Source organism: Acomys russatus, chromosome 29 (assembly GCF_903995435.1).
Source record: "Acomys russatus chromosome 29, mAcoRus1.1, whole genome shotgun sequence".
Classification (NCBI taxonomy): Eukaryota; Metazoa; Chordata; class Mammalia; order Rodentia; family Muridae; genus Acomys; species Acomys russatus.
In genome coordinates this window covers 7,707,819-7,838,630 of record NC_067165.1, presented here as the reverse complement: position 1 = coordinate 7,838,630, position 130,812 = coordinate 7,707,819, and the positions used below count along the sequence as shown (strand labels likewise).

The following is a 130,812-nucleotide window of genomic DNA, read 5'->3' as shown; positions in this document are numbered from 1 at the left end:
TCTGAGCCTGCCATGTCCCAGCTAGCTTATATAGGAAGTGGCTGAGAGAGCAGGCTGTACCCCTGTTCTGACACCCCAGGATGACAGTGAGTTATTACAGGGGTGCAATGAGGCAACAGAGGGGAGCTGTCAGAACACAGCCTCATCATCATGCCTTTAGCGTCAGTTTCCTCACAACTAAATGGAGTAGGATTGCTGTGAACACAAGGTAAGAAAATGGGTCAAAAGAGGCCTTGCCACCATGGGAGGCTGTTGAGAGACAAAGGTGCAGCCAGGGACCATGGCCAGCACCTCAGGGCCTTCCTGCTCAGTCTTGCTTAGAGAACAGATGGCACACGGCATGTGTGGGCTGGTGGGTCTCCCTTTGTGGCAGAGGCAGGAGGAGGCAGCATCTGCAGATGGGGGCCTGGGTCAGAAGGGGTGGAAGGTTTGGGATTTGGGCTTGGAGGCAGAAGTGACAAATGAAGGGGGACAGGATCTGCAGAGCCGTCGGTGGCCTCCCATTGGTCAGGTCTGTGCTCAGGAACAGCCTTTTAACCCTTAAAAAAAATAAATGGGACTCTTAGGGCTGATGGCCAGCAAAGTGCTTGCCATGCAAGCTGAGAGTTTGAGCTCCAGAACCATCATTATTATTGCTATTATTGTCATTATTTTGTGTGTGTAGGTGTTTTGCCTGTCTGTCTGCCTGCCTGTCTGTCTGTCTGTGAATCATGTGCCCACAGAAGCCAGAAGAGGGTGTTAGATTCCCTAGAACTGGAGTTACAAATGGTTATAAGTTTCCATGTAAGTGCTAGGACTTTTCCTCTGGAAGAACAGTCAGTGCTCTTAACAGCAAGCCAACTCCCTAGATCTTCAGAACTTATTTGGGGGGGGGGGGAGCTAACCACCAAACCAAGATGAGTTCAATTGATCACTATGAGGTATAGTGGAATGGAAGAACTAATTTCAGAGAGTTGTCCTCAGACATCCACAAGAGTGCCAGCACACACATATATGCATACCATAACAACAACAACAACAACGCCAAGTCTGATGGCATGCACTGGGAAGGCAGAGTCAGAAGGATTCCTCAGGCTTGCTGGCTAGCCAGCATAGTCTCCTTACGGGAGCCCAAGGTCCCAGCCAAAGATCCTGCCTCACAAGACAAGGTAGGTACCTCCTAAGGATCAACACCTGAGGTTGCTTGCTGGCCTCTCCACACAGGTGCGTGCACACACCTGTGCATACACATGCACACCTATGTGCACATACACAGTCCCTACTCTGTGTCTTGACTGTGGATGTCATGTGGTGACCAGCAGTTTGACGCTTCTGCTGCTTTGACTTCCCTGCTATGGTGGACTTACCCTTCGCCTGGGAGCCAGTGTAAATTTTCTCCCTTGAGTTGCCTTCCTCAGAGTATGCTACCACAGCAACAGGGGAAGAAAATGTTTTTACCAAAGATGCTCAAGACAGAGACTCACATCTGCCACCAGGAAGGGCAGAGCACAGGCATCAAACCCAAGCTGGAGAGAGCCTTTCACCAGACATGAAATCTGCCTTGTCTGGACTTGCCAAGCGGGGAAATGCGCATCTCTGTTCTTTGAAAACCAGAAAGGGAACTAAATAGACGCAGGCGATAAGCTGCTTTGCAGAGGTAGTCTACGCAAGTGCAGTTACTCATGTGGCTGTTCTCAGAGCTTAACAGAACAAAACTCCAAAACCCTCACACTTCCTCAAATAGCACTCCCATTTTGAAAGTATTTCTCTTATTTTTTGAGATTATAATTTTTATCCATTCCCCCTTTCATTTTCTCTCTCCAAACACTCTCACAGATCCCTCCTTGCTCTTTTTCAAACTCATGGCCTCTTTTTTCATTAGCTGGATTTACACACATATTCATGAAAATTCCTAAATATATAAGCACAACCTGCTCAGTCTGTATACTGTCTCTCTTGGGGATGCTTTCAGGGATGGCCAATTGATGTGCTCTTCCCTGGGGAAGCCTATTTCTCCAGTTCCCTTAGTTACCTGTGGTTTTCTATGCAGGGATGAGACCTCAGGGGCTTTCCACCATCCACATTATCATGTCTACTGTTGTTGTCAACTACCCAGGACTTGTCATGGATCATGAAGGAGAAGCTACAACTACTATTTTACTAAAACAGCACAGCCCTTAACTACATTCTACATTTGTCCTCAGCAAGGAAACTTCTCTTTGCAAAGATGGAGACCACTACCAAAAACTACAAAGGATCAAAATGCAAATTTGTGGAGCCCAACCCCAGTGGATAACACCCTCACACCTAAGGCTCAGGGAACATTGCAGAAGAGGGGCAGAAAGATTGTAAGAGCCAGGGGACACCAGGGAGTTTGCTTTGAGACCGAGTCTCCTAGGAATACCTGAAACTACACCCATAAAGACTGACCATATGACTCTCTAACTATGAACTGAACAAGGACATCATGCCCATTTGATAGATGAGGAAACAGAGGGGTTTAGCCGATGCGTGTGGTGTCACACACCTGCGGTCCCAGCCACAGAGGGCCCAGGCAGGATTGCTGAGAGTTCAAGGACATCCTGGGCTAGCTACGTAATGAGACCCTGATTTGAAACCAAAAGGAAACTCAAAGTAGCCAACTCCTCGCTACCCTCAATAGCCCTCCAACCCTCACCAACCAACCAACCAACCAACCAACCAACCAAGCAGAAGAGGTCTAACAGCCTCTCCTCCAAAGGCATCCTTCCTATCTCAAAGTCAGAGGACCCAGAAGCCTACGCAGCCCCTGGGGGCCTTTTCACTGCTTTCAGGTGCCATCCGAGGGTTTGGCAGCCGGGGAGGTGCAGGGAGAATCAGGTGAACATCAGGAGACAGTGGAGCTGGCCATGGAAAGTGAGCTGACAGGACTTTTCCAGGGAAGCAAGGCAACTCAAATCGTGGATTGGAGGATCTTTCAGGAGACGAAGTACCGGCAGATCTTAAGCTGTGACCCCAATAACCTATTTCTCCCTGACGTTAAAAAGCACCCAGAAATTCCAGGTCTCCATCTTCCTGCACTCAGAAGACAGGACAACGCTTACGTGGAAGTTTTCCCGTGACCCATTCATTGCCAGGGACTGAGGTGCTGGTCAAGTATCTCTCCCTTCAGACTCTTGTTCCCAGCAATGTGGGAGGGTAGAGTGCTGGAGTCTAAATAGTTGACATAGAAACACGGGGCTTTCAACCACAAGCCTAGGAATCATCCAGGCCGCAACTTGAAGGATCCGAGAAGCAGGAGTAAAAACTCAGCAGTGGCCTCAAGTCCTCTGCAAACGCAGATTAGATTAGACCCTGGCAACCCGAGGCTACACCGACCACACCCGGGGCTGCGGTTGCCGGGCAGGTGGCGATGTCCATATTAAGGTATATAGGCCCCAGGACAATTCCGCTCATTACCCCAACAGTTCTGAATTTACTCTTCTCCTGTGGGCAATGCTACATCTGGCCCCTAAAATTTTCTGAATCTCTTCTGTTCAAGGAGAATATCTAGGATGGAAGATTTTCCCACACTCCCACCAACAAGGAAGTGAACGTGGTTACTCAACACTCGCCATGCCCCAATGCTGTCTACAAGCCACAGGTGAAGTTTGAACAGGCGTGAAAGTGCAGGCGACTCACGCAGAGCCTCACTCCTCAACTCAGTGACTCTCTGTTCTGTGGCTTTATGATGTCTTTGTTCTGTCTCGTTCTCTCTCTCTCCCTCTCAGTCCCTCCATTCTCTTTATCTCTACCCCAGTGCCAGTGTCATTGTCCTCGGTCATCAATCTGGCCTCTCCCTTCTGTCTTTCCTGCCTCTGGTCTCTCCACACAATGACACTAGAACTATACATGCATAGAATACTTGAGAGGCTCCTTGTTGCCCATAGGACAGGAAACTGCTGAATTTCCGTTGGCAGCTCGTAGGTGGGGAGAAATCCTCCTGGACACAGCCAGGCTTCATTATGTCAGTCGGGGCACCTTGTCCTCCTCACAAATTATCTCTTGTATCATCCTCAGAATGCCCGATTTTTACTAGTCCCTTGGGACCCCTTTCAGAAAAAGGAGTAGACGGCCATGACCTATAGTTGAGACGATCTGTCTAGAGAGCTGTTTCTCTTTAGGAGCACCACGGTCACCTTTAGACCAAGTGAGGATCCTGCCTAGAGCCTTTGGGTGCTTCTCAATCATTCCCTTTGTTCCGGCCAGCCTACTTCTCTCAGCTCCTCAGATCTTGCCTTTTTTGCTCCCTCAGACATACCTTGGGCTTTGACACAAACTGTTCTTACTCTGGAAGGCTCTGAGCATGTTCCGATTTCACTCTGCACCCCATCATCTTATTGTAAAGGTAGCTAGCACCTATTTCTGATATCTCTCTGTTTACTTTTGTTTATGGTGCTGTCTTGTGCTAGAATATGGTCTCTGGAGTAGAGCAGAGGCCTCTGTGTCTGGATTCAAACTACGGCCACAAGGCCTCATACAACACTTAAAACAAGGCAAGAGATCTACAGTGAGACAATGCGAACCAGAGAAGAGAAGCAAATATGCTAGTGGCCTGGGCCTGCAGACTCCGGGCTGCCTACAGGGCTCAGTAGGTAAAGGCACCTGCGGTCAAGCTGATGGCTTGAGCTCTATCCTATCCCTGGGACCCATATGATAGAAGGAGACAACTGACTCCTAAAAGTTGTCCTTGATGTCCATCCACAGGTGTACTGTGGCATGTACACGCCCACCTCCCCAGTGAAAAAAGGTACAAATTTAAAAAAATGTGTGTCAGGCCCTGGTGGCCTACACCTTTACTCCCTGCGTTCAGGAGGCTGAGGCAGGCAGATCTCTGAGTTCGAGGCCAGCCTGGTCTATATAGTGAGTTCCAGGACTGCCAGGGCTATGTAGAGAACCCATCTGGGGGTGGGGATGAGGGTAGGTGGGGAGGCTGGGATTTTTAAAGAGGATACCTTAATTCTAAAGTGTCAAGGGGTGAGGAGATTGTCTTCCAGGAAGATCTGAGCAGCTGCATCCCAGCTGTAAGAATACTACAAGGCGGGTGTCATTAACCCTCTTTCCAGGTGATGAGCAGCTATGGCTGTTCTCTGAGCACTTGGTTCCTTCCCCCTCACACATCCCCCCACCTCCCGAGACAGAGGCTTCTGTATCCGAGGCCAGCTTGAATCTTGAACTAAGTACTGAACTTTGAACTCCTGGTCTTCCTGCATGCCAGGCAAACTCTATGCCCAGCCCTCACGGGAGTTTTAAAGTAGAAAGCTGACATGTACCTGGTTTGTGCCTCAGAAAGGATGTGTACAGACAAAGGACTGGAACCTGGGAGAGCTAGGGGCTACTGCAAAGGCCTAGCAGAGTCCAGAGGCATCCTGGAGATAAAATCAACCGGATGTGGACTAAGGAAGGAATGAAGAGGGAGGGGCCAGTGATGACTCCCAGGTTTCAGGCTCGGACGAGTGGGTGGATGACTGTACCATTCATTGAGATGGGGACACAGGATGAGGAACAGGTTTGGGGGTTGAAGGTGTAGAATCAGGATTGTGGCTTGTCCAGTTAGAGGTGCTCAGGGCAGTCCCTACCCCGGGGACAGCAGTGTGGGCATCAGCTATGTCAGATGAAGGACTTGTGAGGAGGTCAGGATGGCTCCTTTTGATAACAAACACACCTGAAGGCACCAATTCATGTAGATATGGGGGAAGTGATACCCTGATAGAGAGAGAGTAGTGACATCCCTGCAGGGCTGAGCGTGGGCGTACTTTGGTGCACGTTTTCCCAACTGGGGCTGGCAATCAGGATCTCTATGTCTATCCTGCAAGCCCCAGGGGCCGGCCCAGTGACTCTAGCAGCTTCCCTTAGGGGGAATGGGGCTCCATTCCTTTATCCTTAGGCTCCCACTGGCTCAGGGAGAGCGCAGGTGAGCAAGGAGTATGCCCGGATGCAGGAGGCTCCGAGTTGCCCTTGGGCTGCAGTTAGACCCAAGCTCAGCAGTGACTCGCTGTCTCCACCCGGCTCCCTCGGCTCCCTCACTGTCCCTCCCGTCCGTCTGTGGCCCGTTCAGGGTCCCTTTCCGCGTCTCTGTCCTGTACCTGTGGTCTCTTTTCCTGGAGGCTGCCCTCTTCCAGGTGGTCAGGAAGGCCATGGGTGCAGGCTGGCTCGGACAGGGGCGTTGGCGGCCCCTCGCGGTGACGGCTGCGGCAGCAAGGCAGGGACTCTGGCGACAGCAGCACCTGGAAGGCTCATGCAGGCGGGCGGGCCCAGCTCCTCCCAGCCTTGGCGGGGCGGGCGCCTCCCTTCCAGGCCTCCCAGCAGCAGGCCTGGGGGACAAGGGCACGTCCATTCCATCCAGAACCAGATGGGACCTCGAACTGGTCAAGACCCATCCTTGGGCACAGAGGGGGCCACGTTTGTCCTGGATCACGCAGATCAAGCACCTCCTCACAGACGCCTAATCGGCAAGATTCGGTGGGTGTGGGGTGGGTCAGAGGCCAACCCGCCACAGCCTCTCTCAGAAGAACATGGGTCATGGGCGTTTTTAGCATTTTATATTACCACTAACTGTAAGAATGGGCTCTGGCATCCACCAAGGCAGTCCAGCCAGCACTCGTGGGTGCTTACATAAGCTCCGACAAAGATAAGAGGCAGGGGGTCAGCTTGAGAGAACGTGGATCCAGGACCTCCTGGAAGCTATCTTAGAAGCACAGGGGAGGGGGAGCGGGCTGAGAGCTCCCACTTCCTTTTGGGCTAAGTCTGCACTCCAGGGGCTTATGCAATACAGGTCTTCTGTCCAACACACTGTGACTGAGTCTTAGAAGTCAGGTGCCAACCTCTGAGTCACGCGCTTTACACAAAATCTTATCTTCCAACTTAATAAATAACACCCATCTCCATTTTGTAGTCGACAGAACTTGAGTTCGGAAAGATTGACTTCCGGAGGAGACTACATTACAGAGCCAAGCCAGGTCTTCCATCTTTCTGCCCCAAGGCTCCACTCTGCCTGTGTGTGTTATCTGGCCCCAAGTACATCAGGGTGCTCACTCACTCATCCCTCCTAGGCAGAGACAAGTGGTTTCCCCTTTCACTGAACACACGCCTTTGAGTCCAGAGAGATCAACAATGGCCTGAGAATGCTGCCTATCGAACCACAAAACTAGTGTGTCCAGACCTTGAAATTCCAGCTCTTGTGTATACTCACAGGCTTTAGAAACCCCTAGGGTCAGCTTGGCAGTACTGGGCACCAAAGACAGCCAGGGCTCCCCTGGACTTAGACAAGAAACCTCAGAATAAGAGGATGACTCTCCTACAGGACCTGAGCCCAGTCTATTGACAGGATTAAAGTCCCACCCAGCCATTGGGGTCACAACCAACACCACCTCCTCCAGGAAGTCTTCTAGGCTCTCCTCCTTGGAAATCTCTCCCTGTCCAGAGGCTACATTTTTGTCTACTTTTCTCATGTATTTAGAACTATATTATTTTTAACTAAAAAAAAAAATCTACTTGTGTGCATGCATTTGGAGTTCAAAGGACAATTTTAAAAAAAGATTTCTTTCTTTATTAAGTATACAGTGCCTGCATGTATACCTGTACACCAGAAGAGGGCACCAGATCTCATTATAGATAGTTGTGAGCCACCACGTGGTTGCTGGGAATTGAACTCAGGACCTTTGGAAGAACAGGTGGTGTTCTTAACCTCTGAGGCATCTCTCCGGGCCCCAAAGGACAATTTTTGAGTCAGCTCTCTCTTAGCTGTTCCGGGGAATGAACTCAAGTCAGTCTTGGTAGCAAGTGCTTTTACCCACTGAGCCATCTCGCCAGCAACACTACATATTTTTAATAGTAGCCCACAAAATCAGTCTCATTCTTCATCGTCCCTCTTCTCCCCTCACTCCCTCTTGCTATTTATTTTTGCGTAGTTTGAGACAGGATCTCACTCTGGAACTTTGGCTGTCCTTGAAAAACCTTCCTGCCCCAGCCTCCCAAGTGCTTAGATTTCATGGCAGAGCCACCATGCCATGCTCCATTCTTCAGATTTCTATCTGAGGGCACAGAGGAGGTACCTCTATCTGTCTTTCCTGGCACCTGGCACCACTGCTAAACACAGCTGAGCAAATGAGGGAATCCATAGATAGTAAGTTGTGACCAGTACCAGGCACTACAAGAAAGGGTTTACACACCAACTCCAAAATGGAAAACAACTGAAAAGCTCCAGACCTGCCTGTGCAACACCTCACTCCAGCTCAGTTTGGAGAAAAATGCTTCTGAGATTCAGTCAGGAGCGTGGGTTCAACTCAAAGGTTCTTAAACTTCTGGGTGTTCCCCATTTTTCAGTATCTACTTAGAACTATTATCTGGAATTGTTTTGAATTCGTCACAAGTACTAACACAATCTTCAAACAACCCTATAACCTGTGTTCTTTTACATCTCAGGCTTTTCCCCCCTTGAAGATTTATTTTTATGTGTAAGGGAGCTTTGCCTGCATGTACTAAGTGCCCCTGGAGGCTGTAACAGCATGTCCAATTCCCTGGAGTTATAGACTGTTGTAAACTGCTATGTGGGTACTGGGAACTCAACCAGAGTTCTCTGAAACAGTAACAATTGCTCTTGCCACAGAACCATCCACCTCTCCAGCCTCTTACACCTCAGCTTTAATAACACAGGTGGGGAGAGGAGTAATTTGTTCCAGTAACGTGTGTGCCAGAAAAGTGTCGGACGTTTGTTACTCTTGCCTGCCTGCCATGCAAGTTCATACGATGCACATAGTACTTAGGAACCACTTTCCCCAGCTCATCTTATTTTGCTTCGTGTAATAACCCTGAGGTAGAATATTGTTTTAATAGCCCCACCCCTACTTGCACCAGAGCCAATGCCCAGGCTGAAACCTTGGTTTCAGGCCAGTTATTCAACCTCTCAGTCCTTGGTTTCTCTTCACTAAACCTAGGACAATAACAATACACACTGCAAGAGTAGTTATGCAAATGAGTCAACAGCAACAGAACAGATCCGGTAATAGTGTTCTGTGTACTTCCTTCAGTGATAATTTTATCCAAAATAAGAAAATGAGTGTTCTGTATCACTGACTTTAATAGAAACAGGTTTGTCCTCTTTATTCAGATCAACATGTTCTTAAAATGTATCATAACTTTATCTTCTTTTAATAATGTGTGTGTGTGTGTGTGTGTGTGTGTGTGTGTGTGTGTGTGTGTGTGTGTCAGTCAGTTACCGGTTTGGCAGTAAGTGCCTTTACACACTGAACCACCTTGCTGACTCCCTTCTCTGTCTTCTTAAAAATGGGCACGACAGCTCTTAGTATCTGCAATATAGTAAGAATTATGACTTTGTATCAATAATGATTAAGCCAACAGTCCTGACAGGAAAAACTTTATTCTCGTGGTTGGAGAGGTCAAGAGACTTACCCTAAGCTACAGATCTAGGAAACAGTCAGGCCGCAATTAGTTAATTAACTCACACAGGGCCTTACAGTTGCTTAGGCTGGCTACCAGCTCCTGGACACAAACCATCCTTCGGCGTCGGCCTCTGTGGTTCAGACTGTAGGCATGTACTATACCATCCCTGGCTGGTTCAGACTGTAGGCATGCACTATACCATCCCTGGCTGGTTCAGACTGTAGGCATGCACTATACCATCCCTGGCTGGTTCAGACTGTAGGCATGCACTATACCATCCCTGGCTGGTTCAGACTGTAGGCATGCACTATACCATCCCTGACTGGCTCAGACTATAGGCATGTACTATAGCATTCCTGGCTGGTTCAGACTGTAGGCATGTACTATACCATCCCTGGCTGGTTCAGACTGTAGGCATGTACTATACCATCCCTGGCTGGTTCAGACTGTAGGCATTTACTATACCATCCCTGGCTGGTTCAGACTGTAGGCATGTACTATACCATCCCTGGCTGGTTCAGACTGTAGGCATGTACTATACCATCCCTGACTGGTTCAGACTGTAGGCATGTACTATACCATCCCTGGCTGGTTCAGACTGTAGGCATGTACTATACCATCCCTGGCTGGTTCAGACTGTAGGCATGTACTATACCATCCCTGGCTGGTTCAGACTGTAGGCATGTACTATACCATCCCTGACTGGCTCAGACTGTAGGCATGCACTATACCATCCCTGGCTGGTTCAGACTGTAGGCATGTACTATACCATCCCTGACTGGTTCAGACTGTAGGCATGTACTATACCATCCCTGACTGGTTCAGACTGTAGGCATGTACTATACCATCCCTGACTGGTTCAGACTGTAGGCATGTACTATAGCATTCCTGGCTGGCTCAAGATAAGTGTTCAGGTCATTCATGTGGCATATATGCAACAGGACCTGAACTTGAGATATTTTAAAAAATCAGTGGCTTTCATTTTGTCTTGTGATCCAGCACATATACAATGAAAAATTCTATTACCTGAGGTCTAAAAAGATGAAAGATTTACACACAATGAATCCAAAGCAAAGGTATGCAGAGTTATCTCAAAGAGACAAACAGCCACTCAACCAGCCAAACCAGATGTCAGCTCAATAAACATTAATCTGGTGGCCCAGGCAGCTGAGCTCAAAAGGAACCTATGCACCAGGAAGGAAGGACTCATAGTCAACCTACTGTGGGATCTCTGTGAGTCTGAGGTCAGCCTGTTCTACAAACTGAGTCCAGGACAGCCAAGGTGAAAACACCAAACCAAACGAAACCAACAACAAAAAATCAACCTACTGTGGGGAAAGCCCAGTGACAATGTTAATGGGAAAGTGATATGCAGTCCCTGTGAACTCAATTAACTCTTTAATGAAATAGGGTTTCTAAAGAAAGGCCTCATCTTAAAGCAGGCTGAATTCTCTAAAGTAATAAATGCCATCAACATGAAGCCTCTTGGAGACATAACTTTTTCTTTTTTTTCTTTTCTTCTTCCTCCTCCGCCTTCTCTTCCTCCGCCTTCTCTTCCTCCCCCCCCCCCCCCCCCCCCCCCCCCCCCCCCCCCGTTGATTTTTAGAGACAGAGTTTCTCTATGTAACAGCCCTGGCTGTCCTAGACTCACTCTGTAAACCAGGCTGGTCTCGAACTCACAGAGATCCACCTGCCTCTGCCTCCTGAATGCTGGGATTACAGGCATGTGGCACCACGCCTGGCAACACAACCTTTTCAAATACAAATCAACACTGTGTGGCCTTGGATCCTACACTTGACTACCAAATCATAAACTAAAAGTGGGGTCCAACAACTTAATACGTCTTCTAGCCCATCCCAAGGCTTGCTAAATTTAGTTAACCCTTTCCCCTCTCACTAACATCTATTCAGATCCTATAAATTGTTCCTCCAGTCACTCTCCTCTTAGGGTTCAGCCATAGCACTTTGGGTAAACTTCTCAACTGGATGACTTCACTTTATTTTCCCCCTAAAGCAATTCCCTAAGTTGCCAAGGACACCTTACACAAAAACATAAGGCAAGTCATTCTTTAATTCATAAATGTAATGTGTGGTTATACCAAGCTATTGAGAAACTTTTTAAAAAATTAATTCTTGGCTGGGCATGGTGGCGCACGCCTTTAATCCCAGCACTCACTCGGGAGACAGAGGCAGGCAGATCTCTGTGAGTTCAAGGCCAACCTGGTCTACAAAAGTGAGTCCAGGACAGCCAGGACTACACAGAGAAACTCTGTCTCAAAAAAAACCAAAATAAATAAATAAATAAATTCTTTTTAAAAAATACACATTTATATTATCACACACATCTGTAATGAACTACATACAGCAAAAAGAACCACAAAACAATCAGGAATTATACTAATGTTGCATTCATAGTGTTTTAGCTATTTGTATTTGGAAGCCTTGAAGAAAAGATCTTTCCTATGTTGGTGAGTCTAAAATTCTGAATGTAAATCAGTATCTATCATATCTCATCTCTATCAATGTATAATTTTGATACACTGGTATAGAATTCCAATTTAAGATTATTCTTCACACACTATATATGTATTTCTACTCTAATATGAGGCATTGTACCCATACAATTCAAGTAGAATATAAGGTTTACCTCCAATACTTTGAAAGTGCTATTTATAGGCTGGTTAGGATAAGTAAGTTATACAAGTTAATTATTAGTTGATCAAATCACAGTCATGTCAATTATTAGTCTATTTATATTACAAGAATATACATCCTAGGTTTAACAGATAGGGATAATTCTATAGATAGATAAGGTAAAATAGTTAGACATGGTTTTCAAAAACCTCAGAGACCTACAGAATATGGCATTTAAAGATGTTTTTATTATTTTAAAGATTCATTGACAATAAAACAGGTTAACTCCTGACACCCAGCCTACCTCAAAGAGCATCAAAGAACCTCCTTATGGAGATGGCTTCAAATGTGGCAAAGAAGCCACTGGGCAAAATGTCCATGTTTCTACCACAGACAGTTCTGCCTTAAAAAGAGGCAAGCTTGGATGCAGGCAGAGTTTACAGCCAAACTCTGCCAAGACAGGATAGGCAAGTTCTCAATAGTTCCTGCCTCACAAATATGTCTGTCAGATATTGAAGATGATGCTCCAACTTTATAGAGAGCTATGGGTGACTGTTCAGGCAGCAAACTGTCTTTGCCATTTTTTTCACTGCTAACCTGTACGTCCTGTTTACTTAGGTAATTAATTTTAGTCCTTCAAGTCTCTGATGGGGTTGAAGACCAGATAGTTTTATAATTAAGCTTAGTTGTTTAGGGGTGAAGATGTTTTTAGGTCTAGATAGATGTTTTTAAAACTTTTAAAACTTAACTTTCCACCTCTCTTTTTATTCAGGATGGGGGCTCATGGAATCCGGGCTGGACTTGAATCCCTTAATAGAGCCAAAGATGACTTTCTGGTCCTCCTGCCTCTACATCCCTAGTGCTGGGATCACAGGCCTGCAACATCCTGCCCAGGATACCTGGTGCCAGGGACTGAACCCAGGGCTTCATGCACTCCAGGCACTCTGCCCACTGAGCTACATGCTCAATCCTTCTACTTTCCTAGCCATGTTTTTCTTCATAGCTTCATCTTACTGGTTACTTTTCGTTTGTAGTGAGAATTTCGGGTTTCTTTAAAATCACAGACATTTTCTGGGGTAATGTTTTTGTTTTTAACCCCAGGTATGGGATATGGGGCTGCTTCAGATTGTCCACTGGGATTTGACTCATGCTCTAGCAGGGGCTTGGCTTTACCAGCTGAAGATAGTTGACATTTGGAATTCTAGGGGCTCTTGAGAGGGTATGTAAATGCCAGAGCCCCAAGAGAGGTATGATTCTTATTTGCTGGTTGGAGATACCCTGACAATGAAGGCCAACTTTACCCGAAGGAACTAAACACTCCTAATGAGCAGGAGATAGTCTAACAATATCGATATACCCTTTCTTCCTCTCCTACCTAGTGTTTGGGGGTTGGAAGGGGGGGAAAAAAAACTCATTAAAGTAGCCAAAAGTCCAGCTATATTTCATTTTTGCTTGACTCACTGCTTCAAACTTGTAACCCAGGCTGACCTCTAATTGCCAAGGACTTTTCTGTGAGCATCTAGAATGCTGGTCTTATTAGGCATAAACCACGACTTGGCTTAAACTTGTATTTCTTTAATAAAAAGCAAGGCTGGCCCTTTCTGTCATGTATTTATGGGATAACAATTAACAATGGAGTTCTCATTAGCAACTCATGTAAGTTAAGCAAGATTATTAGACAGTGCTTTTATTCAAGATTTATTTTATTTTTAATTATGTGCTATATTCCCATATGTGTATATGAGTGTGGATGCCTGAGGAGGCGGGAAAAGGGCACTGGATCCCTGGTGACAGAATTACAGGCAGTTGTGATCAATCAGTGTGGGTGCTGGGAACTGAACTGTTGTCTTCTGCAACAGCAGTGAATGCCCATAACCACCAGGCATCTACCAGGCTCTGAGAGAAGCAGTGTTAACAGTCTTGCTATTCAGCTCTGGCCGGCCTGGGACTCTATGTAGACCAGCCTGACTTCCAATGCAGGAGATCACCTGCCCCTGCCTTTTCAGTGCTGGGATTAAGGGTATGCAGCGCCACTCTGGGCTCTGAATAATGTTTTAAGATATCAGGTGCAATGTAGTAGGCTTACTTCATCAAGAGTGACTGCACAGATTACTTATGGTATTTCTACTCTGGTTTATCTCTTAGAGTAACGAGTAGCAGTTAATTTTGGAGCCAGTTTCTTGGATCCTTACTTGGGTATTTCTGAAAAAAGAAAAGAAAATGGAGATGCCTGTATTTTTCAGAGTTATGGTTGTGAGGACCAAGTGGACTGACACTTACTAAACACAGAGGATCATGATAACAACTTAAAAAATGTTACTTATTATTATTTATCATGTCCTGCTCCTACCATTTTTATAGACATTTTCCACACAAAATGGAATAAGGTATGCAAACTGCATTATTATCATGTTGGAATCAAGAGATCAGCTGTGTACGCTGAAGCAAACTGCTTTAATGTTCTGAGTACCAGGTCCTCCATTTTGAAAGTAGAATAAAAACTCTACTTAGTCCTCCCATGAAAACTAGACAAGAGACACAAGCTCAGACACAAAGTGCTTGGCACAGGGTGTCCCATACACCACGCAGGCTAGTGCGAGGCTGGGAGAAGAGCTCAGGGTCACGTGCTGGCCTGCCAGGCACGAGGCCTGGGGGTGGGGGTGGCGGTGAATTTATTTTTAAAAAATAACTAATATTAAAAATGTGTCAAGCTGGTGGGATACCCCATGTCTATGATCCCAAGCACTCGCGAAGGCAGAAGAGCTGAGCTGGAGTTTAATCTGACATAGTAAGACCTGCATCTAAAAAAAGAAGATGGCCAAAGTCAACTATCAAACTCACTAAAGAGGAAAGTGAAGTTCAGGGAACCAGAGACTAAAGAACTTTTCTTCTCTTGTTTTTAAAGAATGATGTCCCTATGTAGCCCAGGCAGACTCAGAACCTGCCGCATAGGTTAGGATAGTCACAACTCAGGGACTTGTCTGCTTTTGCCTCCTGGATTAAAGGTGTGCACAACCATGTCTGGCTTAAAGAATTTTCTCAAAGTTATTTTTATCAAAAATGGCAGAAAAAGGACTCGAGGACAGGAGTGTCCTGAGAACCCAAGGCCTTGTTCCTTATTCAGCAAAAGATACGCAGCCACATACATCTCTTTTTCTGTGCAGTGCAGAGGCATTTCCTAACTTCCTTTCACAAAATAGGACACAATAACAAAAAGTGTTAGTTAACATTTATTTATTCTATATAGTACTGCCCAAAACACTTTATAGAGGATTATGTATGCTGATGGCAACCTGCCCTTCCTCACGTAATATGCACACAGTCAAGAACAGTGCAATGGTTCAATGCAAAATGACAGATAGTACATTTTTTCATTTCTTAAAGTTTATTATTTCATAATTACAACTGCAATTTGTAAGTTTGAAACATGAGAAAAATTCTATGAAGAGAGCTCAAGTAAAGCTGAACAAGTACATAAAAGAGGGTTAAAACTCTTTTTTTCAAGCACAGGCTTTGGAGCCAGGGTCAACACCATAAAACATCACAAATGACTTAAGACATTCGTCCTATACAGTCAAGCATGGAGATATAGAAATGTTTATATGATATATATACATTTTAGTATGACATTGGCCCACTGAGCATACACATCTTAACAAAGGATAAGAGTCTCTATGACCCAGCTAAGTGCACTGAAGATTAGGGCACGCTCACCACGCATCAAAAGTTATATAAGTTATAGATATTTAATATTTCCAGAGTGGTTTTTTAATTAAATTTTTTTTAAAGCATTTCAAACATTTTTAATTTTTCTCAGTGCAAAAGAAGGTTATTCAAGTCAACTTACCTTTCTCCTGAGGCGTCAGAGGAAGGGAACAAACAGAAGCACTGCCTATCACAGCCCAACACCACCTTCCATCACCGCTGGCAACAACTACTGAGGCCACCGGACTAGTTACCCCACTAAAGCCTTGTGACTATGATTCAGCCCTTACTTCATATGTATGACTTTATGGCAAAGTATTTATTTACAAAGGTAGAAAAAAGTCAGCAGTGCAAGAAAGTGGTTTAAGTTTGTTTTAAATCCCAGGCATCCAACAGTGTGTGGAAAGAACAGAAAGCACCATTTCAAGGTGGACGGGTTGGACACTGAGGGCTTTGTTACAGGCCAGGCAGTGAGCTACCCTGGTTAACGCAGGTTAAAACCACCCTAAGTTGGCGGCCATAGAGAACTTTAGTTTGTAGGGGCATTTTTCTTCATCTTGGTATTGAAAACACTTAATTAGTAACTAATGTTTAAATTCAGCTGTCTGTGGGCCAACCTAGCAGAAGATGGGCTTTTAACAAGATGGGCTTTGGCAAGTCTGTTTCTTTTTCTCTCAATTTAAAAACTAGGAATTGGGGTGGTGGTGGTGTGGGTGGAGTAGTTTGTCAATTTTATAGGTTAAAAAAATGCAAATAATTAAAGTAACAAACTACAAAAATGAACAAAAAGCAAGACGATACAACAAAAGTTACTTCTTCCATTTATCATTGCAAAAAGCTGCGCCCTCACTAAATAAACAAAGCACATAATGAAAATCAAAGTACCTTCTTCCAATTCTGGCTTCCTAGACTTCAGGACACTTATGAACTAAGGCCAGTGCAGCCACAAAGGCAGAATGGGTGCAGGCTAAGTGTTCACTTACCTAAAATTGACAGGTTGTATTTTAATATACAAATTTTCCTCACTAGCACTTAAAATGAACATTTCTTTATAAATTTTATTTGTAAGAGATTGATCTGTTCGATGGTTTTTAACTAGGAAACATGTGGTGAGGTATCTGTTAATCTTAAAATTCTTTAAGCCCAGAAAAAATTCTTTTAAAAACATGTTTCACAAACAAGGCTTTAATGCTTTTATTCAGGACTTACACGAGCCTGGAGCAATAATGGTTTATCTTAATTCATCTAGTTTTTCAATAGTGGAGTCGATTTATGCAGAATATTTCCCCGTCTCTAAATAACAAACTAATTGTATTTTCTCCAGAAGTACATACAATGCCCTTTAAAGTGGCGACTTTGTACCGATGAGAAGGAACAGGACGCTCTTTCCCTTCCCCTCCTTCAGCCTCTCAGCTCAGGGAGAATACTTGCACTCTGAGAATGCAGTCGCTACCACAGTAACTACAGAAGAAGGGTAGCACAGCGGGAAACTACATCGGCTAGGTTTCAGAAGGCAAAGGCTTGGTGCTCTAGCTTTACAGGGAATAGTACAAGCAGGCAAGAGCTCACTGTAAATGCACACCAGAGCAGGGGCTAGGGAAAGCTGTCTAGTTAGGGTACTGCTGTTGGAAGGAAAAATAAAAGACACATTTGAAATAGCTCCCCCCCCCCCCCAAAAAAAAACCAGACTAGACTTTTGTCACATTTATAGGAATCTCAAACCTTTTGTATCCCATGCTCATAGGTAGCTTGATGCACATGGTAAACAGCCTCAGCGTTCAAGAGGAAGAGCACTGTGCTGCTGAAGAGGGCGAAGGCCCCTCATGCTTCTGAGATCTCTGATTTGCTGAGCGCAATGGCCAGTTCCAAGTCTTCTTGCTCCTGCTGGTTCAGTCTGGCAAGCCTTTGTTCCTCTTCTCTCTCACTTTCCCTCTTTGCCCATTCAATCATATCTTCTTCAGAGGGATACTGTCGTTTAAAAGACAAAACAATCAATGAATCAATGAATGAATCAATGAACGAGCGAACGAACAAATGATGAAAATAAATGAAGACTTACAAAAGACTTTTTATAAACTAGCATTAACTACTTGTTTTACTTAAAGAACTCTGTGAATACTGTTACTTCTTCACTGTTTTTCTGGAGATATATAAAATTAAAATTTTAATGCAATCTATGGGGAGAAAAGTCTATAAAAATACAATAAAGCCTATAAAGTAAAACATTAAAACCATCACTTCAAAAAGCAGCGATTACAGGCATGGCGGCACATGGGAGACTGGGGCATGAGGACTGCAAATCAGATGCTAATCTGGGACATACAGTGATATTCCATCTCAAAACAGGGTAGGCCTTTAGGGTAAAATAGGAGATTTTAAAACGGGAGTGGTCTAGTCTTCCAATTCAATGTAAAATACTTGCTATTTAAACTTTAGTGATCACCACCCAGTAATTTTTTCCTTTTTCTTTCCTTTCTTTCTTTCTTTCTTTCTTTTTTTTTTTAAAGACAGACTCTCCTTATTTGGCCCAAGCTGGCCTCAAACTCATGATCTTCCTACCTACTGCAGCAGGCCTCACCAATGTATCATTAAAGTTAATGCCACTGGTGATAGAAAGCAGCCTTATCTTGCTTTTCGCTCAAATTTTGCTATATATGAGAACCTTAGTGTGTGAACCAAATTATTTTTTAAAAAACACTGTGAAGATTGATAGTCTTTAGAAACTTTAACCCAGTTTTATATAACTAAAACGATCCAGTTTAAGTAAAACCTTCATAATGATTAGATTGGAAAAAATATTTTTTAACTACAACCAAACTTCAACTTCAGTAGAAACTCGATACAAAATCCTACTTGGTTTCAGTCCTGTTGCATGAGGAGACCCATCAAAAGAAGTGAAACAAACTGGTAGGCTTTTGCCAGTGTGCCTGTGACTCTCGGTATGCTTTCCACTCCTCTCACAGCCAAAGTGGAGGGAGGACTTTATTGTGAGCTACTTCATGCTGTACTGTACTGAGAGTCAAAGTATGAAATAAGCAAAATGCCTCCACCACTGTGCAAGACTCTCTCCAGCCAGGCTTTTACTTGCAGAATCATGTTTACCACACTGACTGTCACAAACTGCAGACTGTCACTTTACTTGAGGATTAGAGTCTCCTAAGAGAGCTAATCCTCCATTCTTCTCTGCTTGAAGCAACCCAAGTTCCACCTGCCAGAGAACTTAAACATAATTCTGAGTTGCCACTTCTTTTCAATATTAAAAACATGGATTTCCTTCTTGTTCCTTTCTACTAAGTGATGCCCCTGGAACCTAAGAGCACAGACTCAAAATGTGGGTACTGCAACTGCCTTAGTTGTGCACAGAGTCCTGCCCACCCCTTTCCTAAGTAGGCAGAGTAGATGCAGGGATAAAATAACTAGCAAGAGAACCCAAATAATACCCGCCGTGGCCAGGGGCGCTTGGCCACTCAGCAGCTCATCTCCAAAGTCAAGGATAAAGGGTGATAAGCAGAAAAATTCCTCTTACAGAGTGGGCAGTGGTAATGAATGCCACTTTGCCTTAAAAAAAAAATCTGGGAAAATGAAACTTTGTTAACTACTCTAAGAATTTCATGTTTAAAATAAACTTGTCTTATCTGAGCAATTACGAAATATATAATGGCTCCATGTCTCCATTTGCTCCATTTCTAATTCCATGAAGCCCTTGCCCAACCTGTTCTCATGGGACGTCTCCAAGTTTCTGAACGAATTCTTAGACCTTAACGGGTTTATTTCATAAAAATGAAAAGGCTATCATGGCAGAGTACAAGCTTAGCGTGAGCGAGCAACTGGGTCCACTGATGAATAAAAAGAACCATCACCAACAGCAAACCCTGAAAACTGCTGTGTGAACAGTGAGTTAAGGGTTTTATTTTGTATTCAAAGAACTCCTGCACTGTCCCCTCACACAAACTGCCAACTGGGCTCTAGAAATTGCTAAAGCTTTGTACACAAACACACATACACAACTACAAATATACAAGGTTGTTATTGGCATTAAACACGGTAGGCAGACAGCAACCTTTTAAATCACTATCATATATAACCATCTGCCAAATACTAGCTGTCAAGATTTTACTTATATTTTATTACCAAGACTAAGAGAAGGGTTTATAAACCAACTTCTTCACCAGAACCACAATGACTAAAATCAGCTGAGCAAGGAGTCAGCTAAGAAGCAACAAAACCAAACCAAACAGATGTTTTGTTTGGGGGAAGAATAAAAGATAATTTTTAGTATGTTGGTAAAATGATGCAAATTTGGTAGACTATGAAGAAATCTTTGAAAACTCTAAGTGGAAAGATTTTCCCACAAACAGCCCATTCACAGTACTTACAGCACTGAAGTTAGCAAAACTGCTTGGGTCAGCCTCTTTATTGGCAGTAGAAGAAGTGAATGGATCACAAAACATATCAGGATCTTTTTCTTTGGGACTATCGTTGCCTGGGAAAGGCTGAAATGGATCATTCAGTTTAAAGGGATCAGAAGAATCCAATTTGTTGATGGGTCTTTTCCCTGGATCAAAATCATTACAATTAACCAGTAGATACAGCAAACACAAACACACAAGAACATGTTCACAGCAAGCATTTAAAGAGCTGCAGGTGTGTAGAGAGTAAGAGCCCAAGGCACATTCTCAAGTATGGCTTTAAACGGCCACACCAGCTGTCCTCTAAGCTTTCACACGTCTCTCTCAAATGCATTCCAGGTGCAGCTAAATGGACAAGGACCAAAAGCAAAAAAAGAGGAAATGGGCTAAGAATCATGATTTTGCCCCAAGATTAAGTCTTTCTCCATTTAAAGAAGCATGCTCCTAAGGAAGATAATGAATGACAAGCAAGAGAAAAATGGTCAAGAATAAACACAGCAATGCCCTCTGGTTAGCCCTCAAGCTGGACACCAGTGGCAGTAATGATAAAGAGACTGAAATTTGGCAAATTTCTTCTGTCTTTTCTCTGGTATATTTATACACACATAATGCCTAGCAGTGTAAGATCAACTCGACAAAACCTCACTTATTTTTTTCCATCTATAAAACTTCAAGTTGAGAATGATCAACCCTTGTAAGTCCACAGCCTATATGTGTAGCTGCTGAAACTAATCTTTGACCAAACAGCAGTATGCTGTCCTGATAACTCACCACCCATTGTTTCAATAGCACTTTAAAGCAAGTTATTTTATTTATTTATTCATCTTATTCATTCATTTATTTTGTTTTTTGAGACAGGGTTTCTCTGTGTATCCCTAGCTGTCCTGAAACTTGTTCTGTAGACTAGGCTGGCCTCAAACTCAGAAATCCACCTGCCTCTGCTTCCTGAATGCTGGGACAAAAAGCGTGTGCCACCATGTCCAGGTAAGTTCTTAAATTTTCAAGTTTTGCTTAAAGTGGTAACACATCCTGAAGAAAAGAGGTGAAGCATAAGATTCTTCAGATATGTTTTTCTTATAGTACAGTATGCTGGTAGTAATAATTGATTCTTTTCATAAATGTTGTTTACAAGAGATGCTTTCATCTCATAATACACAGGACTTCAGAAAGTCCTGTGAAGGCATGCAAAATCTGAGTTACAGCTACCATTCAACAACTAAGACACTGAGGCTTAGACATGGCGAATTACACACTTAAGACCATAGAGCAATGGCTCCAGTTGTAGCTTATACCCTAGGATTGATCTTCAGCACCACACACACACACACACAAATCCATAAAAACAAAACCCCAAACAAAGGAAAACAAAACCAAACGTGGGGTCAATGCTAGCATTTGGGAAGTGGGAATGGGAAGGTGGGTGATAAGGAGTTCAGCTAAGGCCAGGCTGAGCTGTAGGGCACTGTTCAAAATCCTACAAACAAACAAGCACAAAAGGGCTGGGAACGTAACTCAGTGGTAGAGTGCTTGCCTAGCATTCATGCATTAATTCAATTCCCAAAACTGGGGAGTGAGGCTGAGGTTGACTTAAATATGAAGTTAAGACCCCTAATTAGTGATCTTTTCAACAAACCATTGTTTCCCTTTGCTTTTTCTACAATGATGTACACTTGAATTTTTTCACCTTTGTTGTAATTGTGTATTTTGTTATTGGGTATGTCAGCTTTATTATTATTATTGTATATGATGTGTGTGTGTGAACATGTGTGCCACAGTACATGTGTTGTCAGAGCAATTTCATGGAGTCAGTTCTGCCTCTGAACCTTTACATGATTCTGGGAATTGAACACAGGTCACCAGGCTCATGCAGCAAGCACCTGTACCCTATTAAGCCATCTTACTAGACTTGTTTTCAGCTTTACTTATGGCACTAAATTAGAGCATTTGGATTCTAAAACTATACTCACATGGGTATAAAAGTGCAAATGAAAATAAGTGTAAATGAACAAAATATTACTTTAAAAATATATAGACTCTGACCAACTTAATTCTAACAATATATAATATAGGTGACATTCCTTAAAAGATAAAAATCACTTAACTTATTTAGCTATGTTTTGAATAGCTATTTATATACTAGCAACTATATGTGCTATCTGTTAGCAAATACCATGGGCGGGTTATTATGAAAAGGTAGGAATGATTATCTAACAAAAATAAAAAGTGAGAGCCGGGCGTGGTGGTGCACGCCTTTAATCCCAGCACTCGGGAGGCAGAGGCAGGTGGATCATTGTGAGTTCAAGGCCAGCCTGGTCTACAAAGCGAGTCCAGGACAGCCAAGGATACACAGAAAAATCCTGTCTCGGAAAAAAAAAAAAGTGATTATCTAGCATTGGGGCTGAAATGTTACACAGGAATGACGGAGGGTTAAAAACTCCTCAGTGTGCTCAACAACAGTCTGCGTCTGCTCACGGGGTGGCTTGGCGGCACAACTATGCTCAGAAGAACTGCCTTCACAGCCACTTCGCTGTGCTTCAAAACAAACCTCTCCTTGGTGCAGTGCTAAACACAACACAGACTAAACAAAACGAACACTGCAACAATTTGCTCCTAGTCTACAAAGAATTTTAAAATCAGATTCTTTTTTTGGGGGGCGGTTCAAGACAGGGTCTCTCTAAGTAGCCTTAGCTGTCCTGGACTCGCTTTGTAGACCAGGCTGACCTAGAACTCACAGTGATCCTGCCTGCCTCTGCCTCCCTCAGTGCTGGGATTAAAGATGTGCGCCACCACGCCCGGCGTAAAATCAGATTCTTAAAGCCAGGTATGATGGTATACATCTTTAAACCCAGCACTCAGGAGGCAGAGGCTTCAAGAGTTTTGCGTTTAAGGCCAGCCTGGTCTACATAGCAAGTTCTAGACCAACCAAGGATACTTAGATCCTGTCTCAAGCAAAACAAAACAACTGTCTGTTACAAACTAAAGGAATTTTAAAGGGCAAGCAGTTCTTTTACCCTTCCTTGCTTTTTTTCTAAATAAAAACAAACAAACAAACAAAGGACTTAGGGAGACTTCAAATTAGTTTTCTCTCAAGAAAATTAATAAAAATAAAAAAAAAAGAAAAGAAAGAAAAAAAGAAAAACCAACAGAGTTCAGAAAACTGCTATTCAAATTATAGTCAACGGGTTTCCAAAAAACAAAACAAAACAGAAACAAAGTGATTTTACCCATTCTTTTTCTGAAATGGGGGTCGTGAGGGGCACATGCCTAGCCAAGGGGACAGCAGCTTTTGCTAAGCTTGCCTGGCTCTTGTTTCCAGCCCTTTCTGTGATTCCTAACGATGGAGAAAGGCCCACACAACACTTTCTAGAGAGGACAAAGACATAAAGGAAGATATCTAGGAAAAGGTCCCCACTGCATACCAGGGGGTGGCGGGCAGGGTCTGGCTGGGGTTCCAGTCTTGGGCGGCAGTGCTGGAGGTACATCCTCACTCCTGGTGGACGGCTCCTCTGACGCAGTGTTTGGAGTGAGCACACTGCTGACAGAACTTGATGTGGAAGGACTAAAAGGATCTTCATGGTTGACCTTTGTTTAAAAAGAAATTTTTATATAGTATGATACACATGCGGTTATAAAGTATTCAGAAGAAGTATTTAAGTACCATGCAGTTTTATTTTAATTCCTAGAGAAGTGACATTTTACCCTTTATATTCAAGAACAAATAGGATTAAAAACTGATCTGTAGGTATTACATTAGTTACTTATCAACAGCAACATATATCAAAACAAGCCAATTTTAGACTGAAGACTATTAAGTAAGCATTAGGCAATACAAAACCTCCTGAGTCTTTTTTTTTTTTTTTTTTTTTTTTTTTTTTTTTTTTAATTGATTCCCCACCCCCTGCCCCAAGATGGTTTCTTTATGTAGCCCTGGCTGTCCTGGAACTCACTCTGTATACCAGGCTGGACTTGAACTCCCAGAAGTCAACCTTCTTCTGCCTCCTGAGTGCTGGGGTTAAAGGCGCCCGTGGAATTTTAAGTCTTTTTATTTATTTGTTTATTATTTATACAGTATTCTGCTCATCTGTGTGTCTGCGCACTAGTAGAGGGCACCAGATCTCAGTATAGACGGTTGTGAGCCACAACATGGTTGCTGGGAATTGAACTCAGGACCTTTGGAAGAACAGTCAGTGCTCTTAACCTCTGAACCACCTCTCTAGCCTGGAATTTTAAGTCTTAATGTGGGTCTAAAAACCCTGAATTTCAAATATAGGGGGAAAATGAAAGATTGGCTATTCTGTAAGAAAACTCAGAGTATGATAGGTCAGTGTTTTTCTTTCTTTTTTTCTGTTTCTCCCTTTCTTTTTCTTTCCTTCCTTCCTTCCTTCCTTCTTTCTTTTCAGTCAGGGTTTCTCCATGTAGGCCTGGCTAGCCTTGAACTCACAAAGATCCACCTGTTTCAGCCTCCTGATTGCTGAGGACTAAAGGTGTGGGCTACCACAACCCAGCTAGGCCAGTGTTCTCAACAGCTGCACTATTAACTTTGTGGATAGAATAACTGCACTTGGGGTGGGTGGTGACTCTGCAATGTACTAGAGGATGTATTCGTTAGGTATGGGCAGCAACCTCGACCGCACATGTCTCTGGACACTGTCAAATGTTCCTTAGAGGCAGACAATTTGGCATATCTTCGAATCCTCTCATATCACCCAGGTATAGTGGTACACACCTTTAGCTCCAGCATTCAAGGAGGCAGAGGCAGGCAGATGGCTGTGAGTTCAAAGCCAGCCTGGTCTAAAACAGGAGTCCAGGACAGCCAAGGGTACACAGAGAAACTCTGTCTCGAAAACAAAACAAAAACAAATCCTTTCTAATCTTTTTATCTTAGCCTAAATCTATGCTACACTAAGCTGGACAATAGGTAGTGGACATTCAGGGCCGAGTTTATGCACTTTTATCTTGGCGCAGACTCTAATAACTTCAAAAGATAAAGTCAAACAGTCAGTATACAGTGAATGGAATCAATGTTATGGCTACTGACCCAAACAGCACACAGGGAAAAATGTAATTCACCTGGAAACGAAACATTTAAACAGACAGACAACTCTAATTATAGCCCTGAGCAGACCTTTCAGACACTAATGTAACACCTGCACCACCACTGTCTCCTGATGTTTGGAAATGTGAATATTTTTGGCTGATCTGTAACTTCCATGTGAAATCAACACCTGCTATGGACTGACTGCAATCAAACCCGTGTGTGAGGGAACTGTAACTGTGGGGGCTGTTCATCTGATGGAATATGATGTTCCTTCCTGTGCTGTGCAGATTACCTTTGACAATGTGCTGAAGTCAGCAAATCCATCTCCAAAGGATTCATTTCCAAAAACAGAAGCAAAAGGGTCTGTGGCTAAAAGGAGTAAAGAAAATCAGTGTAAGACACTATATTTCATGTCTTTTTTTTTTTTTTTTTTTTTTTTGGGGGGGGGGGGTTTGGTAGCATTCAGAAAAATAATTCCTGAATTTACAACTGGCATCTGTACAGACTGTGTACACACAGAAAATCCCGTATGGAATATCCCTTAGTATACATTAGCTAGTAAATGACTCAAGATTGCAACCAGGTGCTACTTGAAGGTAAGGTGTAAAGTTCTGGAACACATGTGGAACAAGACAGCTCCAACAAGCTGCACTTTATTGTTGTTTGTTTCAGGGGAAGTACAGCCCAGGATGGCATGTGACACTGTACATGGTCAAATTATCTCTAATAATGATTTCAAGAAGTTTAAGGGGGCCGGGCACGGTGGCATACATCTATAATCCCAGCACTCAGGGTGGCAGAGGCAGGCAGATCTCTGTGAGTTTGAGGCCAGCCTGGTCTACAAAGTGAATTCAGGACAGCCAAGGCTACACAGAGAAACCTTGTCTTGAAAAACCAAAAAGCCAAACCAAACCAAAAAACCCCCAAACAAAAAAGAAGTTTAAAAGACCATTAGTCACACATTTCCCATGCCATTCAAGTCTCATTTCAAATGCCTGCTAAAGTTTCCAGGACAGATTTATACCTAGAACGTGTGGTTAAAAATAAAAGAGAGATGGCCAGGCATGGTGGTGCACTTTAATCCCAGCACTTGGGAGATAGACGTAGGCAAATCTCTCTGAGTTCGAGGCCAGCCTGGTCTACAGAGCAAGTTCCAAGACAGCCAGGGCTACACAGAGAAACCCTGTCTCCAAAGAGGGGTGGGAGGGGAGAGAAGACAATTTATTAAGAAAGAGAAGGACCCTGTGAAAGGGAGTGGGCTAGGGAGTGGGCTATGCTGAAAAGACAAGGCACCTTATTTTTGTTGTTGTTTTTTAAAGACAGTGTGTGTGTGTGTGTGTGTGTGTGTGTGCGCGCGCGTGCACCTGGTGCCTGTGGAAGCAGAAGAGGGCATCACAACCAGTTACAAATGGTTGTGAAGTGCCAAATGGGTGTTGGATACTGAACCTGGGTCCTCTGAAGAGCAATCAGTGCTCCTGATAGCTGAGCCGTCTGCCCAGCCCCACAGCACCTTATTTTTGTCTTCTTTGCTACCAAGGCTGTGAGGCAGTGAGGCTGAAGTGGGCAAAGAAGAGAGGCAGACACCTAGAGAACAGTCCTTTCCAGGTTTGTCACAACTCTGATTATGAAAAAAACACTGAAACTTCAACTACAGAAGACGCTGTTCATTAATACAGCATCTGCTGAGCCCCAGGACCAGGGGATGCTTTTCCCAGAGGTGTAGTGTCAGGTGTTCCTTTTCCCTTTCCTGGCTGCTATTCCTGGTGGGTGGCAGCTAAGGCACGGCAAGATTCCCCTTCTTGATAATGCACAAGGGTAGGAAAAGAAAAGGCTCCAGGGCTCCTTTTCCTGAAGGAATTGATCATGCTGTGTCATGCCTTATCTCTCAAGACCTTACAAGATATTACAACACTTGTAGGAACGCAGCTGAGTTAGGCCAGGACTGAAATACTGTAAAGTATAATTTGAAAAATATTAATTGAGGCCGGGCAGTGGTGGCGCACGCCTTTAATCCTAGCACTTGGGAGGCAGAGGCAGGTGGATCGCTGTGAGTTCAAGGCCAGCCTAGTCTACAAAGTGAGTCCAGGACAGCCAAGGCCACAGAGGGAAACCCTGTCTTAAAAAATGAAGAAGAAGAAGGAGGAGGAGGAAGAAAGAAAGAAAAATATTAACTGAAAAAATATTTGGATATGAATACATAATTGCTATACAGTTTTTCCACAAGATACTCAGGAAATGTACCCTAGCTGAATGACAGAATGTTTTTCTCTCTCAAATTAGAGAATAAAGACGTTGACAAAAACTCTCTCAGCTGTTGGTTGAGATGAAGCACAGGCCTGCCCAGAACCTAAGGATTCTGTTCAAATCATGTGAGACACGCGCTGGAAGGAAGCTGGCAGGCAGCACACAGAGGCCAGGAGCAGAGACTGAGCTTTCACTGCAAATGTGGATTTGCCAGCACCCTCTCTTCCCCAAGAATAAAGGCAATATATTGGGGAAAATGTATAAAAGCATAATGTAAAATCATTTATAATCTTATTATCTAAAACCACTTGTGAGTTCTTTTGCATATAACTTTAACAGTTTCTCCCCCCCCCCCCCCATTACACTATTATCATTTTCCCGTAAAGGCAGAAACAATAAAGCTATCTTGCAGGCATATGACTGTTATCCCTTCTCCAGCTCCCCTACAGTTCTCATCAGTGCCTGACCCATTCCTGCTTCCACCTTCCAACGCAAGCTCTACGACGCCGAGAACTGAAGTTCATTCACTACTTCTTCCTCAAGGAAGAGCAAAGTCTGGTGAGTAGGAGGTGCTGGTATTTGTTGACAGTATTATAAAAATAGGGATATTAAGGATCCTCCGGAGAGATGTAACAGTTCTTAGAACAACCAGCTGACCAACAAGGAAGAAAGGACAAATAAATGTTCCCCAAAAGACTGTGCTGGAGAGACAGCTTGTGGCTAAGAGGAGAGATTGCTCCTGTAGAGGATGTTCAGTTCCCAGCACCCACAGCTCACAGCTGTCTGTAACTCCAGTTCTAGGGGACTCAATTCTGTCTTCTGGCCTCCATGGGAATCGTGTGCACATAACCACACACAGACACATAATTTTAAAAAATTGTAAAGAAAAAGTTTCCCCAAAGAGTAGCTGCTTACCAAAGAATCCTAAGATCCCCTCACCTGTATATGCTCTAAAAACGTAAGATCTAAGCTCAACCTCGCACCGCCTTCAAGAGATACCCTCAGTAAGATGTGCCTGCAAAGAAACATCTGTATCTTACAGACACCACTGCGCTTTAATCAGGACCTGGAAGGCCACCGTGTTTCCTGAGTCTGAGGTTAGCAAACTATTACTACTATACTACTACACACACAGAGGCATCAGAACTAATTTCATCTAAAGTAGGAAAATAATGCTTACAAGGATATAAAGAAAGAGGTCCTGAGTAGGCTTCTCCTTACTAGTTTTCTTTCAATTTGTAGTGTCTATCCCCCAGGAGTACACAAGTGCTGAAAAAAACTCAAGCACTTAATGTACTTTTATTACTACAATTACAACTATATTTTAGTGGTAAGAGTGCAATTATTTGTCTAATATAAATTAAATATAAATGTAATAAATAAATTTACTCATTTTAAAAACTGATTTTGAAAGCCCACAATTCTACATGTGATCAGTACCCAGCATTCAAGTAACCTGTTTGTTCCAGTCTGCTTTATTACTCACTCTAGCTCCTCATGATTGGAGTTAATATCTAATCCCCCAAGACTCAGTCATGTATTACAATTTGTTCACTATAAGAGATCCAATTTGCTAAGGCATTTGTACTAATCTCTCTATACATAACTTACTTGACCTGTCACATCAACAGCCTAGGAAAACAGCACCCCTACTAGCACATGACATTAAGGCATTCATGTTTGAATTTACATTCCTCTCCTCTCCTGTGCTCCCAAATAGTAGCTAGCCTACTCACCTTATTTTTAATGAAGAGTGGAAATAAAACAATTAATTAGCTGAAAATGTTTAAAATTCCATCAGACCTAGGATTGAATCTAGTAACTGGTCCACCATTTCATAAACTGTATAACCTTGATCAAGTTATTTAATATTCTGGTACTTAGTTTCCTGGTGTTTAGATTTTTCTCTGTATTTTTTTTTCAATTTTTTTATTAATTTATTCTTGTTACATCTCAATGGTTATCCCATCCCTTGTTTTTCTCTGTATTTTAACAGAACCTCTTTATATTAAAAATAATTTTCATTACTCTTTTGAAGCCTTTAAACTTAGGCCAAGATCTGTAAGAGTAAATGTCAATCAACACTTTACAGGATGGAACACAAAGGTTGAGAGAAATAGGCACTCATAAGAAAATAAAATATACTGGAGAATATTAATGTGGGCTTTTTTCTAAGATTTATTTTATGTATGAGTGTTTTGCTTGCATGTATGTTTATGCATTGTGTGTGTGTACCTGGTGTCTATGAAGGCCAGAAAAGAGCATGTGATCTCCTGGACCTGGAAATAAAAGTTTGTTGTGAGCCACAATGTGAGTGTTGGACCCGAATCTGGGTCCTCTGGAAGAGCAGCAAGAGCTCTTAACTGCTGAGCTGTCTCTTCAGGCACCTCTTTTTGCTTTTTTTTTTTGGAACAGGTTCTTCTTTTGTAGTCTGAGCTGGTCTAGAATCCACTTAGTTCACATTATACAGCCCAGGCTAGCCATGAACTTATAGCAATCCTGCCTCACCTTCGTAAGAACTAGGATTAAAGTGTTACCCTCACACTGGGCTAATTTTTAATCATTTTTTCTTTCTGGTATTTGTGTGTGCATATGCTATGTGGCATATATGTGTGGTATAAGCACATGAATATTCATAAGGTTAGGACAGAACACTGGATATTTCCCTTTATTGTTCTTTGCCCTATTGCCTTCAGGTCTCTCACTGAGCCAGAACTTCATCATTTCGCACAGGATAGCCGGCCAGTGAGCAAATGAGCCTTCAGGACCCACCTATCTCTCTGCCCCCCAGTGCCCAGGTTAAAGACAAGTGTAGTCATGTCTAGCTTTTTATGTGACTGCTAGGGATTCAAACTCAGGTCCTAATGCTTGCACAGCAGCAGTGCTCTTACCCACGAACCATCTTCCTAGCCCAACACTACACTGTATAGAGCAAAAGCTTCTTATACCTTTTATGACACTGAACACAGTGCATAGTCTAGAAAAACCTTTAAGGTGAATGAATGACAAATGAAATAATGAGTAAGTAAAGTAAAAAGTATACAAAAATACCAGTTTCTACAATTATGTTGGAAGTGGAAATAATACATGAATGAAAAAATTATAATCAACAGGGCAAAAACATGTAGAGAACATCATCTTGAAGAAAAGGCAACGATTAACAGTAATAAAACTGACAAACGTCTTTAGTCTTTACCTGAATCACTAGTTGCAGCAACAACTGTTCCGCCAGGAGCAAATGGGTCATTGTGCTTCCAAGTTTCTACCTAAAGAAACAGTACAATCTATGACTGAGAGGCAGTATTTCATAGCTGGGACTTCACTGTCAAGCTTAAGAAAAATGCTTTTCAAATTCTGGATTAGAAAACAAACATTTGGGACCGTTTTCCCTTTCCTGATATGTAGTCTCAACGAATGGAAACAATTACTATTTTTGATTGCAAAATATTTATTCTTCGTTGTTGCTGTTGTTTTTGGAGACAGGGTTTCTCTGTGTAGCCTTGGCTGTCCAGGACTCACTCTGTAGACCAGGCTGGCCTGGAACTCACAGAGATCTGCCTGCCTCTGCCTCCTGAGTGTTAGGATTAAAGGTGTGTGCCACCACGTCCGGCTGCAAAATATTTATTCTAGAAACTATGAGGCATATGTATAATTTAATAAGTTAAGTTCATGTGAACACTCAAGCAATCACCTTAAAGGAAGGTCCCAACACTCAGCAGGCTTCATGTGCCTCCCTCTTCTGCAGAGGTCACTTTTAGCAGAACTGGGATTGAACCTAGACCACACAAGCTAACAAAGCACTCTGCTACTGAGCTTAGCATCACTCAGGGGCACCAAAAAGACCAGATAAGTGTGGTGGTTATTACATCAGCAACCTTTTATTTTAATAGAGAAATTATGAGACGATAGCAAGGGTGGTATCCGTTCTGAAAAGCATAGATAAAAGTAAGGACAAATAGAAACATCTCAGCCAGTGAAAGGAACAGGAAAGATGTGTTATTTTTAAGTTGGGGGGAGCTGACTTGGTTTGTCTGGCTGAGAGCAGTCAAGAACGAGAGGCTAGTGTATGAGGTGGGGGGAGAACTCAGACTGCCACATATTTTAGAGGAACCTACATTGTGAAATAGGTGTGGTAGAAAAAAAGAGTATCTGATATCCTTCTGGAGAGCACACAAACTCAGTCACAGGGGTGTTCTTCCAAGTTTACATCAGTGGGAAATACCAGTTGTTGGTCAAGTAACTCTTGGTTTTCCGAGACAGGGTCTCTCTGTATAGCCTTGGGTGTCCTGGACTGACTTTGTAGACCAAGATGGCTTTGAACTCAGAGATCTACCTGCCTTTGCCTCCCCAGGTGCTGGAATTACAGATGTGTGCCACCGCGCCAGGTCAAGTAACTCTTATTAATGAATACAGTAAGTAAATAATATAAGAATACCAAAAAGAAACAATTATTCTTTCAAGGAAGTAATCTTAACTTAAGACTAATAATGACAAAATAGTTGTGTAAAATGACTGTCAGTTAATTGCGCCTCTCCAGGTCCAGTTTACTCACAGGAATGAGACTGCTGCCTCAAAAAGCCTCCAAACACAAACAAGCAAAATATTTCACTGAATTATTCTATTTTGAGTATTTTCAAATATCCAGAGTATAATTTTTAAAAATTTATTTTTATTTTATGTGTGTCAGTGCTTGGGATACTGTGTATGTGTGTCTTGCCCCCCCCCCCACTCTTGTCTTGGCCCCCCCCTCACTCTTTTGTTTTTTTGAGAAAGTTTCTCTGTGTAGCCTTGGCTATCCTGAATTTGCTTTGTAGACCAGGCTAGCCTCAAACTCAGAGTTCCACCTGCCTCTGACTCCCGAGTGCTGGGATTACAGGCATGTGCCACCGCACCCGGCTTGTCTGTCTGTCTTGCATGAGCACAGGGTATCTGATCATACTGTAAAACCCAAGATTGTGTTGTTTACTAGAAAAACCTGTTTCTAGTTGTGGTATGGCTTAACCCTAGCACACATCTTTAATCCAAAAGCTTTCTGTTTGAGTATTGTAAACAAGATTAGATAAAGTTAACCCTAGGTCAAGAGGCAGAGCAAGCAACCAGCTGACAGGAGTGAGCATAGGAAAACTACATAGAAAGTAAAAGGAAGTCAAGAGGACAAATAGAGAGACACACAGGAAGTAGAAAGGAGGGACACTTCAGTTTGAGAGTTTCTGTGAAACAGTATGGGGAAAGAGCATTCCTTTTTGCTCTTTTGGGACATTAGCTGAATAGGAAGATCAACTGGGTGCTTTCTCTGCCTCTCTAAGCTAGCAGGCTTTCACCACAGCATCTGGCTCCAGAGTCTTTACTGGTAAAATCGAACATTTGAGATTTTATTAAAAACAACAGGCAAGCCTGAATGCCTGGTGCCTGTGGGGGCCAGAAAAGGGTATCAGATCCCCTAGAACTTGAGTTACAGAGAATTGTGAGCTGCTGGTGGGTATGGGAAACTAAACCCAAGTCTGTAATCTGCTGAGCCATCTCCTCAGCCCTTATATAAATATTTCTTAAAAGCCTTTAGGCACAAATGTTTAGGGCATATTACAGTAACATGATTTATTTATTTATTATTTATTTACATATTTATTTATTTATTTAATTTATTTATTTTTGCTTTTTGAGATAGGGTTTCTCTGTGTAGCCTTGACTATCGCAGACTCACTTTGTAGATCAGGAGGCCTCAAACTCACAGCGATCCGCCCGCCTCTGCCTCCCCAGTGCTGGGATTTAAAGATGTGTACTACCACACCTGCTGGGATTACGGTTTCTACCACTGCACTCAGAGGTTGTAGACTGATCTCAAGAAAGCTTCACAGTCAGTGCCAATTTATACTTTTCATGATTAACATTCCAGGTATTACTATAAATAACATGAATGACTCTACTTTAAAACCTTAATTCTCTTTAAGTAATTTCCATTTCTTCATTAATACAACAGATATTTATAAAAAGTTTTACTTAAAGGGTTGGGGATTTAGCTCAGTGGTAGAGCACTTGGCCCTGGGTTCGGTCCTCAGTTCTGGGGGCGGGGAGGAAGGACAAAATAATAAAAAGTTTTACTTAAGACTGGCTTTTGGATTTCCAGTCACATATTCAGTGCACCAATGAGATAAGGAGAGACTTCATTTTTGGTCACTGTAAGTCATCCTATTCATCTCCACTGGGTGATCAAAGTATGAAATATTATACTGGACAAAAACCTGGATGGGTAGGATCCAGACCAACTTCATACAGACCATTAAAAATAATCAAAAGAAAGGTTCCATTGCTATGCATTTAAGAACTTTCCTTAGGATACTTGTTTATCCATCTGAACAGTTTTCAATCCTGCCACTTACCGATGTATTACTGCTGTTGCTGGACGCACTGAAAGGGTCTGTACTTGAAGTGGTAAAGGGATCAACAGAAGGCTGCTTAAAGAAGCAATCAGATGCAAACGGATCTGAACCTTTGAAAGGATCACCACCAAATGGATCTAAAAGAAAGAAAAAAAAGTGAAACACTGAACACCTACTATACTAAATTCTCTATTGCCTACAGGCACTGTCATTCCTTAATTAAGACACTATGAGCCACTGTGAGGTTGGGCTGGGTCTGTCCACCACTCAAACTCAAAAAGCCATACCCATCATTTCTCTTTACTTCTTTGTTGTCCCTCTCTGATACTGGCCAGAGTCTGAGTGTGCATCTTCTGTACTCTGGGTTCTAGTACACTCTCTACAGCTCTCATCCTCAATGTGGCTACTGTCTACCACGTGGCTGACCTCTGTGTCAGCTTAATCACAACATCTCTTCTCTTTCTCCTCTCCATCCTCTTCCCCTACACAACTTCTGAGATTTACAGCTTGCCTGCCCTGGTGTTTTTCTTTTAAATACAATAAAATTGTCCTTTTTGAATAGATTTTGCCTGATTTTCAAAAAAAATAAAATCACTTTGAATTCCTTTTTATTTCTGATTCTATTCTGTTTTCAAGAAAATAGAACTTTTCACTTGCTAAGCATTTTAGTTAACATTTTATTTTAAAGGATACAGTCTAAATCCTCTTGTCCTACACTTATAAAAGAAACAACAAAAGCTTTAAAATACATTTCTCTCTCCCTGAGCTCAAGGCTAATACCCTGAAATACATTTGGAAAGCAAATTTAAGTAGGAAACAAGATTTCTTTTATTCTAGTGAAAAAAATCTCAGAAAAATGATTATCTCAAATTTATTAAATTTTCAATTCCCCTATTCATATGACCAATCTAAAAATCATAGGATAGTAAAATTATTTTATAACCTTGTAGTCTGTAGTAGTATATAAACTCATATTAATTTAACTTTTAGCTAATATGGAGAAATTAGAATATATATTAGAATTTTAAATTATGTGTATATGGGTGCAGTGCTTTTGGAGATCAGAGGTATTGGTTCCTCTCAGCTAGAGTTAGAGACGGTTGTGAACCACCCTGTGTGGTGTTGGGATCAAACTCTGGTCCTCTGCAAAAAACAGTACAGTCTCCTTTAATGCCAGCACTCAGGAGGCAGAGGCAGGCAGATCGCTATGAGTTCGGGGCCACTCTGGTCTACAAAGTGAGTCCAGGACAGCCAAGACTACACAGAGAAACTCTGTCTCGAAAAAACCCAAAAAACCAAACCAAACCAAAAAAACAACAGTAGAACAGTGGCCTAGCATGCACAAAGCCTTCAGTTTAATCCAACACACACACACACACACACACACACACACACACACACACACACACACAATTTCTTCTTCTCCTTCCTTCTCCTTCAATTTTTTGAGACAGAGTTTCTTTGTGTAGTCTTGGCTGTCCTGGACTCACTTTGTAGACCAGGCTGTCCTTGAACTCACAAGAGATCTGCCTGCCTCTGCATCCCCAGTGCTGGGATTACTGGCGTGTGCACTGTGCCCGGCTCACACACAAAATTTCATAAGCAAATTCACAAAGTTCTAGCCACTCTCTATAAATGCTTTAGAGCAGTTTTAAAACTAAAAAGCAGTTCATCTCCTAGAACTACCCAAGTTGTGTGTTCTTGTTTCTAAACATGCATAAGGTTATAATTAAGCAGAACAAAATTACAGTTAAAAAGAAACTAAAAAAAAATACTGACCAATTTTTCCAAAAGGATCATCCTTGAAAGGATCACCTGAGACAAAAGAAGTAAAAAGTAAAATAAAGTGCTATTATTATTATTTTTTTTTTTTACCATGGAAAAGGGTATTTTTAAAACAAAAGCAAAGCTAAGTTAAACAATAAATTAATAGTTTTGACAATTCTACCTCAAAGTAAGTAAAATTAGGCTATTCACCTTAGGAAAAACTTAAAATATAAGAAGTAAATGCTGAACTCAACACACCGCATACAAAGACAAATGAGAACCGCGGTGGTTCAGGTGAAAATGCCCTCCATGGCCCTTGTCTTTGAACACCTGGCTCCCAGTCAGAGCTGCTGTTTGGGGAGGTGTAGGAGGTTTGGCTTTGTTGAAGTGTACCATGGGAGGCAGGCTTTGAAAGCGCACACACTGTGGCTTTAAGTCTGCTCTCTGCTCTCTGTTCCAGCTGCCATGCCTGCTGCCGGCTGCCACACTGTCCCTGCCATTACAGCCTCTAAACCTCTGCGACAATAAGCCCAAACAAACTCTTTCTTACATAAGTTGCCTTGGTCCTGGGGGTTTTCTCATAACAACAGAAGAGTAACTAATAATAAGAACCAAATATACTTAAGCCTTGATTGAAAGACAATAGTAAAATTTTACCAACAAAATATTTACTTCAAATATCTACTCCTCAGCTGGGCGTGGTGGCACACACCTCTAATCCCAGCACTTGGAAGGCAGAGGCAGGCAGATCACTGTGAGTTCAAGGCCAGGCTGGTCTATAAATCTAGTCTAGGACAGCCAGGACTGTTAAGCATAGAAACCCTGTCTTGAAAAACCTAAAACAAACAAATGAAAAACCTCCTCACATGGCTATTGGGTAGATAGCACCACCAGTAGTCTTTTCAACAGATGGCATTTGAGGCTTGGGATGTGTAGACTAGCTGAGTGCTGTCCTGGGTAGCTCCATCCCCAGAGCCTGTATGTCTGGTGTGATGGTATACATCATAATCCCAGCACTCGGATGTGGAGGCAGAAGGATCAGGAATTCACGTTTAGCCTTGGCTATTAGTGAGTCTGAGGCCAGCCTACAGAACACCCTGTCTCCAAAAAAAGTATATGGACAACAAGAAAGATCTTTACCTCCTACCAGATATTGAATTAACTAAACCAACGTCTAAAGTTCTACAATTATTAAGATCTCTCTCTCCTCTCTCCACCCCCCTCTGTGTGTGTTTGTGTGTACGTGTACGCGCACACTCGGAGTTGCAGGTAGTTTGAACTGCCTGATGTAGGTACTAGGCACTAAATCCAGGTCATCCAGAAGAGCATCAAATAGTCTTAACTACCAAGCTGTCTCTCCAGCTCCAATGCTCTACATTTCACAGCTACAACTATAAAGTTCTTGGAAGAAAACCAGGAATATAAATGTTCATGCCTATAGTCAACACTAAAGAGGATCAGGCAAAAAGACTGCCACTAGTTGGAGGCAGTCAAGGCTAATAATGAGAACTTGTCTCAAAAAAACTTAATTACATGTCAGAGAGTTTTACTTGAACATGTAAAAAGCCCTTACAAGTCAATAATAAAAAGACAAGAGGAGCTGGAGCGATGGCTCAGCATTTAGGAGTGTACACTGCTCTTGCCAAGCAGCAATTCCTACCATACAAACGGGGCAGCTTACAACAACCTGCAGCTCCAACTCTAGCTCCAGAGGAATCTGGCCTCTGTACCACATACCTACATACATAATTAGAAAACAATGCAAAGGAGAAAAAAATGATGTGCTGCCCAACACTGACGTACATGGTTTTGTATCCTGATCTAAAGAGTGAGTCCAGGACAACCAAGGCTACACAGAGAAATCCTGTCTCAAAAAACAAAACAAAAACCAAACAACCAAAAAAACAAACAATGAAGTGGGAGGTGGCTACAATCAAGACATAAAGTGAATAAATAAAATTAAAATTGAAATAAGAAGTTTAAAATCCTTTTTATGGGGGTATGCATCTATTCCTCCTGGGTACATATTAGTAACCCTGTTTAATTATTGGTATAGAAACTGCCAGACTGTTTTTCAAAGATAGACAACTGTTTCCCATTCCTACTGGCAGTGTGTAACACTTGTTTTGTTTTTGTTTTTTTGAAACAGAGTTTCTCTGTGTAGCCTTGGCTATCCTGGACTTGCTTTGTAGACCAGGCTGGCCACGAACTTACAATGATCCACCTGCCTCTGCCTCCTGAGTGCTAGGATTAAAGGTGTGCGCCACCACGCCCAGCTTCAGCCTTACATATTTTAAGTGCAAAACTTACATTTACTTTTTGGTGCTTCATACATTTTAAAAAATTATTTCGTGCTTGTTTATTTTAAAGAGTTCAAGTGTTTGGGCTCATTTTTTTGCCTGTACGCCTTAGCTTCTCATCTTTTCTTTCTTTGCATAGGTTTTATTTATTTATTTGGTGTCTAGGTGCTTTGCCTGCTCGTCTATGCACCTGTGCGTGTATAGTGCTGTGGAAGATAGAAGACACTATCAGACCCTCTGGGTCTGAGTTACAATCCTGATGGTTGTGAGCTGCCATGTGGGTGCTGGAGATTGAACTCTGGCCCTCCACAAGAGCAGCACGCACTATTAATTGCTGAGCCATCTCTCCAGACCCTTGTTTGTTTGAGACTATGCACCTCTGGCTGACACTAGCTAAGCAGACCAGGCTGGCCTCAAACCTACAGCATCCTCCCACCTCTGCTTACCAAGTGCAGGGATTACAAACGTATACCATGTGATACCAAGCTGAGTTTCACAAGATAGTTCTGGAAATAAAATACAATTCAAAAGACCTTTGACACAAGAAATATTTAACACATTTCACACTGTGATGACATATTTTTACTTAATTATGTTTCTTTTCTTTTTTCATTTTTTTAAAGAAAGGGTTTCTCTTTGTAGCCCTGGCTGTCCTGGAACTGTAGACCAGGCTGGCCTCAAACTCACAGAGATCCCCATGCCTCTTCCTCCCAAATGAGGGGATTAAAGGCATGCACCACTATGCCAGGCCAGAATTATGTTTCTGAAATTAGAAACATCTTAAGGTAAGGGAATCAGACATCCAACTCTACTATAGCTTCCACTGTTATTTTGTTTTGTTTTTGAGATAATAGTCTCACTGGGTAGCCCAGGTATGTAAACTAGGCTGACTTTAAACCCAAGAGATACATCTACCTCTGCCTTTTGAGTACTCGGACTAAAGGTTTATGTCACCATGCCCAGAAATGATCCAAAATTACAGTATTAGCTTTTTTCCCCCCTTTTTCTCCTCCACCTCTTATTTTTTAAAAAGTTTCCTGAGACAGTTTTGTTCTGTAGCTCAGGCTAAACTCAAACTTGAAAACTGTTGGAATTTCAGAAGTGTTATTCCATGCCTGGCCTTGCGTTGGTATCTCAGTAATTGCTAGCTAAATAATAATGATTCATGAGTGTGTAATCTCTACCACTGGATTGTAATATATCTTTCCTTTGCCCTCTATTCTGAAGAAGAAACATCCTCTTAATCAGAGAATTCCATGTTATAATGTTAAGGTTGAATATTAGCAAATATAGGTTAAAGAGTATCAAATATAAGAATAAAGCTCTTATTTTCTCAGCTTTACTTATGTTGTAAAAAAAAATATGTTCTCAAGGGCTGAAGAGATGGCTCAGAGGTTAAGAGCACTGGATGCTCTTCAGAGGACCTGGGTTCAATTCTCAGCACCCACATGGCAGCTCACAACTGTCTGTAACTCCAGCTAAATTAAAAATAAATAATTAAAAAAAATATGCTCTCAAAAAACGAAGCCTGAATGCTTATATAACTCATACGTCACAAAGTACTGCTTTGGACATACTTACAAAAGAAGGATACTTACTGCCAACAAAAGGATCAGACTGGAAAAAATCCAGGTTTGTATCTGCGACTGGATCTGTCAGTGAACTTGATTCTATATTAAATGGATCTTCCTAGAAATAATTTTTAATTAAAACAGATTATATTTTAATAACCAAACATTTAAAAGATAGTATTTCAAAAGACCCACATTCAGATCATATAAATACTTTGAAAAATTAGTAAATATTTTTGCAGCTACAAAGAACATTTCAGACATGAGTGACAAGAACAATTGAATGTATAACTATCTTCACCTCTTTTGAATGCTTGTCATCCTCAAATTTGGGAATAACTTTTTCATTACCAGCTGCAGTCACAACTTCGCTTTCGTCAGTCACATCAGAAGGTGCTATTTCAGGACTACTTCTCACCTACCAAAAATACATATGTGAGTACTAAGGATTAAACATTTTTTGTCTCAGGCTGGTGAGATGCTAAGTGGGTAAAGGCATTTGCTGCTAAGCCTGATGACCTGAGTTTAATCTCCAGAACCTACTTGGAGGAAGTGAAAACAAACTCCTGCAACTTTTCTTCTGACTTCCACAGGAACTCTATGACATGCCAATGCCCACCAACTTATGAATACAATAAAGACATTTTAGGTAAGATTTATTTTATTTTATTCTTTATTATTAATTTATTCTTGTTGCATCTCAATGGTTATCCCATCCCTTGTGTCCTCCCATTCTTCCCTCCCTCCCCCTTTTCCCCTTATTTCCCTCCCCTATGACTGTTCCTGAGGGGGATTACCTCCCCCTGTATATGCTCATAGGGTATCAAGTCTCTTCTCGGTAACCTGCTGTCCTTCCTCTGAGTGCCACCAGGTCTCCCCCTCCAGGGGATATGGTCAAATGTGAGGCACCAGAGTACGTGAGAAAGTCATATCCCACTCTCCGCTCAAGTGTGGAGACTGTTCTGACCACTGGCTAGACCTGGGTAGGGGTTTAAAGTTTACCGCCTGTATTGTCCTTGGCTGGTGCCTTAGTTTGAGCGGGACCCCTGGGCCCAAATCTGCCTATCATAATGTTCTACTTGTAGGTTTCTAGGACCCTCTGGATCCTTCTACTTTGCTATTCTCCCATGCTTCTCTCATCTAGAGTCCCAATAGGATGTCCTCCCCTCTGTCCCAGTTTCCTGGTAAGTGAAGGCTAAGTTTTTTTTTTTTTAAGAGAGAGAGACAAGGTCTTACTGTGTAGTCCTGGCTGACCTGGAACTCACCATGTAAAGCAGGTTTTGCCTCAAACTCAGGTTCACCTGCCTCTGCCTCCTGAGTGCTAGGATTTAAAGGTGTATATCACCAAACCTGGCTATATCCCTAGCCCCTTAAGAACCTTTTTATATCTAATACTAAATGGTCAGCTCTGAACTCATATACATACAAATAACATTATACGGACAAGTCCTATTTAAGAATATGTGCACATGTGTGTGCCTGTGCATGTGCATACATTTGTGTGTAAAACAAACAAGACGAGGCCATGAATTTCAGAAAAAGAGGGTATACATGGAAAGGGTTAGACGGAAGGAAAAGAAAAAAGGATGTAATTATAATTTAACTTCAAAAATATTACTAAGCTTAAAAATAAAGAAAAGTAAACTTAAAAAATGTTATTACGTCGGCCAGTTAGTCATGCTATCTCTGCAATTCTGGAAGCCGGAGCAAGATCACTTGAGCAGAGGTGTTTGAGGCTAACTTGGGCAGCATAGTAAGTACGGCCCTGTCTCCAAATGTTATTATCTAGAGAAGTGCTTTTGTTATTCTGAGACATGATCTTACTATAAAGCCCAAGATGGAACAGAACTCACAACTGTCCTCAGGCTCCTGAGTGCTGGGACTAAAAACATATACTAGGGCTACAAAGACAGCTCAGTGGGTACAGACACTGATAACCCAAGTTCGATCAAAGGAGAGAACTGACTACATGTGTCTTCTTCTGACTTCCATGTGGATACTCTGCCATGTGTGTACACACAAAATAAACAGAAAAATGTTTAAATATTTATGCTGCCATGCCTACCAGAAATACTGATTCTTACCTATATTCTATGAAAAGTAAATCATAAGCCAGGTGTGGTACCACACTCTCTTAATCCCATCAAATGGGAGATGGAGGCAAATAGACCAAGAGCATAAACACAGGCTGAGAAGATGGGTCCCTGGGTAAAGTGCGTGGTGGATGGACAAGCATGAAGAACTAACTGAGCTCACGTTTGGAGCACCCAAATAAAAGCTAGGTATGGTGGGGTGTAGCCGTAACCCCAGGCCTAGCGTGGCAGAAACAGATAGACATTCAGGTCTAGCTAAAACAACAACCTCTTTTTTCAGTGAGAAGATAAAAAAAATAATGTAGAGAGTGATATCAGAAGATACCAAAGTGGAACTCTGACCTCTGTTTACACCTGCACACATGGATGAGTGCAGCCATAGGTAAGCATGCTAGTGAACCCCCTCCCCACCCACAGACACATTAAATTAAAAAAGAGCTTAGTCAGGTGTGGTGAATCTCTGTGAGTTCAAGGCCAGCCGAGTCTATAAAGTGAATCCAGGATACTCAGGATTCTGTTACACAGAACAAAACAAAACGGAACAAAAGAGCTTAACGACATCCTTAGCTATTTATAATTAAGTTTGAGGCCAGCCTGAGCTACTCAAAATCTTATTATTAAAAAAGTAATAATTTATTAATTAGACTACATTTGTACATTAGTTAAAACTGAAAAGAAAGAATTTTAATTGTTGGGGCTAAAGAGATGACATAGCAGTTAAGAACACCAGCTGTTCTTCCAGAGGGCCCAAGTTCAATTCCCAGCACCCATACTAGGCAGTTTAAACTGCCTGTTAACTCCAGCTTCAGAGGCTCTGATACCTCTTCTGACTTATGTGGGTACTTGCATGTACATACATAAAGTTTAAATATATCCTAAAAAATGTCTTTCTTTATATTATATACAATGCTAACAAAACTTTGTTCTGGGACTGGGGAGCTAGCCTATCTGATAAAGTGCTTGTCGCTCCAGCATGTGGATCTGAGTTCAGATCCCCAGCATTCATGCAAAAAGCCAAGAATGGTGGTGTATGTGTGCAGTCCCAGGGCAGGGGACGTGTAGACGGACAGGCACCTGGGAACTGCTGGCCGGCCAGCCTTGTCTAACTGGGGAACCCCAGTTATCAGTGAGAGACACTTTCCTTAAAAAAAAAAAAGTAGACAACATCTGAGGAATAACACTTTGAGGATGAGCCCTGGCTTCTAGACCTAAGTATATACACACACCTCGATCTTCATCAATCTGTGAGTGTGTGAGAGAGAGAGAGAGGTTAGTTATGAAGACTATGGAATAAAGACTCACTGATGATTCCTGGTGTATGGGTTCAGACTCTGGGTTGTTCTGGCCTTCAGCAGGTTCATTGAGGTTGGCTGTTTCACTGCTGCTGGTGCTGAGACTACAATAATCTGCAGCACCATTTACAAGAATGCTCTGTGGGCTACTGCACCAATCTGATTGGTTATTATGATTTTCCAGATCTTTCATTTCCATCAGTCTCATTTGCATCTGCCAATACACAGTAGAAATACAAAACAATTTAATACTAGAAATATATGTAACATACAAACAGCTATGCCCCTAGACTTACTCAGAGACACGTTTGCTTTCTATTAGGAGGATCCTCTGGGAACACAGCCTGACTTACAGATCTCAAAAGTCTCTCCCATGGAGTCCTCCTGCCAATTTGAGCATGCATGCATTTGTTTTTGTAAGTCTTGTGAAATCTCCAAGAATTCTGTCTCAGGTATCTGAGAACTGGCAGTTTTTCAAGGTATAATTAGAAAAAGAAAGACCTAGAACACCAGAGGAAAAGATAGCCAAGTAACAGAAGGAGAAGTCAGCAATGAAGCTATAGGGGAGTTACAGGAATTTAAAGTATACTTGACAGCATACTATATAGTATACAAGATATATATATCCATTCAACAGAATATATGGCTGATTCTAAAACTGTGTATACTATATATACATACACACAGTATATATGTGTATATATAGTGTATGCGCATATATACTATACTATACAGCCGTAATACTGTTGGGGAGGGGAATGAAAATATGGGTAAGACAAGCTGCTTTCTGTTCTGGTGCTATTTGTTAATGGGAAAGAAGAGCCCCAGGAAGTATCTTCTAAAAAGCTGTAAGTCACATAAAGTCCAAGAAACAAAGGATAAAGCTATTTTGACCTCAACTATTCAAATGAATTTAACAGTAAGGCACAAAAGGCAGAATTCAATAAATTATGTTAAATAAAAATAAAAAACAGAAACAAGAAAACAAATTATTTTAATAAGCAAAACCAATCTAAAATTTACATCCTCAAAAAGACAACTGGTTATGATGTGTTGTAGGATTACTATTGCTGTGATGGCCAGGATGGTGGTGCACGCCTTTAATCTCAGCACTCGGGAGGCAAGGCAGGTGGGTCGCTGTGAGTTCGAGGCCAGCCTGGTCTACAAAGCGAGTCCAGGACAGCCAAGGCTACACAGAGAGACCCTGTCTCAAAAAAACAAAACAAAACAAAAACTATTGCTGTGATGAAACACTATGACCAAAACAACTTGGGGGAGGACAGGGTTTATCTGGCTTATACTTCCACAGCACTGATAATCACTGACGGAAGTCAGGACAGGAACTCAAGCAGGGCAGGAACCTAGAAACAGGAGCTGATGCGGAGGCCATGGAGGGGTGCTGCTTACTGGTTTGCTCACCATGGCTAGGCTCAGCCTGCTTTCTTATAGAACCCAGAACCACCACCCAGGGGTAGGCAGCACCACTCACACTAGGCTCGGCCCTCCCCATTAATCACTAATTAAGAAAACGCCTTACAGGCTTATCCCATCTCACAGAAGCATTTTCTCAATTGAGGCTTCCCTCCCCAATGACTCTAGCTCGTGTCAAACTGATATAAAATGACCAGCCCAGGCTATTATTTATTTTAAAAAATAAGCAATATTTATTGAGAATTTATGTATCAGACACTATGCTAAACTACCTCATGTTTTGCCTCATTTAATCCTTATAACAGCCTTAGTAGGTAGGCATGTTGGTAAATCTTCAACTTTAAAGATGAAAAAAAATCTGAAACCCAAAGGTGATTTCCCTAAGGGCAGAGCCAGAATTTAAACTTGAACAGCTAACTACAAAGCTCCTACTCTAGTCCATTATGCAAAGACCTTCAGGCAGAAACTGACACCTCTTAAGTTGTAAGCAACTAAAGATACAAAGCAGGCAGATAAAGATGGGGCGGGTGCTAGGAGGTCCGAAGAGGGGGACGGACAGGGGTGCTCGGGACATGCAGCTCCTTCCCACTTACTGAACTGATCTCCTGTTGGGAATCTTGTAAGTGCTGCTGAAGAGGTTCCAGCTGAGCCTTTCCTGACTCCACACTTTCTTCCAATTGAGCTGTTTCTTGTTGTAGGCGACTTAATTCCTCTCTAGCTTTTGCCAGCTCTTCCTCGTAAGTGGAGATCTGAGATTCTTGACTAGTTATTTCGGCTTTCAGGGATGAGATCTATAAATGGAGATGAAGGGAGGAGAGTTAAACAAAGGTGTCTAGTTCAGCGGGTTAGAATTTTTGGTGTATTCTTTGAGTAGTGGAAGACAACAGGGAGGAGGCTAAGAGAAACTTGGACGCAAAGGTAACACTCGTGCGATCAAGATTTGGAAAATATAACCTAATTTCTACTACAGAGAACCGTAATCCTCAAGAACATCCCTCCAACTCCTTCATAAGCAACTGCTGCCTAGACTACACTACCACGCGGACAACGGCTGCCTAGACTGCACTACCACGCGGACAACGGCTGCCTAGACTGCACTACCACGCGGACAACGGCTGCCTAGACTACACTAGACTGCACTAACACGCGGACAACGGCTGCCTAGACTACACTAACAAGTAGGCAATGTTTCGCGGACAACGGCTGCCTAAACTACACTAACACGCGGACAACGGCTTTCTCTTGAAAGCACAGCCGAGGCGGAGAAGGGCAGTCAGTCAGCATGCAGCTGGGCTTTACCAGCTGGGCCTCCTCAGCACACTGTTTCTTGACTTCCTGGAGCTGCTCTTCCAGTTGGGCTTTCTGCTCATCCAGCTCATCCAGGAGCTCCTGCACCTGCTGCTTCTGGGCCTGTAGTCTCTGCAGATTGACGCTCTCCCTCTGAACTTCATCCTGAAGATCCTGAAACACAAGAAAACGCACATTTATCTCTTTGAGGCATGGGGACGTGAATTTTTGAGTCTACTTTAAAGGAAAACCAAGTCTTGTTTTATTAAATATTTTGGGTTTTGTTTGTTTGTTTGTTTGTCTTGGTTTTTGTCTTTTGGAGACAGGGTTTCTCTGTTGTAGCCTTGGCTGTCCTGGACTCACTTTGTAGACCAGGCTGGCCTTGAACTCTCAGGGACCCACCTGCCTCTGCCTCCTGAGCGCTGGGATTAAAGGCGTGCGCCACCACCACCCGGCTTATTAAATATTTTGTAATAAAGGAATAACGTATTCAATTTTACATGCAGTCTTTAAATAGCCTCTTCCAGATCAGATTGGTCCTTGCGTGTCTGACTGATTTGTACGTGTCAAAACAGACCCTGTACTATTTCTTGCATCTGCTTTAACCTCAATCTTCTAGTCAAAACCATGGCATCTTCTTCCACTTTTCTTTTACTACTTCCCTCTTAGTTTTTTTGCATCCAGTCTGCCAGCAAGTCCTTCCCCACAGTGCTGTTAAAGCCGCCTTCATCTCTCTCAGAAAGTTACCTCCAGCGGGTTATACTGCTTCCTCTCAGCTTTTACACATATTTTTCAGCACCTCAGCCACTTTTTAAAAACCTCTGTCAGTGCGTAGTGGCACACACCTTTGATCCCACACTCCAGAGGCTGAGGCAGGCCAATCTTTCAGTTTGAGGCTAGCCCTGTATGCTGGCTAGTTTTATGCCAACTTGACCCATGATAAAATCATTTGAGAGGAGGGAACCTTAAGTAAGAAAATGCCTGTAGAGGAATGTTAATTCAGAGCATAGCTGCTCTGGCAAGAGATCACAGCCAAAGATCTTCTAGGTCTGTGCAATCCTCCGGGGATACAAACACACCTTTTTTTGTTGTTGTTTTGTTTTTTGTTTTTTTTTTTTGTTTTTCAAGACAGGGTTTCTCTGTGTAACAGCTCTGACTGTCCTGGAACTTGCTCTATAGTCCCAGTTGGCCTTGAACTCATGGAGATCCGCCTGCCTCTGCCTCCCGAATGCTGGGATTAAAGGCGTGTGCCACCAATGCCCAGCACAAACACACCTTTAATCCAGGAGGCAGAGGCAAACAGATCTGAGTTCAAGCGCAGCCTGATATAGAGCAAGTAACAGGTAAAGAACAGCTTAGGTCCAAGCATGATGGTACATGCCTTTAATCCCAAACGAAGGTATAGTTAGTTTGTAGAAGAAAGCACCCATGTTTGAAAGTGATGTCTAATTGAGTGGCAGAAAAGGTGACAAATCAGAGATTTGACAGAATAGGATACACCCAACTCTCACAAGAAGAGAGAGAGAAGGGAAGCTATTTAAGAGGCAGTTTTACAGAGAGAGGAGGCAGTTTTACCAGGACAGTAATAGATGGTTTGCAGAGAGAGAACTCAGGTGAAAACAGAACGAGGCAGAAAGTGAGAAGGAGCCAGAAGATCAGAGCAGACTGCTAAGTTAGTTTGAGGCCAAGCAGAGCAATTCCAGGCCAAGAGAGAGCCTGTACTGAATTAAGTCAGCTGGGAGAAGAGTTTGAGCCATATTAGCTGAGTTGAACCAGCCAGCCCAGAGCTCAGAAAGAACAAGTAAGGGTGAGCTTATTAAGCAAATAAGTCTCAGAGGCTGAAAACATTCCAGGCCTAGGTTAGATTGTATGGAGGCTAGAAGCTTCCAGGACTAGGCCTGGGTTAGCAGAAGGAGGCAGTAAGCCTCCCAGACAAGAGCTGAGCCAAGATAATAAAAGTTACTTTTACAAATGCCTCCATAATATCCAGCTGTAGAACATTTTCTTAATTAGTTAATAATGTGGAAGGCTCAACCCTATTGTGGATGAGGCCATCCCTGGTCTGGTGGTCCTGGGTTTGTAGGCTGACCAAGCCAGGGGAAGCAAGCCAGTAAGCAGCACCCCTCCATGGTCTCTGCATCAGCACCTGCCTCCAGGTTCCTGCCCTATTTGAGTTCCTGTCCTGAATTCCTTTGATGAACAATGCTGTGGAAGTGTAAGCCAAATAAACCCATCCCTCCCCAATTTGCTTTTCGGTCATGGTGTTTCATCACAACAACAGAAACACAGTGACTACCAGGACAGCCAACTACACAGAGAGACCCTGCCTCACAAAAACAAAAACAAAATACCACCACTACCACCACCAATAACAAAAGGCCCTGGCTAAACCCCCAGTATTAAAACCAAAAAGAACAACTTCAACTTATGTCAAATTCTGTATGTTCTTACTTGTATGTACCAGTGAAAAGCGTGCTCTCATGCAGTATGGAATAGCATTTGTCGGCCCTTGGGTGGGAGTAGGGAAGAAAGGGTTGAGGGTAGTGGTGTGTACAGCTATACAGGAGTGAATCCTGATGCTCCATAGCACAGCAGGGCAACTATGGGTCACAGCAATTAAATATTTCCAAGTTATCAGCGCGCGCGCACACACACACACACACACACACACACACACAAATAATGCATGCCTGAGTGACAGTTTTGCCAATTATTTTCATCTGATCAGTGTACTGTATTAAAGGCTGAAATGTCACACTGCATCCTTAGACATATGTATAATTACTATGTATCAGTTAAAATTAAGAAAACAAACTTTTTATTTTTTTGAGAAAAGGCCTTGTGTAGCCCAAGCTGGCTTGAACTCAGATGCGGCAAAGGATAGCTAGCCTTGAAATCCAAAGTACTAGAATTACAGGTATACCCACTACAACTGGAAAAAAATGTTTTAAAAGCATGAAACATAAAGTAAAACAAATCCTTGTGTCAAATCCTATCACTTATCCACTCAAAACCTTTCAGAGTCTCACTGGAAAAAAAAAAAAATCAGTCCTCAAGAATCTACAGTAACCTGTATGCCAACTCATGTCCAAGTGCTCCCTCCATCACTCAGTTTACTTCAGCCACACTGACCGCCATGCTGCACCCTGAGCAAGCCATATACGAGCTTCTTGTGCTTACTACTCCTTTTCCTAGGCATCTAAGCATTTGATCTCTTTCAACGCCTTTTTTTTTTTTTTTGGTTCTGTTATAGTGTCAGTTTCTGACCAATACAATCAACACCTCCTGACTCCGCTCCTAATATATAGATAGAATACAGTTTCTTTTCTTTCTTGGGGGGGAGGGGAATTTTTCAAGATAGGGTTTCTCTGTGTAGCCCTGGTTGTCCAGGAACTCATTCTGTAAACCAGGCTGGCCTTGAACTCACAAAGATCTGCTTGCCTCTGCCTCCCAAGTGCTAGAATTAACACCACCCCCAGGCCCCAGCTTATTTTCTATAATAGCTTTCATGAGGTAATTACAGCTGAAGAGTTAATACTACATAATTTTACTCAGGGAGTTGTGCAAGTATCATGTAAAGGCATTTCGGAACATTTCCATCAACCTCCCACAGAAACTCTGTACTCTGCAGCAAGTCGCACCCTTTCTACTCCCGACCTTTCTCTTGCTTCCCATTCTCCTCTGGCCCAGGTAACCACCAAGCTATTTCTCATTTCTACCAATCCGTCTAATTTGGATATCTTACATGAATGTAATCATGTAATTGTTTCTCCTAAGAGGCATAATTTTTTCAATATTGGTATATAATTATTTTAAACCATTTCACTGAGGCATATAGCTCATATAACACATTTAAACCCTGTCCTTTTTTTTTTTTTCCCCCCTGAGCTGGGGCTTAAACCTAGGGCCACATGCACACTAGGCAAACCCACCACTGTTTATGGAGAGCAGAAATTTTAACTGATTATATATTAAAGATTGGGCTGGTAAGATGATTCAGTGGGTAAAGACTCTCAAGACTTACTCAGTGCAAGGAAGGACTTCCACAGATATAGAGTGACATGCATGCATCCCAAATGCATATCCAAGAAGTAGAGGCTATTACTGGTCACATATACAGGTAAGAAAACTAAACCACTGACAGACAAGGGAAAAAAACTATTCAGATTACTTCTCAGATTTTTGGATAAGATTAGTGTTTTGGGTTTTTTGTTGTTTTTGTCTTTTAAAGATTTATTTATTTTTTATTATTATGTATACAGTGTTCTGCCAGGCCAAAAGAGGATATTAGATCATATTTTGATGGTTGTGAGCCACCAGGTGGTCCCTGGGAATTGAACTCAGGACCTCTGGAGGAGCAGTCAGTGCTCTTAACCTCTGAGCCATCTCTCCAGCCCCAGTGGTTTATTTTTTTTTTTTAACCAATGTAATATTATACATATCCTTTAAGTGTAATATACTAAGTGAATTTTTAAAAGATTTCTTTTTTTAAAATTGCATGTATATGTCTGCATGTGGGTATGTGCCTATGCGTGAAAGTGTCCACGGATGGTACAGGCCAAAGACACTGTAATGCCGTGACATGGTTACTGAGAACTGAACTCAGGTCTCTGGGAAGAACATGCTCTTAACCATTGGGCAATACCTCCAGTCCCTATTAAATCAATTTCTGTAGTAAGAAATGGAACAGGAGCTATCCTGTGCTCATGAGCAAGTAGTCCAAAGTCCTCAAAGACCAGTATAAATCCTCTCCATATCCCCAATGTATGTACACATGCCCACCACATGCCAAAACAAAACAAAAAACTCGTTTTAATAGTAGTAAAACATGTTACCTGTCCCCATCCATCCAATTTCTTTCTCTACAACCTAAACAAAAATCTAGACTTTCAATTCTCTAATCAGATCTAGTCTTTGTAAATATGTTGTCTTTAAATATAAGTACAAAAAAGGAAAATACTAATTACCAAGAAAGAACATATAAGAAAGTGTTTAGAGCTGGAGCAGTGGCACATCCTGGGAGGCAGAGGCAAGTGGATCTCTGTAGGCATAAGGTTATTGTGCAATTCAAATGCTGATTTCTGTGTATGGCCTCCCCACCCCCAATCTGGGTGCAATCTTTGTTCTGAGGCTCTTCTGGATCAATGTTGTATAAACATTGCTCCCCAACTGTCCCCTGGTATGCCAATAAGGCAGCTTACAGCCAATCCATGAGCAGGGGAAAGAATAGGGCTGGACTTCCTGCCAGCCAGAGGAGGAAGGAAGTAGGGGATTCAGCCAGGGGAAAGGTCCAAGGGACACCAGGAGAGAGGAGTTGGAGCAGAAAAGCTACAAAGTGCAAATATCTCAGTATCTCTGCCAGGTAAGCTAGGAAGAAAACAAATTACCTTAGAGGGTTAAGAATAGAGTAATAACTGCTTAGTTATTGTGCTGTGAAGCTTATTAAACAAATATAGAAGTCAGTTATTTGTGTGATAGCTGGGTTAAGAGAGAAACTGAGAAACAGTTTTATAAAAATAATTATAACAGATCTCTGTGAGTTTGAGGCTAGCCTACTCTACAAAGTGAGTCTAGGACAGCCAAGGCTACACAGAGAAACCTTGTCTCAAAAAATAAAATAAAGTGTTTAGGACATAGTTTTCATTTTTTAAAAAGATGAATAGAAACATATATATATTATTATATATCTAAAATTATTTAGGTATAACATCAAATGATTAATAATTCACTGACAGAAAAGTTCCCTCATTTCTCAGGCGTTACTGAATTTTATAATTAATGATTTGTTACATTTCATTAAGTATGTGTATGCAGGTTAGAGTCAGGTCTTTCCCTAACTATGTGGGTCCCAGGGATCAAATTTAGGTCCTCAGGCTTTACCTGATGAGCCATTTTGCTAGCCAGTATTTTACAATTTCCTGTGACATGTGTGTGCCTGGTGCTCAGGGAAGCTAGAAAAGGGCTTTGGATTGCCTGGAACTGGAGTTACAGGTGGTTATGAGCCACCATGTGGTTGCTGGGGATTGAACTTTGGTCTTCTAGAAGAGCAGTCAGTGCTCTTAACTGTTAGGCTATCTCTTCAGCTCAGCATCCTTTTTAAAATAAAAGTTTGGGGCTGAAAAGATGACTTAGAGGTTAAGAACACTGGCTGCTCTTTCAAAGTTCCTGAGTTCAATTCCCAGCAACCACATGGTGGCTCACAACCATCTATAACGAGATCTGGTACCCTCTTCTGTTGTGCAGGCTAAATAAATAAATAAATAAATAAATATTTTTTAACAAGGTATCACATCTCTAGTGATTTTACTAATTTAAATTTTTTCTATGTTTCTGTTCTTCTCTATGTAAGAACTACCAATACAAAAATTAATGTTCATTTAATACACTGAACTATTTTTAAAATAGTATTTTTAGTATGTCACTTAATTGTAACCTCAGAAGATAGGCTTCCATAAGAGGAATAAGAATAAACAAACTAACATAATATATACTTAGTCTTGCTCTATCTCTTTCTCTTATAAGAGCAAATACTTTCACTCAGGTAACCCAATTTTTACTACTTTGTCTTTTTTCTTTGCTGTAATGAAAAGCTATCTTGTAACACAAAAGTACAGGCCTTTAAGAAACGTTTACTGATAAAATACCCCTAGGAAATACTTAAGCCTTAATTAATGTCCATATTAAAAAATAGCATTTCTCCATGTTTACTTCTCAGCATGAAGAAAGATGCATCTCTATAAAAATTCCAATGTAAGGCCAGCATGGTGTCGCATGTCTGCAATGCAGCCCAGCCCTTTCAGGGGTGAGACAAAATGATAGCTGTGAGTTCAAGGCTAGCCTGAGCTACAGCAAGCTTTACGTCAGCAAAGTGTGACCTTGTCTTACAAGCTAAAGATAAAACAAGAGATAGCTCGGCAGTTAAAGAGTATCTGCTGCTCTTTCCTAGAACCTGGGTTTGGTTCTCAGCACCCCCATGGTGGCAGCTCACTCCTGTTCAGAACTGGAGAGACCCCACCCACTCTTCACTAGCCCCAGGTATGCACATGGTCCACATACGCACATTTGGCAAACACTCACAAAATTGAAAAAGAAATCTTTACAAAGAAAAGCTTAAAAATTTTTTTCCAACACAAATCCACAGCAAAGGATCTTTGCTTTCAGTAAAGAGAATTAAAATTAAGTCAAAATGAAAAGTTGCAATATATATTCTAATATGAATAAGAAATTTTTCTTACCACAAACCCATTTACAAGGCTACCCTTCTGCGATGCAGATTCGACATTATTCTCTGTATCCAGATCTGTTTGGCTGTTTTATTTTGGCACAAATTTGTTTATCTTAGAAGTAGATAAAGGCACAAATGCGTGTCTCCCATCTCCTTCCTCCAGCATTCTCCACCCAGTACACCCTAACTAGGGCAGTGCAGGTTCCGGCGCTTGGATAGTGCAGTGAGTCACCAGACCTCCTGCGGGTGCCCTCTCTCCTGCGTCCGAGCTACTGGCTTCAAGGCGCTATGGACTGCAAAGGCAATAGCAATGGAGAGCAGCAGAGACCAAAGGAACAATAATGGTGTGACGTGGTGCCAACGTTTACCTTAGAAAACATCACAGCCAGACTCATCTAAGAGGCCGCATTCAGGAATAAAGGGTTACCTGCACTGGAAATCTTAGCCTGTAATCCCACTCTGGGAAGCAGAGGCAGGTGGATTGCTGTGAGTTTGAGGCCTGCCTGGTCTACAAAGTGAGTCCAGGACTGCCAAGGCTACACAAAGAAACCCTGTCTTGAAAAACAAAAAAAAAAAAAAAAAAAAGAAGAAGGAAGGAAGGAAGGGGGGAGGGAGAGTGAAATTTCAAGAAAAATGTCCTGTTTTCTAGAAACTTCTCAAGATAATGAAACCAATAAACTCACCTCGTGCCCTCTACATATCATAGGGAGCTATGTAAAAATAATTTTTTGTTTGTTTAATTTTGTTTTTCGAGAGAAGGTTTGTCTGTGTAGCCCTGGCTGTCCTGGACTCACTTTGTAGACCAGGCTGGCCTCTGCATTTCTGAGTGCTGGGATTACAGGCGTGAGCCACTGTGGCCAGCTTGTAAAAATAAATTTTAAACACTGTAACTCTTAAGACATATTGTTGTTAAAATAACTCATCTTAGTAACCTGAGTCTGATGTACTACTGAAGAAGTAATTTAACAATTAAACCTATAAAATATTAGCAACATGAAAATGAAAGGATCACTGACATATACCTGTAATTCTAGCATCTGGGAGGTGTAGGCAGGGGGAATCTCGAATTTGAGATGAATCTGGGTTACATAGCAAATTATAGCTATTCTGGATTACATAGTGGGATCCTGTCTCAAACAAACAAACAAACCCCCATAAACCAAGAAAACAAAAACCCAATGACTTATGAATAAAACTTGCTTTTCTAACTAAAGCTATCCCTTTTCCTCAGAGGGGGAAAAATGTCAAATAAATGAATTAAAATGAAAAAAATAAAAATAAAAAGGCTAATTACTCTGAGCTACTAACTCTTGTTTTCAAGATTTATTTTTATTTTTTCAGATTTTATTTTATGTGTATAAGTAGGCACATCACATGACTGCCTGGTGCCTATAGAGGTGAGAAGAAAGCATAGGATCCTCTGGAACTGCAGTTATAGATGGTGGTGAGCCACTGTGTGGGTGCTGGGAGTTGAACCCAGGTCCTCTACCTTACCTACCAGGCCATCTCTCTAGCCTGAGTTATTAACTCTTCACTAGTGAAATAGGCATATCCAGGAGCTTCCTTTTGTGTGAAGTTACTATGAGCAAAGTCACAAAAGTGGGCTTGGTAGATACCTACTGGTCCCTAGTCATTCCTGCTTGTGGGTTCTGGGTACATTCTGTCCTCTTTTTACTTTCATGTATAAATTCAAAGTTTGTTTATTTTTACTTGGACAGCTCCCTTAAGTATCTAACAATGTATTTCCAAATATAGTAGAAGACATATATATCCCAAGTGGAATTCCGAGCTCAAGAGCCTCCTAAGATGGAAGACTAGAATGTGTGTGTACATGTATATTTGATTCTATATTTATTTGTCTGTGGTATGTGTATACGTGTATGCATGTTCTTTCTTGTATTATGCAGGTTTGAAAAGGTCAGAGAAGGAGTCAGATGTCTAGCTACATCACTCTCCATCTTACTCCTCTAAGACAGGCTCTCTCACCCAACCTAGAGTTAGACTGGTAGCCAGCAAACCGCAGTGATCTTATGTCCCCTTTCTACTGAGCTGGGGTCACAGGCATGCGCAGTAATGCCTGGATTTTTATGTGGATACTTGGCTCTTCATGTTTGTACAGCAAGCACTGTTACCCGCTGAGCCATGGCCTCAGCCCATAAATATAAATATTTAATAGACATACTTAAATATATATTTAAGATAAGTCAGTAATATGAAAGATTAGTACTGAAAGAAATAGCAAGTCCAAACTTGAAGCTATTTTTTTCCAACTAGACTTATTTTGGACAGAGAGGCCTTCATATGATAAACACCAAAATGGCTAACTGGAAATATACACCTGGCTCTCGGGGAGCAGAGATCTTATTGTCAATAGTCGTTAGTATCAGGGTGACTGGGAGCAGTGAGAAGAAAGAAAACATTTTAAGATGTGAGCTCACAGACCACACAAGAAACAAAAAGGTAGAAAACCAATATTCTACTTTAAAATATAAAGCACATATAAATACAAACCCAGAACCTGGCTGGCGTGCAGCTCAGTGAGGGCACATGTGCTTAACGTACATGAGGCTTTGAGGTCAATCATCAGCACCAAAACAGAAACAAAGACAAGACCAACCAAATAACTATCGATGGGGCTAGAAAGACAGTTCAGCTGTTAGGAGCACTTACTGTTCTTGCACAGGACCTAGGTTCATTTCCTAGCACCCACATGGTGGCTCTCAACTGCCTATACCTCCAGTTACAGGGATCAAACACCCCACCCCCACCCCGCAGACACCAAGTGTGCACATAGTGCACCTACACATGTACAAGCAAAACACTCATAAAATAAAAGTAAAACCTTAAGGCTCTTGGTTTTAAAACTTTAATTTCTATGCTTAAGATATGAATTTGTGTAACCACCTTACTTTACTAGCTAGAGAAATGCCAACACTCAAAAGAGACAAGGTAGGGTACTCAACAACAGGCTAAGCTCCCATATCTCATCAGGATCTACATTAGAAAGTGGAGTAGGAAAAAAGTAGCTACAAATACTTCCTTAGGCTCTGCTATTTAATAACAGCTCTAGTAAATGATCTTTTACCCGAAAAACTAGAAAGGTGGTACTGAACGCAGGCCATGGTGGTGCACATTTGTAGTCTCCTCACTTGGGAGGGGAAGCAAGAAGATCAGGAGCTCTGGGACCCCCTCAACTACAGTGAGTTCAAGGCCAGACGGAGTTACACAAAACCGAATTTCAAAAAAGAAAAGAAAGTACCAAAAGTTGGAATTACAGATTTTAACTATCAGTGTTACTTCTAGTCTGTAACTTCTTACTAAAGGGTCAATCAGAGCTAATTCAGTAGGTCATGAATTCCATTTCTTACCAATTTTCCTAAGTCTTTTTGTGCTTTAGAAAACAGAAAATGTTTTCTGAACACAAAAATGATCACAAAACGAGATGCTTGAGCTGTTTATCAATTATCATCCCTAGCATCTCATTACCATTGATAACACAGAGATGACTCTACTAACCCAGCCAGAACCTCCATTAACCTCAGTGTTACTGTCCAGTGAATTTATTTCCAGCCATCAGTGCTTGTGTTACACTAAGCAAGTTCTAAGATGCCTCACCCTATGCAAAAACCAGTTTGGATCTCATGTGCCAATCATACATTTCAGATCTCACAAAGCTTAGTGTTCTTTTACTAATACCACTAAGCAAGATGAGCAAGTACATTATGGAGAAATTTTAGCAATACAAGTTCTATAATTATAAGAAACTTAATGTTTCAGGATATTCAAGGAACAATATAAATTTTAGTTCTCTCCTAAACTGGCTACTTAAATCTCCATCCAGTTTGTCTTTCCCTACAAATAACAAAATATTATCTATCACAAGAACCTGTATATTTTAGAACAGCAGCTGGTTAAATCTAGACGTTGTCTATGATTGTACCAGTAACTATATCTACTTCAGATTTTTAAAAACCCCAACTTTTGTAGATTTTTGCCCTCTGTTCCCAAGCTGTACCCAGCAGTAACTACTGAAATTAAGTTTTAGTGTTTGCATTTCTCAAGAAGCTTAAGATTATACAAAACAATAAAATTCAAGCAACTTACCAGCCCACATCTAATCTCATTAGCAGAAAGAGAAATGCTGGTTATAAATTTCTTGACTTTCACACCACTTTTAGGCAAATTTCAATAAATATAATAAATGTAGTCATCCAATCAGAGTCAACTACCAAGCACAAGTCTCCCTAGCTTCCTCAATCTGTCAATGAATCATCTTCCCCACCCTAGCATGGCTCTCCTCTACCAAAACAAAAGGATGGGCCTAGCAAATCCCAGCTTTTCCACCCATTTAAAGCCATTAGTCCACTTTAGTAAATGCCCATCTATGAGCCCTTGCTGGCACCTGCCACCAGTGCCCGCACGGCCTACCTCCTGTACAGCACTCAGGGAACATATCCCAGTAACATGGCCACATGGAACCCTGCTCAATACTGGTTTTAATGTGTAAAACACTGTCATTTCTCAAACAGAAACAGGTTTTATTATCTTCTCTACTTACAAATTACTAATACAACCCAGCAAAAAAGAGTTAAATTTCTCTATGACAAAGTTTCAGGTATTTTGGCTACAAAGCAGTTTATAAGATGTTATTTTAAATTTCTATCATTTCCCACCCTCCCAGTCATGCAAAACAGTCTCTGAAAATAGTAGGTCTCTCAGCTGACAAAAACCTTACATGCGTGAAAAAGCAATTTTGTTTTTGATGATGATCCAATTTAATTTTATTGGCGTGATAGTATTTATATCATCATTCAACGTCATCCTTAATAATAATATGAAAGTAAATATTAAAATATTTTCAAATCTAGAGATATGTGCTTTAAAACACTGCTTTATCATTGTGGTATTATCTTTAAAGGCCAGAACTCAGAGCAACAAACATTTTTTTTTTTCAAAAAAGACATTTATGTTAAATAAATATTAGGTATCCCCTAGACCTAATATCATGCCTGTGAAACAGTAAATACATTTACCATGAGAACCGGTACATGAGAACCAATACATGAGAACCGGAGCAGCACATTTTACAGAGCACTTACCTGAACCTCACTTGTCCTCTGCTTAACTGTGTCTTCCTTCTCTTTAAGGTCCTGTTCCACATTGTTCTTTTCCCTGGAAGACCAGCAAACAATGCAAGAGTATCTGAGAACATCCGCTACAGCTGGGATGGCTATCCATCCTCCTAAGCCAGAATCGCTTTTTAAATACATGTTGAAACATTCAATTTTTTAAATGAAGGGCAGAATTTTCTACCCTATTTAAATTATTTATGAAATAGAAATCAATATAAGCTCTGTTTGTAAAAAAAAAAAAATTGCTTCCTCACTAAAATGTGGTGAAAAAAGGATAGATTAAAAAAGGAAGAAGCAAAAACTAATCAATGGAAGGCTCAGGTTTCACTGATCTCACTGTTGCTATGGTGATATCATCCAATGAAAACTGCTAGTGAAGAAAAGGAGGGGTTGCATCAGCTCTCTACATTTAACCCTTAACTATCACTGTCCTATTAAATAAGAATGGCTGAATGAAACAGCCATTTGTGTGTTAATTTCCCTTAAATCACCAGTGGACATCAATTTTAGAATGCAACAACCTAGAAAAATGTAAAAGAACGTTAACATACAGGTAGCATGCTATTTGAAATACCACAGTTACTCCAAAGACGTTCTTAGGGACTACCTATGAAACCCAATAGCTAAGTATGCAAAATCGTGTACATTATGTTTAAGAACAGTCCGAGGAGTGTTAGGTCTTCCCCTCAAATCAAACACATAAGCCTCTTGGAAACAGCAGCCCAAATTCAGATGTTCTTTAACAGAGCTGGAGCCATACGAATGAATCTCAAAAAAACCTTAAGATTTCAATGACAAAATAAAGCTATTTCTTTTCCTGTAACAAATTTAACTTCCCATGTTTACTAAAACCATTTGCATGTACTGCTCTTTTATTTTCTACAAAATGAGAGGTAAAAAAGCCACAGAGTCCTTCAGCAGTACATGGGAGTGGGAAGAAGGCAGCACAGAGAGGGAAGACAGCATTTAGGAAACCCTCTAGTCTAGTATGGCAGTCTCACCTTACAGGGTCATTACCATGTTTCAAATAACTAACACCAACTCAGTATCTAACAGAATCCAAATGTAAGCTTGAATTCCATTAGGTGTATCATAAAGGAAAGTGACAGAATTATACCAAACACGTAAGGAAGAAACTACATGCCTTATTTGTGTGTCTCATCCTGTTACAGTGAGACTCTGAAATGTAGCGCCACATCAGCTGTTTTGGACCTTCAGGTACAATGATCTCAAGGTCTTTATGGAAAAAGAAGGCTCGAGAATAAAGCTGTTTGTACACTGTTACTTTTAAATACCTGAGATGGCCAAGGAACTCACTAACCGTTTGTCAGATGGGTTGCCATGTGGGTCTCGATGTCCTGGAGATTTTAAACAGTCCCTTACCATTCGAATCATTGTTCCAGCCTTCCTTCCATCTCTCAATGTACTATGCAGAGGCCACCCCCCACGCCCAGCCCTTATCAAATTAGGTGAAATTGAAAAATAGAAAATCACAAGGGGGAAAATCTGAAAATATAGCAGCAACTCTGCTAGCTCAATCTTGGAAAATTTTTTTCCTCCTTATGTGAGCAGATGAGTGTTTTCAGTCCTGCTGCAGTATGTCAGAGATAAGTCACATGAAAATCTAGCACTCCCCCAACCTCCACCCTGGGCTCCAGCCCCCAAATCCTCAGAGACACTGCACACAAGGTCAGTACCACTTCAGCTCCATTTGAGACAGCAGATAACAAAAATAGAAAACATGATAACGTATCGGAGACCGTCACTGCAGACATGAGGGTGCATCATTTAAATTCTTTCTGCTGTTCTTTTAACTCTTGTTACTGACAGTGTCTGCTCACTGTCTCTGCTCTGCTGTTCGCTCCTGTTACTCACAGTGCCTGCTCAGAAAACAAAATGTGCACACAGGAGAACTGAGCTGTAAGAAGGCAGCGGCTGACTTGCAGTAGTGGAGACAGAAGAATGGCAGAGCAAAGGAAGCTCACTTGGTGAGGAAGGGAGAGAGATCAACAAAGACTGGAGCTCTTAGCAGCAAGCAGTCTATGTCTGAGCAAAATGGAGGGTGCCTGAACAGTACAGACTGCTGCTTATAATTTATGGCATTTGGGGGAAGAAACAATAGAAATATCTCTAAACATATGCTAAAGATCATTCTCCACTCATGAAATATGAGAACCTTTAGAAATCATTTCTTAGCTCAGAGATCAATAAAACCTAACTTCTATTCAAGTTTATCGAAGTAAAATTCTGGTCCCTTTAATAATTCCTTCAATAATGTGATGAAAACTAAGTACCATAGCATAGTACTAGCCAATGTATAAAAATTAATTTAGCTTTATATCAGAAACACCAAAGTGTTATTCTATTGTCTTGAAATAACTCTTACTTTCTAACTACACTCTTATTTTCAGGTAATTATAAACATTTAAACATACATTTAGATGCATGAAAATTGACTGGCTGTATTTCTTACAGTCTTTCTTTTAAAAACACATTTTTTCTACAGGTAATATAAATAACCAATACAAAACATTAAAAATATAGACATATTTCTATGTAAATTTTATTCATGTGTATATATGTGTTCCTGTATATATGACCAAGAGGACATGTGTGCATTTGTGTGTGGGCTCAAAGTAGATGCCTGGTGTCTTCCGTGATCATTCCCCACCTCACACACACTGAGGCCAGCCTCTCACTTGCACCTACAGCTTGCACATTGCTAGTCTACGTAGATGCTTGCTCAGGAGACACGCTGTCCCTTCTCCCATACTGAGATTATAGGCAGACCACCATACCTCCCCAGAGTTGACAATGGTGCTGGGTATCAAGGCCTCCCCCATATACACTTGCTTGACAAATGTATTATCTAATGAACTATCTCAGTCCCCAAAACACTCTTTTTAACATACTTTAAACACTATTCAAGTATTCAGCTTCTCAAGCAGTCTCCAATATATTATATGGACAATAAAGAAAAAATTTCCAGAAAGGAGGAAAGAATTATTCCTACTCATCCCTCATTTAGAGTATCTCTCTGTCCTGTTCACTCATACATACTTACATGTCCTGAGAATACACAGTGCCAACGCTACGGGGGGAGAGGGGGAGAGACAGGATTCCCTGGCATTTGAAAGGCTCACAGTTTTGATTCTGTGTACCTTCATATTGGACCAGCAAGGAAAGTGAGGCTCCAGCTAGGCTTTCAGAGGCCTGTGGTGAGTAACTGCAGAAACTTAACATGGGTGGTCAAATGCAGTCAGGTTAAGAAAACCTGAGTCCACAATTTACTTGTATTTATGCTGGGCTCAGTTTATAGAAAAAATAGAGGAAGCCATCTATCTTGACTTTAATATAGTGCCAACAGCATCACAGATTAACTCACTTCCCATATCCCTCCCAGATACATACTTATTGTCACTTTTATGAACATATCATCCATCATTTTCTAAAACTAAAAACCATCAGAAACTAGAAAGCTTATGAAAACTCACAAAGTTATTATTTTTTCAGTCTTGGTACTTCTTATAAAACTCCTTTAGATGCAATCTAAACTTAGAATGTTAACACTAAGAAACTTAACTACTGACTTCTATTACAAGTAAAGGGAAGCATGCTATTCTCATTAAATACTCTTCGGTGAGGTACCTGAGTCTTTTTTGTTTTTGTTTTTGGAGACAGGGTTTCTCTGTTCAGCGTTGCCTATCCTGGACTCACTTTAGTAGACCAGGCTGGCCTCAAACTCACAGCAATCCACCTGCCTCTGCCTCCCAAGTGCTGGGATTAAAGATATGTGCCACCACTGCCCAGCTGAGATACCTGAGTCTTAAGAGTAAGAAAAAGGAGTGAGTTAACCCAGAAGCAGAAAGAATCAAATGGTATATACTCACTTATATCTGCATACTAGCCCAAGGGGCATGTCCCACGAAAGCCTTCACTTACCAGGAAACTGGGACAGAGGGGAAGGCATCCTATTGGGACTCTAAATTGAGAGACGCATGGGAGAATAGCAAAATAAAAGGATACAGAGGGTCCTAGAAATCTACAAGTAGAACAATATGATAGGCAGATTTGGGCCCAGGGGTCCCGCTCAAACTAAAGCACCAGCCAAGGACAATACAGGAGGTAAACTTTAAACCCCTTCCCAGATCTAGCCAATGGTCAGAATATTCTCCACAGTTGAGTAGAGAGTGTGATATGACTTTCTCACGTACTCTGGTGCCTCACATTTGACCATATCTCCTGGAGGGGGAGACCTGGTGGCACTCAGAGGAAGGACAGCAGGTAGCCAAGAAGAGACTTGATACCCTATGAGAATATATAGGGGGAGGTGATCCCCCTCAGGAACAGTCATAGGGGAGGGGAATAATGGGAAAATGGGGGGGGGGAGGAATGGGAGGATACAAGGGATGGGATAAACATTGAGATGTAACAAGAATAAATTAATAAAAAAAATAATCAACTGTCAAAAAAAAAAAAAAAAGAGAACATGCAAAGTCAAAAAAAAAAAAAAAAAAAAAAAAAAGAGTAAGAAAAAGAATAAAACCCAGGAGACCTGGGTTCTAATCCAGCCTTCAATAAAAGTATCTTTCTGACACAGGCCAAGTCTTAGTCTCCATATGTGACCCTAATTATCTTCACTATCTTGAGTTAGGATGGCAAGATACACATGATAGAAGATACACGCTTTGAGCCTAAGCACTTAAACAATGATAATGGAATACTTTTTAAACCTGTAAAAAGAACTTATAGTTACAAGGCAAGGTTAGAAAACCATCTAAGTGCTGGGGCTGGAGCTCAGTGGTATAGCACTTAGGACACATGCATGAGGCAGGCGCAATCCTGACTAAAGGAGGCACATTTAAATTGCTCAGAAGAAAAACTATCAATGAAGAATTCTGTACCTGCCAGGCACAGCAGATACATACTTGGAACCCCAGTACTCAGGAGGCAGAGGCAGGGATATCTCTGTGTGTTCCAAACAAGTTCCAGGCCAGCAGGAGCTACTAAGTTAGAGCTGTCTTTAAACAAACAACAACAAAATCCTGTACCTGACAAAACTGGCCTTAAACTATGCCCACATAAACAAAAATTAGTAGGGTTGTCCTGTAAGAAATGCTAACGAATCCTTCAAACAAAAGCATGGCGGACAATGAGCTCAAAGGCATATGACAATGTAAAGGCTTCCAGTAAAGGTAAATATGTGAGCAAACACTAGACATGACAGTACTATAATTGTGATTCGCAACTTCATTTTACACTTTCTGTAAGATTTAAATGATAAATGCACTAAAACTACACATCTCAGCTAGCCAGGCATGGTGGCACATTCCTGTAACCCCAGCACTCAGGGAGACAAAGGCAGGTGGATCTCTGTGAATTTGAGGCCAGCTAGGTCTACAGCCAAAGCTATAGAGAGAAACCCTGTCTTGGAACAAAAACAAAAAACAAACGAACAAACAAGAAACTACAAGTCTGTTAGTGGAAACACAATCCATAAAAATATAATCTGTAACATCAATAAACTAAAAGGTTTTTATACGTAACTAAAATAAGTTCATTCCAATTAAGTTCAGATTGGGAGCTAAGGCTATAATTCAGTTGGCAGGCTTTGTGTAGCATGTATGAAACCCTGGGTTTCTCAACCCAGTACAGCGTAAAACTGGACACCTTGGCTCTCACAACTGTAATCCCGGCACTCAGGAGGTAAAGGCAGAGGTTCAGAAGTTCAAGGCCATCCTCAGGACAGCAAGTGTGCAGTCACACTGAGCCTTGTGAGACATTTGTCTCAAAATAAAAGAGGGGCTAGGAATAGGGAGCTAAGTAGAGCTGGTCGGATATGGCCATGGACAATCATGGACAGGCAGCCTGTCATCTTTGCCAAACACACTGGGTGCGCTGCTTTTCTTGCTTGGGGTTCTTTATCACGATGTAGCATCAACTACCCCAAGGAGAACTGAAATTGACGTTCTCTGCCCCAGAGTTCCAGGACATGGTCTAAGGTAATGTAGAGGTGGTAAGGGGCCTTCCCCCTGGACTTCATGTCTCCTATCCATCCCAGCACACAAAGCAACTACACCTGCATCTTTTCAAACAATGTTTATTTCCCCGAAGTCTTTCTTAGTCCTATAGAACAAGGAGCTAGGACTGAATAGGGCCCACAAAAGGGCTGCTTTCCTTTCTACTCTTTCCCCCAACACAAAAAAATACACATATACATTAAACTGTCCAATTTTAGAAGATTAAAGAGCTGTGGAGATTGCTGATGATGGCAGTAATAAATGTACCTAATGTCACTTAAAATGTATGGACTACACCTGCAGTCCCAGCTACTTAGAAGGGCAGGGCAGGAGGAGTCCAAGTTCAAGGCCTGCAGGGACCACATACATAGGGAGTTTTAAATCAGCTGGGCAACTTAGCAAGATCCTGAGTCAGGAAAGAAAAGTGTTAAAACCTGGGGTTATATAGCCCAGTGGTGGAGTACTCACAAAAGCCTGCAGATCAATCTCTAGTATTAAAACAAAAGACAACACGTAATACAGTTAAACTTTGTTATAAACATTAAGCAGAGGTGAGAATTTCTAGACAGACTGAGTATGTTTGGATGAAGAGGCACACGTGAGGAAAGCTGAAATGGAGCATCAGAGGCGACTGACCATAGCAGCGAGCGCCAGCGCTAGGGAAGCATGCAGAACTGCAGCAAACAGGAAATGCTGACCCTGGAGGCTTCTAGACCAGCCTGAGACTTTGCTTTTGAGCTGTGAATGACAGTATTTAACAATACGACTCTTCTTTCCGTTTTGGCTTGTGGGAAGAAAGGAAGCAGAGGCTTTTATTATTCAACAGCTGATGACAACTGTTGGAAAGGCAGCAGAACAGCCTGACTTGCTTATTTGGAAACTGTTAGAAGTCTATAGTTAGATTAGAGTAATAACTATACACAGCCTTCCATTCAGATGAGTCTAAAGGTTAGGTAGCTTTTTATTCTGAATTTTACTTTAGGTTTTTAATTTCTCTAAAATTAAAGTTGGGGTTCTGTTTATAATCTGTTGGAAGAAATAAACATTAATTGTAAAATATTAAGATAAATGCCATAACCATTTAAACGTGAATGATTTACATGAACTGTCCTACTTCTGGGAGGCTGGTTGTTTCCCTGTTTTTAAATTAATTTATTTTTTATTTCACATGCTGTGTGTGGGATATACAAGTACACCATATATATGCAGGTGCTTGCAGAGGCCAGAAGAGGGCTTCCACTATCCTGCAACTAGGGCTACAAGTCAATTGTAAGCCACCAGATGTGGCAGCTGTGAACTGAACAGGATCTCTACAAGAAGCAAGTGCTCTCAGCTACTGCATCATCCCTCTTGATGGGAGGCAGGAGACAGGGTTTCTCTGTGTAGCCTTGGCTGTCCTGGACTCTCTTTGTAGACCAGGTTGGCCTCAAACTCACAGAGATCCACCTGCCTCTGCTTCCTGAGTGCTAGGCTTTTTAAGTAAGATTCTAAGATTCTCTTTAAAAATCTATTTCAAGGCTGGAGAGATGGCTCAGAGGTAAAGAGCACTGACTGCTCTCTCAGAGGTCCTGAGTTCAATTCCCAGCAGCCACATGGTGGCTTGCAACCATCTATAATGAGATCTGATGCCCTCTTCTGGCCTGCAGGTGTACATGCAAGCAGAGCACTATATACATAAAAATAATTTTAAAAAAACAAATCATTTTCTGCAATAGGGTCTCACTATGTAGTTCAAACTGGCCTTGAACTTGTGATCAGATTCTAGTGTGCTGGAATTACAGGCACATGCTACTCTACACCACTTGTAAAAACTTTAAAAATATAATTTATGAACTTAATCTGCATTATTTTTTTTATTGCTGCACAATGAATCATACATGTGGCCAACATTATCTCTGTGTCTGTGAGTCTGGAATTCCACCTCAGTGGTGGAAGTTTGCTCAGTATGCATAAGGCCTGATCTGAGCTCTGCAAAAGAGCAAAACAACAACAACAATGCTCCTGTGGATAGAGATAGTACTCAGATGGCTCTTGAGAGGCGAAAGCTAGACGTTGGCAGAGATTGGGGCTAAAAGATCCATTTCCAGGGTTACTATTGCTATTAATTTATTGTTAACAAAGTTGTTACTGTTGTTTTAAATCATTCTTCAATATAAACAAGAAAGAAGCCTGTACATTGAGGCACAGAATGACATGGGCACAACCATGCCTAGACCGATGCATCAGCCTCATGGGAAATTGGCAAATCCTCCCCACTCCACCCCACCTCCATGAGGCTCAGAGATGGCAGAGCCTTCCTCTAGACCCTGATATTTACCACCTGCAGACTGCTCTGACCAAGATTAGCTACACCTGACTTCTTGTTCGGCTGGATAAAATAAACTGATTCCTTGTTCAACTGTACATAATAAACCTGTCTCCTTGTGCAGTTAAGTGTAAAAACCCAACCTGCTGTTCAACTGTACATGATAAACACACTGTGCTTCCCGGGAGCTATGCTTCTCCATCGCGAGCCCAGCCCACCCAATCCCAGCGTGGAAGTGTCTTCAGGTGTCCCTGTGTCTGTCTGTCTTCATGCCCTCACTGTCACAGTTCGGTCAGTCCCTGGGGCTGTGCAAAGACACGGCACTGACGACCTGGCTACAACGGTGCTGCCTGTCTTCACTCAGTTGTTCTAAACAGCACTCACTGAGCAACTCTTCAGTAAGTCTTTACTCTAAGGTGTGAGCTGTGTACTGACGATGATAACTAATAACCTCTACTGATTTGCCATGTTCTCAGCATTTACATAGTTACGTTTGCATTTCCATTTTACAGACAAAGAAACTAAAACACTGACAGGTAAGTAAATTTGACCAAATCAGGCTGGTGAGATGGCTCAGTGGGTAAAGGCACTGGTGACGTACTGTGACAACTTGAGTTTGATCTCCAGGACAAACATGGTGGGAAGACAGAAATAGACAAGTTGTCCTCTGACCTCTATGTGCGTACATCACCACACACACTACATAAATGTTTAAAAAAAAAAAAAAACTTGAAAAAATGATACCACACAATCTAGAAATGTTTAAAACTTCTATCACTGAAATCCTCATCTGTAATAAGAGAGAGGAGATGGAAAGGTGGCTCAGTGGTAAAAGTACTTTTTGCTAAGCCTGGCAATCAGCGTTTTATCCCAGCAAGTTGCCCTCTGACCTCCACTATACTTTGTGACATGCAAGCTTGTATACGTGTAATACACACCCTCGTGTTCCCATTGAATAATAATTTTTAAATTATTAAATCAAGATAAAACCTCTTTCTCTTCAGGAATGTTGCAAGAATTCAACAAAAAAATTTATATAAAGTGGATATAGCAAAATACCCAGTAACTGTTATAATTACCTATCTTGTGTTTTTGGCCCCAAAGTACGATAATGAATGGGCCTGAGAGGATGTGGCTTTTGCTTCCTATGTTTCTGCTAAAAGGACAGACAGGAAGGAAGTAGAATCTAGCAGATGTCAAAATATTGCCTCCTGCCTCAGCATAAATTACCATGAGCATGCTATCCAAGTGATTGGTGTAGTCTCAGTTTTCTGTACCCTTTCTTCTTCAAGAACTTCTCAGCTGGGCATGGTGGCACATGCCTGTAATCCCAGCACTAGGGAGGCAGAGGCAGGTGGATCTCTGTTGAGTTCAAGGCCAACCTGGTCTACAAAGCAAGTCCAGGAGAGCCAAGGCTACACAGAGAAACCCTGTCTGGGGGTAGAAGAGAAAAGAATGAATGAACTTCTCTTGGGGGGGTTGGAAAGATGATTCAGTGGTTAAGAGCACAAGCTGCTCTTGCTGAGGACCTGAAATCCATTCCCAGTAGCCACAACTGCCTAGAACCTCAGCCCCACTGGGATCCTACATCTTTGGCCACCACGGGCACTTGATTCACAGGTACATACACATTAATTAAAAATAAATCTAAAACAAAACAAACCCCAGAACTTCGCTGAGGCATTTTATTTTCAGAGAAGGATTCTTTTAAGAATTGACTGGACATAGGCATACGTTTTGCCTCAGAACTCAGAAGGCAGAGGCAGGTAGCTATCTGTGAGTTTGAAGCCAGGCTGGACTACACACTGAGTTCTAAGACCAATTAGGGCTACACAGTGAGATCCTGTCTTGAAAGGATAAAAATAGACAGTTTCTGAAGTGGAAAAAGAGCAACTAGCAACCTAAAGACTCTGAGAACAGCTTAACAAGAGACACTTCACTTGGGCTACCAGCCATGCATAGATGCTCACAGTGTTAAAGGAAAACAGTGCCATCAGAGACAACAAACAGTAAGAGGTGGCAGGCTGAGGTGAGAGCTGATAAGCCCACCTGTACCATGTGGTTAGAGGAAAGGAACTGCTATAGTTTGAATGTAAACGTCCTCACAGGCTGTTAAGGTCTGAGTATGTAGTCTTTAGCTGGTATTGCTCTCTGTGAGGTTGTGGGAAGTTTGGTGTGGCTGGAGTGATCGCTAGGAGTCACAGCCCTGCCCCACTGCCAGTGCAGTCGGCCTTCTGGTCTGGCTGCTGTATGAGAAACTCTACAATGCATTCCTGCTTCAGTGGGCGGAGCCACTTCCACTACCCAGCTTGCCTTGCTGTAATGGGCTGAACCCTCTGAAACTGTGAGCCATATATATAAATCCTTCCTCCCTTCAGTTACTTCTGTCACGTATTTCCTCACAGTAAGAAGAAAAGTGAGTGATACAACAGTAAAGCAGCAGTGAGCAGTTATAGGACTCTGCTTAGTGTTGAAGGGAAAAGAGCAAACACAGAGTCTGCTCTTATCAAGTTTTATGGTGTCATAGGAGACAATATACTGTGGGGGGAGTCTAAGAATGGCCAGGGTGACAGGGGAAACACTGTGGGTGTTTTTTTGTTTTTGTTTTTTTGAGATCCTGGAACTCTCTCTGTAGACCAAGCAAGCTTTAAGTTCAGAGATCCACCTGCCTCCACCTCCTGAATGCTTGAATTAAAGGCGTACACATCTATGCTCTGCAGAGGACCACCAGGAAAGAAGAGCCCTTTATATCACAATCAAAAAAGAAAACAAGATCCAACTAAGAACTAAAGCCAGGAGTTACTAGGGATCTGAGTAGTATATCCTACATCAGCTAGAAGTCTTTTAAACATTTTCATCTCTAAACCAATGAAAAGGCCAGAGAGGTGGCACAATGACAGGACACTTATCACCAAGCCTGGCAAAAAGTTTGATCCTCAAAGTCCACCTGGTGGGAGGAGAGAACTGAGTCCAGAAAGTTGTGCTCTGGCGCTTCCATGTGCCATAGCACATTCACACACATATGTGCACTCACAAATACATAAATAAAATAAATAGATGAAAAAAACAATAAAGACGGGGTCTTTCATCAGAGAGTAATTTAGTAAATGTCATACATACTGTTTAAATTCTTTCTTGTTTCACAGTCATACACATTCATTCTAATATATTGTAAAAACTCACAGAGCCAAACATCTCAAGAGTAAAAAGTTTTATAAAGAAAAATTGTATTCACCATAATGAAAGACTAGGTATATAATAAAATATCTTAAAGACTTGGTGATCTAATGCAAACTTTAAAAATTGAACGTTAATAGGTACAGCTTTAGTGTAGGTAGATGAGTGTGACATGGCATGGTGACATAATGAATGTTTGCCTATTTCACAGGTCTCACTTAAAATAGTTTCAAAAATGTCATTTCATACATTAATGTATCATACAATATTTTGCAACTTTTTAGCTTTCATAAAATAGTCACAAATTGTTATCAGTTACTATACAGGACAGCCACATATCAGAGTTACCAAAAGCTTAACTGCCCAAATATATAGCAAATATCAGAAATGGCAGAAAATGGAAAGAGCATTTTATCTCTGGTGTTCTAACTCCTATTAAAATAACCATAAAGGTATTTTATACATTAAACAACTGTGCAAGACAAAAAAGCAAGCTGTAGAACACTGGAGAAATGCGTATGTCTCTATCAGCTTGAGAAACACAGACACGCCTCTTCCTATCTGGCTGTCTAAGTGCTAATGCACATACAAGCAAGCAAGAATGTTCACTGGAGCACTTACAGGTCTTGTGAAATCTAACATTATTACAGACAGAGTAAACCAATGTTTATTTTGAACCATAGTAAAAAAGTATAGCGGTGTGTGTGTGTGTGTGTGTGTGTGTGTGTGTGTGTGTGTGTGTGTGTAGGACATGCACGTGTGTGTGTGTGTGTGTGTGTGTGTGTGTGTGTAGGACATGCACATATGTGTGGGTATGAAGGCAAGAGGTCAGCAGTGGGCATCATCCTCTATCACCTGCCTTATATTTAATTTTTAAAAAGCACTCTGATTCCATTTAAGCAGAAATGTGGTAAAGTAGCATTTATCAAAATATGCATTAGAAATGAAGATATGTATATGTCATACACACATATTATACATATAGTCTGCATGTGCGCTTATAGTCAGCTATAATTTTACTTTACATACCTCTGCAGGTCAACTATTTCATTGTTAAGGGTATCTAGTTCCTTAATAGCAGAGAAATCTGCAACAGGACTTGATCCTATGGTGTTCTAAAAACAAAAAATCCACAGTTATACATCACTGCTATAAATGCTAAGCACTAAAAATGCTAAAAGCTATACTGAGAAATAAGCTATTTCATTTTACTACATTATTAGCACTTTACACTTATTTAATAAAATACTTAGCAAACCATATGTAGTACATAATTGTAATTATACACGTACTTGTAAATTAAGACAGTTCCCTGACATTTTCCAGAAGGCTATTTTGAACCCACACCTCAGACCCTACTGCCTTTGTCACGTAATCTTAGTCTACCCAGAATTCTGTTGTAAATAAAACACATGACAGATTAGAAATTAATTTCTCCACTGAGATTTGTTATTTATCAGCAAGAGGTATGAGGATTAATTTCCATTTATATCCTCTGGCACAGAATAAGTACATAAATGTTGCTGAATCTCAGAATTATAATAGTGGTTGGCTTTATTCAATTCAACAAACACTAATGTTTTGTTTTGTTTTGGAGACAGAGCTTGTCTGTGTAACAGCCCTGGCTGCCCTGAACTGTGCAGACCAGGCTGGCCTCTAACTCACATAGATCCATCTGCCTCTGCCTCTGCCTCCTGAATGCTGGCGTTAAAGGTGTGTGCCACCATGCCTGGCCTAACAAATGCTAACTTTTGTTAAAAATGCTTTTAGTGTCTATTCTATTTAATCTAAAACCACATATAAAACTGTATATATGAAATCTTTCTTCCTTTCCTTTTTTGTTGTTGTTATTAGTGTTGTTTTGTTTTTCTCATTTTTTGTTTGTTTTTTAAAGAGACCTTCAATTCTCTGTGTGTGTTGGTGTGTACATATGTACACCACAGAGGCCAGGAGAAAGCTATCAGATCCCCGGCACTGGAGTTCCAGGTGGCTGTGAGCAGTGTGACAAACTCTAGGTCTGCTACAGCAGCAGTACACACACTTAACTGCTAAGCCCTCTCTCTGGCCCGTCTTCCTTTCCTGAGGCAAGGTCTCACTTACCTAGGCTGGCCTTAAACTTGCTATGGAGACAATGACAATCTTCAATTCCTGATCCTCCTGCCTCTATCCACAAGCACTGTGGGCACCAGTGTACCCAACATGTAGTTATCAGAATTGGTTACCAAATGGTACTTATAGATACGAAATCTAGGTTTAATCTAGATTCTGTTATTTTGTTACCTATATGCTCTTCACAAAAATGTAGACATTAATCTCTAGCAGTTTTCTTTTTGAACTCCCATTGATGTCCTGTTTAGCTTTCTAAAGTCAGAACAAAAGGATAACTGTTCTTTAAACACCTGACTTATACACACTATTATAATCTGATTGACAGATAACAGAATCATCAGCTTTTGGAAATGGTAAAACTGACACCTGACTGGATAGAACCTTAGCTATATTAGTGGCTTTATTAGCAAAACACAAAGCTGAGTATTAATACTAATGTGAATTTAAGGTATGTCACCACCATCTTGCACAGCAGAAGAAACCTAAAGTTCCACAATGTTCCATTTCCTCATCCTTATACAATCATTTAAAGTTTACTGAGCACTGTTAAGCTTATCAGTCAGCTCTCAAAAGTAATCTGAAAGGTAGATTATTAGGGAAGTCAGTATTAACTCAATTTAGAGCTGAGGAAACAGACCAAGTGTCTGCTTGAAGCTGAAGCCAGCTATTAATTTGATCAAAGACTTCTGGTTAAATTAAAAGTGTCATTTCACAACATGACCTTCGGCATTTGCATTCCAAAATAATTTAGGAAACACTGTGCTAAAAGTAAACTTGGTAAACAGGTCAATAAAATTTGACAAATAATTCCTTCTGCTTTTTTTTTTATATCACATTGCCTGTTAGTATTGAGTTGTTTTGACTATTAGCATTAAGAGTCATCTATATGGATTCAATTAATTAAACTTCAAATTTTATATTAATTATAACTTCATATCAAGTATACTTCTTTTGAGGGGGTAGTTGAGACAATGCTTCCCCCTGTACAGCCCACTGTGTAGCCCAGGCTGGTCTTAAACTTACTGTAAAGCTCCTGCCTCCGCCTCTGGAGGGCTGAGGTTACTGGGTACATTGCCATAGTGATTCTCAGAAGTACTTAACCGTCTCACTAACCCTCACTGATACATACACCGTTATTGATGCTATTTTAAGAATTTTAAGCATACTTCTGCATGAGACAGTTATTCATTAAGTTTTAGCTTTATTTAAACTTGACCTGTGGTTTGGGATGAGTCAGCAAGCCAGGCAGGTGAAAAAAGAAAAAAAAATAGCACTTGATCTCACTTTCATCACCAAGAGTAATTTCTATCGCTTAAATGCTACTGAGAAATGCTCTACCAGAGGTGCAAGTATGCCAGGAAACACATGGCTTCCACACCTCTTCTGTCACTCCAGCTTTAAAAAGTGGTTCACATTTGACAGTCTGCTCTTAAAATACCAACAGATAAGAAGATAAAGTCAAACAAAATTAGTTTAACCTCAAACAAATTAGAAGGTGATAGCTTTATATGACTAAAATGGCATGCAAGCAAATATAGAAAAGTTCAGCTAGAATTATGTACAGCATGTGAAGGGTACACAAAGAAAAATGTAGCATGGCCTTCTTTTAAATATTTTATTCATTTATTTAATTTTGAGTTATTTTTATGTGTATCAATGTTTGCTTACCTACAAGTCTGTGCCCCAAGTGTGTGCTTGGTGCCTGTGGAGACCAGAAGAGGGCTCTGGGTCTCCTGGAACTGGAGTTACAGATGACTGTGAGCTGCCATGCCTGTGAGCTGGAATCAAACCCAGGTCTTCTGGTAGAGTGAGCCAGGGCTCTTAACTGCTAAGGCATCTCTCCACACAACCTTTTTTGTTTAATTTTTATGTGCATGAATGTTTTGACTGTATGTATGTAAGTGCACCATGAAAATATAGTGCTGGTGGAGGCCAGAAGAGGCTGTCAGCTGCCCCTGGAACCCATGTGAGTGCAGGGAACAGAAGCCTGGATCCTTAGGGAAAGCTGTCGTCAGTGCTCCTAACTGCTGAGCCGCCTCATCTCTCCAGTCCCACATGTACCCTTCCTACAAGTGCTTCTTTCACATTTTGTGCATTTCATAAAAGTCTCACTTTAGTGATTTTGAATGGATTAAGGAGTTCAGGGAAGGCAAACTACGGAGCATGCAAGGATCAAGTAGGCGTAATGAAGGCATGCTGACAACTGTTTTCACTGTTTATCAACTTTGCTGCATAAAAAAAGCCCTCTAATTTCAAAATACATCAGGTAAATAAAAACTGTAATGCTAAAATACAACAACAAAGACAGCATAAAATAAAGCTCTAACCTTGAGAGAGAGGAGAGTTAAGAAACTGACAGTACAAGAAAGGCGAAAGCAGAGTGCTGCAGAATGGAAAAAACAGTCCAAACTAGAAAAAACACAGAAAGGAGGAAAGCAACATTCAAAAGGATTAGTTGAAAGTACAAAAAATTCAGTACTTCTTTGTTTTTTAATGAATCAGAATATAAGGAGAAAAGAGATTATTTCAAAGTACATACAAATTTTATTTTAATTTTTGGTTAATAGATAAGACAACCATTATAAAATGTTTCCATGAATCTGGCACCAAAAGACAAAGTATGCTCTCATGAATGGACTTCTGAGAGGTCTACAATCCCATGTGCTCACTAGTGTACAGATTTCAATGAACAGACAAATTGATTCAGTAAACTGGGCAGTGGTGGCGCACGCCTTTAATCCCAGCACTCGAGAGGCAGAGACAGGCAGATCACTGTGAGTTCAAGGCCAGCCTGGTCTACAAAGCAAGTCCAGGACAACCAAGGCTACACAGAGAAACCCTGTCTCGGGGGAAAAAACTGATTCAGTAATTTCTGTTCTCCTAGGAACTAGGGTTGATGGTCATTTCAGTCATTATAAATTAAGAATGCAGAAGAAAAAACTCTAGACAAGCGAAGTTTACAGTGCTGCACAGCTGGGCTGCAGGAGCAGAGCCAAAAGCAGAAGCATAACCAATGCCTTCATCTTTCTGTGAGTGTCACCTTCAGCCTCCCACAGCCCACTGACCCATGCCACACACCAGAGTGGCCCATCCCAAAACTCATAAAGTACACAAACGTGTTTGTATAACTAGCTCTCAGGACCTGGCAGTGGCAAATCCCATTTAGTTTACTTGGGAGGGAAAATCCAATTTTGATTTTTGCTAGGTTAAAATGCAATTTTAAACTATGTTACAAAATTAACACAAAATCAAAACATTTTATTGATACTTGAGAGTTCTTAGTAGCACACATCTGACAGCTCCCATTATATACAACCCTGAAAAACCACTACAGCAATATTTATGTTACAGGTGAAAGGAGATTTAAAGACACAAAGTGTGTGTGGGATATTTTATTTTGTTTGTTTGGCTGGCTGGTTGGTGCTTGAGATGAGGTCTCCTTGTGCTGCCCAGGATAGCCTTGAACTTCTGGGCTCAAGAATTCTTCAGCCTCAGCCTTCCCAGGGGCTGAGACTACAGGTTTATATGATACCTGGTTATTTAATTCTAGAAGCAACTAAATTCACTATATGTAAATCCTTTGGAAGGTCTATTATAGACCAGAATATTCTAAATGTTCTATATTAAAAAAGAGTCTCTAGATAAGAAAGAAAAAATTCCAAGTACAACATGGCAAAAATGAAGATGTTCTGATAATTTCCACTGATGATCAGAAATCCAATTAACTTCTATCTGTTTAGATATAAAGTTCAGCTGTATACTAAGAATGATGGGTCCTCCTATAGCAAATGCCGAACACAGCTGTATCCTCAACATACAGTTTTTCTTGAAGTCTATTTTGATGAAAAATTGAAACTAAGCAATCACTATCTCCTAGATTTTGTTTCCAATTTTGTATTGTTTTCTGGAAGAGTAAATCACCAAGTAACAATTTATTTCTTACAGTTACCATTTCAACTCTCTTCATAAAAACTGGCTAGGCAAGGCACATGCCTATAATCCCGGCATTTGGGAAGCGAAGGCAGGGAGGACCACAAGTTCAAGGCAATTTTCAGTTACACAGAATGTTCAATGGCAGCCTGAGCTTATATGAGACCCTGTTTCAAAAAATTTTTTTAATCTCTTCTATTTAATATGGTAAAATACAGCTGTCATATGAATAATGAATAGTGGGGTTGACAAGCTACAGTTGAAGGACACTGTAGAAAGTATATGAGCATATTCACAGACACACGCTAAAGCACCAACAGCGGATGCCCTGTCCCTCTACTTCTGGGATTGACACAGTACTTGTCCCTCTCTAATAGGCGTGCAGGTCTTCCTTGAAGTTATCTTACCTTTTGTAAACTGGACCTGTCTGATGGTGGAATCATCTCAGGAGTGAGAATATGAGGAGGGTCAATGCCTTTTATTAGCTTTTGATTGATTAAATGAAAAGCCAAGGCAAACTGGTCTTTTGAAAGCTTCCCACAGTCCTTTGTGTCACATAGTGCCCTACACAAATAAACAAAACAGTACATAAGTGCTACAATTATTACCCCAAAACTCCAGGAGAAAAAATATGACTATAATTTAAAATTAAAAACCAATCAGCTATGAAAAAAAGGCAGATCACAACCTGTTCAAAACTAGCATAAATGTTATAGAGGTGGACCACATTAAGATGCTAAAAAGATATGAAAGGCTCAGGAAACATCACAGAAGAGAGAGCAGAAAAAAATGTATGAGCAGAAGATGGAGAGAGATGCTGCGAAGTGCTGTCTTCTGGACATGACATGGCTGTTGCCTTCACAAGCACAACAGCTGTGGTTACCCATACAAAACTGAACCAGTCAACACTGCAGCACCAACAGGAGAGACGCACACGAGGCCCTAGCCTTAACTGAAGTAGTTAATGGCTGCAGGGGAAGGGAAGTTGTTTTTCTTCAGTGAAGTAGCTGTGGATAAACTGTACATGACCCAGTAAATGTCCTTACACCCATGTACACGCAAGCAACCATAATTACGCTCAGGAGGATAGGAAACAAATAAAAACATAAAAGTTAGAAGGAGATAGGGAGTGAAGAAGAGCTCCAGAACGTAGAACGGTGGTAATAAAGGGTAATGGAGTGTGTGAATAGTCAATATATATTAAATATATGTATGAAATTGTCAAATAATGAGTTTTTTTAAAAAAATTTAAAGAGCACCAGAAAGCACAATAAAACTTGTCAGTTGGAGGGAAAGAATGAATGTTTTATTTTATCTGCCTTTTCTTTCTTCTTTTTAAAGTTCAGCTTTTTAAAGGCTTACTTTTTTGAAAGTCAGTGTGGCCTGATGCAAAGACTAGAGCATAGTATTAAGCCAAATGTGGATTCCATCTTTCCTCTTTATGTCTCCTTATAGCCTCAAACAAAACCTTTTGAGGTCTCAAGTCTTAGTTTATTCAACTGTAAGTAAAGATATCCACTTTGTAAGGCACCATGAGAAAGGCAACATATAACTAAAGCCTGAGCATAGCAACACACCCATTTGTGACAGCTGCCATTTATGTGTGTTTAACCTAGGTGCTTATAGGTAGCAGATTATCAGCTCCACAAGTTTAATCTTTTTCAGTCTTAATACTCATCACTCTTAAGACAGACCTACTATGCTCTGTTCTCTTCAAGTTTCTCTCTGCAACTTTCTGTGTTTGTTTCTTCTTAAAATTTTCAAGATAACCTCTGGGTCAGGGTGGTGGCAGGCATGACAAATCACTTTCATATCCATTATCATATATAATATGAAATGCACTCCCAACAAACAAGTGTCATGCAAATGCATAATGCACATACATCTTATAGGAACAGGCAGGTACACTATTTCTTCTATTTTATTTAAATAAAATATTATCCTGTTCCAGGCGTGGTGGTGCACGCCTTTAATCCCAGCACTCAGGAGGCAGAGGTAGGCAGATCTCTGTCAGTTCGAGGCCAGCCTGGTCTACAAAGAAAGTCCAGACCAACCAAGGCCACACAGAGAAACCCTGTCTCAAAAAAGCAAAACCAAAACCAAAAAAACAAACTATCTTGTACGAACCTTACAAATAAAACAAAGCAAAAACTCACCTAGTTAGACTAATGTATCATTTAGCAACTCCCCAGTCCAAAAGTCTGTACAACTCAATGAGCACATTCAGTCCTGTGAGCACAGCCATTCTGATCACCTGCTTGGGTACTTATCCTCCATAATTAAATCTAAAACCTATGACAGAGTTAAAACTAGAAGCCCACATTTTACTCCCTCTTTCATGACTCATGTGTTCTTCCTTATCACCCTTTCCTGCTCTCCTCACTACATGAGATACTGACTATTCCCACATGCATGTCTGTTTGCATATGTACATGTACACGATACAGGCAAAGACATACAAGGAACAACACGCACTTTTCTTTCTGAGATTAAGTAACCACAATATCATACATCTGTTTTCCTACAAAGATATTTGCACCCCCGTTTATTGCTGCTCTATTCTCTATAGAATGAATGGGACCAACAGACCTCCATCAACAGATAAATGGTTAAAATAGGCATCTATAAAAATGAGACTACTATTCAGCTTAAAAGAAAAATGAAACCTCTCTCATGTGTGTGAGTGTATGTGACATGGGGGGCGGGGGTCTCATTCATTCCAGGCTGGTCTTAAAGTATGTATAGCAAGGTAAGATCTGATCTTTGGATCTTCCACTTCCATGGATACAGAGGTGCATGCCACCACACCCAATTTATGTAATGAAAGGGATCAAACCAGGCCCCCTGCACAGGAGGAGTTATGTCCCAGCCTAGAGATACTATTTATTAAAGTGTTTAAATTTCAGCTATCTGAATTCTCTCTTAAGACGACTCCCAGAGGATAACCAGCACAAACAAATGTTGCACGCTGACAACCTAATAAGTAGCTGATGCAGTCAGCTTTCAAAAGCTTCAAGCAAACAGATTATTCTTGAGTTGTGGAACTTTGTCTTTTTTTTTTTTTTTTTAATTCCGTTCTTGAATTTTTGTTCATTATGCATAATAATCCTCCAAATTTGAATTTCCTCTATAGAAAATGAAACATACTAACCTGTTCACAGAAGTAGTAAAATTTGTGAATGTATAAAACTAGAGTTTTATACAAAATCATATATACACCAGAACACATACTTTAAAAAAAATAAATTCTTACCAAATGTGGGCTAGCAAGGCAGAAGGTAAACCTGTTTTCAGAAAGGTTTCACGGACCTCCAGTCCAGATACATATCCATCCATATCCTTATCAGTTTTCAGAAAGATTTCATCATATTTAGCCTTTTCTGCAGGGGATACAACCCACTGGAGTAGGAGAAAAAAGTTGTGTCAAAATGAAGCCAGTACACATCTGATTCTCTTTCCAAGCATATCAGTGTCTATCAGCAACCTTAACAAACCCACCAGATATCCTTGATGTCAGTGCACTGCCTCCCACACATCACAGCCAAACAGTACCAACAGAAGGCAATAGAATTAAAGTCATTAGGACATTTACAAATGCCAATCTAACATTTTTAAGTAGCCAGTGAAGTCAAGCACAACTAAGCCTGACCTATGAATTCCCACACTAAAACCAGTAACTGGCAAAACCTGAATAAACAAATTATCTAGATAATTCCCAAGCTTTAGTTTCTAGTCTCATGCAGCATTCTTGCCCAGAGTGGAACTCGCACATGCTGTCATTAGTTGGCTTTACATAACCTGACAAGAGACAGGTCAGAGGAAGTAAGAATTGATCAGAATAACGTGATCTGAAGAATCAAGACTAACTACAGATTAAAAACAATCATTATGACGGGGCAAAGCCAGTTAAACATCCACAGGACTAAGGAGCACCTGCCTTCTTTGGGCATCATGTTATGCAGGTTCAATAAAAGGGAGTGCAGCATCTCTGATTGCTCCTTCTATCTTTATCAATCACATCCATGGACTTTTTTAAAGCAAAATCCTTTAACACTGGTAAATCTCTACCTGTCTTAGCATTGCCTTGGGAGGTAAAGTGCCTACAGGTGGTAAGGGCTGGCAAGATTCCGTGGCTGCTGCAGAGTGGATCAACCCCATGGAGCCTGATATACTGACCGTTTTTCTCTTAGAAGGTGGCATCAGGGCTGGAGGCAAGGACATTGGCACAGGTTCTTTCTCCAGTGCACAGTACACCAAAAACATGGCCTTGAAGATAAACAAAACAGTCAAATATATCTAAAAATTATTACAAAATCCACTGAGCTAATCCCTGTTCAACAATAAATCATTTTCAATCTGTCTCAAATACAGACCGTAGCTAAGACTCTTAGCAATGGGAGATTTGGAGCCTGAATCAGTCCCCTCCTGTAACCACAAAAGACTTCCAATGGAGAGACTGGGACACCAGCCCAACCATAGAACCTTAGACCTACAATTTCTCCTGCCAACAAGATACGCAGAGGTAAAGATGGAGCAAAAATTGAGGTAATGGCCAACCAGTGACTGGCCCAGCTTGAGACCTATGCCACAAGAGAGAGCCCACCCCAATACTATTTATGATATTCTGCTATACTTCCAGATGGGCACCTAGCATAATAGACATGTGAGAGGTTTCACCCAGCAACTGATAGAAACAGATGCAGAGACACACAGCCAAACACTAGGCAGAGCTTGGGGAATTCTATACAAGAGGACGAACAAAGGATTGAAAGAGCCAGAGAAGGCAAGGACACCACAAGAAAACATACAGAAACAACTAACCTGGGCCCATAGGGGCACACAGAAACTGAACCACCAACCAGAAAGCATGCATGAGACAGACTTGGGCCCTCTGCACACATGTAACAGAGGTGCAGCCCAGTCCTCACGTGGCACTCCTAACAGCAGCAGCAGGAGTGGGATCTGACTTCTGCTGCCTGTCTGCCTGGGGATCCTTTTCTCTTAACTGGGCTGCCTTGTTAGTCACAAGAGAAGATGATGCGCCTAGTCCTACTACAACTTGATATGCTAAGGTGGGTTGATGTCCATGGCAGAGCTTCCCTTCTCTGAGGAGAAAGGGAGCGGGACATAGGGGAAGGGAAACGGACAGGAAGGGACTGGGAATAGAGGAGGGGAAACTGTGCTCAAAGGTGTAAAATTAATTAATTAATTTAAAAATATGTAATATATATATGATTTTCTATGAGAAATTCACTCATTGAGTTAATCACAGTTCAACAACAAATCATTTTCAGGCTGTCTCAGATAGATAGATAGATAGATAGATAGATAGACAGACAGACAGACAGACAGACAGACAGGATAAGATAAGACAAGATAAGGTGTAGACAGACAGACAGACAGTTTTAGACAGGGTTTCCCTGTGTAGCCCTGGCTGTCCTAGACTTGCTCTGGAGACCAGGCTGGCCTTGAACTCCGAGATCTCCCTGCTTCTTCTGTCTCCAGAGTTCTGGGATTAAAGTTGTGAGTCACCATTGCCTGGCATCTCAAATCTTTTTTAAAAGAGAGAAGAGAGGAGAAAAGGAGAAGAAACAAAAGGAAAAAGGAAGAAAAAATAAAGAACTCAAAGCTAAATACTTCTTAAAAAGAAATACTCAGCAAAATCTTAGAGGCATACCCTTCAATTGAAGTTCTTGTAATAGCAAAGAATATAAGAATTAGTAGAAAATGCTGTCTATAAAGAAATCTCCTAATATACAAAATCCTCACAGAAATGAATATACCATAAACTTTAGTTCAATTAGAAAAATGGACAAAGAGTATGAAACAACTAATTTACAAAAAAAAAAAAAGGACACCATGAACAGCCCATGCTTTAACATATAAAAGCCATACTTAAGTTCACTCTCAAACTAAAACTGCAGATTAAAATTACAGTGGGTTAACATTTAGCCTAAGTGGCAAGAATCCCAAGTTCCACGGTGTACTTGGCAGCTGAACTGTGGGGAAAGAGGCACGGTCAGGCGTTGCTAGTGGGCACTGAAGGGTAACAGATGCCACTTTAGCAGGATTATTTGGAGCAGAGGGCAGCTGGGCAACAGACACAAGATACTTTGCCATAAACCACCCTGTAGCCTCTGTTCTCAAGTGCATGTATAAGCCACAGCCTCACTTAACTTTATACATCTTAAGAGACTGTGGATCAGACACTTATATAAGAGGCATTACTACTAGCCTTTATCTAGCGTTAGAGCCTTTCCACAATTTGTGGCCTCTGGTGACTGAGGTCCTTTTCTTTGTCTTGTCATTTATGTATGCTGAAGACATATATAATATATATATAATATATATATATTATATATATATATATATACACACACACATAAAAGACTAGTACATAATAAAAAAATAAGCACAAAGTATTCTATGAGAAAATAAGTCCAAAGATCTAAAGTATACTGATAACATAAAAAAGTATAGTGCTGAACATACACCTCCATTGTGTGTGTGTGTGTGTGTGTGTGTGTGTGTGTGTGTGTGTGTGTGTGTATGTGTGTAGTGTGCTATCTTCTAGGGTAAAGAGAAATAATTATTCACAACCTGTGTACATTTGGACCAGGAAATTCAAGGATAAACCAGAAATTTTAAAAAGTAGCTGCTCAGAGAAAAACTACATCAGTTGAGGGCACAGATGGATCTTTTTCACTATCTTTTCGTATTAATTTTCATCTATCAGAATGTACTACCTATTTTATATTAATATCTACAGCATGTATATTAAAAAGCACTCCCTGCCTATAGAGCATCCCAGGATATAATCTGTCCATTTTACTTACTTTTTCAAAACTTAAAATGTTTGTGTGTATCACTTGTGTAAAACACTATAACTTCCCCCATGTTAAAGGTTATAAGACACCTTTCAGACTCTTCAGAAGATGACATTTCTATAGCTTTAAAAAATAAAAACTATATAATAATAGAAAGATAATATTTTAGTCCTGTGAAATCACTCAGTTACATGGAACCTCTGGAAGGATTCCTGTAGAAACTGGGAAAGAGTGTGCATTACTGATTTCCTTCCACTGAAAATTAATTCTCTCAGGAGGAAATCTGCTTTGCGCTCCTATCTGAACTTCTAAGGTTGAGTTTTATAGAGTTTTCAAATCAGTATTGGCTGAGTACTCAGTACAACTGTGACCCACAATTTCTATGAAAGCTAATATTTTGTAAATAAAGAAACTGAAGTTCAAGGATGCTAATTTGCCTGATACAATGTTTTAAAGAAGCATAGGTATGGTACATGAAGTACATGATGTAAGAAGCCTATAACCCCAGTGCTCAGGACTAAGCAGCAGAGGACTGAATTTGAGGCTAGCCTACGTCATATGAGCCTATCTCAAAAAATATATTATATTATATTATATTATATTATATTATATTATATTATATTATATTATATATACATACATGGTACAAACCAGGATCTACTAGGTACAGAATTCTTGCTGGATAGAAAGAGATTCATCAGCATTAACAACAGCACCTGTGTAATAACTTGCACTGCCACGGTTTCCTTTATAACTGGAAAAGCTAACCCTGACCTGTAGACCCAGATTACAGTGGCATCAGAATGTCCTGGACAGCTAAGTAGCTCTATAATTGGAATTTTGCAATCAGTAAAGCTGGCAATGGGCCAAAGACTCTCCATCTCTAACACGTTCCCAGGTGACTCTGATACTGTGTATCCAGGGATAGCCAAACCAAGCCTTTTCCACACACCAGACAAAAACAACAAGAATTAAATGTCAGTTTGAAAACAGATGGATGCTGTCTCCAAAAACTTGACGCTCTAGAAAGGGTGGGAACACCCTTGCCAGCCAAATTCATAGTGAATATAGTATTAGATTGGCACTTTGCTAAGAGAGGTGACTAACATGCCTATAAAGGTCAGCATTCTTGTTGCAGATGGAAGCCATTTCCTGGAAAAGTGGACAATAAGCAAAAAAAAAAAAAAAAGGAATGCTTGCCATCTGCTGCCAATAGATAATACATTTCTTTTCTAAAAGTTAAAAAAGTTATTAATTTCATGTGTCTTGAAAATAGCTGCCCTGACAAAACTAAAGCCAATTTTTTTCACTAAAATATTAAAGGCAAGTAGATTAATTTTAGTACTGCTGGACTATGACTTTGTTTTCTTAATGTACTGTTTTTATCCTAAAGGAAGATTGCAACTGAAACAAAATCAGCCACCACATCAAAGGACCCCCTAACCCCACCTGCTCCCATGTGTGCCTGTGCATGTGAAAAGAGATAAATGCTAGTTTTCAAACTGGTATATACTAAGCGAGTACAGTTACATAGAAAGACACTAAACTAAAAAGCTTTTAGGATATCTTTTTATTTAAAAAGGGCACATATCCTTAACCCCAGAGCTTGGAAGACAGAAGCAGGTAAATCTCCAAATTCAAGGCCAGCCTAGTCTACAGAGGGAAGTTTCAGGACAGCTAGAGATACAGAAAAACCCAGCCTCAAAAACAAAACAACAACAAAAAACCAAACAAATGCCAGGCATGGTGGCGCACACCTTTAATCCCAGCACTTGGGAGGCTGAGGCAGGTGAATTGCTGTGAGTTCTGAGGCCAGCCTGGTCTACAAAGTGAGTCTAGGACAGCCAAGGCTATACAGAGAAACCCTGTCTCGAAAAACAAAACAAACAAACAAAATAAAACAAATAAAAAACCCACCAAAAGTTAATTAACTAATTAATTAAAATACAGCCATCACAAACAAACTTTACATGGGGTGCCAGGGAAAGAAAGGGCTTAATTCAGGATTACTACCGACTACTGACTTTGAGTGTTTTTCTCTTTGTGTTTAAGCAGCATTATTGTTCCGTGGACATCAATCCAAGGGACTTTTATATCCATCATCTTTATGGCACACTAACCAAGTATCTTTCCTAAGTACCTAAACTGAGAAAAAATGATGGCAAAAATGTACACATTGTCTTACTTATTAAAATACATGCATTCAACTATAAATTCTGAAGAAGCTAACAGCTACAATCTGATGGGCATAAATTAAAGGATAAATTAAAATGGGAAATGTTTCCCAAGGCAGGTGGCACACACTGTAATTTAAGCATGTAGGTAGCCCATTAAGTTCAAGCCCTGTTTTAATAAAAATGTCAGGAGATATGAGTGTGGGAAGGTTGTCTCGAGATAATATTTTACATTTTAAGAATATTTAGTTACTTACAACTGCAAACTCATCTCTGTCAAGCTTTCCATCATGGTCAATGTCACTCAACTCCCAAACCTTAAAAAAGATAAGTGAGAAAAATTAATGCTTTTTTATTTTGTGTGCTATTTACAGACAGAAAGAGAAAATACACTAAAGGACTATGTGTATTTGACAGGCATGGTGGCACATTCCTTTAATCTCAGTACTCAGGAGGCAAAGGCAGGTAGATCTGAGTTCAAAGCCAGCCTGGGCTACAAAAACAGTTCCAGGACAGCCTGGGCTACATAGAGAAACTACCTCAAAAACAAAACAAAAAAACTGCCCAAGTATTTACTGAGTACCTAGTGACCCCAGGGTTAGCAGCACAATTATTTTTGGCAATGTGATGGCAGTCATCACCACCACAGCACCCAACAGTCTATGGGTCTGTAACAAGCATTAAGTATATCACATACACATCACATTCAGTCTTTGGGACCCTATCACCTAAGGACTTCCCCAAAGTCACTAACTAAGAAGCAGGGCAGCAGAGATTGGACTCTGTAGCTGTTTACTCAAGGAACCATGGAAAGACGTGGGGGTTTAAACAGAGTGGTTACAGTTCAAAACATGAAGGAAGAAAGGAGAGAAACCATATTGGAAACAGCACAAAAGTGACAAAGAGTAGGGAGAAACCAAGATAAGATTAGCAAACATGAATTTATCTTAGCATTTTTCAAAAGCCTGTATGCAACAAAAGAAAAAGCAGACGCAAAATTGAGCTTTTAGCAAAATCAAAATTCTTAACAAAGTAAAAAAATTAAAGTTTCAAAAGCATTTAGGGAAAAGGCCTAAATATGAAAGTAGGAAATTCAAGTTAATATTTATGATTTCATCAGACATGATGCTGAGGAACAATGTAAACACAGAGCTAGGAATAAAGGTATCAAATTATGGACAAACACATGTAAGCAGCTGAATAAAGAAAAATAATGTCTGATGACATCAAGATATAGTTTTAATCTTACAAACTGGAAAAAGCCACCGAGATGATGGTGATGGTGACTGTACAGCAATGTCACTATGCTTAACATTACTGAACAGGTAACACGTGAACTATGTATGGTCAGGGGACATAGCTCAGTTAGGTACTTGTCATACAAGCATGAGAAACAAGGATAAGGAAAGAACATGCCTCAAAAACAAAACAGAAAAAAATAGGCAAGAAAATAAGAATAGACAGTTCCTGTACAGCAATAGCTGAGGCTTCCTCATGCACACACATGCGAGCACACACATACAGAAAGGAAACATTCTGTTGTTGTTGCTGTTGTACAGTTTTGCTTGCTATAGTACAAGACAAAAACAAAACAAAAATGACAAAAGGGGCTAGCCTGACAGTTTAGCAGGTAAAGAGCTTGCTGCCAAAGCTAACAACCTGAGCTCAATCTCCAGGACTCACAGGGTGGAAGGAGCTAACCAATTCTCCCAAGCTGTCCCCTAATCTTCACACTGGCACACTGTGGTACGTGCCTGTGGAATGCGTGCGCACACACTCACACACACGCACACACACACACACACTCACTCACTAATTACAATATAACTTTAAAAAGACAGAGGGAAAGTAAAGGAGCCTGAGATTTAAAGGTCTTAGTGAGATCAAAGAATTAAAAGTTTTACAAACATCTAGGGAAAAACGTATCAAAAAATCTAGTGACAGAGCAAATTTATGATTTCATATATTCTTTAAAACAAGACCCTATAATACATAGGATAAGGCAGAAAACATAAAATACAAATGGTCTGGGCCTGGAGAGAAGGCTCAGCAATAGAAAGCACTTGCTGCTCTTCCAGAGGACTTAGGTCCTAGCACCCAGACGGTGGTTCACAAGTTCCTGTAACTCCCAGTCCAAAGGATCCCACACCCAGTCTGTACTCTGTGGACACTTAATTTACATGTTACAAATACAGAAAATTCTGTACTGACACACTTTAATAATAAGATCTGTTTGTTTATTAAGCAATGAGCTATTACTGCTCCTGGTAAGTATAAAATCAGAATATATAATAACTGCATCTAGTACAATATTGTAATCCCAGCACCCACGAGGTTCAGGCAAGAGATTCTTGAGTTTCAGGCTAGCCTGAGCTACACATTAAGACTATCTCAAAGCCGGGCATGGTGGCACATGCCTTTAATCCCAGCACGTGGGAGGCAGAGGCAGGCGATCTCTGTGAGTTCAAGGCCAGCCTGGTCTACAAAGCGAGTCCAGGACAGCTAAGGCTACATAGAGAAACCCTGTCTCGAAAAACAAACAAACAAACAAAAACAAAAACAAGACCATCTCAAAACAAACAAACAAGGCGCATTTAAAGTTTGCCATCTTACTCTTCCAAGGATTTCCACAGGTAACTTAGAGTTGAGCAGCACTGGCTTCACTTTATCACCAGACAAAAATCCATCCACTGGGCTTAAACTGTCAAAAATTGCATCGTATTTGGCTTTATCTTCAGACTACAATATGAAAAAAAGATGACAAATTAATAATCATGAGAAGAATTTAACTGCACATACAAAAATTAAATCCTCAAATAACAGATAGGGTTTTAAAAAAAGATTTATTTATTATGTATACAATGTTTTGCCTGCATGTGTGCCTCCCCAACTGAAGAGGGCACCAGATCTCATTATAGATGGTTGTGAGTCACCGTGTGGTTGCTGGGAATTGAACTCAGGACCTCTGGAAGAGCAACCACTGCTCTTAACCTCTGAGCCATCTCTCCAGCCCCAACAGATAAGATTTTTAAGCTTTCAAAGTGTCTCTACTAAAAGCCTAGAATCTTTGCTTTTATATTGTCAGGTTAGAACCAGACAATTTCAGAATCAGAATGATTTGAGGAACACTAGTCCACTCAAACAGACCTACATACAGCAAGAAAGCAATTTAGGGAAAAGACCTATCTTTCAATTCAAAGAAAGAAAATGTTTTTAAAATTTGACACAAAATGGCTAACAGAGCTAAGGTATTCCTCAAGATTTTAAATTTCAATATTTTCCCTACACTCCTTGCAAATGTACATGGGAGCCCAATGCAGAATCAGGTATTTTGAGTGTAGGAAGAAAGGTATTCTTAAGTAGAAAGCAAAGGGATGCAGTAAACTTACTCACTTTTACAGCCCACGGGAGCTCAGCGGCTGAGGTCGCACTGGTTAGCAAAGGACTACTGGAGTCATGCTAGGAAATAAAGGGAACATATTGTTCAAGTCCTCAGACCAATAATCAATTAAGAAAATGTAGCTTTTGCATTTAAATATATGTGTAAAGCGCTGGATATCCACACTATTTTGCTTTAATTAGACCTTCCTCTAATGTGCACTGAAATAGAAACATTTTCAATTTGCCAAACTACTTCATAGTGGAACACCTAAAACAGCTGTAAAATTTCTGCTACAACTAAGAATAAGATAATAGACATCTGATCTGAATGTTAACAAAAATACAGCCTTTTGATGACTTTCCCCCTGTATTAGTTAAGAAAAGCAGACTAGAAAAGCTTGTTTAACACTTGTGCGTCACTTGCTTTGACACCTAGTGGTGGTACACTCAAGGTACTACTGTCTTTATCTGGCTGAAAAGACAGGTGAATATATTTGGAAAATCTCTATATTGTACCAAGCCAAAAAATACCCGTGACACTTTGTAAGTCATGTCTAAACAGAGAAATATGGACATTTTATTTTATTTATTTATTTTTTAATATGGACATTTTAAAAACTGAAGTTAGTATTTGAACTTTGTTACTTTATTTTATGTGTATAGGTATTTTGCCTACATGTATGTATGTGTACCACATGCATTCCTGGTGCCCATATAGATCAGAAAAGTATATTGGATCCCCAATACCTCAGTTACAGATAGTTGTAAGCCACCATGTATGTTAAACCTGGATCCTCTGGAAGAGAAACCAGTGCTCTTAGCTGCTTAGCCAGCTCTCTAGCCCCCTGAAGTTAAAAGCCTTCATACTTCTAAAATATAAAGTTTAGAAAGAAGAGGAGTTGGAGAAACCTCAGTGATAAAACAATGTGGCCCTAGATTTAGCTCCAGCAGCACCAAAATTTAATTCAAAATTAAAACAACAGCTATTAAATTTCTGAAAAGGTTTGGGGGTAGAGATGATAGCTGTATATTTTAGAAATTTCCCAAACAATAATAACCAAAACATTGTAAAATTAATACATAGCTAAACAGATCAATAAATAAGAACAGAAAAATCTAGAAAAACATCAAAATGCATATGGCAATTTACATTGCTGAAGTGGCATTTGAAATTGATATGAAAAAGATTGATAATTCAATATACTTGTATTAATTCTATTTCGTAGCTATCATGAAAGAATGAATCTGAATCTACACTCACACCTCCATCAGAAATAACAAATATAGAAAACAAAAAAAACAAGTTTTAGCTTGACTATTTATTTACATAAAACAATTTTGTTGTGAGGGTAAAAAAACAGAACTCAGTAAAAGATAAATGACAAATTGGAAGAGTATATTTGCAAATGATATCAAGAGTCGACTTTCTAATTTTAAAAGAACTTCTAGAATTTAATAAGAAAAAGAATAATCGCTACAGAAAAATAATCACAGACTAAAATTAAACATTTCCACAAGCTGAATATAAGCCATTCAATGTCCTAAACAAACAAACAAATAAACAACAATTAATCAGCTGGGCAGTGGTGGCACACACATTTAGTCCCAGCACTCAAGAGGCAGAGGCAGGCAGATCTCTGAGTTTGAGGCCAGCCTGGTCTACAGAGTGAGTTCCAAGATAGCAAGAGCTACACAGAGAAACCCTGTCTGGGGGTGGGGGGGGGTTGGGGGGGAGGAAGAGGAAAATTAATCAACCTCATCCACCCACAGATTAAAAAGACAAATGTAGACGTTTACATATTTACATACCATTTGCCACCAGGCTGACAAGAATCTGTAAGTCTGACAACAGTATGCAAATAAAAGCACAAGGAAATTGGCATGCCAACCAATCAATGGTAAAAGTGCAAAACCTTTTTTTCTTTTTCTTTTCCTTTTTTAAGTTAATTTATTTCATGTATACGAGTTCTTTGTCTTCATGTACACCAGAAGAGGATATCAGATTCCATTACAGATGGCTGTGAGCCACCATGTGCTTGCTGGGAATTGAACTCAGGACCTCTGGAAGAACAGCCAGTGCTCTTAACCGCTGAGCCATCTCTCCAGGCCCAAATCTTTTTTTCTTATGTGGGTCAGGAATAAAACAGCTTTGGCCACTAAACCAGGCATCTAGCTAGGATGAACAAAGAACTGCTATCTCCTCTGCCCCTGACTGACAGAAGAGCACCACTACCGACAAAGTGTCTCTTTGTCCATTGCCACCAGGGGTTACAGGCAAAAACTTTGAAGACTTTGTTCTTGAGAGTTTCTAATTACATTTCTGCATATGGAAATGAAATAAACAAAATTATTATCCATTATATCATTTTTTCCTTAAAAAATTATCTTCACCAGGCTGCGGTGGCACACGCACTCAGCAGGCGGATCTCTGTGAGTTGGAAGGCAGCCTGGTCTACAAAGCGAGTCCAGGACGGCCAGTGTTATTACATAGAGACACCTATCTCCAACAACAACAAACAAAACATGTAAGCATCTCTAAAAAGTGTTTGTTTTAAAGGGTATGGAATCAAATACATAAAATGCTATTGTTGTAAAATTAAGAAATGCATATTTATATTTCTTATATGTACATTAACTCTAAAGGACATATAGGAAACTAGTAACAACAGTAGTTACTAAGAAATAAACCAGGTAGTTAAGTGATAGGGATTAAGGAAAAAAAAAAAAAAGAGTATGTTACTTTTTATTTCAAATCACGTGGTATCATTTTTTTTAACTTTTTAAAGATTTATTTATTTATTATTATTATACAGTGTTCTGCTTCCATGGACACCTGCAGGCCAGAAGAGGGCATCAGATCACATTACAGACGGTTGTGAGCCACCATGTGATTGCTGGGAACTGAACTCAGGACCTCTGGAAGAGCAGACGGCACTCCTAACCTCTGAGCCATCTCTCCAGTCCAAGTATCTTTTTTTTTTTAAGTATGAATATAGTAAATGTTTGTGTATGTTTCTGTGTGTAGAGGTTAGAAATTGGCTTCAGGTGTCACCCTCATTCGCTGTCCACTTGGTTTACTTAGGCAGGATCTATCAATTACTCAGAGCTCAGAGTTCAACTAGCCAGCACGCCCTGGGGAAATTCCACCTCACATGCTAAATTCTGGGATTACAGGCAGGTGCCTGTCTGCCCAGCTTTTTATGTGGTACTAGTGAGCTGTCCTCATACTTACAGGGCAAGCATTTTATCAATGGACCATCTCCCCAGGCCTAATATTTTTAATTAAATAAATTTTACATATAAGATTGTTTCTTACAAATCTTGGTGGAGGAACAGCCAGGTTCAAGCTACTTAGTGAAACTTCCAATCCATTCTGGGCACATGCCACAAGCCGTAAAGCAACAAAGAATTCCTGACAAAGAAAAGCATAAATGTTAGGAGTTTTTCTCCCAGTCTACCTTCTTTTAAACCTACTTTATGGTATGAAAATATAAAATAATGACAATTTTCCCACAGTATTATGTAGCAACAAATATAACAGTACATTTGCTTCAAAGGTATTTGCTTTAAACTTGAGAAAAGAAACATGTACAAAGATTTTTCTAACATTATTAGTAAACAAAAGCAATTTAAATAAAACTTTAAAGAATATTCAATTTCACTAAAAGTGATGTCTGTTAACAGAGAGGCATCTGGGTGGGGGAGCCTAAAATGAGATAATAAATAATTATTATCAAAAGTTATCTCTAGAATGGGAGATATAATTTTGAAATTGGATCAGTAGTCTAAGAGTCAATTACTGATATTCCAGAGGAGCTACAGAAAACAACTGGCAGCATCTAAAATAATTTAAACTGTTTGACTTAAAAATATTTACAAATCTTCCCCAAAAGTCCTTATACTTTAAGTCTCAATTCAAGAGTATTAAGTAAAGAAATGTAAAGAATCTGAATTTATTTGTGTTCAGTCCTTCTGAGTTAGACAGGTTTGAAAACAACAGTGGTGTTTTATCGCAGTTGTATCCTTTCCAGGCCTCAACATCCTAGTTCTGTTGCTGACTCAGTGATTCGCTTTCTAGCCTCCCATCATTTTCATCTAACCCACCTGTCCCTCCTCTCTTCTGGCCTTGCCAGCTATTTGCTTTATTCAATACTTGCAGCTTGAAAATTTTCAAGAACCTCTCCTTGGGACTGGGTAGAGTCACGTACATGAGACCCTTGGTGTTCGTGTTCGTGTTCTCCTCCTCCTCCTCTTCTTCAGCTTCTTCTCCTTCTCCGCCCTCCTCCTCCTCCTCCTCCTCCTCCTCCTCCTCCTCCTCCTCCTCCTCCTCCTCCTCCTCCTCCTCCTCCTCTTCTTCTTCTTCTTCTTCTTCTCTCTCTCTCTCTCTCTCTCTCTCTCTCTCTCTCTCTCTCTCTCTCTCTCTCTCTCTCTCTCTCTGTCCCCGTGTCCGTCCCTCCCTGCTGTCTCCCTCTCTTTCTCTGTCTCTCTCTGTCCCTCCTTGCTCATTCTGTCTCACTGTCTCTCCCTTTTTTCTCATTTACCTAAGAAGTTTCTGTATAATCAGACTTCAATTCTCACAGCTGAGAAACTACCGCCCAAGTCACAGCCTCCTGGCTTTTTCATCCTCCTTACTGTCTTAGTAGCTCAGGCAAAAAAAAAAAAAAAAAAAAAAAAAAAAAAAAGATGCTTCAAAGCTCTTCTCATCTACACAGCACCATGAAGCATCCCTACTTCTCCTTTGACTCCCACGTCTCTACTGCTGAAGTTCTGTTTGCACCACGAAGCATTCAACCACTCTTAAAGAATCAGATCCATTTCCACAGTGTGGATACGCTCTGGAGTGAAATAATTCTCCATTAAGTTCTAGCTCTGCTACTTAACGCTGCAAAGCCATGAACAAATTAAATAAAACTGCTCCCTAAAAGAAGGACAATTGAATACTATCTACCTGGCAGTGTATTAGGAACAATGAAATAAAAACTATTCTGAAGGAGGAAAGAACCAAGTATCATTTTGTCATACAAATTCAATACTGGTTTCTTTCTTTCAGAGGATACCCTAAACAGTATTATCTTTGGGCTGGGGAGACGGCTCAGTGGATAAAGATAAAGTGCTTGTCATGCAGAAGTAAGGACTGAAGTTCAGATCTCTAGAGCACGTATAAAGCTGGATGCAGTAGCACACATTTGTAAACCCAGCATGCTAAGGCTAGAAGAGGGGCGGAGAAGGCAATCTATATAAGCTTATGGGCCAGCTACGCTGGCATATGCAGCTAAAAACTACAAAGAAATGCTGCCTCAATCAAGGCTGAAAGTGAAGACTGACACTTGAGGTTGTTTTCTGATCTCCACATGTGCACCAGGGCATACATGGATCTGTACTCAGACACACACAGGAACATGCACACATACATACACACACTAAACACACACGTTTTTTTAAAGTACGCCTTTGCTATAGTTTGGATCTTAAATGTCCCCCCATATACACCAAGCTCATATGCTAAAGACGTGGTCCTGGATGGTGTGACCAGGAGATGAAGAAACTTCAGGAGGCAGGGTCTACATAGGTACTGAGGATGGGCCCTTGAAGCAGATATTTGGGCCCAAGCCCCTTCTCATTTTTTCCTTCTCAGCAGCAGTGAAGTCAGCAAGCTTTCACTCACCGTGCCTCACACTACTTTGATGGTCTGCTTTATCACAGACCCAGAAACAATGTAGCCAAATGACTGTGGCTAGAATTTCTATAACCCTGAGTAAACATAAATCTTTCTTCAAAAAGCCAAAACAAAACACTATGGCTTCAACGTAAACTCAAACGTCAACAGCAGACCCATTTATCTAGCAACCTGGATGTAACAAAGACAGCTCCAACTCACCCACTGTCCAGGACTACCAGTGAAGAAGTTAATTATACTATAAACTCCTAAGAGGAGCTACGTCTGTCATCGTCACCTCGCACTTATAAAGCCTGGTTCTTAACTCAATCAACACTTGCTGACTGAGTGGACCATACCTGAGTGCCCTATGCGTCCTCGGTTCCTTACCCTGGCCTTTCTGCCCAGAACTTCCAATGAGGACTACTACAATCCCGTCCTGAAATCCTAATTAAGACTCTGGGTGTTCTTGAGACTACAGATGACTTAGCCATTGGGAGCACTTGCTGCCCTTCCAGAGGACATGGGTTCAATTCCTAGCACCCACATGGCAGCTTATAACTGTCAGTAATTCCAATTCCAGAGGACCCAATGCCTTCTTCTCACCTCTGCAGGCACCAGACACACATATGGTACAAGAACATGCACAAAGTGCAGGTAAAATACCCAAACATATAAACTTGTTTTCATATAAGAGGCTGGGTATTTTGACTCTATCATCTAATTATTACCGGCATGCCTTTTCTAGTTTGGCCTTGTTTTAGCTATGCTCATAGGAAACATGAGCTTTACACAGTGGATGGTAAGCAAGAGTGTCAGGACACAGCAAACTTTCAGCAAGTCAAGCCTAAAGTACATACACGGTATTCAATACCTTTGGCTATAACCACTTTTACATATTTATAGATTAGAGTGTACTTCCATCTTGTAAAACACTTTTTGGTTTACATGTAAGAAATAAAACCTACCCAAGAATTCAGGTTTAATTAGCCCAAAGATTTTTTTCAAAGGTCTGGACTTATATATAGTAACACTTACTTATAAAACCAATGTTTATTTATGACCTTGTATACTCAAGAAATTTATTTAATAAGACACAAAGAACCAAGTCTGCCTATGGGAGATATAAGCTTCCAAAACCAATGTGTCAGCCAGGCATGGTGGCACACACCTTTAATCCCAGAACTCAGGAGGCAGAGGCAGGCTGATCTCTAAGTTCGAGGGCAGCCTGGTCTACAAAGTGCAAAATGAATTCAGAGCTACACAGAGAAACCCTGTCCTGAGAAACCAGAGGTGGGAGGGAGAAGGAGACACGGGGCAGGGGGGGATGCTTTCAGGACATATGGTCTTGAAAAACAAACGTTGAGCTTAAATTTTTTTTATAATCTGCTGCTTTTTATTTCAAATTAACCAAAAATTAATTCATATGAAGCTCTCAATCTTACTTGTTTGTTCAGGACACCTTTGCCATCTGTGTCGGCTAAATCCCAAATCTGAAATTTAGGGGGGAAAAGAATCAATCAATCTCTCTATATATTTTAACCAAAGTCATTTAAAAGATAAATTAAATCCCTGTACTTATAACTTCATGATCTATGTAGACAGATCTAAGAATCATTAAAAATTATTCAGTGTAACTCTTTCATGGAGACATGAAGGCCCAGGTTAGAAGATCTGGTTTAAGAACATTAAAGGAATAAGGGAAAATTTAAACCAAGCTCCAACTTCTAGTCAAACGCCCTTTGACTAGCCCAGGGTTTAACTCTGAGTCAAATGCTGTCTACTGAAACATACTATCCTGACTTTAATTCTTACTAAGATAAATGTTTCCCTATAGAGGGTTAATGTTTATCTGTCAATTATAAAATTATTATTCAAGATTTTTATTAAATGTCAATATAATACATAACAATTTGGCAAAAGCCAGGCTTTCCACCTGTTCTTTCCAATCCCTCAATCCACTTTGTACATTAAACAGAGGCAGCTCTATAAAGGAAGCAGCCGGATAGATCCAACTGTTTGAATGGGTAACAAGGTTCCTATTCTGTACTGTATCTCCCCACAATACCCAAATTTACAATTACTTTCTCATTTCACCCTAATCACAAGTCATGTTTCTAAAATGCTCAGCATCACCTTAATTTTCAAAAGGATAAATTACTACACCGTAACACACTATAACTGCTTCTATGACTCAGCTCTATCTTGCATGTTTGATCGCATGCTTCTGAATGTATCTGCAGTTCCACTCTGCCTCTACATACTCATCATAGCACAGTTATAATGAACACATGCTACCTTTCCGAGAATCAAGTCTGGAAGCCCTGATTTTTTCAGGAATGCAGCAGCATCTGAAGCCAACACCCTTCCAGTGTTGCCTGTATCAACCTGAAAAGACAGAAACGGGAAAACATCACAAAACACAAAATCAAAATTATCACCACTTAACTTCTCTGTTCCCCTCCCTACCTTAAAAACTGGAACCAGAACTCTGCTAACAAGGACAAGGACTCTGCAGAGCCTTGTAAAAAAGCTATCATCTAGACAGGAGCCAGTTTGCAGAATACGTGTCTATCACTATTATACAAGTAAAAAAGCAGCTCAGGAAAAGCCAATGAGTCGAGTCAGAACATGAACTTCTAACTACACATTTTTATGATTGTCATTTAAATACCAATATATATATTTTAAAAATTACTTCCTCCAGGTCTTCTGACAAACTGGAATAGCTATGTATATTATCTGACTCTTGAAACAGTTTTAGATCAACTGCTTTTATACTTTTACTTTTGCTTTTATACAATTGTAATACTTAAAAAAAGGAAAGAAATGAAACAGGACCAGCTCAAAGCCCAGCAGTACGTCATAACAAACTTTTAAAAACAGACTGCATAGTTTCTGAAGTACATTAAGAGAAACACATCATTTTAATGGATGGGGACTTTGCTTTAAGACAGAATGTGGTCACAACAAATAAAGAAAAATACAACCCTCATTTTTGTAAAGACTTGCTAATTTTCTATTTGTAAATATGAAAAGTAAATCTTAAAAAGTCATGGGGAAAGAAATATTATGCTAGGATATTCACGAACTAGCTATGTTTCTAAATTAGTTAAAAGACTTTTATTGTAAACAACACAAAGTATTCTGCACAGCCCAGTCACAGCAAAGAAACAAAAGAAAAAAACCTTCCAAAAACAAGAACAGGCCAGATCAGGCCCTCAGCAAAAAAGAAAGAACTACCTAATTCTTCAATATTGGGGGAAGAAGGAAGTACAGAAAGTGTCAGGAAGCATGCCTCTAGAACTCCCCAGAATTACTTTTCTTTGCCTACTTCCTGACTGTGGTAGAAAAGGAACATTAACACCCAGCCTCCTATTTTTCCTTCTTCTTTTCTGTTCTTTTTCTGCTGTTTTGAGGGTTGGAGGGGTTCTTCTTAAATATTTTTAAAGTTATTTCTCAGTGTGTGATGGAGGCAAGGACATGGCATGTGTGTGGAGTCAGAGGGCGACTTCTGAGCATCCACTCTGTCCATCCACCATGAATCGTGGGGATCGAGTTCAAATTATCAGGCTTGTACAAGCACCTTTACCTGAGAAGCCATCTCACAAGTCCTCTCTCCTGTTCTTTTTTTTTTTTTTTTTTTAATCTTTATTTTGGTTTTTTGCTTCAAGAGTCAAGGCTTCATGTAGCCCAGGCTAGCCTTAAACTCCTGACATCCCACCCCACATCTCCACTTCCCGAGTGCTTGGATCACAGGTGCACCATTCTTTTTCTCTTTTTTAACAGAATCTCATTATGTAATCCAGGCTAGCCTCAAATTCATGACTTTCCTGTCTCAGTCTCCTGAGTGTAAGATTACAGACACCATGCCCTATGCTGGTTTAAGTTCTATTTTCCTTCCTTTTACTGAGACAGGTTTCATGTATGTAGCCCAGCCTACATCAAATCCACTGTATAGAAGATGACTCTGATCCTGCCTCTACCTCCCAAGTCCGAGGATCACAGGTATGTACTACTACACCGACCTAGGCAAACCTTAAGGATGTCATTCCCCAACCCTCACTAGCACCCCAGCACCTGGGAAAGAACTTGGAGCAGCCTGTTCGGTGCATGCAGTAAGGTACACCTTCAGTTTCTTCTTGGGCTATCTCAATACGTAATCAGTAGGACCCACTGCAATCCCAGCACTGGGAGGCCCAGGAAGGGCAACAAGGGAAATCTGGCTATGTAACAAGACTCTGACTCAAAAAATATAAGGCAAAACAAAAAGCATGCTCAACCCTGGCATGGGTGCCTGTAACAGTGACCTCAACACTTGAGAAGTGAAGAGGACAATCAGAAGGACCAAGGTATCCTCAACTACACCATGGGTTTGAGTCTAGTCTGAAAACTCAGCCTAAAGTCAAACTGACCATGGTGGCATGTACTTGTAACCCCAGCTATTCACGAGGATGAGGATGAGGATGACCTGAGTCCTCAAGTCCAAGACCAGCTTGAGCAACACAGGTTCTTAAGAACCCCACTCTTAAGAAGTGTGTGTATGCATATGCTTAAAATTAAAATTACTTAAGACTCTACAAATTTTTAAGAATTAGATTTAGAAGCTGCTAAGTAGTATATAGTTCTAGACTTGCAAGTCAAATCCAGAAGGATCTCTATATTGGCTAATTAGTATTTGCTAAAATGACGTAGACAGGCAAGTCAAATGAGAGCAGCCTTTTCTAATAGTGTGCAAGTTTTCTGTGAAAACGATTGAATACACAGAAATGAGTAAATGAAGCTGCACTGTAGCACAACAGTTAGCCCAGCCCTTGGAAAGCAGAGGCAGAAAGAATTGGAAGTGCAAAGTTATACTTTCTACTTAGTGAGTTCAAGGGCAGCCTAGTCTACATAAAATTGTCTCAAAAAAATATCTTTTAAAAAAAAGGACAAAGAAAGAAATGAGCATTTAGAAACCATCTAGAACATCAGGACATTATCTGATCTAAAATATATGTTCCTGTTTAGCTTTTTAATAAGGCTTTTAAAGTCTGTGGAATGAGAAATTAAATTATAGAACTCTGTTATAATGCAAATGATTCCCATCCACACAAATGCAAATGAATTTTCTGGCTGAGTTTAAATCACTACGATGCATATTCTCATTTTCACTTTGAATATTTTTCAAGGTTGGGTATCACAAACTCACACTGGCCTCAGACTCACTATGTAACCAAGGATTATCTTGAACTCTTGATCTTCTTCTTCCATTAAGTGCTAGAGTAACAAATATCGTCACATCTGGCTTTTGTATTCTTAATTTTATAGCTGAGTGTCTCCCTGAGTAACTATCAAAATCCTTGATACATGTTTTGTTTGCTTGGTTTGTTTTATGGTGCTGGGGATTAAACCTACGGCTTTGTATATGCTGAACATGTAATCAACCAAAGAGCTACACCTCAGCCCTATGCTCACTTACTGTGTGGACAGCCGTGTTTCCTGTCTATAACCTTCACTGTAATAAGTCAGGTGTAGCGGCACACCATAACCTCAGCACTAGAGGCCTAAGGGCTGCGACAAGCTAGACAACACTCCGGGCCACCAAACAAACAACACATAATACTTATTTCTATTTGGCTTACACATTAATTTGGATATTTGTATCTAAATGAATACATCTAAGTTCTATAGATTTTTTTAACATGGATATTTAAGGTAATTAAATTCTCTTCGTTTTTTCTGAGAGTTAATAGCTAGTGTTTGATGTATGCCTGTAATCTCAGCACCAAGAGATTAAGGTAGGATTATTTACTAAAAGGTCAGCAGAGACCACCTAGTAGGACTCTCTCAAAACAAGCAAACAGTATCAAGTATTCAAAGTTAGAGGTTAAAGCCCAAAAAGTTGAAAGCATGATACATCAAGCTTATCTAGTGACTGATCATCTACATGCATATAATCAATAATTGATAGCATATTTTATGTTCAATTCATAATACAAATATAATAAAATCTTACCTGTCTATAGTATTTTTCATATACAGGATTCCCACTTGACAACTAAAATAAACAATAAATAGTAATTATATTTTATTCAATAACTCCTTGTGATACATTTGGCATTCATTCAAAAGATATTTGAGAAACAAAGACAAAAAGATAAAAAATAACATTCATTTCAGGAAGATTGGGATTTTTGTTTGTTTTGGGGGTTGGGGGTGGTTTTGGTTTTGGTTTCCTTCTTCTTTGGAGACAGGGAGGAGAATGAATAAACAGTCACAGGGCTATAAAGAATCAGGAAAAGCATAATTCTACCAGAAACCTAATACATAACAAAAGTCTGTTTAAAGCTCTCTTCAAAATGTTCATCCTCTACCCAAGTATCCACGGTACTTAAAAATCAATTCAAAATGTACTTCAATAAAGTAATCAATAGAGAGCCAGGAATGCAGTACAGTAGGAAAGCACTTGCCAAGCATATAAGAAGGCGTAATGACCACAGCACCACAACAACCAACCTGTGGTACACAAACTGGTGTACTAATGATGATCTGATGTCATCAGATTTGAATTGCTTACACGCAGGCAGTGCCACTCGTTTCACACCCCACTTCAAAGGGCTCCTTGTTCAGCTGATGAACATAATAATAGCTCATCTGAAAGGCAGCCTAAGAGTGTCAATGCTCGAAAGCTCAAGTTTGTCTGTATAGAAAAATTGAAGAATGCTCAGGACAAAGAAAGCTATCTAAGAAAGCTTAAGGGGTGACAGGAAAGCAAGAACTTAAAATTATGAAAGGAAGAAAAGAGGGTGACTCTATTAGAGATAACACACATGCACACAATTAACAAGGCTCAGCTACGTCTGTACAAAATACGAATAAGTATCAGCATGGTAGTACATGCCTGTGCACCGAGTTGAGGCCAATCTGACCTATACAGTATGACCATGTCTCAAACACACACACATATATACCAAGGGGGGAAAAAGAAGTCATGAACAAGAGATAACAATGTAACATTTTGTAGAAGACAATATATAAAGGGCATCATCTATCTATCTGCCATAGCAGACACTGTATTCATTAAAGAAGTGAGGGGGGAAGGAGACAAACTCAGGAGTGGCACGTGTGTGTGTGTGTGTGTGTGTGTGTGTGTGTGTGTGTGTGTGTGTGTGTGTGTAAGATCTAACAGTACTTACTGAAAGGTGAGGGAGAAAAACAACATGGGTATAAACAAACATGCACAGTATGGAATATCAATATATATTCAAGGTAAACTATGTGTATACCAAGCATGTCCATATAACCTGTAGTTTCTGCTTCTCCAGAAAAAATGCTTTTTTGTTTTGTTTTGTTTTGTTTTGTTTTGTTGGTTTCTGTAGAGCAGAGTTTCTCTGTTTAATAGCTCTGGCTGTCCTGGAACTTGCTTTGTAGACCACGCTGGCTTTGAACTCACAGAGATCTGCCTGTCTCTGTCTCCCGAGTGCTGGGATCAGAGTTCACTTGTCAGAGGATCGGGTTCCAACTCTGGCTTTCCCACTGCACACCACTTTGCTTCCTAACACGTCCATGGACTGCCCAGGACGGTCTTGATTCACAGTTTGTTGTTCTAGCAGTGCATTCAGCTCATTACTATCTCAGATACCTCATTTTTTTAAAAACGAACTATTAGCTGGGCATGGTGGCACACGCCTATAACTAGCACTCAGGGAGGCAGAGGCAGATGGATCTCAGGGTGTTTGAGGCCAGCCTGGTCTACAAAGTGAGTCCAGGACAGCCAAGGCTACACAGAGAGACCCTGTCTCAAAAAAACAAAAAACAAAACAAAAACAAAAAACTACCCAAAACCAAAAACAAACAATATTTCTTTACACTTACTGTAACTCAGGACGGGCTTAGTATGCTTTCACTATATACTAACTCCTAGCCAAGGTATATGCTAGTAGGCTTAGGCATTTTAACAAGTGAAACAACTGACAATGTTTGAAAGACAACTGATAATTCCATTTTGCTGTCCTGATTCCTTACAGATTCAGGAGAATACCTCCCTTTCGAGGAAAGCAAACAGAGACAGTAAGGAAGAAGCTTGCTGCCAAGCCTGACAACCTGTGCTCCATGCCAGGATTCACACGGCAGAGGAAGAGAACTGACTTCCGCAAGTTGTTTTCTAACCTCTAGACGTGAGCCAGCACATGCCCCATCAATATATAAAATATTTTAAATTTTTAAAAAAGAAAACCAACCAGACTCATTTAAAAATATATCCTCAGACACAGGAACATGAATAACTTCTTCCTTAACATCTTGTAAAATAGAAATATTTGCCAGTGTTGCTGTTAGCTATTTGGTGGAGCAGCTAGAGAAGCGGTGTGTGCCGTGATACAGAAGATGCACTTGGCTACCAGCTAGCTATGTCAGTGGGGAAACAGATTAGGAACACATCAACAGTGTACAAGGAGTCAATAGTCTGAAAGTTCGGCAGTTGTTTTCCTATTCTTTTTAAGTATAGTTGTGACTACCTGTTCTGCTGTTTGGTAACCATTTTTTAATTACCTACTATAAGCCCTTTTAGGAGCAATGAGCTAAGAAAGAAAATGATGTTTAGCACAGAACTAAGTACTTTATTTTCATTTCTCCAGAAAATGGGTGGGTAGATAACTTGCAGAAAACCTTCAAAACTACAATTTCAGTCACAGTTATGAGCTAGCTGCAAATTCACAGATACTTTTATATATACAGTTGAAATTTATAGATGAAGCTAATATTGAATACAAAAAGTACTTCAATATGGTAATATAACAGGTTCATACAATTTTAATAGCTTGAATCTTTATAAAAATTAAAGTTAAAAGGTTAAAGCTCCTTTACAAATTTAGCCTTCTTAGAAGTAAGTCTTTTTAAAACTTAGTCCTCTAAAAGTTAGCTGTATACAAAACCAGTTGGAAATCCTTAATCAAGGATTAAAGTTCAATGAAAAGAACCCTGAGGCTGTATTTATAATATATATATATTTTAAACTGGGGTAGGCTCAGTGGGGAACGTTTGATGCACAAGCATGAGGACCTCAGTTCAAATCCCCAATACCCACATAAAAGCCAGGCATGACGTGTGTACCTACAAGGCCAGCATTAAGGGAAGAGACAGGTGGATCCAGGATCTTGCTGGTTCACTGAGATCCTGTATCAAGGGAACAAGTTGGAAATCAATAGAGAACGACACCAGACATCCTTCTCTGGCCTCTGCATGCACAAGGGCACGTGCACATGAGTATATCACATACCCACAACACACACACGCACACACACACACGTGAGAAAAGCTCCTGAAGAAACAGCTTTTGAAACCCAGCAATTGCCAATTTCATTACCAAATTTTGTTAAGACATTCAATGCAGCCCTCAAAAGCTAAGGAGAACTGAAAAAGAGCAGAAGATTTCGCCTTGAAATTCCGTATTTTCCTTTGGAGTTAACTGCAATAATTTCATCAAGAGTCTTTTCATTTTAACTGGATACATTTCTATTCTGTACAAGAAAGGAGTAAATATAAAAGGTATACAAGTGCTCAGGATCTAAATTTGGTTGAACATGTAAAATAATCATAAACAGAGCAGATACAATGACTCCCATTTATAATCCTAGTATCTAGGAGGTTGATACAAAAAGACTGATGCAAATTCAAGGCTGCCTGGGCTACACAATAATATCAAAGCTAGCCTAGGCTACAGAGTAAGATCCTGTCTTTTTTTTTTTTTTTTTTTTTTTTTTTTAATTTATGTGCATTGGTGTGGAGGTATCAGATCTTGGGGTTACAGACAGTTATGAGCTGCCATGTGGGTGCTGGGAATTGAACCCGGGTCCTTTGGAAGAGCAGGCAGTGCTCTTAACCACTGAGCCATCTCTCCAGCCCCAAGATCCTGTCTTAAAAAAGAAAACAGAACTGAAAGGAGCTACTTTACTTATCTACCAATACACTAAAAATAGTATTAATAGAAACACTCCCCCCCCAAATGTTAACTATTTGTAGATTCCCCTTTTCAGTCTTAAAAATGTTCCAGCTTAAGAGAAAAACAAACAAACAAATAAAAACGTATTTTTCCGGTATATAAGATGACCCCCAACTTTAACTTTTCCAGTTAAAATATAGTTTGTAGCCTGAGCCTGCTGCACAGGGTATGCCTTGGAAGAGGGGTAGTCTTATACAGCGAATATATTCCAAAGTCTATATTTTTACTGGAATAGTTAAAGTTAGGAGTCATCTTATATGCCAGAAAATATGGGTATATGGTTACCTACCTAAAGGTAAATGTCTAATTGTTTTGAAAAAAAGAAAAAAGCAAAGATAATGAGTTGATTTTACTGAATTGATATCCAGGGGAAATCTTTAAATCATACATAAGAAAATCTGAGCTCCGAGATGGGTGGTAGAAGTACACACCTTTGATCCCAGTACTTGGGAGGCAGAGGCACGTGGATCTCTGGGAGTTCAAGGCCAGCCTGGTCTACAGAGCTAGATCCAGGACAGCCAGGGCTACTCAGAGAAACCCTGTTTGAAAAAACAAAAGCAGGCAAAGAAGGAAGGAAGAAATTCTGAGCTCCATACTTCATTCACTAATTACTTCAAAACCATGTAAGAAAGAAGCAGTATCCTAAGCTGAGTAAAGTACATCCTGTGCTGGTTACTACACTAGTGTGATACAGGTAACAGAGAATAGAAAAGGCCATCCAAACTGCCAAGTCAGTCACTCATCACGCAAGATGGGTCAAGAATATTTTTATATGCCTCAGTAAAACAAGTTCTTGTCATTATTGCTAGACTATAAATCACTTTTTATATAGTAAAAAAAAAAGCACACATCATGAACACAGAGAAAATATGATAGAAATGACTAAAGTGATCATAGAGACTGGCTCTGGAAAATAGAATTATGAGCTTTTTTTTTTTTTTTTACATTCTCAATAGCACTGTATATTCTCTGAAGATCCTTTGAACAAGAATACTTATATAATGAGAATGAAACTAGTTTTTGATTGGGAAAAATAAAAATATCTAAAAATTTAATTGTATAAAATTGCACATGAACCTTTCTAGCAATGGAATGAAATTTTTAAAGGGAAACTTCTAGAACACAGTTGTCAACATAAAAAAATTTAATTTTATGGTAAGTTAAAAGTATTATTCTTTATAATTGTGACAAATATTCATAATTATAAGAGAATTTTCTTTTAAAGAGTGAAGTGCAAGTCAGGCATTGAGGCAGGCAGATCTCTGAGTTTGAGGCCAGCTTGGTCTACATTGAGAGTTCCAAGACAGGCAGGACTACATACAGACACATTGTCTCAAAAAATAAATAAATAAATAAATCGCTACTTACTACTACACAGTCTGAAAAACAACATATAGTTTTCAGTTTCTTTCTATAAGTGCACAGGAATGAGGCTGTACTCTATACAGGCATGGTTTTCCTCAAAGACTGGCACACCGTGTCAGTTCTTGCCAGAGAATATGGATAAAAACAAAAAATAAATGGTACCCAGACTATAAGGGGCCAAACTATCCCTATTCATAGAGGACAAGATCTCTTTATAAGCAAAGTACTAAAGAATCCATTAAAATGAATGAAGTTATCAAAGTTGTAAGATATAAAAATCAATAAGTAAAAGTGATTATATTTTATGCACTTGGAAGTAAATTTGGAATAAACTTAAGAAATCAATTCCATTCATACCAGCATAAAAAAGAATAGCATATTTAGGAGTAAATTTAACAAAAAAAAAAATGGTCTCTGAAAAACTATTAAGACACTATTGAGCAAAAATTTAAAAATATATAAATGAGAAAAGATCCTGTGTTCATGGCTTAGAAGGGTTAACACTGTGTAAGAAGGCAAAACTCTTCAAACTCATCTACAAAGTCAAGGCAGTTCCTTTGAGAAGCCCAGGCAATGTTCTGTAGAAACTAACAAACTGATCCTATTTAAAGTTCATACAGAGTTTCAATAAATTCAGAATAGCCAAAATATTCCTGAGTAAAAAAAAGCAAAGTTAGATGTCTAACACATCTCAATTTTAAAATTCACTAAAAAACAATTATTTCTCAGCTGGATATGGTGGTACATGTCCTTACTCCCAGCGCTCTGGAGGCAGAGACAGGTGAATCTCTGAGTTCGAGGCCAGCCTAGTCTACAGAGTCCCAAGACAGCCAGGGCTATACAGCAAAACTTTGTCTCAAAAAACAAACAAACAAACAAACAAAGAATTATTCCTCGAGCCGGGCGTGGTGGTGCACGCCTTTAATCCCAGCACTCGGGAGGCAGAGGCAGGTGGATCGCTGTGAGTTCGAGGCCAGCCTGGTCTACAAAGTGAGTCCAGGATGGCCAAGGCTACACAGAGAAACCCTGTCTCGAAAAACAAAAAAAAAAAAAAAAAAAAAAAAGAATTATTCCTCAAGACAACAATGAACTGTATATGTTTAGACAAATAGAGATTAATAGAAAAAAATCTCAATTCAGAATAAACTCAGCCATTTATGGGATGTTGAACCACAAGCAAATGATACCAAGAAGAAAAAAAAAAATTGGATCCTCCACATCTACATAAAAATTAACCCAAAGGAACAGTGGGGTAAGGGTGCCTAGGCCTAACAACCTAAATTCAATCCCTAGAATCCATATGGCAGAAAGAGAAAACTAACTCCCATAAGTTGTCTTTTGATAAACACACACACACACACACACACATAAATGTAAAGATAATTTTTTTTTAATTAGCTAAAAATGCATCAATCAAGGAACCATATAAAACTGAAACTCTTAAAGAAAAAAACATACTCAGGAGTCAGAACCAGAGGGTCCCTGTGAGTTTGAGGCCAGCTGTCTACACAATGAGTTCCACATCAGCCATTGTTATACAGTAAGACCTGTCTTTAAAGAATTTGTACTGGAGATAAATCTTTATAATCTCCGGTGTGGCACAGGAGTCTTAAACTCCAAAAGTATAAGCAGAAAAGGGATGGTGGCACACACTGTAACGGTAACCTAGCCCTTAGCAGCTAAAGGCAGGAGGATCAGAGGGTCAGGAGTTCAAGGTCATTCTCAGCATAAAACAAGTTCAAAACCTGCTGGGTTGCATGACTTTTTGTCTCTAAAAAAGAACAAGAAAGTGACTAATGTCCACATTTGGGATGCTGAGGCAGGAGGAGGATGATTTTGATGTTTTTATTCCCAATCTCAAACAATGCCCCAATTATTTTTTCCAGACCATCTCAAAACAGTAGAGTTTGTGCAGTTTTTATTATAGGGATTTGGGGGGAAGGCCTACAAGAAAAGACTCTTAATTACTTTAGTCTAGGAATACTAATACTACCAAAATTCAAATGTTAAAGGAAAAAATGAATCATGAAAAGCAGTGGGGATATAAAAGAGAAAACTTGCCAAGCACAAAGACAAACCAGCACATTTCAAACAAGTATGGCTCAAACCAGTTTTAAACTGTTCTACAGTACCAGATGGCCCAGAAGCCACCCACAAGGCCATGCGTAGAGTATGCGGGGTGGATGGGTGGGGGTGGCAGAATGCAGAGAACAGACTAAGAACAGACAAGATGCAAACTACAACAATTTAGTCTTCCTCACACTCACATTTAATGGCAATTTCCAATGATAATTAAACTCTAATAAACTATAAATGGCCTTTGTAACCAAAATAAATATGCTTATTTGCTTTAACTTAAATCCTTCCAATCAGACTGGATATGGTGGTGCAGGCCTATACATTCTGGAGGTAAGAAGGTCAAGATTTCACATCCAGCCTGGTCTTTATAGCTGAAAAACTATAGACATGACAACCTTTTTACTACTTTTCTATGTTTCAATTTTCTTTCACAAGTAAAGTAGTTGGTTATGGTGATATTCTCTCTCTCTCTCTCTCTCTCTCTCTCTCTCTCTCTCTCTCTCTCTGCTCTGTTCCTCAACCTCCCTAATGCTGTGACCCTTCAATACAGTTCCTTGAGCTGTGGTGGCCCCCCAATCGTAACATTCTTTCACTGCTGCTTCATAACTGTAATTCTGCTACTGTTATGAATCTTACTGTAAATATCTGATATTCGTCCTCCACAACAGGGTTGAAACCCACACAGTGAGACCTGCTGCTCTTCTTCTCACTCACCAGTCCATTTAGCAGTCATGGCGTGCCTAAGGCATCTCAACAGTTTACTTCTACTGCACAAAGAAACAGCTGAGCTGGAGATTAAACAGTGCCCAAGACCACGGAGCTGTTCAGGAGCAGAGTAGAAATAGTCTATATTATTCTGTCTCTGCTTCTGAGTGTGACGGCACACACCTTTAATCTCAGCGCTCAGGAGGCAGGGCGGACTGATCTCTTGAGTTCAAGGCTGCCCTAGTCTACTTACTCAGATGCAGCCTAAAAAAAAATTTTTTTTTTAAAGCCTACATTTGGGGCAGAGAGACAGCTCAGCAGTTAAGAGCACTCGTTGCTTTTACAGGGGACCCAGCTTCTGTTTCCAACACCCACACGGTGGTTTACAAGCACCTATAACTTCAGTTCTAAGGAATCTGATGCCCTCATCTGACCTCCATGACCACAGAACACACATAGCACACATATGTACATGTAAGGCAGCAAAACCACTGAGACATATAATGTTTTCTTTTTTCTTTTCTTTTCTTTTTTTTTGGTTTGTTTTTTTAAGACAGGGTTTCTCTGTGTATCCTTGACTATCCTATACTGACTTTGTAGACCAGGCTGGCCTCAAACTCACTGCAATCTGCCTGCCTCTGCTTCTCAAGAGCTGGGATTAAAGGCATGCGCCACCACGCCTGGCTTGTTTCTTAAATATATATTTAGGATTGGAGATAAAGTTCAATGGTGCAACCCTTACCTAGCACACGTTAAGACCTTGGGGTCAGTATCTAGCAATGAACGAAAAATAAAAACCCTAAGTGGCAAAATCTCTGAAAGAAAGGCTATGAGTTTTTGTTTTTGTTTTTCAAGACAGGGTTTTCCTGTGTAGCCCTGGCTGTCCCAGAATTTTCTCTATAGATTAGGCTGGCGTCAAACTCACAGAGATCTGCCTGTGAGGTCTCTGCCTCCCAAGTGCTGGGATCAAAGGTCTGCGCCACCACTGCCCAGCAAAAGGCTATAAATTTTAAACACACAACACTTAAACAGTATAATAATAATAATAATAATAATAATAATAATAATAATAATAATAATTCAAACCTTCCCCATAATTAATGAAATGACAAATTGAAATGGTGAAATCTAATTTTTATAACAAACTAACATTGATCAAAAATATACTAATATATCTAATGATCTAATATACTATATTGATAAAGCTATGAAAGAAATATATATTATTTATTTATACTATTTGACCTAATAATTACAGCCACCAAAAACTAAGCCATGTAGCACCAGGCACAAGAACTTGTAAATATTTGTTGCAGTGCTACTAACAATGAAAGACCATAAACAACAGAAATGCCCATCATTAGGTTGACTAAGTTAATTAAACTGAGAATATTCACACACAGGATACCCTGAAATGTTTTAAATACTAAAGGCATGATGTACACTAAAGAAATTCCTATATCAGATAAACTAAAATTAATAATGAAGTTTTTAAAAGAGCAGCTTATCGAAGTAAAAAATTTTAAGTACAGTGAGAGAGAGAGAGAGAGAGAGAGAGAGAGAGAGAGAGAGAGAGAGAGAGAAAGATCATTATAAAAAATAAACATGAACAGCCAGGTGTGATGGCGCACACCTTTAATCTCAGCATTCAGGAGGCAGAGGCGCAGGCAGATTCTGGGAGTCCGAGGCCAGCCTGTCCTACAAAGTGCGTCCAGGACAGCCAAGCCTACAAACTGTGTCTCAAAAAACAGCTACACAACATGGGATAAATAAGGCCCTGCAGGAGGATGGGGAGAGACAGGAAAGAAATCTAACTGTGGATGCTTGGAGCACAGTTTTACATTGTTATTGATGTCAGTTTAAGTTAATTTTTATAAAAATGCTAAAACAGAGCTAGAAAGATGGCTCAGCAGTTAAGAGCACTGGCTGCTCTTCCACATGGTGGCTCACAACCATCTATAATGTGATCTGATTCCCTCTTCTGGCCTGCAAGTGTACATGCAGACAGAGCACTGTATACATAAATAGATCTTTTTTTTTAAGTGCTAAATCAGTTGCTAACAGAAGGAATACATGTAACTGTTAAGTGAGTTAATTAAAAGCTATAATTAATAAAATCTTAAGTGTTTTCTCTTCCAGTCTTTTTCCTTTATACATTTAACTGAGATCAATTTTCTGAATTCAATTTTTCCATTTATGTATTCAAATTATAAAATCCTTCAGACCATTTAAAGATCCTAATAATTAAGATAACATTTTAATTTTAAAAAATATTATTGTATGAGACTGTATCAGCATATATGCCATTAGCACAAATGTGGAATTCAGAACACAATGTTACAGAAATCAGTTCTCTCCTTCCATCATGTGGGTCCTGAAAATCAAATTCAAGATAATCAGGCTTGGCAGCAAATGCTTTTATCTACACTGAACCTTCATACTGGCTCCTAAAGAAAATTTTTAATGAAGGCACATTTTGCCAGTGAGAATTCAATGCTTTAAAATGAAATTCTATCATATGGGTTTGTCTAATTAACATTTCCTTTTATTAATTTGTACCAATTCTGAAAATTAACTAGTATCTCTATGAAACTATTTTTCTTGTTTCCAGAGTTACGATTTTATTAAACACAAAACTCACAAAGAAGCTTTTATATTTCTTTGAAACGCAAGTAAAATGCCCTAATGAACATTTAAAATGAGGCAACTGGAGACAGTATATGAGCCTGCTACTAACATTAGCTTGTAAACAAATGAAAATAAAGGAATGCACTCTTAATTATTCCTGGGAGACTACTGAACAAACCCAACTGTGCCTAATTAATTTTAACTAAAGCAATCCTTCCCAAGTTCTGAACATTCCGAACGATTTTAAGAATGACTAGATGTCTCTCGAGTAAGCAGAGGTTTCCTGAATGTACTAGGAAAACATCCTTAGTGCTCCTTTCCCATAACAGAGTCTCAAATCTGTCATGTTCAGTAAAATATTCCTTTTCTGGTCATGAAAACAGGTTATGATTTTAAAACAGTACCCTGTATTTATTGTCATAATTGTTAAATTGAAGCAATAAATTGATATGTTTCCTAGTACATGTAGTGGTTTTGTTGCCAGCTCCACATTGGTTTTTTTGGGTTTTGGTTTTGCTTATTTGGTTTTTCAAAACAGGGTTTCTCTGTGTAGCCTTGGCTGTTCTGAAACTCACTTTGCAGACCAGGCTGGCCCCGAACTCACAGCGATCTGCCTGCCTCTGCCTCCTGAGTGCTGGGATTAAAGGCGTGTGACACCATGCCAGGCTTTGGTGTTTATTTTTAATTTCACTAAAAAAACCAATGTGGCCGGGTGTGGTGGCTCAAGCTTTTAATCTCAGCAGGCAGAGGCAGGTGGATGGCTATGAGTTGGAGGCTGACCTGGTCTACAAAGCGAGTCCAAGACAGCCAAGGCTTAACAGTGAAACCCTGTCTTGAAAAACCAAAACAAAAAAACAAAACAAAACAAAACAAAAAAATCAAAATGGCACATACCTATAAAATCAACACATAGAAGACACAAGAATTCCAAAACACCTTGGAGTAGAGAGACTAACTCTCAAAATAAATAAATAAATAAATAACAGAGACTGACATTATGAAAGATTTTTCCCTCCAATTTCCAAACTTTCTGTAACAAAAATTATATCATTCTTAAAATTAAAAAACAACAACAACAACAAAAACTATATATCCCAGAATTCTAAAAGCTGAAGCAGGAAGACTGCAAACTCCAGGTCAGTCTAGAAAATACAAGGAAACCTTGTCTCAAATAAGCACAGCATTCATATACTACTTACTGCATTTGAGATTTTTGTTGTTTATCTGTGGTTTGAGTTTTGTTTAAGACAGGGTTTTTCATATAACCCAGACTAACTATAAACTTGCTAAATTAACCAAGAATGACCTGAAATCATGATCATCTTTCTGCCACTACACTCAACACTGAAAATTACAGACCAGACGTACACCAACACACTTAGCCTTTGTTTTGTTTCCTTTTCTTCCTCCACCGTTTTTTTGTTTTGTTTTGTTTTGTTTTTCAAGACAGGGTTTCTCTGTGTATCCTTGGCTGGCTGTCCTGGACTCACTTTGTAGACCAGACTGGCCTTGAACTCACAGAGATCCGCCAGCCTCTAGCTCCCCAAGTGGTAAGATTATAGTAGTTGGCCACCCTGCCTGGTTTGTTTCATTTTTTTTTCCAAGTATAAACTGTTTTATTAGTCAACTGGAAAGCTAGACAGTCCTCCAGTCCAGGAAGGCATAATTGAATCCTCTTCCTCATCATCACCAGCGCCAGCACCGCCCTGGCCTTTCTTGGCATTCTTCCTCCTCACCGGGCCTGGGCGGCCCCCACCATAAGGAGAACGGAGGGAGGAGTCAGTGTGCTTCCGGGAGTCCAGCCGAGCAACGAAGGATGGGATGCTCCTCACCGGCTTGCGAATGTTGCCGGATAAACACACCGGCATGGTGTATAGACTTGACCAGGCCCAGCTTAAAGACCTGGATTTGCAGCCGCCTCTCCAAGAAATCCTCAATCTTTAGGCCCAGAATGTAATCCAGCTTCATTTTGCCCTCATCCAGCACCCTAATATGAACAAGATGCCTCAGCAGAGCATTGCCTTCAAGAAGACGCCGTGGGTCCTTGTCATCCAGCGTCAGCAACTCCCGGGTAGCCTTCCATGTCTTGGCCAGTGTAAATTTAACCCTCCACACCTCACGTTTGTTCTGGAGCCCACATTCTCTGATCAACTTCAGTTCCTGCAATTTCTCGAAGAGTCTCTGTGGGGTCCCACAGGTTTTGAGACAAACCCAACTTCTGGCAACTAGGATGTTAGCTCCTCTAGGCCTGTTGTGCCTACAAACTCATACCGGTGACAAAGAGGCTTTTTCATTTTTTTTAAAGATAGGGTCTTACTATGCTTCTAAGCCTGGCCTAGAACTCAAATACATGACTCCCCAGTCTTAGGCTGGTAGAGTACTTATTGTTTGGGGGGTCATACAGTAGGTTCTTGGTTGGTTTGTTGGTTTGTTTGGTTTTTGGTTGGTTGGTTGGTTGGTTGGTTTTTCGAGACAGGGTTTCTCTGTGTAGCCTTGGCTGTCCTACACTCACTTTGTAGATCAGGCTGACCTTGAACTCACAGCCATCCGCCTGTCTCTGCCTCCCAGGTACTAGGACTAAAGGCGTACACCACCTTTATAAATCCCAGTACCCAGAAGGCAGAGACAGAAGGAGGCCATCTAAGTCTATATAGTAAGCTCAGGGCCAGCCCTGAAGGCCACCCTGGTCTACAAAGTAAGCGCAGGGCCAGCCCGTACTTCACAGTAAGAACCTGTCAAGAGGTTTGCTTGTCAAACAATCACACAAAGAAACAACAAAAAGTGGACCATGGGCTTAGATCAGCAGTAGAATACAGGACCCAACATGCACACAAAGCTCTACACACCCTAAAAAAAAAAATCTTTAAATATTAAGCTAAGAAAACATCTGTTCAAACTGAACTGGTCAAGTATTTAAGATATGCATCATACTGTAGTTGATAAAATAAAAAGTTCATAATACACCTACAGCTAATCAAGGTACGGACAAAGGCACTGAAGGTCTTGGGGCCAAAGCTTCCTTCTTCTATAGACTACCAGACCGGGCATCTTTACTCTCAACACCCAGGAGGCAGAAACAGACAGATCTCTGTGAGTCTGAGGCCAGTCCCGTATACAAGCAAATTCCAGACCAGCAAGAGCTTTGTAGGGAGATCCTGTCTCAAAAAAGAAAAAAGAGAAGAAGGAAACTTACTACCCAACTAAAACAATAAAGCATATGTTGAAAAACAAAGCGAATTTTTAAAAGACATGCATTGGACATGCTATTACATGTAGTACACAAGAAAGTACAGTGAAACAGCTTTTAGTTTATTCATCTTAGTAACAGCCTTAGATCTCAGGCAGGAATTGTGGTGTGTGCCTCTTATTTCAGCCTCGGGAAGGCTGAGGCAATGAAGATCTAGAGCTCATTGGTATGGAGTCCCAGTCAGGGGCAAATTAACAACAAGCACACGCACTCACAGACAACAAAAACTTACATAAATTACCTCTCCCATTTGTAAAATGAATTATTAAACTAACTGAAGTACTACTTGTCCTAAATAGTAAAAAAAACAAAAGGAGCTAGCTATGAGTAGTTATCAGTAGGGATATAGACAGTTGAAAAAAGATTGTTTTCTTTTGTTTTTTGAGACAGCATCTTTGTGTATCCTTGGCTAGGCTATCTTGAAACTAACTATGTAGACCCGGCTGGCCCCAAACTCAAGAGTTCTGCTTGCCTGTGTTTCTGCCTCCAGGGTGCTTTTAAGGCAGACAAAAGTTTAAAAAGAAGTTATGCTTGGGTAGTTTAATGTCAGCTTGACACAAGCTACAGAAGAGGCAACCTAAAATGAGAAAATGCCTCCATAAGCCTGGCTGCAGACAAGCCTGTAAGCTATTTTCTTAATGAGTGATTGCTGGGGAAGGGAACTAGTCCACTGTGGGTGGGGTCGCCCTTCGGCCTGGGTTCTATGTAAGCCAGTAAGCAGCACTCCTCCATGGCCTCAGTATTTCCTGAGTAAGACAGAATTTACTAGGCCAAGCACACCGTTTCCCCAGCATTCTGGAGGCTGAAGCAGACTGATTTCTGTTGAGCCCAGGCCAGCCAAGGCTGCATGGTGAGAGTTAATGAGGAAACAGCCAGTGGTACAGTGGTTGCCTAGCATTCCAAGGCTCTGGACTTGATACAAAGTACTCTTAAACAAAAAGAAAGAAAAGAGAACAAAGTATTCAAAAACAAAAAGAAAAAATGGTATTTTGTCTTTTCTATAATCTATCAAAAAAGCAAGAATACCATTTTTCTCATTCAAATCTTTCCCATTATTTTTCCTAAAAAAAATTTAAAATTTCAGCCAAGGCGGTGGTGACTCAGGCCTTTAATCTTAGCACTCAGGAGGCAGAGGCAGAAGGATCTATAATTTTGAGGCCAGCCTGGTCTACAGAGTTGAGTTCCATGAGGAATACAAAGAATTCCCCTCTCAAAAATAAAAATTAAGTTTCATATGTGTAACTGTATTTACATCACTTCCCCCACCTTTCTTCCATCCAGCCTCTCCATGTTCAGTTCCTCCCCTCAAATTCATGGTCTCTTTTCTTTTATTGTTTCACACACACACACACACACACACACACACACACACACACGTGAATACAACCTGCTGCGTTCATTTAGTGCAGTACATAAACATGGTTTGGGGGCTGATGACTTGACAGTAGATAACCAGTTAGGTGGCTCATCCCTGGGAAAGGCTAATTCTCCCCCTCAGCACTCCTCATTAACTGCCTACAGCTGCTCTTCATCTAGGAGTGGGGCTTGTTTTTCTGCTTTATTTTGTTTTTTCAGATAGATGATCTCTGTAGCCCAGGCTGACTTGCACCTTACTTTGTTGCCATTCTGGCCTCAAATTCATTGTATTTGATTTCTGTCTCAGATTCCCACATGCTGGGATTAGCCTGAGCCATCACGTAAGATTTGAATTTTACTTATCAACTGAGCAGAATCCCAGCACTCAGGAAGACAAAGGTAACACAGAAGAATCCTGTCTTTAAAACAATAACAAATTTGAAAGGAGAAACAGGGCTGTGCAACACTAAGGTGAGAAAATCAACACATCATCAGGTATGATTTACAAAACACTAGAAAAGTATTTAATCATATTCAAACTCACCTATTAAAATTTAAGCTCTACATCTTTAAGCTTTAAAATTACTATTTTGTTCATACTGTATTCTAAGTGGCTAGATTAATTCTTGGAACACAGTAAATGCTCAACAGTATTTGTTGGGTTATACACACACACACACACACACACACACACACACACACACACTTCCACTCCACCTCACCCCTACACCCCCGCCCCGAGACAGGGTTTCTCTGTGTAGCCTTGGCTGTCCTGGACTCACTTTGTACACCAGGCTGGCCTCAAACTCACCGGGATCCACCTGCCTCTGCCTCCCGTGTACTGGGATTAAAGGTGTGCACCACAATGCCTGGCAGGTAATATTTTTTTAAGATTCATTTATTTGTATTTTATGTATGTGATTGTTTTGCCTGTCGGTATATCTGCACCTCTTGAGTGCAGTGCCTGGAGAGGCCAGAGATGGGGTTGGAGCCCCTGGGGCTGGATTTGCAGATGGCTGCTACCTACCAAACAGGTGCTGGGAATTGACCAGGTTTTCCTGGAAGAGCAGCCAGTGCTTTTAACCACTGCGGATCTATTTTTAAGGCTAAGAAAGCAGAGACCTGGAGATTTCACTCAATGCTGTATCTATTGGCACAGCTGAAAATGGCACTCATAATCTAATACTGTACCCTCGCTAGAAAATGAAACTTAATTTAATCTTGGGTAAGTAAAGGATTGTTTGGCAGGCATTCAAAACGGGAAGGGAAGCATACACTAAAGCATTTTTCACATTCTTCTCCAATTTGTTATTTTTGTTTAAGTGATAAAGGCCAAAAAGCTAAAAAGATAACCCGAAAGCAGTGTGCTACATCTAATATCTAAAAAAAAAAAATGTTTGCAGAAGCCAGGCATAGCAGTGCATGCCTTTAATCCTAGTACCTGGGAGCCTGCGGTAAACTGATCTCTGTTGAGTCCAGACCAGTGTGATCTACATAGGGAGTTCCAGGACAGCCAGAGCTAGAGACTCTGTCTCAAAAACAAAAATTTGTTTGCACACACACTTACTGAATGAGTGAATGAATGAATGTTGAACTAATCTACTCCAAACTGACCACTACCCGAGGCAGAATCTAGCATCGGGTTAATCTTCATAACTATCAAAGAGCCCTTTAACAGTTTTGGCACAGACACGAGAGTTAGCAAATAAACAAAGGGAAAGAGATGAATTGTAAGATGTCCTTTGCTGGGACCAGTAGCACACATGCATAATCCCAGCTTCCTGGGAGACTGAGCCAGAAGGATCACTAAAGTCTAAGAACCTGAACCAGAATGGGCGACATAGCCATACACTCTCTACCCTCCACAAGTCTCCACCCTGAAGGATCTCTCACTTGAGTACACCTATCTAACTCTGCGTGTTAGAAAAACAGAAAAGAGAAACAGAAGGTAACATAAATAGATCAATAATGGATGTGAAACCAGGCTACACTATTATCTGACTTAGTTCAAGCAGTTAAAAAATTTTTTTTGAACAGAAAATTTGAGGAACTGAGGAAATGGCTCAGTAGGTAAAAACACGATGTAAGCATGAGGAGCAGAGTTCAATCCCCGGTACCCACATAAAAACACGGCATGGCTGAGCACGCCTGTAAGCCCAGCCTTGGAGAGCAGAGACAAGCAGATCTCCAGAGCACGCGGGCTAGCTGGTCCTCACAGGAATGGCAAGCTCTCATTCACTGAAACCTGCCTCAAGGCTGCAAGGCAGAAAGTGATACAGGAAGCTACCCGACATCCTCGTCTGGTCTCTTCATGCACTCTAACAGACATGTGCACCTGCTCACTCACATGCCTGCACCACATATATACAACACGCACGCGTGCACATGCGCGCGCGCACACACACACCCCATTGCCCTGGCTTAACTAGTACTTGCTATGTAGCTCACACTAGTCTTAAACCATCAGCATTCCACCTGCTCCCAGCCTCGCAATTGCTGGCATTACAGGTATGTGCCACCTGACCCAATTAATTTAGCTTCAAAAATTAAATATACCAGAGATAGGTATAACTATGAATTTAAGGCCTGCCTGGTCTAAGGAGTTCCAGGCAGCCAAGGCTACACAGCATGACTGTCTCAAAATGTGCACACGCGTTCACACACACACACACACACACACACACACACACACACATACACGTAAAAGCCAGGGTCTGGAGAGTCAGCTCAGCTCAAGTTAACAGGACTTGTGGCTCTTGCAGACTTGTGGCTCTTGCAGACTTGTGGCTCTTGCAGAGAACCCAGGTCCAGTTCCCAGTACTCACATAGAGGTTTGTAACCATCCATAACTCTAGTTGCAGGGAATCTGACACCCTCTTCTAACTTCTATGGGCACCAGACATGCATGTGGTATACATATATACACACAGGCAAAACACTCATATACAATTAATCAGTTAATTAATAACTGTATCTAAGAACCACAAATTTACTAAGTTTTGAAGGAAGAAACACATTAGCAAATATTTAAAAACTGAAGGGTTTTTTTTCTGTGCCTTTAGACTATAATCTCCCTGCATCTTGGTATTTTACTATCAGAATATTCTAATTTGGCTTATTTGAATTATCAATTTAAGTTTAAACATGAGATACTAAAGGATAACTCCCCTTATTGATTCAGCACTTCCTCTGGATACATGTTAACACCTAAATATATAACCACAAAAACATATGTAAATTATGAAAGTGACTATGAAACTGAGAGCCTGAAGCAAATTTCCAGAGATGAATGATAGTAAACAGAAACTAAAAACACAGTATGATCCAAGGAGAAAATAAAGTACAACCAAGAAGCGATTCTACAGAAGTCTTCAAGGGAACAAAATCTTTAAGAGGGGGAAAAAACTGCAAGAATTGGCCGAAAGAGTCAGAATACAAGAGCCTGCCAACAGAGATCATGTTTAAGGACGGTCACTAACTAGACTCAGAAAGTCAACACCCAAAAGTCAATGTTTCCATTCCTCGCATTTGACTTTCAGAAGGACCCTTCATGACCAAGAACAAGGCCGGTTAAAGGCTCCATCTTCACAGTTCTTCTCTGTTATCTGCTAGTCAAAACACAACGACCCACAGGAAATAAATTTCAAAGTGTAAAGTGAAGTTTATGAGGCTATTCCTGCAGGCTGAAACTCTTTTACCCGAGGGGGTGGGTGGGTGGGTGGGTGTGTGTGTGTGTGTGTGTGTACACACATATAATGCGCACACACATGTATAGTTATGTATAAAACCCCTTTGCTGGAGACGTGACTCAGTTAGTAGGGGGCCTGGGTTTGATCCCTGACAATAAACTTCGTCTAGTGGTACAGTCCACAATCCCAGCACTTGGGAAATGGGGACAGAAACGATCCAAAGTTCAAGGCCATTCCTGACTACAAGGCCAGCCTGGTTTACAAGACCCTGTCTCAAAATAATTAATAAAATGTCCGTCCTGGTTCCTGGGGAAAATACATTTCTCTCAATCCCAAAGTGCTAGGAAAGAAACACCTCACACAACCCAGAAAGAATCTACTGCCCAAACAAGCCCTACCTTAGGGTAATGCCTTAGCTTAAATTAAAGTACAGGCAAATAAATGTAGGCCAAGGAGACAAGGCAGGCTGTAAAAGGCTGAGGTGGGCTCAGGCCATGGTGTACACAGCCACCAGCTCTGGGGAGGACAAACTTCTGCAGAGTCAAGAAGGAAGGGACTGGCAGGTGTGTGGTACCTCATCCTAGTGGCTTTCGTGGGGTGACTACACTTGGTTTTACAGAAACAGAGAATTGGGGTTTCCTGGGTGAAGGATGTTTAGAGGCTTCCTGCGAAACTCGACGACAGGGCTCTGAAGGAAGAGAAAATGTAATTTTTTTTATTTTTTAATTTTTTTTTTAAAGATAGAGAGCCCTGGAGAACGGCGTTTGGTAGGGATCTTCCCCAGGGCAAAGTTATCACCGGGTGGTTCCCAGCACCGAGGCGGACAGAGGCGCCCCACCTGCTGAAGGCTGGCGCTGTTACGGGGCTAAGACGGCGACCGGAGACTGCCCGTCGCGGGTGGGACAGTCTGCGCGGGGATCCGGGCAAAAGTTAACCTGCCCGGGAGGGAAAGGAGGGAGTAGGGCTAGTGCCAGCGCAGGATGCGACTTCAGGCTCACTGGAGGTAACTGGGAAGGGGGGGGGGGGGGGGGACTCCGGCCGGAGCGGACCCTGCGCCGCCAAAGTCGAGCCTCGCACCAGCCGCGGGCGCTGTCGCCCCGCGCGAGCCCTCCGGGAGCTCACCTGGCCGCCGTCAGGCCCGCAGCAGAAACTTCCCGAGCTGGTGAGCGCTGACGGGACCGGGGGCGGCGGCCGGGTGGGAGCCGCGCGGGGCGGAGCCGACAGCCCGGCGAGCCGGGGCGGGGGCGCGGCGGCCACCGCTCGGGGCTCCGGCTCGGGATGGCGCCCCGCCGTCCTCGCACGCGCTCCCGCCGTGCCGCCCGAGGGCAGCCGCCGCGCCAGCGCCCCAGAGCCGGGAGGGGGGAGGGCCGGGGAAGCCCAGCGGGCCCAGCCGGGCCGGCCGGCGGGCGGCGTTACCTGTGTCAGGGAGAGCTGGGCTGCCGCAGCCATGGTGTTTCCATCATGCACGGGAGGAGAAGGAAGGACGGGCGGACGGGCGGACGGGGGGCCCCCGGGGCGGGAAGGAGGCGGAGGGACAGGCCGTAGGCGAGGCCAGCGGCCGGGCGGCTCCCCGAACTTCGACAACTTCCCTCCTCACGCCGCCCCGCCCCGCCCAGCTCCGCCCCGCCCCGTCGGCTCCACAGGCCGGGCGGCGCGCAAAGCCCGGCGCGGGAGTCTGAGCCGGGGAACCAGGCCCTGACCCCGGCTGCCCTGGAAAACCCGGTGCGGATGAGATACTGGGGCGGACGGGCGGTGGAGGAGGCGCCAGGGAGACCTGAGAAGTTTAGGCAGGACAGGGATCTTCTTTCTGGGCTGCTGTTTCTGAAAAGTGCGCGCGGGGGGAGGGGGAAGATACGGGATGGGGGAGGTGAGTGGACGTGGGGCGGGGGGGATGGGAAATATACCCACGTCCTGGCGGGTTGTGGGAACTGAAAGGGAATGGTACTAAGTAATGATAGTAATGGTTTAATAATAATAATATTAAATAATACTGACTTATATGTGATTCGCTCTGCACTAAATGCTCTATTTTTGGGGTTTTGTTTGTTTTTTGAGACATAGTCTCTCTATATAGCCTTGGCTGTCCTGAAGTTCACTATATAGACCAGGCTGGCCTCAAACTCACAAAGATCCACTTGCCTCTGCCTCCAGAGTGCTAGGGTTAAAGGGGTGCACCCCCCCCAGGCCTGAATCCTTTTTTTTTTTTTTTTTTAACTGCATGAAACCTCTTACCTGAAGTCAAACAGCTAACTAGAAAGCCAAGTTACAGTTTAACTCATAAACTTTTCCACCTGCTCTGAAGACGTGTAAGTCCTTTCCTCTAAAGCCAAAATCTTGGGAGCAAGAAGGGACTAACTACACTCCTCGCCTGCTCCCTGTCCCACCTAGACTGTTTTTTAAAAAGCAGGTGTGGGGCCACAGTGTGGTTCAGTGATACAGTGTGTGCACAAAGCCCTGGGTCCTATCTCAACTTCTTTCTCCACACAAGAGTCACCTCCTGGCAAAGTATCTTCTCCCCCAACCAGTGTCCACAGTCTTTTGTTAACCTCTCCCCACAGGGGGGAGTCAACAACCCCCTAATGACTTGCTTACATAGTCTACCCAGCCACCAAGAGCTCCTCAATGACAAGAACTTCTTGATACATTTGTGTGTATTTTTAACAGCATAGCATTATAGTATATGCTTAATAAAGGCCTTCGTCCTGCCTATATTAAGCAGAATACACCTTACTCTTTCTCACGTCGCCATCCTTAGGTGGAATAACCAATCACTTGAAATTTTCATCTGCAAAGGCTCAGAGTCTTAGTTGGGGTTACTATGGCTGTGACGAAACACCGTGACCAAAAACAACCTGGGGGAGGAAAGGGTTTATTTCACTTGTAGTCCCTAAAAAAGCTGAGCATCAAGAGCAGTAAGGGATGGAACTCAGACAGGGCTGGAACCTGGAGGCAGGAGCTGATGCAAAGGCCATGGAGGGGTGCCACTCATTGGCTTGCTCAGCCTGCTTCCTTCTAGAACCCAGGACCCCCAGCCCAGGGGTGGGCCTTTTCTTATCAATCGCTAATTAAGGAAATGCCTTACCGTGAGATCTCAGGGAGGCATTTTCTCAATGGAGATTTCCTGGTTTCTGGTAAATCTAACTTGTGTCAAGTTGGTGTAAAACTAGACAGCATACTCTGTTTGTAGGAAGCCTACTTCAGGGAGCCTGGAAGCCTGCACACGGCCTTTTATTTAATTTGATGTGACTTTTGCACTCTACCTTTCCTATTGAGTTTTTATTAAGTGCCATACACGTGTGCTCTTGTGTAAGTTTGGAGACTAATTGAGGGGAGCAAGCAGGAGGTAGATTCCCTCCTTCCACCAGCCTGGCAGTCTTGGTAGCCAGTTCCCTTAGCTACTAAGCTGCTTTCAAAGGCCACATCCTCTGCCTTGTTTTACGAGTTAGTTGATGGCCTGTCTGCATCTCATTGGCCTGGAAAGTCCTTAAAGAAGACTGAGTCACTACTGTGTCTCCCTCAGACACAGAAGTACCTAGCTCCAATATGTATTTGTCCAGATTGCTCTTTCTTTCTCAGTCCTGGTGGTTTCCAGGACAAAACCCATTTGTGGGACCCACAATTCTATCATCCCCATAGGATTGAGGAAAACACTGAGAAAGTCCAAGATCTAATTAGCTTCACTTCCCATTTTTAGACTTTTTTTTCATCACAGGCAACAAACAGAGGCCTCAAGAACTCCTAACTCTACCCAAACTCCTCTGACTTGGTCCAGCCTCAAAGAGCAAGTTATACCAGTCTGATGAGCAACCACTTAAACGTGTCTCCTTTGACCTCTTTTTGCTATTATTCCTTTTAACTCAAGGGAGAAGAGGAGAAACTATCCTAGTTTGAAACATCACTATAACCCAACTGATGTTTCTATTGGCATTTTCTTTTTCTTTCTTTCTTTTCTTTTCTTTCTTTCTTTTTTTTTCTTTCTTTCTTTCTTTTTGTTGTTGTTGTTGTTGTTGTTGTTGTTGTTGTTGTTGTTTGGTTGTTTGGTTTTTTGAGATAAGATTTCTCTGTGTAGCACTGGCTGGACTCACATTGTAGACCAGGCTGGCCTCAAGCTCACAGCGATCCTATTGCCTCTGCCTCCCGAGTACTTGGATTAAAGGCATGCGCCAGCGTGCCATTTTTCTACTTCATATTATTAAATTTGAACTTCACGAGTACACACACACACATGCACACACAACCTCTAAAAGGAAGCAATCAACATACTCACTTCCCAAATGAGGTACTCGGTGTCACAGAGGTCAAGTAATCTGCCCAAGGTTATATGGATAATAGCCAAAGCAGTTGATACATTGAAATGAACAAAACTTAGGCATCAGAATCATTGGGGTGTAATTGAGGAGTCACTTACTAGTTATAGGACTTTGGGGGGCTATGAGATGATATATAAAGAATTCTTGAAGTTGTAGATACACAATTTGAGTTCAGAAATCTGAAAATCATAGAGCAGTTTGTGTTTGAAAGTAGCTGGAAGGAAAGGACTCTTATAAGTCCTCCCCTAGCCTGCACACAGACACGCGCATGTACACACACACACACACACACACACACACCATAGTATGTTAAGGAAATAAGAGGTACTTTTTTGTTGTTTTTTGTTTTGGTTCTTTGTTTGTTTTTGAGACAGGGTTTCTCTGTGTAGCTTTGACTGTCCTAGGCTCAATTTGTAGACAAGGCTGGCCTTGAACTCACAGAGATCCACCTGCCTCTGCCTCCCCGAGTGCCGGGATTACAGGCATGCACTACTGTGCCCGGCAAAGAGGTACTATTATTATGGGTTTGCTTTAAGTAAAAAAAGAAAGAAAGAAAAAGAAAACCTCATATTTCTATGCTACTGCCCTAACAGTTTGTCTTTACTTGCAGACTCTAGCACCACTAACTCCTGGTGCCTAACAGGTCTCTCAGTAAAGTTTGCTGAACTGAACTAAACATACATCTCTGCCATACTTATCTGTATCTTCAATTTATCCTCATTGCTCAAATAAGGACATCGAGAGGCTGGGGAGATGGCTCAGTTGGTGAAGTGCAAACATGAAAACCTGCATTTGATCCTCACCACCCATGCAAAACAACAACAACAACAACAACAACAACAACAACAACAACAACAACAACAAAGCCAAGAGAAGAGGCACGTACCTATAATCCTATCACCTGAGACGCAAACACGGAAGGGCCCCTAGGTCTTGATGGCCACCGAGACTACTGAAATTGGTGCACCCCAACTCAGTGAGGGACCTTCTCTCAGAAATAAGGTGGAAAGCACTAAGAGAAGACACCCTGTACCGGGTGTGGTGGCGCACGCCTTTAATGTCAGCACTCAGGAAGCAGAGGCAGGGGGATCACTGTGAGTTCGAGGCCTCCCTGGTCTACACAGTGAGTCCAGGACAGCCAAGGCTACACAGAGAGACCCTGTCTTGAAAAACAAAAACAAAAAGAAAAAAAAAGAGAGGGGGGGGGGGCTGGAGAGATGGCTCAGAGGTTAAGAGTGTTGGCTGCCTTTCCGAAGGTCCTGAGTTCAATTCCCAGCAACCCCATGGTGGCTCGCAACCATCTATAATGAGATCTGGTGCCCTCTTCCGGCCTACAGGTGTACATGCAGGCAGAATACTGTATACAAAATAAATAAATAAATAAATAAATAAATAATACTCTACATTGACCTCTGTCCTCTGTAAGCACAAGCATAGTGACATATAAACAGTTTGTGTCTTCATTTAAGGGGGAAAAAAATAACTGGTCTGAAAATATAGCTAAGTTAGCATACTTGCACAAGGTTCTGGGTTCAATCAAAAAGAAAAAAGGGAGGGGAGGAAGGAGGGGAGGGCAGTGGGAAGAGAGAGAAGGAGAGAGGAAAAAGGAATGCCTAGGAAAAGAAGACCGCCATCAACTCACTGTGTAGGAAGTGGTCCCCATCCCTTTGGGAACACCAATCATTTAGTGGCTTCTCTACTTGTGACTTCTGGGTTCAGTTTGTAACACGTAGCCGGAGGCAGGAGCAGGTCTGTAGGGACAGCACTGATGGGCCAAACTCCCACGGCCTACAACTCCTGAGACTGAATTTTATTATTTTATGACATACCAATGACAATTTGCAAATGTGTGTCCCAGATCTCATCAAAGCACTGGGTCACATCCCAAATCTATTTTAGGAAGAGAAAATATAGCTAATGTAAGACAAATTATAATCTAATTCACTGTGACAGGAATGAGCTACAAAGGGCAGACAAGAGAGACTTACTTATTTTTTAGGGCAGCTTAATGTCTCTTGGGCTCTAAGCTTCAAATTCCTGGCATATACCTCTGATATAATAGTAACCACTTTATATAGATGGTATAAAAAGTAGATATCATAGGCCGGGAGTGGTGGCGCACACCTTTAATCCCAGCACTCGAGAGGCAGAGGCAGGCGGATCACTGTGAGTTCAAGGCCAGTATAGTCCACAAAGGGAATCCAGGACAGCCAAGGCTACATAGAAAAACCCTGTCTCAAAACAAAACAACAACAACAACAACAAAAAATAGATATCATGCATAAATGGACTTTGAAAGAAACTGGCCTGTACTCTATGCCTGTTCAGTAACTGATACTTAGGCAATACTATTGTGTAAGGTCACCACTTAGCTCCCTAATTTTCAGTCAACTGTCTAATTACTAAGTGAGTTTGTAGGTATATTAGTTACAAGAAGTGGGAGGGGCTGTCTTACACACCTGACGCATGTATCCCTGTCATTAAAGGTAGATGTTCCCTAAGATATAAAGTTGTATCTGATGACTATAGTCTGGGTTCCAAGAGCCAAAACTTGTTTTTACAATAACCTGATAAGGATTGTTTTTACCTTACTTTACAGAAGAGGACTTTCTTCAACTTCATAATTTATAGGTCTTCTGGTTCTAACCCAGTTTTTAAAAATAGTGTGTATTGTTAGCAACCTGGAGAGATAGTCCCCAAGAAGACTTCAGAAACTGGAATTGTGAGCATAGAAAGCTGAAAGTGAAGCGTGGATTTGCGAAAAGCCTACACTTGAGGTTGCAGAGAAGATCTTCAGTCACAGGCATCTTTGTAATCAGTCACCGTCCTGTGTTATTCTAACTTTCCCGTTCCTGAAGCTACCCTTAAAGAAAACCATTACTACTTCTGTTTCTTTGTTTCCCTACTTTTTTTTTTTTTTTTTTCTTCTTTCGAGACAGGGATTCTCTGTGTAGCCTTGGCTGCCCTAAACTCCCTTTGTAAACCAGGCCGGCCTCGAACTCACAGCGATCCGCCTGCCTCTGCCTCCTGAGCGCTGGGATTAAAGGCGTGCGCCACCACGCCCGGCTTGTTTCCTTACATTTGAAAGCAGCTGTCATATCAGCTTTTTATGAGCGTCACAGTTGTCCGTGTGATGTCAGCATTTATAAGGCTGAGAAATGCAGAATAGATGAAGCTAGGAGGGGAGGCTGCGGGGAATAAAAAGCCAGTTTATGTGCACGATTCTCTGTGAAAGGCCTTCCACAGAAAGAAACAGTGCTATGCTTTCAAACAAAGCTGTACTGCGATTGTAACGGCCGTGCAGAGCTCAGGCTTCCAAGATGCGGGCTTCGTAAATATAGCTCCTCATTGTTCAGATTCACCCAGGGCAGAAAGAATGTGTGGGACACACAATAACAGCAGCCGTGCTACTCAGATAACCGTCCTTGTACCAGGCTCTGAGCCATGAAATGGACAAAGCGTGAAAGACCTTTACATGCCATAGACATCTACGGTGTCATAAGGCAATTCAAAATTGTCATCACCAGTACATCACCAAAGGGATGTCCTGGGAACAGCTGAATTTAGAGCTTGGAGAAATCCAACCAGGTCCATTCTTGCTTCTATAACTTCTTATTTTTATAATTTTGGACAACTCAGTGCGTGATAACAAGCCATGGTTGCCCCCTCTGCAAACTGAAGGCCATATGCCTACTTGATTGTATTATTATGATAATTAAGGTTACGTGTGAAAAGCCTGGGTGCCTAGCATGCTGACCTTGTATTTGTTAGTATTAGATCCTTTTCTTGTCTACTGGAGAATATCTAAGGTTTGAGTAACCTGAACCAAAAAGCAAAACCATTTTTAAGGTTTTCAAAGGCCTTCATAATTTTTTTTTCATCCATTTGTAATATTTATTGAATACTCTAGAGGAAAGGAAATTATTCAGTTGTTGTTCGCAAAGTGACATTGGCTCTTAGTGAGAAAGCAACTGCAGTTTTATGCTTTTGCCCTATTTCCTTCCTTTCGTTCCCCTCTCTTATGTAAGGTCCTAGAAACCACAATAAATCAAAAAGAGTACCCTGGGAAAGAAAATATTTGTACTCATGGCTGCAGGCCCTTTCATCTACAGATTTCAAAGCTTTTTCTCCATAAGTAATTACTAGTCCTGCTCACCATGTGTGAATGCTGAGACACCATCAAATAAAGAGGCTTGTCCCCCGCCACAAGGCAAGTCGGAGGACAGGCTACAGACGGAACAAAGCTGTCTAGTTTTCCAGCTCCTGTGCTCTAAAGTAGGACACACGGGAATCAACAAAGGCTTAAAGTGTCGAGGGCAAACGTTTGAAGAGGATGCGTAGCTCGGTTGGTAGGGCTTGCTTAGCGTGCATGAAGCTCTGGGCTGGATCACAAGGACTACATGAAATTGGGCAGAGTAGTACATACCTTCAATCCCAGCAACTGGGAGTTAGGAGGAGCAGAAGTTCAAGGGCTCACCCTCAGAGTTCAAAATCAGACATCATGTGACCCTGTCTTAAAATAAAAGGGAGGGAAAAATAAATAAAAGGGAGGGAGGGAGGGAAGGAGGGAGGGAGGGAGGGCTTGAGAGTTTGAGGGATTGTGATTCAATCGGCTCAGTCCCTCACTGTAAGTCTATAAACTTAATCAAATCACAAATGGGGGTATTCGTCTCATGGTTCGGGGTGGGCATGGGGGTGGACTCAGGGGCACGATGTCTGTGGAAGAGCTGAGCTCAGTGTCAGGTGCTTTGCAGATGATGATAAAGTTGGCTTGTGTGGCTAGGAAGATGAAGGCATCCTTCTTAAGTACACATAAAGAAAATAGATGACTCTTTCAGCCTAAGAGCTTTAGAGCCATAATCATAGCGTGTCTTAGCTTCAGACCAAGACTGTATATTGAATACCTCACATTATAACAGATAGAGGGTGCTTTGTCCAGGCTCTCGATCTCTTTCTCCCTGGGATTCTTTGCTTTCTCTCACAACTTAAACCCAGTCTCCCAGCAAGTTCTGTTGGCTGACTCTCCAATATGTATCCGAAGTTCTAACTTCGTTCCATAGCTCCCCCTCTATCCATGGTTATCTTCTGGACCACTGTTGAAACTCCATAGCTGAGGCCCCACCCCCACTTCCGTGCCCATGCCCTTCTCCACACCATGATCTCCTGAAAACATCATTCTACTCTCATGCTTCCCTACTTAACCTACAGGACAGAGGGAGGTGACTTGAGCGATGGCTCAACTGTTAAGAACCCTTATTGCACTCACGGATGACTCAGGTTTGGCTCCTAGCTCCCACATCAGAGAACAGTTTTTCAGTTTCTTAAAAAAAAAAAATATTTACACCAAGAGTTAACAGACATCCGAACAAGCATTCTGCCAAGGGAGCCACACCCCTGCTCTCACTAACATTTTCTGATTGCCTTAATTGTTCTGGTCCAGGAGATGAAACAATAAAACCACCGGAAAGATGCAGGATCAGTTCTTACTGCCATCAAGTGGTGGTGGCCCAAATGTCTTCTGGTTTTATAAACATAAAACATACCTTCAAAAGAGTTAATGGTGTCTATATAAAAAGACTACCAATTCAAAGAACCTAAGTGCATGCTTTTTCCATCTTCCTCCCTCCTCCCTGCCTCCCCCCTCCCCTCTCCCCCACCTCTGTGTCTGGGTAGTTGATTTGACATAGTGGCACATGTCTATAATCCCAGCTTTGGGGAGGAAAGAGGAGACAGGAAGATCTACAATTCAAGGCCAGACTGGGTTTGTTTTGTTTTGTTTTTGTTTTTTTGAGACAGGGTTTCTCTGCATAGCCTTGGCTGTCCTGGACTCACTTTGTAGACGCGGCTCTGATGAGGCACTTTTTAAAAAAATGAAAAGAAGAGCCAGGCATGGTGGTGCAAGCCTATAATCCCAGCACTCAGGAGGCAAAGGCAGGTGGATTGCTGTGAGTTCAAGGCCGGCCTGGAAGGAGGAGAAAAAAGGAGAGTTGAGGAGAATTGAGGAGAGGAGAAGTGAGGAGAGGAGAGGAGAGGAAAGGAGAGGAGAGGAGAGGGGAGGGGAGGGGAGGAGAGAAGAGGTGAGGAGAGGAGAGGAGAGGGGAGGGGAGGGGAGGAGAGAAGAGGTGAGGAGAGGAGAGGAGAGGAGAGAAGAGAAGGGGGAGAGGAGAGGAGAGGGGAGGGGAGGGGAAGAGAGAAGAGGTGAGGAGAGGAGAGGAGAGGGGAGGGGAGGAGAGAAGGGGGAGGAAAGGAGAGTTGAGGAGACTCCTCAGTTGATAAGATGCTCACTGGGAAAACGTGAAGATCCAGTTCAGATTCTCAAAAACCCCCACGAAAGCCAGGCACAGCTGTGCACAGGGGCAGTCTCAGTGCTAGGAAGCAGAGACAGGAGGGTCCCACGGTGGCTAAACAATCTACCCACATGCAGCCTCACAGGTAAGCATGTGTATCTACACATGTACACAGAGAGCGACAGAGACAGAGAGAGACACACAAGCAGAGACAGAGGCAGAGAGACAGAGAGACCACACATGAAAGAGGAGGAGGAGGAGAGGAGGTTGAACCCAGGGCTTTGTGTGGATAAGCATTCTACTACTGAGTTGCACTCCAGCCCTCAATGTGTATTTCTCTTTTCTTGTCATGGTTTTGTTTTTGTTTTTTTCCAGTCAGGGTCTACTGTAGCCCATACTGGCTTTGAACTTGCGATGTAGCTGAGGATGGCTTGGAACCTCTGATCCTCCTGCTCCATCTCTAGAATGTTGGGATGCCCACGACACACCATGCCCATTTAATGCAATGCAGCAGAGTAAACACAGAACTTTGTGATGCTAAGCCAACACTGTGCCCACTGAACCATACCTCTCTCCTTATTTGTCCCGGTGTTTTTTTGTTGTTGTTGTTTTTTTGGTTTTTTTTTTTTAAGTTTAGTTTGTATTTTCTTTTCTTTTTTTGTTTGTTTGTTTTTGTTTTTGTTTTTTCAAGACAGGGTTTCTCTGTGTAGCCTTGGCTGTCCTAGACTCACTCTGTAGACCAGGCTGGCCTTGAACTCACAGTGATCCACCTGCCTCTGCCTCCTAATAAGTTTGTATTTTCTAAAAACAAAGATATTCTCTTTCATATAGCTATAAAACCACCTATTTTAGTCGTTATAACTATGCATGACCTTATTGTGCTGGCTAGTTTTTGTCAGCTGGATACAAACCTACACATAGCTGGAAGAGGGGATCTCAGCTGCGGAACTGCCTCCATTTGATTGGCCTCTGGGCATGTCTGTGGCATGTTCTTTGTTGCTGACTGATGTGGGCCAGCCTATGGTGCTCAGCCCTAGCCCTGGACAGATTGGATTGGGAGACGAAAGAAAGCTAGCTGAGCAAGCCAGGAAGCAGCGCCTGTCCTTGCTGGTCGTCTCTGCTTCTGTCTCTGCTCCAGGCTCCTGCCTTGCCCTCCGGCCCCAATTTCCTTCAGTAAATGAACCATGACCTAAAAGCTGAAGTAAACCCTTTCCTCTCCACATTGCTTTTTTGGTCATCGTGGTCTTTATGACAGCAACAGAAACCAAACAAAGACAAAAATTGCCTATAGAGAGTGACATCTTTGTTTGTTTGTTTTGTTTTTGTTTTTGTTTTTTTGAGACAGGGTCTCTCTGTGTAGCCTTGGCTGTCCTGGACTCACTCTGTAGACCAGGCTGACCTCGAACTCACAGAGATCCGCCTGCCTCTGCCTCCCGAGTGCTGGGATTACAGGCGTGCGCCACCACCGCCCAGCTGAGAGTGACATCTTGCTGTGATGGATCCAACCATGGCGTTTTGGAGCACGGTTGTGGAGGGATTTTTGGAGCTTTGGGTTGGAAAAGCCATTAAAGTGCTCAGAGCTTGACTGCATGTTCTGTGGGAGGTTGGAAGGTAAGAATGTCAAGAGAAAAGCAGAGCACAGAGGCCTGATTTGTGAGATTTCAGAGGCAAGTTTGAGACT

The 130,812-nt window shown here is 41.2% G+C and overlaps 1 protein-coding gene and 1 pseudogene across 1 annotated transcript; both read right to left on the bottom strand.

The window, feature by feature from the left end:
* Nucleotides 1-15,402: 15,402 nt before the first annotated feature.
* Eps15 (epidermal growth factor receptor pathway substrate 15) lies at nt 15,403-120,051 on the bottom strand. Its single transcript, XM_051171955.1, has 25 exons — nt 119,951-120,051; nt 99,482-99,523; nt 95,782-95,871; nt 94,929-94,976; nt 91,144-91,239; nt 87,840-87,905; nt 87,060-87,185; nt 84,704-84,763; nt 79,622-79,711; nt 78,699-78,844; nt 75,853-76,009; nt 70,436-70,521; nt 57,872-57,944; nt 45,560-45,721; nt 44,854-45,051; nt 42,840-43,043; nt 39,746-39,862; nt 39,472-39,562; nt 35,586-35,621; nt 33,807-33,943; nt 30,626-30,695; nt 25,478-25,554; nt 23,567-23,729; nt 20,115-20,293; nt 15,403-17,706 (listed from the first exon to the last, which is right to left on the bottom strand). Exons 1-25 carry the CDS (start codon nt 119,981-119,983, stop codon nt 17,560-17,562), a joined length of 2,694 nt encoding a protein of 897 aa, XP_051027912.1. The 5' UTR covers nt 119,984-120,051; the 3' UTR covers nt 15,403-17,559.
* On the bottom strand, nt 111,862-115,183 carry LOC127211517 (40S ribosomal protein S9-like; annotated as a pseudogene).
* Nucleotides 120,052-130,812: the final 10,761 nt, after the last annotated feature.

Bases quoted from the DNA above. Each gene is read 5' to 3' on its own strand.
- Eps15 (XM_051171955.1), bottom strand. From the start codon at position 119,983: ATGGCTGCGGCAGCCCAGCTCTCCCTGACACAG. The intron at 84,764-87,059 runs GTAAGATGGCAA...ATCTTTTTTAAG, and splicing joins CTGTGGAAATCCTTGGAAGA to GTTTGGGAGTTGAGTGACAT. The intron at 45,052-45,559 runs GTAAAGCCCAGC...CTCCATTTATAG, and splicing joins GTGCTGAGGAGGCCCAGCTG to ATCTCATCCCTGAAAGCCGA.